This window comes from Mercenaria mercenaria, chromosome 7 (genome assembly GCF_021730395.1).
Source record: "Mercenaria mercenaria strain notata chromosome 7, MADL_Memer_1, whole genome shotgun sequence".
NCBI lineage: Eukaryota > Metazoa > Mollusca > Bivalvia > Venerida > Veneridae > Mercenaria > Mercenaria mercenaria.
Genome location: NC_069367.1, coordinates 22,916,860 through 23,061,038, shown reverse-complemented (window position 1 = coordinate 23,061,038; position 144,179 = coordinate 22,916,860). Strand labels below are relative to the sequence as shown.

The window sequence follows — 144,179 nt, the reverse complement described above, 5'->3', positions numbered from 1 at the left end:
GGAACGCCGGATAGCCCTGGAAAAGTAATAAGAAATTCTCCAGCCTTAGTAAAAGACAAGAATGGCTCTTTGCGTCTTGAAATGGCAAGAGACCATCCCTTGCTAGTCCAGCACTCTCAATACCATACGCAGGGCTGGAGAGCCAATGGAGACATATTTTTGATTCTTTCCAAAGGTTCCCCAGATAATCCATCTGTAGATGATATAACTGCCACATTACGGTATATTACTGGTTATGCCTGTAAAGGCAATCAGCCTACTGGTGCAATATCTGATCTTTTCAATGATTTAGTTAATTGTGCAGATGAAAGTAGTGGTGCCACTGCTAAATCAATGTGTAATAAAGTACTAATAAGTACAGTCAAACGTGACATTTCTGCTGTGGAAGCCTCATTTGAGTTATCCAGACTACCGCTGTACAGGTCGAGTCACCAGTTTCAAACTGTGAGTTTATCTGGAGTAAGACTACTGGAAAGAGATGGTTCCGCAGTAACACGAAATAACGCAATTGACCAGTATTTAAAACGTAAATCTGATGACGGCTCATCTTTGTACAACTTTGTGTGCAAAGGGGGTAGTGTCCCAGTTTTCACAGCATATTGTACCCAGCCAGACTGGCCTTTACAAGAAGACTATTGCCGTTCAATGCTTATTTTACACTGGCCCAACTGGCGGCATTTATCGGACATCAAAAATGAAAATACAACATGGTGTGAAAAAATGACCCACTTTCTTGCCTCCAATGAGTGTCCAAATTTCGTTAAAGCTGACATACAACGGGTAAAACAAAAAACAGTTTAGGTGAACTTGATGAGGATCAGGATGATTATATTTTTTCATCCCAGCAACCTGACTGGATGGACATAGTCAAACCAAATGCTGACTTTGAATGTCCAGATTCTGACTTTGAATTTGATGATGGTGGTGACAGTTACAACTGGAGTGCTGAATCCCTACAATATCCTTCAGACAAGGGCAAAGCCTGGTTAAAGACTATTGAAACATCATTACATTCTAATGAAGATTCACTTAAAATTCCAGATGTTGATTTAATTAAAATGAATACAGATCAGAAGTTTGCTTTTAACATTATTCTAACAAAGTTACTTGAATTCTCCAATGGCACAACTAATTTTCAGCCACTGAGAATGATAGTTACTGGTACAGCTGGCTCTGGAAAGTCTTTTTTAATCAAGTGCATAGTAAAAGCCACTAGGCTAATATTCAATGATAACTCATGTGTTCAAGTTGTTTGCCCAACAGGAAACAGTGCTCACATAATAGATGGTGTCACACTACACAGTTTCTTTAAAGTCCCAACATTTAATAAGTCTAAAGAACTGTCACCACCTCAAGGTTCAGCTGGTGAAGAACTTCAGTCAAACTGTAACAGTTTACGCGCATTACTTGTTGATGAACGGTCATTGATTGGAGCATCAACACTGGGATGGATGGAATACAACTGTCGCTATGGTGCAAACAATGGTTCCAACTGTCAACAGTCTTGGGGAGGACTCCCAGTTGTAGTCTTTTTTGGAGATGATGTCCAACTCCCTCCAGTGTTAGATTCTCCAGTTTATGACTGTAACAGCAAACTGACATCTGCACTACATGGTGTTCTGGTATGGCAAGAATTTACATCTGCTGTTTGTCTTAAAACCATTGTTAGACAGAATGAAGATGAACAAGCACTGAGGGATGTTTTATCTTCAATAAGAGAGTACAAAATTTCAACACATCAGGCAAAATGGCTAAAAAAATTTCAGTGGAGAAATCTAAGTCATAAATATGGTAATGAAATTATGCACAGATTTTCAGAAAATTCTTTGCATGTATTCCCAACACATGCAGAAGTTTGGTCTCATAATAAACAAAAAATTCTTGAAATAAACGTAGAGTATCCAATCGCAAAATAACGGCCATTAACAAAGGTCAACATGCCAAAACATCTGCCGGTGATAAAGCAGGAGGTCTTTCCCCTGTAATTTACCTGTGTAAATGTGCAGCAGTTATGCTGACAGTTAATTTGTGTGTTAAATATGGACTGTTTAATGGTGGAATTGGTACAGTTGTTGACATTTTGTATCCTGAAGATAAAAAACCATCATCAGACACATTACCAACTGCAGTAATGGTTCAGTTCAATAATTACTCTGGCCCTGCATTTATTACTGGTCATCCAAAAGTCATTCCTATTATGCCAGTGGAAAGAAGAATTGACTGTGTTTGCAGAACCTGCAAACGCAAACAGATACCACTGCGACTTGGATGGGCAACCACTATTCACAAATGCCAGGGCATGACAGTTGGTGATGGCGAAAATCATCGTCACATTATTATTAATCCTGGACCAAGGCAGTTTGAGTCTAGAAATCCTGGAGCACTTTTTGTAGCTCTTTCAAGAGCAAAGTCTGCAGGAAATGAAACAACTGTGCCAGACTTTGCGTGGCATCCTTCAGTGCTTGTAAATGAAGACAGAATATGCCATGTGGTCCGGACAAAAAGAGTTCAAGCCAGACATCTGAAATTAAAAGAATTACCGCTTTATGTCAAGATACAGAAAAAAAATATGTATCATATATGACCCCAGATGCTTTCAACTCCATCCTTGATCACCTAAACTTTACTGGCTGTCCCACAGAAGAATAAATAATGTTTCAATTACCAGCAGTCATGTGTGATATGACAATTGCTAATCTGAACTACAAATCACAACATTTCTTACAGGGTGGGCGATGTGTTAATCGCTACCCTACACATTTCCGTTTTTCATTGACTACACTTCAAGGTCTTGGTACAAAATTATTGTTTCTTTTTATTAACTTGACTGACTGTCCCACTGAAGAATAAATAATGTTTTAAGTACCAACAGTCATGGTGTGTGATGTGACAATCGCTAACCTGACTTACAAATCACAACATTTCTTACAGGGTGGGCGGTGTGGTAATCGCTACCCTACACATGTAGTTCCATTTTTCAGTCACTACACTTCAAGGTCTTGGTGCAAAATTATTGTCATTTATTTAAGAACATGAAATCACAAAAGTTTTGCACCAATTACTCATAGTGCAGTAATCACTCCGTAATGCTTTTCAACTTGTCTCACAGGGTGGGCGGTGTGGTAATCGCTACCTTTCACAGACTTTACTTTTCAGTCACAGTGACCTGTCAGTGTTATTTGTATCATATGTTAGAACTCTAGCTTTTCAAACAGTATTATTTGTAATTGAGATTTTGGCTTCATTTCACATACAGTATTTACATATCAGGGTGGGCAGTGCGGTAATTGCTACCCTACACAGTTTTATTGTCTGATAACTAGACTTGGAAGGCTTGTTGCAAAACTATTGTTACTACTTACTATTTTACAAACAGTCGCAAAACTAATTTCCATCAAATTTTCATAGTGCATTAATAACTCCATTTTATGCTTAAAACTTTTATATCAGGGTGGGCGCTGAACTAATCGCTTACCCTTTATTCATGCATGTTTTCTGTTTGAGTAACTTTTGCAGTAATCACTCAGTAATTGAGCCGTGCCATGGGAAAACCAACATAGTGGGTGTGCGACCAGCATGGATCCTGACCAGCCTGCGCATCCGCGCAGTCTGGTCAGGCTCCATGCTGTTCGCTTTTAAAGCCTATTGGAATTGGAGAAACTGTTAGCGAACAGCATGGATCCTGACCAGACTGCGCGGATGCGCAGGCTGGTCTGGATCCATGCTGGTCGCACACCCACTATGTTGGTTTTCCCATGGCACGGCTCAATTAATGTTTCATAGCAGTTGAATCAGGGGGGCTGTGTGGAACAGGTGTCATTATCCCTACAAGTTCTATTTTAATAGTTTCATTTTAAAGCTTCAGTAAAAATTGTTCCTAAAACAAATCAGTACTATTTAGTCAACATGGATTGTTTGTCTTTCTTTCACAGGCAGAATGAAAAAGGTTCTTGTAATAACCGACTCCAGGGGAAACTGGTTTAAGAACTGGTTAAGAGCTGAAACTGATTTAAAGTGCCCAGATATTGATATTATGGCCTTTCCTGGAGCTGGCACTAGAAAAATTGAAAACTTTTTGTGTCAGACTAATTTGTCTATCTATTGTTTTGTGTGCATAGCAATTGGCATTTGTGATGTCACTAAAAAGTTGACAACTGCAAATGGCACAGAACTGGTATATGACAATGATACAGATGTTGACTTCTTAAAACAAGGATTGTCTAGAATTAAAAGTTTCCTTTTAGGTTGCGGCTTGCCATGTAAATTTGTGACCATTCCACCTGTTTCAATAGCAAAATACAATGAATTCAATGTCTCAAGAAACCGTCTAATGCAGCCAGTTACAAGTACCTCATTAATTGGCCTTCACCAAATTACCCTTGAAAATGATGTCAATTATGCCAATCTGTTTATTTTGGAATTAAACAATCAGTCAAACCTTAGAACAGTTTCTTGGGACAGAGATGTAACCAAAATAACTATAAAAAGGAGGGGTCATAACAATCAAAAGAAAGTCCGTACTGAAAAGTTCATTTATCGTGATTTTTATGACGGTGTCCATCCAAATGAAGAACTGAGAAAGAGGTGGTATTTTCACTTAATTACATCAATTGCCAAAGACCTTGTTGATATGGGCTTCAAATTTGAGTGACTGTATTCTTAACTACTTGTATCTATAGTATGGAAACTCCAACGCACAGTTTCTAGTTTTCAGACAAACATGTGCTCTATGTCCTTATAATTGTCTAGTTCAGACTTACTTTCTATAATTATATGTACTTGTATAGTTCATTGGTGGGTGATGTGAAAGTCGCTACCTTAATGTCTGTATCAAGTTCAGATTTACTTTCTGTAATTATATACTTGTACAGTTCATTGGTGGGTGACGTGAAAGTCGCTACCTTTATCTATATCAAGTTCAGACTTACTTTCTATAATTATATACTTGTATAATTCATTGGTGGGTGACATGAAAGTCGCTACCAATATTATAAGTGTCGGGCTGAGACTTACTTTCTATAATTACATACTTGTATAGTTCATTGGTGGGTGACGTGAAAGTCGCTACCTTTGCCTATATCAAGTTCAGACTTACTTTCTATAATTATATACTTGTATAATTCATTGGTTGGTGACGTGAAAGTCGCTACCAATATTATAAGTGTCAGGCTGAGACTTACTTTCTATAATTACATACTTGTATAGTTCATTGGTGGGTGACGTGAAAGTCGCTACCTTTGCCTATATCAAGTTCAGACTTACTTTCTATAATCATATACTTGTATAATTCATTGGTGGGTGACGTGAAAGTCGCTACCAATATTATAAGTGTCAGGCTGAGACTTACTTTCTATAATTACATACTTGTATAGTTCATTGGTGGGTGATGTGATAGTCGCTACCAATATCTATATCAAGTTCAAACATAATTTATGTCAAGTTTAGACTTATTTTATGTCAAGTTCAGACTTACTTTGTATGATTACACTAATACTTCATTGGTGGGTGCTGTGAAAGTCGCTACCAACATTATGTGTTAAGCTGAGGATTACTTTCTATAATTATATACTTGTATAGTTCATTGGTGGGTGACGTGACAGTCGCTACCAATATCTATATCAAGTTCAGACGTAATTTATGTCAAGTTTAGACTTATTTTATGTCAAGTTCAGACTTATTTTATATCAAGTTCAGACTTACTTTGTATGATTATACTAACATTTCATTGGTGGGTGATGTGAGAGTCGCTACCAGTATTATAAGTGTCATGTTGACACTTACTTTCTATGATTATATACTTGTTTAGTTCATTGGTTTGTTACGTGAATGTCACTACCAATATCTCTATCAAGTTTAATCTGATTTCTGTCGCAAGTTCAGACTTATTTTCCTAAGATCAATCATACCGTAATTAGTTCATTTGGGTGTGACATATATATATATGTGTGTCAAGTTCAGACTTACTCTGTATGATTACACTAATAATCTGCATGCATGCATTTCAATTATTACTGGAATTGCAGTCTGTGCCATTTGTAGCTGTTACACTGACAAATTTTGAACAGTATTTAAAATGGTCAATACAAACACAATGTATTTATAAAAAATTTAAATCTGCATAATTATCTTCCAATAAAATAACCTTTGAAGTTGATCGACTGTCTATATTCATGATTCTTGTGCCAGCTGAGAAGGAAAAATGATCAGGAAAGGTAAATTAAAATTACAAGATTAATTGGCATGTTCTTTGTATGAAACGTTTATGTTTCTTTGTTGAACATTTATTTTAGTTATATGTATGCAACATTGGTTTTTATGTTTTTCTTAAACTTCTTTTGTATTATGTTCTTTACTTAAGCACAGTGTGACAGTAGATATTTTAAAAACAACTAAACATTAAACATTCATTACATTTATTCTTAAAAAGTAATATTTTGGACATTGTTTCCATATTTAAAATGTACGTAAATTCTACTCTTACGTAGGCCCAGTTCCGTATGGGGAAAAATAACATTGAACTTAAACTATAGGCGGAATTTTACAAAGTCAAGCTTGGGCAAAGAAGTATGGGTTTTATTTATGTCCGTATATATTGTCGTTTAAGCTACGCTCGCTCAGAGGCTTTGCCTTTTTCATATTAAGTAAGTAGACTCGCCCAGTTTAATCAATCTAGACGCATAATCTAATTATACGAGCGTCTATTTCACCCGATTTACATTCGGAACATTTTCACGCGTTTCGGGCTTTATCGTATGTTTAACATGGGATTTTTGAACCGTCCAAAGATGTTGGAAATGTTTGTCTCATTGTTTATTTTTTTTAATAAAACTGTTACTGCTTTCATTGTTTACAACTTTTTTTCCACCCTTGCCCGAAAAAACAGTAATGAGTTTGTACACTGTTCAGACAGTTGTGCTCTGTTGAAATTTAACCAAACACAAGTTTACCTGCATAAACAGAAAGCATGATATGTCACCATGCGCGGATCCAGAGTGGGGGTACCGGGGGTCCGGACCCCCTCTGGAAAATCTTTAAAAAAGGAAAGAAGACAAGAAGGAAAGAAAATGTTTTTCGAAAAAGGCAACATTAGGACTGCATGTAAAGTATATGCGGCTGCTGCTACATACGACCCCGACATAATTCATATTATTTATCTAAAAGAAACTAAGAATTTTACCTTCAAGAAAGCTTGATTTTATCATTTTCCCAAATTTAACAGGTTAGTCCATAAAACTGTCCCAGAATGCGAAAAATGAAGTGCTAAATTTCAAAATGTCCAAGGGGGGGGGGGGGGGGGGGCAGGGGATCGGCCCCTCTCTGAGAAAATTGGCTATGTCCGTGCATGGTCACTATACCTGTCCAGTACTGGACATTACGGTAAACGCTTCTTTCCTGCACAAATGACAATTTCGCAACTTCTGTCCGGTTTGTACATTTCTGGCCGCGATAAACCATTTGACTTGTTCTGATAATAGACATACGACTACGCGCTGAACTTCTGTAGTGTAACTTAATCGGTCAATATATGTATTGTTCTAATCAAGCGTGCCATTTTTTTTTACAGTCTTCGGTTGAAGCCCTGGATATACAATCAAATAGCGCTGCATTTGTCTTATTGTGATATAAAGTTTTGGAAATATTTTAGACAATGAAAAACGTAAATACATAACGTTTACATGTGTAAACAGGCTGAATACTTACATCGTTTTTGCAGACGCTCAAACCGGAACTGTAGAGATGCACTCGATATAATATCTTTTTTTTTATAAAATATAATCAAACAATCCTCGGCGCTTACGAGGTTTCAAAACTCACCTTACGGAAAGAGACGAGTCAGAATGCAAGGAAAGACCAAATGCAAATCAGAAATCAGGTTGAAAAGAATAAAATGAAACTTAATAAATGTTATATTAGACTGCAAGTTATATCTCTTTTCCAAAATATTGGGTGGGGGGGGGGGCAAACTATAGTTCGCTCCACCTCTCTATCCTAGCTTTGGGGGCGCCAGGCCCCTCCTGCTGTCCCGGCTCCTACGCCTATGCATTTAAAACAAACAAAAAAGAAGCAAACCTTCAAACGACGAATTCACCTCTTCTACGCTCGCGCCTCGGTAGACAATTTTATTACGTCACAGTTTATTTGTCGTCACATGAAAAAGAAGAAATGAATTCAAAAAGTTGAAATCGTGAATTCGTGAAATTCAACACGTGAATTCATGAAGTTGAAATCGTGAAGTTCAAAACGTGAATTCATGAAGTTGAATTTGTGAAGTTGAAATCGTGAATTCAAGAAGTTGAAATCGTGAATTCGTGAATTCATGAAGTTGAAATCGTGATTTCATGAAGTTACAGTCGTGAATTCATGAAGTTGAAATGTCCATACTGATCTTTCGTACATTTACGCTATCAGTCCGACCTATATAAAAGTAGGCTTCACAAAAGTGATTACAACTTTTATCTGACCGAGAAAAAAATCGAAAAAAAGTAACTGACAGAAAACAAAACCGTTTTGTTGTTGACATAGATTTTTCTAAAATGAACTGAGCTGAAGAAAAAGGGCAGACAACATATTTAAAACAGTTTGATTGTTTATTTCTCTTGATAAAAACATGTAATGGTGGTAGAAATTTTTAGTCATCATGTTTAGGCTGAAAGAAATTGAAATTTTCATATTTTGAGAAAATAGTTCAGAAACTTTTAAAATAAAAAAAAAACACTTCAAATGACATGAAAAAGAGATCCAACATCTAACACTACTGTCAAGAAATTGAAATATTTATGACATTTTAATCGGCAATTTGGGTACGATTATTAACTGGCTATCAGGAAAACCTTTACAGTATCCACTTATTTTTCCAGATAATAACTGGATATGTGACATTTTTAGAGAAAACTGTCTCCATGAATAAGTGAATATGTAGCTTGCTGAAATATGCTACCATAGTACTGTAATCTTGCAACCGACGCGTCAAAATGAACTTATTTGCTAGCCCTAGAAAAGTATAAAATTTCACTTTCTCTACTAGTAGCATGCAAAAGAATAGTATCTACTGGTGGGAAAATTCAACTCGATTCTCTCTAAACTACACAGCCCCAGAGACCATTTCAACCCAATCTAAGTTGTTTGCATTACAGTGGAACCTCGATGATGTAAAAAGGAGGCAAATTCTAATAGAATAGGAGAAATGGATGAAAGCAGAAAACAAATATACAATTCGACCTAAAATAGATTAATGTCCAGGTTGCCTGGGAGGATAATTGTACGGGAAGATCGTACACTGAAAATAGACTGAAATTGTACCCTCCGAAAATGGATCACATTGCTGCTCTGTATACATTTACATCATTGCTCATGTATACATCGACAATACTACACAATACAGAAAAAAAACAGAATAACTAGAATTGCTCCGTCCAAATGTAATCTGCAATCATAATAAACAGACAGAAAAAGAAAAAAGTATCAGTATAAACATGTTATAGCTTTTTATTTCATATTTAATCTACGATCTGCATACCTTTACAAACAATATGAACCTCTTTAAACGTTTAAATTACTTATATACTAATCAAAATGGGAGATTAATCATCCAATTACTAAACAGCAATAGTTTGGTTATTTCCCCTTGACACCGGCTTTTGAATATGAAGTATACCTTTTGCTCGGATCATGCTATAATTTGTTTCATGTACTATAATAGCCGAACAACTACTTCTGAAGCTAAGTCTATTTCTGAAGTTGAGAAGAGTTTTGGATATACTCGGACAAGTTGTTGAACTGAAAAAAAAACATACATTTAAATAAAAGTTACAACCTAAATTATCAATGAGAAAAGAAAAAACGCAGTGGTAACGTAGAAAAATTAAATGATACCGCGGTAATTATTTTATAAAGCGTGGGTTGTGTCCCACATCCGCAATATGTTATTAAAACAAATCGATTGTTTGTAAAGTATTTTATTACATATTCCGAAATTTTCCATCGCCTCTTAAGTTTTGTAGCAAATAACTTCCGCAATCCTAAAGTTTTGTTATCTAAACCAACGGGCTATTGAAAAAGTTTCTGTTTTGTACATCCTGCTCAAAAAAAAAAATTAAAAAAATACGCCAACAGAAAAGCCACCTTTCAGGAACGCAGCCGTCAATACTACATTTCACATGGAAATATGGGTATGCGAGTATACACTGGCTGGCAAGAATGAATGCAATGATAACAACAAAATAGATAATTAAACATTTTAATGCTCAAATAATAATAATGACTACTGATAAATAAAAAAATGAAGATGGTCTGATTCGAATATGCATGCGAATAAGTAGCATGTGCGGGTCATAATAATCAGACCTTCTGCTTAGATAGCACGACTACCGATCCGTTGGATAATAACGTTCGATAATAACATGGGTATAGGTGTTAATTGTCATTGCCTGTACGTTAATATAATTAAGTTAACTGGGGAAAAAAAATTAGCCGAAGCGGGACTCGAAGCCACGATTCATAGAATGATCACCATTATATACCCATACACTTTACCCCCGTGATAAGTTTCCGACACGAACTTTCTACGTAAAAGTTTTTTTGTTTTTTCTAATTTATAAGTTTTATGAAAGGAAGTGTCTAGGGGTACGGATCCGTACCTCTAGACAAGCCTATAAGGGGTTTACTAGGGGTACGGACCTCCGATTTTCTAGAGATTAAGGGTAATTTACATTTCAAATTTTGTTAAAAATAAAATAACAAATAAGAATTCATCAGAATTCACCTTAAACTTGGATCTTAATGGTTTACTGACAACAACGTTCACCCGATTTGTTACATTTTCTTTCGAAACGTAAATAACCGAGAAACACCGGATAGACTTGTCTAGAGGTACGGATCCGTACCTCTAGAATCAGATTCTATCGGTACGAATCCGTACCCCTAGACACTTCCTTTATGAAATGGACCAAGCTGATCTTTGATCCCTAAGCTTTAGCCTGTTGGTTGCAAGTGGTTTTACCTTTGCGATCAGTGCAGGCAAAGATCACAGGCTGAACATGGTCTGCACTGTTCGCAATTCAGTCAGAACATTTTCTACACCTCTTTGAATAAGAAGCGGTACCGCCCAAATTTAATGATGGACTAGTCCATTTTAGAAATTTAGCAGGGTAAAGGTTAATGATTTATGGAACATTCCAACCGTGTGAAGAATGAACACCAAGTTAACTATAATACCTGTTTACATAAAATTTTAAAAGATAAGAATTTTATCAGTACATATTATCTGTCATGATTCGAAATACGTTCAGAAGCTTTTTCGCGATGTAATAATGATACTAAAATACCGCACTTGGGATCTAAACAAAAACAGCAAAGAAAAAGAAAAAGAAAAAAGAAAGTTTACTCGTGTATTCTAAATTAGCCTAAAATGCGGATCGCTCTAAACCTTTTACAGCTAATGGACAAACATTAAAAAACAGTTACTGGCCTCCAGATCGTTCGACAACAACAACAAAAAATATTTTATTTAAATATCTGGAAATTAATGCTATGTTGCCTAAGACGGCTTTAAAACTTTTAAATTACTGACAAAATATATGTAACGGAAACACGTGAGAATTTGCTGTTTTACTACTTTTTACAAAGCGTTTGAAACGCTTTTTTATTCAAGGTAAACTGTCTCGATTACAAATATCATAATTCACTACTTCCGCTTTTAATTAGCGTTACTATTAATTATGGTCACAATTAGCTAAATAGTTTTCCCTATATATTTTATATAAAACTGACCTTGTATAAAGAGCTACCAAACATAACTAGACCCATTTCAGAGAACAAATCTTTACCTCATTTTAAAGAGTTATGATAAAAATGATATAAAATGATGAGATAAGTAGGGGTCATGTATCTTCTAAGAGAGATTTCTCTGGTCACATTTGCTTACTGTAAACTGACATCAAAATCACACTGCTTTGACCTGTAAGTACTACTCTACAGCGGTTTTGGTAGAGACGGGGTAAAATTTTTACTGCCGCGGCGGTCCGGAATTCGATGCACAACGCGGGCGTCTTTTTTCTTCTTGATAAGGCAGTTTTGAGATAATTTTGTTTAAAGACAAAAACGCATTTTAAAATGTTTATAATTCGTCAAAACTTCAATTAAAAAAAAGATTATTTTTAGCAAAAATCTGGAAGTCAGTGCCTTTAAAGATTCACCACTGTTATCCAATCCATCTGAAAATAATTCGCATCAGTATTTACTCTGGACTATTGTACATGCTACTATGTGTTATAATGGTTTGTTTCTTTATTAACTTTAGATCTGAACATCATTATCATCATTGTCATCATCATCAGACAAAATATGTGTTTGTTTTCCTATAAAACAAGGAAGGCAGAAATTGTGTGTTAATTGAGAAATATCATAGTGTGTTTTTTCTTCATTCATTTAGCAAATGTTCCAAATATATGTATATGTCTGTGGGCTGTAGTTTCAATTTTGCATTATATGATTATGGATTCCACCAGTAAACAGATAAGATAAGATAAGATAAGATAATATTAACTGGACATTTTGAAAGAAAGTAAAAACATATATTTGACGGTGAGAGAGTCCGGGCGCATTGTATACAACACTCGGCTTGCCATCCATGAGCCGGTTCGAGTCCTTGGCACAGTTAAAGACACTCATAACTTTTGAATTATGATACTTTTGAGCCGCACCATGAGAAAACCAACATAGTGCATTTGCAACCAGCATGGATCCGGACCAGTTTGCGCATTCGTGCTGTTCGCTTTGAAAGTCTTTCTTAGACTGCGCGGATGGGCAGGCTGGTCTGGATTCATGCTGGTCGCAAATGCACTATGTTGGTTTTCCCATGGTGCGGCTAATTTTTATTTCTTCTTAATATTTGAACTGAGGAAGTATCAAGTAAAGTAAATTATAGAGGTGTGGATCGAAAGTACAAGTTGCTATTCGCACATGCCTCTTCACTACGGTGTTCCGTTATGGTCATCGCAGTTTCGCGTTGTCGTCTTAAGGGCGAAATCGCAAAAACACGACATTTTTACGCGAAAACGCGATACTTTGACGCGAAAACACGATGCTACAATGCGAAAACACGAAGCAAAAAATATCGCGTTTTCGCGCTGTTAATATCGTGTTTTCGCGATTTCGCCCTGGATCTGCCATCGTCTTTTCGTGTTTTCGCCTTCGTGGCAAGTAGGGCGAAAACGCAAAAACACGATATTGATAGCGCGAAAACGCGATATTTTTTATCGTGGTTTCGCGATCTTGTATCGTGTTTTCGCGTTTTCGCCCTCTCAACTGCAAAGGCGAAAGCGCGAAAACACGATGTTTTCTCCCCAAAGCTAGGAAAGGAGGCGTGTCGAACTATAGTTTGGCCCCTGCAATATTTTGGAAAAGATATATAACTTGCAGTCTAATATAACATTTATTTAGTATTATATAGATCTAATTCTTTTCAGTCGATTTCTGATTTGCATATCCTTTCGACTACCGCTATCGTACACCGACGCACTACCTGAGGCGCCAAATGCAGACTATATTTTTGGGGTTCTCCATTACCGCTACTGTTTTGCAGACGGGCTACCGCAGACGACTAATACGTACCAGAAAAATGGGGGTTCTCATTTCCATAGCGTATAATGCAGTATTTGGGTAAAAATTGTATATTTTCACAATTGAAAATAGAAGGAATTAACAAAAATATACTACATTTTTATGCTGCGGTAATTTTTATGTAAAACGGTTGCTACACTATGGTAGTTATGTCCATTGTGTGGTTATTGGTATAACTACACTGTGGCACAACTTATAGTTTCTTGTTTCCTGCAATAGTCTACTATGGTATTTATATGCAGATAAAACAAACAGTTAATGTTATTTATTAAAAGTCACATATTTAAACGGCCACTGCGGCAGTACATGCTATTTTGTGTGAATATGTATTAATACGCTGCGGCACTCTCTTTGGTTTCGCATGCCTTGCATTAAACTACTGTGGTAATCGGGGAATAAATAATGCCTACAGGATAAGTTTTGATTACTAGTATAATCCTTTCGCAGGGTAACTTTCTCAACGCTGTGGAAGTGCACTTAATTTCATTTAATATGTATAACTACACTATAGCACTGCCTTAAAATTCAAGTTTCTCACAAAAGTCTACTATAGTTCTTAGTAACAGGACGAGTAAAACTACACTGCGGCACTACACTGAAATTCGTTCTTCCTGCAAACGTCTACTGTGGTAATTATTTGAGTGGTTTGGTTGCTGTACCACTTCTCCCTATGTCAGCCCCTCCCCTCCCTAATCCCGTCTTACTAGACATATGCATCCCCATACCTATACCTAGATCCTCACTCCCTGTAATTACTATAAGTACTCTTTTTTCCAGGCACCATAGTGCTTTGGAATTCCCTTCCGTACAACTTGTGCAAGCCCCAACCCTGAACCAGTTTAGGCAGGGTGTAACCAAACTTGCACACAATGCTTAACATGATAGACCTGTTTCTTTAAATTGCTTTTATCTGTAAGTCCTTCTTGTTTTTAACACTATCAACTGTATTCGTGCTTGCAATACACATCGTGTATTACTTTTGTTTTTCTATTCATTCTACTTTTAAATGTCTTGTACAGGCGCGCAGCTGCACGTAATACTCGTAAAGAGGAGTGATACAGTATAAAAAGATAAATAGATAAACGTTAAGTTAATAGTATGTATTAAAGAGCGGCTTTAAAATATTCGTTTTAGCAGATGCAGTTTCTGCATATCTTTGGAAGTTTAAAGTTTATATTAGAGGAAAAAAAAGAAGTAGAACTAACGAGGAAGGTTGTTGAACATCTGTTTGAACCGTATAGTGCTTATAGACACATCCCTTTGGCACAGGCGTTCCTTGCCAGCTCAACCCATCTTTGTGGGTCTTTTGATAAGGGCGAAAAATTTTGCCATATGATTTGAAACCACAGAAATTAGACCGACAGAAGGATGTTTCGGCAGGAATAATGTAATACATGTAATACATTATAATTCCTGGTTTCGGTTAGTACAATGAACAAAGGACAGCATATGACACGTCAAAGCAAAGATGGAAACATGGTAGCTAGAGTATGGAAGGTTACCGTTCAGGAATTAGGAAACCCAAACAAACGCAGGTAGTTAATACCATTGACCGAGAGTTTGAAGACTCACATGAAATTATCTCAATGTCAGGGCGAACAAATGCTTGTCAGTTTTGCAGTATGAAGAAACTAAAGACCGCCGGTGGTCTCCGAACACCAACGTCATCATTTGGTTCTAAACAGTATAAAGACAATTTACACAGGTATAACAATACTCTTCTTATTAAAAAGTTATATTGATCTAATGAGTAGTTTTAAAGATTTCATGGTATTATCGAGTCATTGCTATGTTACGTGAACGTACTTTTTTTTCTCCATGTATATAAGTTGGGACTGAGTCAAGAAGTCGCTCAAATCCAAAAATGTACTCAAATTATCGCTCTGGGTCAAATTTCTCGAAATATTTAAGCATGTCAGAAGAGGAAAAGTCTGTAATTGCATTATATATTCGACTGCTTTTAACAGGTTAATCTTCTTAGTACAGGATAAAATGTTTCGAGAAATCTAGCCCTTAAGTACAAAAGCCAGTTTCAGAGAAGCTGTGCAATAATTGTAGTTGAAAATCAAAATGTCTTGCTTACATAAAAATATTTGTCATCTATTTCCAGGGTTAATCCCCGTGATCTTTTAAATAATACTTTCAGGAAATGCTTTCTTTCGTATCATGCGTCCAGAACTGGGATTGGCTAACTAAAGAACAAGTCCATACAGACCTCCAATCCGAAAACGTCCGTAAAACTTATGGCAACAAGAGCAAAACTGAAAACTCCAGAAAATCGATTTTAGTATATATAACCATTGCAAATCACTAAATGTTATAATTTGATACGTTTTATTATTGCTCATTATTACTACATTTTAATAAGAAATCCCTTCCTTCAATTTAGCTACATAACGGTTGCAAAAAATCACCCAGGAAGGTACATATCAAAATAGAAACAACCCGTAAAATGCCAACAAAATTATCTTGGAAATCGATGAAGAAGAAATGACTGTCTGACTAGCGGACACTAAGCACAAACTGGAGAAAGAAACTGATAGTGTCTAAGATTAGTGACAACATTACATGGTGTACACATTTTTACTATGTGTCGTGTGTATATGTACGTTATGTTTTTAGTACGAATGAGAAAGTTTGATTGATTCATCTTTTGATAATTAATTTTCACATGCAATATACTTTTCTAATATGAGCTGTCTCAAGGGAAAAGGTGTTTAGAGTTAAAGTTTTGAAATTCAAAAAAAAAAAAACATGTTTCATAAAGTTTGGCTTCTTGTGAATTTTGATACATTGTAATATGGTATAGAAATAATAATCATACAACCGGGCATATTAAATATAGACACATAACTAACTTATTATTATAATAAACTGTTCTACCGATGACATGTTTATCACAGTGAATTTTGGACATTTTATCTTTATATGCGTCATTAACAATGCTAATTACCCTACCCCACCCCCTTGCATTCAGACGGCTATTAAAAAAGTACATGTATATATAGATGAACGGTTATTGTCGTAAGTTGTTGACAAAATTGTTACATTCTTACTCAGTTTAAAGGGACTACAGTACAAATTCAACAAAAAACAGGAATTATTTCATGACTTTCAGTGAACATTTTGTGTAACATTACATATGCTCTATGTTACCTTTTGCGATGATTTGTAAGTAATGAATGATCTTCATCTGTTATAGCTTTCACAAATTGCTTTCGTTTAAATATATATATATATTTATTTTCTGTCAAATGTTTTTGTTTGCTTTTAATGTTTTACTTTTAGTCTCCTACCTGTTTCTCCGGATCGGACTATAAGTAGACTGTCTACATGTATCATGAAATTTAGTCCAAATACGTTGCTCAGGTTGTGTAGCATTTGATATATGATTCTTCTTACTAATACCCGTTCATAGGAGATTGTCTGTACTGTAGTGTTTTCATTCAGTTGTTAATTTTATTGTTTTATCTTATTATTTTCTGTTACAAAAATGTTCTTTTTTGCATTTTACTTTTAGTCACCTACCAGTTATGTCAGCGGACCATGTAAACGCGTCAACTATACGTTATTAAGGTTCACTTAAATTTATTCAAATTCATAATCTGTTTTTTGTGGTGTATACGATGCAAGTGCCAAAACAAAACTCAAAAATGTCGAATGACACTTCGTGGTAAAACTTATAATAGTAGCTAAAAGTGTCTGTTTCTTAGTTTGTAATGCCTTACTGACTTTCAAACAGATTTTAAAATAACTGAATTTATTAATAGCATTATATCTAAATTAGAGCGTATCCCAGTTGCGAACTGTATTCCGTTGATACTTTTCTTTAAAGTCCCAATTAAGGTATCAATTGTTTAATCATATAATGACAAATTGTAAGATCTCATTTCACCGGAAGCACATTCATGTACGGTTTTGGGAACAGATCATTTTAGAGTCTGTTTTTTTTTTTTTGAATTTACGGTCATTTTCAACATTATTCCTGTTATATTAGGCAGCCAGTTCAACTAACCATCGTTCCTGGAAAAGACCAGTACTAGACGCCAAAGTCCGTAAGCAACTACCTACTTTCTCACATAAAAAATCCTAGTCGGTAGCACAGCTCGAACCTGCGACCCTCCGTCAGTGAGAGGATTCAGAGATTACAAGTGCACGAATGTATCTCCTACATTACGGACCCGGACTATAAATTAATATAATGAGTATACAAAGGCACATGTGAAATACTGAATACTGTACCATTTATAAAGCATTCCAGAGTATCCATGCATTATAATGCATAATGCATGGAGCTCAAAGTCAAAATTACCATTGTGTACCTTGGGATAATTTAAATGCATTCTTACCTAAAGTTTGAGTTTAAAATTTGAAAAGTACAATACTTCCATAGTGGATAAATTTACACATTACTAGTATGCAATTGGAAGAAGCGATGTGTGCATATATATTACCGTTGCGGCGTAAAAACGATGAAGCGTTCTGTAGAGAATTACCACTGTGTATATATGTATGTTCCAAGTGCAATAACAATTTAAAATATTACTGCCGTAGTGTATAAATGTACACTATTTCTGATTACCACAGTGAAATTTTGTATTTCATGGAAAAAAGTTCAGAACTACCGTAGTGCCATAGTGAAAGTAACTGGTGAAAAGTCTACAAAACGCATCAGTGGCAGACCCGTGGTTTTCAGACTTCTAGAATGCCGGAGCCGCATAATGCAGACGTAGTAAAATAGCTTTAAATGCCGTGGCGTAGAAATGAGTAATTAATTAAGTTTTAAAAACTGAGTTCAGTAATTACCGCGACGAGCAACCATCAAAACTAATGGGTATTTTTGGAGAGTAATGATCTCTTAATTGTCTGAAAAAGATTTTCTTATCAACAAATTGCGATAAAAATGATTTTAGAACATATTGCGCACGAGACGTTTGGTTTTGTTTTTAATTTTTATGGAGACCTGTAATTTGTTGCGTAATATTATTTAGTATGTCATATGAATGATTTAACTTATTAGTTTAACTGATTCTATACCGTTTTGTTAATAACATAAATGAAAGTTTACACTTCAGATCAAATTCTGCAATAAATAAAAAGCATTCGAATTCCCCCCAGATACAAAGAAAAATTAAAAAATTCCGGTAGTCCTACGCTGTACGATGTCGGTAATCTGGACCATCGTTTTGATGGTACGTTTTAGGCGTCTGCGGTAGTCAGTCGGTGTATGATAGCGGTAATAGCGACCCCCGTTTTTATGGTACGTATTAGTCTGCTATGGTAGCCGAAAGGATATGGCCTTTCTTTGCATTCTGACTTGTCTCTGTAAGCTGGGTATTGAAACCTCATATGCGCCTAGGACTGATCGATTATATTTTATAAAAAGAGTATAGATCTAATATCTAGCGCATCACTACAGTTCCGATTTGAGCGTCTGCAAAAGCGTTGTAAGTATTTAGCCTGTTTACGCATGTAAACGTTATGAAATAACATTTTTCATGGTCTGTTCAAGGGAAATAATATTTCAACAACTTTATATCACAATTAGACAAATGCAGCGCTATTTGTTTGTATCAACCGAAGACTGTATAAAATGGCACTCTTGATTTAGAACAATACATATTTTGACTGATTAAGTTACAACATTGTGTGGTTCATTAGAAATGCATCAGAATAACTCAATGACTGGGGCTTGAGGGGCCTATGGCCCATTTGGCTCCAGGACAAGGTTTTGCCATGAATGCACCAGGGATTCCTTGCCAGACCCCGGTCTCCGTCGAAAAGATTTGCGCCCCCCCCCCCCCCAACCCACCTCCCTCCCACCATTCCCAAAGGTAAACTCGCTCCTACGCCTATGTATATGATCGAAAATGTATGAATTATTGGTGTTTATGCGTATAATAAAAGAAATTGACTGTCTAAAAATGTAATTGTTAAAATGTTGACAAATGAAATAATTCCAATTATGTTTTCAAATCAGACAGAATTTTTAGACTTATATCATAATATCTAAAAAAGCACATAGAAATATACATTTTAGTTGGCTATATATTCCAATTTATATGTACATAATTCAAAACGGTGATGAGAATTTTTGATAAAATCTGCAAAGTAGAAAGTTTTCTGTTTGCAAAAATGTTATCGAATATCTTGTGTTTTACTTTGTATACATACTTCATGTTACAATTTTCACTGAAAAGGTCACATGTCCTACTGAACAGAACATCTTTAAAATACTTCATCTATGTTAAAATAGTTTGGCTATAAATGTATATGCGCATTTTAATACCAAATAAATAATATGTTATGTTAAATTTGTGACTGGAAAAGAGGATCTATTGCCGATACGAAAAAAACAAAACAAAAAAACTCCAACTATCCTAAGATCGCGTCTCTCGAATTTACGGTCTCTCGAAATGTCTTGCAAGCGTTTGAAGGCAAAATTACGATATTAAAACATCGTGTTTTCGCGCTTTCGCCTTTGCAGTTGAGAGGGCGAAAACGCGGAAACACGATACAAGATCGCGAAAACACGATAAAAATATCGCATTTTCGCGCTATCAATATCGTGTTTTCGCGTTTTCGCCCTACTTACCACGAAGGCGAAAACACGAAAAGACGATGGCAGATTCAGGGCGAAATCGCGAAAACAAGATATTAACAGCGCGAAAACGCGATATTTTTGCTTCGCGTTTCGCATTATAGCATTGTGTTTTAAAGGTCAAAGTATCGCGTTTTCGCGTAAAAATATCGTGTTTTCGCGATTTCGCCCTTAGGACGACAAAGCGAAACTGCGATGGCCCCAACGGAACACCGTACTTCACAGCAAATTAGATTAAGACGTCAAAGGTTATGCCATAAAACTGATGTTAGACAGTGATAGTATTTCTACATAATCAAAAGATACGGAAATTAAGATCAATAGTTTTGTTCGTTATTTTTTCCTTGTGACGGCTAACAAAAAGAAGGAATATTATACACGCAAATTGTTTTGTGCGGCTTGTTACTATCCGGAAGATTAACATTTACAATAATCAGAAGAATTTTTCACTTCGGCTCGTTACAGAAGTTTTCAGATGCAAGATCTGTATCCTGTTTACTGTAACCCTGCTCACCTGTATTTAACATTTTATGTATGAATCGGTGGGGGTGGGTGGGGGAGTGGATTCTCTGTGACAGGAGCGGATAAGTTCGTTGAGTTTTAATCACTTGATACTCATACCTTAGGTTTCGAAACCTCGCTTTGGGGTATAGAATTTGTTCACTTGAGGAAGGTGTCAAGCTGGCTTACAGTAAGTTGGTGGTTCTCTGCCCAGGTATACGCCCCTACCTGAAAAATATGCTTGGAGAGATAGGTTGGGTCTTCCTCCATCATATCAGCCTGGAAGTCGCCATTAGACTTATAGTTGGGTCAGGGAGACATCAAACCCAATAAAAACAAACCTTAAGTATAACTAACGACTAGATCACGCATGATTTTACCTATTGTCTTTAAAATTTAAGTGGTAACAATCATAATATTTATGAGCTTTTTAGCTGACCGTTTGTATTTAGTATATTACAGTCAAACCTGAGTAAGAGAACACCTGTATTAAACAAAAACCTGTGTTATAAGACCACTAATTTTAGGTCCCTCTATAGTACATTTCATATAGATCGAACTTGTATTAAAAGACAACCTGTCTTGTGAGACCATAATTTTGCTGTCCCTTAAGTGGTCTCTTTAAAAAGGTTTCACTGTATTTTAATGTTCACGTGTTGAATTCACAAATAAGTGCTTAAATGCATTTATCAATTCTGTATTGATTAAAGAACATATTACAAAATTTGGATGTGCATTTTATTTCAGAAATAATTTATGACATAATTGCTAATTTTAACATTCGACAAAATGATTAAAAGGTCAAGTCTAAATCGTGGTATAAGGTATTCTTCTGTAATGCTGCGTTTACACTTAGCCACGATGTCCACGATGTCCACGATTTGAGAGAAGCGTGGTGAGCGCGGGGGCTCGTGGGATCGAATCGTGGTGATGTTGAGGGAACTTGTTGGAATCGTGATGATCGTAAGGATCGTGACAAAATTTTTTACAGTCAAAAATTTTGCCACGATTATCCCGATTTATCTTGAATCTTGAGAGAGCGTGATAGAACGTAGAAATCGTTGTAGAGCGTAATGCAGCTTAACAGACCTTAACGTAGCGCATCAGACCTTGATGCGCCATCGTATGGGCATCTTGGTGGACTTGGAAACACGATTCTAAGTTCCACTAGATCTGGAGGTATTCTTACATAGTTGAAGTTGGAGCCAACATCTTTGCCTGAGTTCTGTGTTGAAAAGTTGAGGGTATTGTCTCAGTTGGTGCCTTCGGTTTCCACTTAACCATGGTCTCACCCAGCAGGTCTTAGGCCTTCTATTTCTTCTTCTCCTTCTCCTCTTTTCTATCCTGCCTTGTTCCGTCCCTTGTTGCTGTTGCCGACGAGTAACTATTATAGGCATACACGAAAATTGCAAATTCAGCATCTTGCTCAGCTCTTTGATGCATATCTCGTTCCTCTTTGGAATCTCTGAAGAGAATGTGAGGATGATCCATGCCTCCTATTTATACTCCAATCGTGCTCAAAACGTGTCAATCTTGGTCAAATAGTGGCCATAAATCGTAGGAGAGCTTAACAAAACTTGATAACGTGAGGGATCTAAACAGAACGTGACAAAACGTGATAGCATATCGTGGTAATCGTAAGAGAACTTGAGAGAACGTGATGAAATCGTGGCAGATCTCGATCAGAATCGTGTTGGTTTCGTAATAAAACGCTGCAGGTAGTAACAAAACGTACTGAGAGCGTAAGAAAGCGCAGGAAAGCGTAGAAATAAAAAAATCGTGCAAAAAATCGTGGAGCTCCGAGCTTTTCTTTAAATCGTGGGCATCGTGGACATCGTGGCTAAGTGTAAACGCAGCATAAAGTGATTAGTGAAAGAATTGTGCAAATTTTGTTTGTTATTCTAACCACGATTTTGTCAAAATTCTTCCGGATGTTTTGTAGAGTTATTTGCATTATTAATTTCAGTATTTTCTAACATTTAATGAATAAAGAATCACGCTTTTGCTTTCATGTCAGCAAAACAAGACTTGATAACAAAAAAATTTCTTTCTTCTAGTTTAAAATCATTATGAGGACATTTTTGCTTTAGAAATGTGTTGGGATTTTTTATTCTTATTTTTTTTTTGAAACCACAAAACCGCATTTTAAACCAGTTTCGAGCTTAATGAACGCTAAATGTCTTTTTCAGTTGTTAGTTTGAATACTTTCAATTTTAACAGACCAAATCTTTCAATTTATTTTCCTTCTCCTTTGAATGGGAACTGAAAGGAGAATTTCTGACCCGTGAATTAACAAATACACATTTATTTCCTTAAACATAATTATGATAAATATACTTGTAAAGGTGTGTACGAGCAAACTATATGCGCACGTACACGCGTACACGCACACAAGTCAAGTGGGAGTAGAATATAGTGAATTTTATCAGTATGTTTTATATTCAGTTATGATCTTTATTCTGAGGTGGTCTTTAGCATAAGTCTTACTTTATGCAATGTAAGAGCACCATCATTCAATTACTAAACAGCGAAAGTCTTATGTACATATTTATAGCAGCATTTTAAACAAAATTTTAAACGTACTCGGACATTGGTTAAAGTATAAAGTATACTTTAATGCATTTCTTTATTCCGTTTTCACAACATACGCATTTAAATAAATAGTGAAAGTCGTCTTCTAAACCTTACCAAACTAAATCTTGCAAACACTTTTTATTCCGGCTATTTCATAACATGAATAAGTACCAGTCTGTATTTTAGAACAATGCGCAATGTCGTTTACTTATATTTTAACTTATTTACCTTCACAGGGCATTGTTACAATCTTTTAATTCTTTTTCATTACTTTTGCCATATTTTGCCATGTTCGTCACCAGACCAGTGTCGGGCTGCCAGAAACACAGCCGATGTTACGCACCACAAAGTTGCTCTGCCGTCCACAAATAAACACTTAGTGGATATATCATTTGTACGGTGGTATGTTTAGGACATGCATTTATCTTTTTTAAGATTAAATTATCTCGTGCGCACTACATCTTATCTCCAGCGCACGACATCTTATCTCGAGCGATCAGTATCTTATCTCGTGCGCACGACATCTTATCTTAAGCGATCAACATCTTCTCTCGAGCGATCAACATCTTATCTCATGCGCACGACATGTTATCTTGAGCGATCAAGATCTTATCTCGAGCGATCAACATCTTATCTTGAACGATCAACATCTTATCTCGTGCGCACGACATCTTATCTTGAGCGATCAACATCTTATCTCGAGCGATCAACATCTTATCTCGTGCGCACCACATCTTATCTTGAGCAATCAACATTTTATTTGGAGCGATCAACATCTTATGTCGTGTGCACCACATCTTATCTTGAGCGATCAACATCTTATCACGAGCGATCAATATTTTATCTCGTGCGCACGACATCTTATCTTGAGCGATCAACATCTTATCTCGAGCGATCAACATCTTATCTTGAGCGATCAACATCTTATTTCGTGCGCATGACATCTTATCTTGCGATCAACATCTTATCTTGAGCGATCAACATCTTATCTCGAGTGATCAACATTTTATCTCATGCGCACGACATCTTATCTTGAGCGATCAACATCTTATCTCGTGCGCACGACATCTTATCTTAAGCGATCAACATCTTCTATTGAGCGATCAACATCTTATCTCATGCGCACGACATCTTATCTTGAGCTGTCAACATACTTATAACCGTTTCACGTGTTTGCAGGGTTATGATTTAAATACGCAGACTGATAAAAAAAAGGCAGCAAAAATTCAATGATGACACAAACAAATAAATTTAAGTCCTTGACAAAGAAAAATATTTAGTATGCAGGCTTTGCCCATATATTTAAAAATTTCCTGAAATTCCCTTAATTCATGCATGCAATTTTATAACTTTTCTGCGCGAATTTATCAGTCGAATAGCAATATGTTACTATTCTAACATGCAAAAAGCATTACTGGTTTTGTTCATTTAATTTTGAAGATAAGATGACCAATTACTAGTATGTTCACTGCTCCCCCAAATGATGTGATAATCCAAACTCCAACGCAGTGATCTCCCTTGCCGCTTCGCTCATTGATCACTGCCAACACAATGTTTTAGCTAAAATTCAGCTAAGTGCACAGGTGCCCGTCCAGTCTTGGTGCCCATATGGGTGCCGCCCCCTCAAAAAAAAAAAAATTAAAAACACTGATTTAAGCCTAAAACGAAAAAATTTTTTTTTTCCCTATATATACTTTTATATGGAAAAGGTGCATGTGTAACCGTAACGCTATGGAGGTTTACTAGGACACGCTGTGGAACAACCAAAATGACCAGTTCAGTACCAATGCAAGCTACCCTGCTGCAATTTACACATCATGCATTTATAACATAGTAAACAATCCTATTCTACCTAGTAAACAGCCTTAAATAACTTACATTTAAATTCTAAGACGCAAACAACGGAAAAGGTTTTCTACTTTCGTTTTGAAACAAAATGGCCGATCGTCACTGTTATTTTGCAAGTGTCTAGACAATTTGGCTTAAAACAGTGTTTTTAATTTTTTTCTTTTTTTTTGAGGGGGCGGTACCCATATGGGCACCAAGACTGGACGGGCACCTGTGGCTAAGTGGACTTCTTTTAATTATATAATTATTTAGTTAATTTTACCCCAATGTTTTCGAAGTTTACACTTCTTTTAGCACAGGCGAATGTCCCATAATAAAAAAAATAACGATTGTGATTGAAAATGGGTAATTTTTTACAAGGCCGCTAAGTATCCTGAAACGAAACTGAAAGTAAACAAACGAGTATGTCGACGTTAATCTTTGATGCCGTTCAAGATGATTATGCTGCCATTGACCCCAAACCGAAACAGATAGAGGCTTTTCAATATTTTCCTGCTGGCTAAGATATGCTATTGTCAAAAATTTGGTAGATTTCTGTATTATATCAACAATTAAGTTTATTTTAAAACCGATCATCACGTGATGAACAATGGTCACGTGAATGTTGTGGTGGCAGAAGCGGCAAGGGAGATCACTGCGTTGGAGTTTGTACTTGTGGGAAGTTTGAATAACGTCGGAACAGGCGGGACCCTAATAATCAATTTGTCCGTATGTTTTACTGATGACCTAATACACACAAATAAAGGGTCTTAGTATATATTGATTAGAAGTCGTGCGTTCGAGATAAGATTTTGATCGCTCGAGATATGATGTCGTGCGCACAAGGTGAGATGTTGATCGCTCGAGATAAGATGTTGATCGCTCGATATAAGATGTCGTGCGCACGAGATAAGATGTTGATCGCTCAAGATAAGATGTTGATCGTTCGATATAAGATGTCGTGCGCACGAGATAAGATGTTCATCGCTCAAGATAAGATGTTGATCGTTCCATAAAAGATGTCGTGCGCACAAGATAAAATGTAAACCGCTCAAGATAAGATATCGTGCGCACGAGATAAGATTTTGATCGCTCGATATGAAATGTTGATCGCTAAAGATAAGATGTGGTGCGCACGAGATAAGATGTTGATCGCTTCAGATAAGATGTTGATCGCTCGAGATAAGATGTTGATCGCTCAAGATAAGATGTGGTGCGCACGAGATAAAATGTTGATCGCTCGCGATAAAATGTCGTGCGTACGAGATAAGATGTTGACCGCTCGAGATAAGATGTTGATCGCTCAAGATAAGATGTCGTGCGCACGAGATAAGATGTTGATCGCTCGAGATAAGATGTTGATCGCTCAAGATAAGATGTCGTGCGCACGAGATAAGATGTTGATCGCTCAAGATAAGATGTCGTGCGCACGAGATAAGATGTTGATCGCTCGAGATAAGGTGTTGATCGCTAAAGATAAGATGTCGTGCGCACGAGATAAGATGTTGATCGCTCCAGATAAGATGTTGATCGCTCAAGATAAGATGTTGATCGCTCAAGACAAGATATCGTGCGCACGAGATAAGATTTTGAACGCTCGAGATAAGATATCGTGTGCACGAGATAAGATGTTGATCGCTCAAGATAAGATGTCGTGCGCTCGAGATAAGATGTAGTGCGCACGAGATAATTTAATCTTAAAAAATATAAATGCATGTCCTAAACATACCACCGTACATTTGCGTAGAAGCGATCTCAATGTTTTTTGGGTTTTTTTTTTTTAATTTAGGTCGGGGAAGGGATAAGGAACCGGCCAGCTAAACATATCCATATTTTCCCTGAACTTTTTTGACGGCCAAAAAACAGAAAACTCATTCTGAACTTTATTGACCATACATACAAAGACAAATCCTTAACAGTACATCTAAATGTTTCTCAAATTGGCTTTTTCCTTTATCTACTGTTATTTCTGACATAAATTAGTTTTTGGGATCAAAAGTGTGTGTGTGTGTGTGTGTGTGTGTGTGGAGGGGGTTGGGGTGGGGGGGGGGGGGCTGCAAAAGCATATATTGCCCCCACTTTCAGATTGGACCCCTGCTCCTACGCCTATTCACATACCCATCGATAACATAATTATACCCGCATAATATTAAAAGAATATTATAAATGGAGGGATGGCAATTTTAATGTCAATTTCAACGTTAATGGACGTGGAAGTTGCTACTAATCCCTTGTTGCATTGACATGTAATAAAGTTATACCGTATCCAGGTGAATTATATAGGACCAATATGACAATCTTGTTTGAACATAATCTGAATAGATGGTTTAAATAATACAGTGATGTCCTGTCAGAGACAGATCTCTAAACGTTTTTTTTTTTACCTGGGCTGTCTCGTTTCACTTTATGTTTGTCTCGCGTGCTGTTAAGACAGGAATATAGACTTGCAACGAAAGTTTCATTTGAAATAACATCTTTTCTTTTTAAAATGAATCAGTTACATGCATGGTGTTTTGGTGTTTTGACTGTTTTCGTTACGGGTAGGAAAAAAGGATTTTCGTATATATATATCTGCCTAATTCGGATCTCTGAACAGAGGCAATTAATTTTTTTTTTTATTTCATTCTTAAAATTTCTGTTGTTACAATTTCTTCCTTGATCAATGTAGCTAATTAACAGTCATTACATTGACTGAAATGCTAGAACAATTGCTTTTATTTGCTTCACTTTTAAGTAATTAATATTTCGTAATTGAAAAGGGATACTTTGTAACTTAATGAGACTTATTCATACCTTTTTTTGTTTTTTCAAAATCATTGTATATTTGTCCGACTGAACTTTGGTGTCAAGATAATCAAAGACGTTCAATGAAATCCTTCACATATATTAAATGTCACAGACGTGAACGTGATTTGTTTCAATTTCATGACTAGTAGTCTAGCATTGTATGGTTATTTGGTGAAACGCTTTGTTACTGCACGCATAACTAATTTGAAAACACGAGGAATTGTATTTGCTTTTATTTGTTTCACTTTTAAGTAATTAATATTTCGTAATTGAAAAGGGATACTTTGTAACTTAATGAGACTTATTCATACCTTTTTTTTGTTTTTTGTTTTTTGTTTTTTCAAAATCATTGTATATTTGTCCGACTGAACTTTGGTGTCAAGATAATCAAAGGCGTTCGATGAAATCTTTAACATTTATTAAATGTTACAGGCGTGGACATGATTTGTTTCAATTTATTGACTAGTAGTCTAGCATTGTATGGTAATTTGGTGAAACGCTTTGTTACTGCACGCATAATTAATTTGAAAACACGAGGAATAATGTATAATTATAATGCTGTCAAGCGTTGTTGATTTGTTGACGGATAAGACATTGTTTCGTACCTCGGTTCTTTGAATCATGGTTACTATGCTTACTTCTGTTTCAAATTCTTAGACGTTCCAATATTTTTAAAGGTTGCATACTTTTTAAAATTACTAAATGCGGTGAAACCATTCAATTTGTTTCGTTTGTTGGGGATAACGTCATACCGTCACAATTATACGTTTCAAGTTGTTTTTTTTTGTTATTGTGAAGGAAGGCCCCCAGGTGCCACTCCAGGCATAATTTTATCACGGACATGCACCTGGGTAGAACTATCAATCCTTCGTAAGCCAACTGGATGCCTTTCCCACATGAAAGATTTCTACAACCAATGCGAGATTTCGATTCCACATCAATTAGGGCAAGTGGTATAAAGTCCGTGACCTTAACCACTCGGCCACGGCTGCTCCATAAAACTCTTTGAACCTAAAACATAATATTCTATAGACATAGTTTTGCTCAAAAAAGCTCTGTTATGTCATTGGACTGAATTGTTAGCTTTCCTGTCAGTAGGACTTTTTTCTTTCCTTTCTTTTTCTTTCTTATTTTTTTTTTTTCGTTAAATTTTTCTTGTTTGACTTTTAATCAAACTATTTTGTTTTTAAATTTTTGATTTGATTCTCTACAAAGTTGATGTTAATTGAATGATGCAAATTAATAATGTCACAGGGTGAGAAAATGTGCAGCCAGACCGGAACTCGAACCCGGGGCCACGGAATACCGTTCCGATGCTCTACCGACTGAGCTAGTCGGGCGCCTACACATATTCCCCCCGTTTAATATTCAAGTTCTATACCGTGACAATAATAAATATGTTTAAACTGGTTTATTTTGTGATTCAGTTGACTGTTTATTTATTTTAATTTTATTTTAATAGATCGAATGGTTCTGTCCGACCGTTCAGTTCAATAGGTAGAGCTCAAAAATTCATCGCGTTCATCTGAGTGCGAAGACCTTGTTTAAAGACACATCTCACGCGACAGTTTCCTATATCTATACGGGCAATTTTTTTCTAACGAACAGAATTTCTTTTAACTTTGTGTACTGAATGAGAATCAATTTTAAAACGGAAATATTTATTAAAAATCATCTGCCCTTGAATATCAGAAAATACTAAAAAATCCAATTTTCAAGGGTAGATAATTCCAAATCAAGCAAGAAAATTGAGCATTTTAATTGATATTTTTGTTTTAGTCATCATTTGTATTCAGTATACAAAGTTTAAAGAAATTCGATCCATGGGAAAGTCCTGGACTTTGAGGTACCATTTTAATGAAGCACCATCTCTCTAAAATGTAAAGAAATAATAAATTAAATTCAATTTTAAATATTTATTATCACACGGAATGTTGTAGAAAACATAATTTACAGAATCATAAGTCGCGTTGTGCAAAAACCAGCCTTATGACAAATGCAAACAGTATGGATCCAGATCAGCCTGCACATCTGTGCAGCGTGATCAAGATCCATTCTGTTCTCTGTTCAGTCAGTATAGGTATCATGAAATTTTAATCATCAGTATGGATCCTGATCAGTGCAGTCTTGATCAGGATCCATACTGTTTTCTGTTACGACAGTATAGGTATCATGTCATGTGATGTTCAGTGACAAGTATTGATCCTGATCAAACTGCATGGATGTGCATGCTGATCTGGATCTATACTAGTTGCAAACACCATAAGGCTGGTTTTGCATGACGCAGCTCAGTTACATATTTAAGAAAGTAAATGCATGTTTTCTTCTTTCATTGGGTTATGAACAGCATTTGTGCTTAAAGTGAATGAAGTCTGAAGGACTTTATGATAACGTTGAATAGTCCAAATGTTTTTCATAAACAAATGGAAGATGAAAATATGCATTTTATTCATTTATATTTACAATCAATATTTCCTTTTAAAATGGATGATGGAAATTATTTTATCAAATATAAGAATATTGCACATCTAAATATAAGAAAATGGTATGATGTTAAAATCAACCGAACCAGTGTTTAATTAATGTCCAATCAAATGCGTGCACTGATGTGTCAATGGCAAAATAATGTAATTCATAAAGTTATGACTTACATCCGCTATAATAGAAATAAAGAACCTTTTTCATTTGGACTGTAAATATGAGATAATTTAACAGAGTAAAACCTTTCTGTAAATACCAGTCATGGGAACAGTGAAACATGGTAGTTGTTGACAGGTGATTTCTATCAACTGGTTAAAAATTCACTGATAATGGTGTGACCTGAGTTTAAAAATAGTGGTTTGTGAAGACAGGTTTTATAATTTGGGTCTTTATTCATAGGTGGTCTATAACATGGGTTTGAATGTACAAACATGTATACATGTATTACTATACGCTTAATACCATAGTAGAATTAACTTTTACAGAAAACATATACTAGTATGCCATGGGAAGAAATGACAGTCATGGAGCAAAATAGTGTCATTAATCCCGAAAACAATAAGCTTTAATTATATAATATATGATTGATAATCAGCTTACAGTTCACTCTGTCTTTAGACTGACTTTAAGAATAAATTCACTAAACAAATAGTATAGTTAACACATGCTTTATAGACAACTGCTTATAAACATAAAATTGGCATTGCTTACAGTAATGTATGGGTGTTAAAGCCAACCTTGGTCAAGTGAATCCTGGCTCATTTGAATTTGGAGATTTATTCAAGGGAAAATGACTGAATCTATCATACTATACATGAATTTTATTTCTGTATTTCAGAGAGAGACACAAATGCAGAAGCTTTGCAGTTGATCAGGGCCCAAAACGAAATCATGAAAGAACTCACTACATCCATTAAAATTCTAACTAGTTCTGTAAATTCTCTTAAAAATAGCATTGACACTTTAGACACTCAGAACAGCTTATTTAATTTTTAGATTAACAGCCATCATGGCCATTACTTTTTATGTGTTAAAAATACAGTGTATGTTATTTTTAAACTGTGTTGAATAAACACAATATGTATTTATTTATTTTCATACAAGTACAGCTATCTGTGACAGGCAGTGATGTTTAGTTACCTGTGACAGGCAGTGATGTTTAGTTATCTTTGACAGGTAGTGATGCTTAGTTGTCTGTGACAGGCTGTGATGTTTAGTTACCTGTGACAGGCTGTGATGTTTAGTTGTCTGTGACAGGCTGTGATGTTTAGTTACCTGTGACAGGCAGTGATGTTTAGTTACCTGTGACAGGCAGTGATGTTTAGTTATCTTTGACAGGTAGTGATGTTTAGTTATCTTTGACAGGTAGTGATGTTTAGTTATCTTTGACAGGTAGTGATGTTTAGTTACCTGTGACAGGCAGTGATGTTTAGTTATCTTTGACAGGTAGTGATGTTTAGTTACCTGTGACAGGCTGTGATGTTTAGTTACCTGTGACAGGCTGTGATGTTTAGTTACCCGTGATAGGAAGTGATGTTTAGTTATCTGTGACAGATAGTGATGTTTAGTTGTCTGTGACAGGTAGTGATGTTTAGTTATCTTTGACAGGCTGTGATGTTTAGTTACCTGTGACAGGCTGTGATGTTTAGTTACCTGTGACAGGCTGTGATGTTTAGTTACCCGTGATAGGAAGTGATGTTTAGTTATCTGTGACAGGCAGTGATGTTTAGTTATCTGTGACAGGTAGTGATGTTTAGTTACCTGTGACAGGCTGTGATGTTTAGTTACCCGTGATAGGAAGTGATGTTTAGTTATCTGTGACAGATAGTGATGTTTAGTTGTCTGTGACAGGTAGTGATGTTTAGTTATCTGTGACAGATAGTGATGTTTAGTTGTCTGTAACAGGTAGTGATGCTTAGTTTTCTGTGACAGGAAGTGATGTTTAGTTGTCTGTGACGGGTAGTGATGCTTAGTTGTCTGTGACAGATAGTGATGTTTAGTTATTTGTGACAGATATTGATGTTTAGTTGTCTGTGATAGGTGGTGATGTTTAGTTGTCTGTGATAGGTAGTAATGTTTTGTTATACATGTATGTGACAGGTATTGATGTTTAGTTATCTGTGATAGGTAGTGATGTTTAGTTGTCTGTGACAGATAATAAGTGCCGTTAAAACATATATGAGCCGTGCCATGAGAAAACCAACATAGTGGGTTTGCAACCAGCATGGATCCAGACCAGCCTGCGCAGTCTGGTCAGGATCCATGCTGTTCACTTTCAAAACCTATAGCAATTAGAGAAACTGTTAGCGAACAGCATGGATCCTGACCAGACTGCGTGGATGTGCAGGCTGGTCTGGATCCAGGCTGGTCGCAAACCCACTATGTTGGTTTTCTCATGGCGCGGCTCAATTATATGCTCGATATATAAGTTAAGGAATAACATTTAGGTAATTGAATTAAAAGTAATGATGGAGTAAAAATCAATTATGGATACTGTAAAAAGGAAGAATTACTCAAATAACCCACTAGTTCTTTATGACAAAAGTGATATTTAACCATAAATCAAAATAGCATCAAAAATTAAAGGGAGGTAATAAATTTTAAAGACATAACTGATATACAGGAAGGAAAAGAATATAAAAATTTAGAAAAAAAAGCAATGGTGGTTCGTAAAGTGTATACAGTTGATGACATTAATTTTTTAACCAGTTATGACCAGTACTTTTCTAAGTGTCAAGGTAAATGAGCAAGCATATATATAAAGGAAATTCAGAAAACGTATTATAAACAACAATAGTTTTTATTGGTCGGCCAAGCGCTCGGACTTGTTTAACAAATGTCAGACACTATTAAGTACAGTTTCAAGATTTTTAAGAAATACAGTATTTTCGCTTCTCTGAAACTGTCACTGTTTGTCAGATTCTTGTATAGAGGGAATATATATATATATAAAGTACAGGTCAAGTTATTTTTTTCTAGTCTTAATAATTTTTGACGGAGTTATAGCCCCTTTTTGACTGAAAATTCTGATACAAAAATTTGTCAGCTTAAAAACTTTTTACTTGATTATCGTTTTCAGCACACCTGTATATTTCATAAAGTGCAGGTCAGGTTCCATTTTTTTACAGACCAATAATTTTTGACCGAGTTTTGGCCACTTTTCGATACAAAATTCTGTTACAAAAACTTGTGGGCATATTAACTTTTGAATGGATTTATAGATTGAACTTATTTCTGGTAAACAGGTATAAATCTATAAAGTGCAGGTCAAGTTTAATTTTTTTCTGGTTGTGGCCCTTTTTCCACTAAAAATATAAAGTTTGACAAAAATGTCTTTTCCACACATTACTTATTCTGAGGCATTTGTTATCTACTGTGACATTTATTTTTGTTATAATTTATTACTGAATGTTTTGTTATGAAATTACACAGTATAAATTAATTTGAATACATGACATAAAGCAATACAAATTAAACTGTCATCGTTGTTATTCTTGGACCATAACAGTATTCTTCTTCATGTGAATAAATTATGTGTTATTGAGCCTTCAGAAAAATAGGGCTGGGACTCTTTTCTAAGATTTAACCTAGTAGTTGACCCCAGATGACCCATATACAATCCAAACGTAGATTTCATCAAGGCAAACATTCTGACAAAATTTAAACAAGAGGGTCATGATGACCCTGGATCGCTCACCTTAGTAATATGAGCTACATGTTTTAAATGTCAAACTGATGATAAAATATTAAGAAAGTCAGTAGGTCACATTCATGGTAAATGAAATTCAGTTTTACGATTCATGACAGGTGAGCTATCAAGAGCTGTCACAGGAGACAGCGCGCTCGACTATTTCGATGCTGGATAGTGAAACTGGGCACATCTGAGGAAACTAGAGCTGTCACTGGAGTGTTTAATGACTCCAATTGTGGATGAAGATATTGCACAATAGCCTGAGTCTATGTCAAAAATATCAACTTAAAGTAATAAGAGAAGTAAAGATAAAACGTATTAAAACACTATATAAGTATATCCTAAGCAAAAAGGGGCATAATTCATTAAATATTGGTGCAAGAGTTATGCACCTTGTGTCATATGGTGTGGGTGATGATGTTGAACAACTACTTTAAGTTTGAATCAAATCCATCCAGTAATAACAGAGACAGAGTGAAAGTGCATCAAAACTTTAACCTAAAATTCTAAGTAAAAAGGGGGAATAATTAATGAAAAATTGGTGCTAGAGTTATGCACCTTGCATCACATGGTGTGGGTAATGAAGTTGAACAATTGTTTAAGTTTGAATCAGATCCATTCAGTAATAACAGAGATAGAGTGAAAGTGCATAAAACTTTAACCTGAAATTCTAAGTAAAAAGGGGAATAATTCATGAAAAATTGTGCCAGAGTTAGGCATCTTGTGACATATAATGTGGGTGATGATGCTGAACAACTATTTTAAGTTTGAATCAAATCCATTCAGTAATAACAGAGGTAGAGTGAAAGTGCACCACAACTTTAACCTGAAATTCTAAGTAAAAAGGGGGAATAATTCATGAAAAAATTGTGCCAGAGTTATGCACCTTGTGTCATATGATGTGGATGATGATGTTTAACAACTATTTTAAGTTTGAATCAAGTCCATTCAGTAATAACAGAGATAAAGTGAAAGTGCATCAAAACTTTAACTTGAAAATCTAAGTGAAAAGGGGGGATAATTCATGAAATATTGGTGCCAAAGTTATGGCCCTTATGTCAGATGATGTGGATGATGATGAGGAATAAGTATTTCAAGTTTGAAGCAAATCCATCAAGTAGTTACAGAGATAAGTTGAAAAAAGAGAAAGTGTAAAAAAACTTTAACCAAGGTGGGGAAGCGGAAAGACGCCGACGCCGGGTCGAGTAGGATAGCTCTCCTTATACTTCGTATAGTCGAGCTAAAAATGCACCAAAACTTTAACCTGAAATTCTAAGTAAAAAGGGGGATAATTCATGAAATACTGGTGCAAGAGTTATGGCCCTTGTGTCATATGATGTTGAACAACTATTTTAAGTTTGAATCAAATCCATTCAGTAACAACTGAGATAAAGTGGAAGTGCACCAAAACTTTAACCCTGAATTCTAAGTAAAAAGGGGAGATAATTCATGAAATATTGGTGCCAGAGTTATGGCCAGGCCGAGTAGGATAGCTCTCCATACTTTGTATAGTCGAGCTAAAAATGGACATTTATCTTAGACACTTTGGAGGAACTTCTCTTTTTCACCAAATATCTGATGGTGAGCAGCTTTAAACACTACACAATCTTAAATGTCAGAACAAATTGATTATGGCTTGTCTTATATGCCTGTCTTCAACTCCTCCATGATTGTTAATACATGTATATGGAGCATTGTCATCATCTGCAGCTATTGCAGGGGGCTCTGGTACATTTCTGCTCACACATAAATTGTGCAGCCTCATACATGCCAACACCACTTGGCTGCATTTTCCTGGTTTGAATTGGAGTACACCGCCAGTTCTGTGCAGGCAACTGAAATAAGGCAAAACAGTGTTTTCAGAATTACAAATATATTTAAAGAAGACGGTTGGTGCAGTATAGCTGGTAAATAAGTTATGTTTGAACTGAAATGGGAGTATATCAAAGTGAACATAAAACAAGAGCACTGCCTATAAGTGCCGTATGCTCAACTATCTTGTACTGGATAGTCAAATGTGAAATTTGTAAGTTGTAAAAGAACAATAACTCCACCAAAACCCTTGACAGAGTTACCTCCTCTTGTATACAGAATGAGGTCTTCGCTATAAATAAGTATGTTTAGTTTCAAGTCAATACTTTTTATACATGTTGAGAAATTTGAACTTTAGCGAAAATTATACAAGAGGGTCATGACGACCCTGAATCGTTCACCTGAGTATATTGAACCACATGTTTCAAATGGCAAAATGATGCTAAAATATTAGAAAGTAGATCAGTAGGTCACATTTATGGTCACTGAAAGACAGTTTAAAGATTGGTGTGCAAAACTGTACATGTCATCCAAATTTCAAGGCTGGATCTTAAACTAGAGTGGTCACAAGCAAAAGTTTACGCACGGACACATGGACGACGTAGACCTAGTGACCAAGTTTTTGACCGCATTTCACCCAGTTTCAAACTTGACCTAGATATCAGCAAGATGAATATTCAGACCAACTTTCATGCAGATCTCATGAGAAATATCGCCTCTAGAGAGGTCACAAGGCTTTTCTATTATTTTACCTACTGACCTAGTTTTTCATGGCACGTGACCAAGTTTGAACTAGATATCATCAAAGTGAACATTCTGACCAATTTTTATGAAGATCCATTTAAAAGTATGGAATCTAGAGATGTCACAAGGTTTTTCTACTTTTACACCTAATGACCTAGTTTTTGACTGCACGTGACCCAGTTTCGAACTTGACCTAGATATCATCAAGGTGAACATTATGACCAATTTTCATGAAGATCCATTGTAAAATATGGCCTCCAGGGAGGTCACACAGTTTTCTATTTTTAGACCTACTGACCTAGTTTTTGATCACGTGACCCAGTTTCAAACCTGACCTAGATATCATCAAGGTGAACATTATGACCAACTTTCATAAAGATCCCGTGACCTCTATAGTGGTCACAAGCAAACGTTTACGGAGGCACGGACGGACGCCAGACGCCGGACGCTGTGCGATCACAAAAGCTCACCTTGTCACTCTTTGATAGGTGAGCTAAAAAAAAAGTTAAAAAGGGCAGTAACTCTGTAAAAACAAATATCAGGATTATCATCCTCTTGTCTGCACAAGGTTATCAGTATAATAAAGAAAACCAATTAAGAAAAGAGGAGTTGAGCACACAAGATTGTTCATACAGACAGCCTGATGGACAGGCATTCTGATTCCTTCTTGGGGCAGTAAAACAGTCTTACCGAAAACGTGACTTTAATAGACCAAAGGCTTTCTCAATGACTATTCTGCCTCTACTATGGTATTTGTTGAATTCAACCTCCTGTGGTGTACTTGGATTAAGCTTTGGTGTCAGCAGGTACTTCTTAAGAGGGTATCCACTGTCACCAAGCAGCATGCCAATATCATTCAGTTCAAGATGATTCTGTAAGGTAAAAGACTTTCTGTTACAATTTCAATTTCTTTAAAATATCTAGTTTGGTGAAAGAAAAGTGGTATCACTGTGCACAAGAACAAAGAAAATGAAACAAGCTGTTTGCAAAAGAGGTATGCCCCATTAGGTCCAGGACAATCTTTATAAGCACAGAAAAAGAAGGAAATGATATCTCTGAACATAGATATATATTTTAAGTGCGACAAAACATGAGCAATGATAGAAGCTTTACTTTGTCACACTCAATATTAAATTGAAAAATTTCTAAGTTTCAAGTCAATACCTCTTACATACATTGTGAAATTAGACCCTAAGCCATAATTATAAATCGAACAAGACCTGTCCTAAGACAATGCACTACAACTTTTCAATACTGGAAGGTAATTGAAGCTATCCATAAGAAAATTATATGTATAATTAGATTATTGCATCCAGAATTATGTGCCTTGACATATAGATGTTGTGCCATTACATATGTATACCAAGTTACAGTTGAATATCTTTGATAGTACTGAAATGAATGACATTAACAGAGATATTTGACTTTATCAAAAATTTTACCAATGGAGACACCGATAAAAAGGGCAATATCTCCACCAAAATCATTGCTAGACTTACTTTCTTTTGTTTATAGACTGGGGTCAACACCATAAATAAGTATTTTGAGTTTCAACTTAATATCCTTGATACTTATTGGGTAATTTCATTTAAACAAAACATCTAAGTTCAAATAAGGGTACAGATAACTCTGGTAATACAAATCATAGGGTTGTTGTAACGAATTACCCTTTACATACTGAATCAGTATTTCAAATTTCAAATAGCTACCTTTGATAGTTTTTATGAAATGGACTGAAAAAAAAATAACCGAAAAACTTTAAGTTAAAACTTAAATTACATAGATGCCGACAACTAAGTGATGACAATGCCTTGTTCTTTTCATCAAAAAAATTGGCCAAAGGTTCCCTGGTAGCCACTTGGCAGAACTTTTCCAAATGCAATAACAATAATGAAAATGCAAATTTCGAAAAAACAAGGGCTGTAACTCTGAAGTGCATGGGGCGATTTGGCTAGTTACTGAACTGAACGTGGCAGAGATATTATGCACACAAATACACAAACATTCTTATCAAGTTTGGTGAAGATCAAATGAAATAGTTGGATTTAGGGGTGGAAAGGCTAAAATGTCCAATTTTCAATAAACTCTGAAGAGCCTCAGGCAATTTGACTGGTTATTGAAACTGACCGAGATACCATGCCCACAAACATGTTTATAAAGTTTGGTGAAGATCAGTTAAAACTGCTGAACTTAAAGAGCAGAAAAGAATGTGGTCTAGAGAAAGACGTCCAACAGACTGACATTTGCAAACTAATATGCTGAATTTGTTGTAAGAATCTGTAGCTAATATATGTGGTACATGATCATATTGATAATACGAATATATGGACTTTTGTATTTTTTAATTGTTAAAAAAGCTGTTAAAAAGTACCTTCAAACCACAGGAGTTGAAAATTGCTGCATCATGCTGGGACCCTGGCCACATGGCAACAACATCTGTAAATCTACAAAGTGGGACAAAATTCATCTTTTAAGTAAAATATTACAGCTTACGGACTGTAAACAATAAGAGGTCATATACTACTTGCCTGAATTTTAACAAGCAAACTCAGTGAAATGATAGCCTCTTTATAATCTTGCATGGCTATATTTCCTCATTTTATTGATCTTTTGTACCAAGTTTCACTGAAAACTTCTCATCATCTTTTGACATACAGTTCCCGGACGCAGAAAAAACACTTGAATTTTAATAAAACAAGGGAAATAAATATGGTGTTCCTAACTCAATCCTGCTAAAACTTGCAGGGCTACATTGCATTATCTAAATATACATTTCCGCCAAGTTTCATTTGAACAAGAGGCCATGAGGTGATAGAAATTTCATGTATATCACCAAACTACGGTAATGAAATTCCATCCACCTATTCAGAACAGTTCTTCACCCTAGTTGCACTTATGTTTTACTTTCCTTTACAAGAAAGATGTTGGGCTCCGTTCACATGACAAAGATTACAATTAAGTACTTATCAAAAAATTATACCTTGCATCTGGATCACAAACGGCTTGAACATTTAGAGCATGGTAGTTCTTTCTACAAACATATGCTGCCTCATCTTCTGTGGGTGCTTGAATTGGTATTAACGTACCATCTACTGCTCCTATAAAAATATGTGAAATTATTACATAATGTAACGAAATGTGAATATACATGAAAAAGAACTGCATACATGTGAATTGCAATAGGACTCATTTATATTCTTCTTGTTTGTAAGAAAACAAAAGTAGTAAATACACATTTCAATGATTCTAGTCATGAATGTACCCTTAACATGTTTCATGACTCTTTGGATAAACATTGTGACATCTGCTATGTCTGCTTCACTTCCATTTAATCTGATGACTTAGTTTTAAATTTGAATTGACCACAATTTAAAACAAGACATAGTAATCATCAACTCTAAAATTCCAGGCTGATTGGATGCAAAATGTATTTGACTGATACAATGAGGTTGCTAATACATAAATTGTAATTTTAGGGATATTTCGTAAGATATATACCTATGATGTTGGGTATTCTACACTTTTGGTAGAATTTCCTTTTTATTTCATTTAACTCAATTCTATCTGTTGGAAACCTGAAAAAAAACCAAGATTATATTCTTCTGTATTTAATTTAATCATTAAGAATAAAAATAAATGTATTGGTTTATACAAATTTTGACATAATGTGTAAGTCTTAGTAGAACAGAATACAGAACAGTGAAATGCAGTGTAAGCTTTTTCATTCTGCAAGAGGTCAAGTGTTCAAATCCTTGGCAAGGCACACATTAATTTACACTACATGTAGCTATTGATGACATTCATCGATTAAATCTCAATATAAAGAAAAGCATCTATCAAAAACATGCCAGTTTTCAATCATGCCCATTTTCAATAAGAATAATTCAGTTCATTGTCTACAGTTAATGACTTAAATACTGTTTTTCCATCTTGGAAAACTATAATTGTAACTGAAGTAGAAGTTGCAATAATAAGATTACTTCTATCCTGAAAAGATTAAATATGATACATGTACATTCATTGATCAACTAGCAAAAAAATCAAAAAAAAAATTCTCATAAATTTCATTCCTATTCCCTGAATTTGGACAGATATAAGTTATGGAACTTTATCTTGTATGCGAGTAACTTTCTTTTGTGATAATGTAACAATATTATTGTATACCTGATGTTCCTTAACCTTAGATTCACACTGTTAATGAACTCATCCACTACAGTGGCTGCTGTGGCCTTGGAAACCCCATGCAAATCTGCGACCTCTGATAAAAAGTCACCCTTAGCCAGAAATCTCAGCCCAATGAGAACCTAAAAATATAATGTTATAGTATATACTTTTAATATATCAAAGTAACGTATGCAAATTATAAGGACAGACTTGTATTAATTCTTATTTCCAGCTCAAGGAAAACAAAAGAAGCCAAATTTAGACGACTTGGTTGCTCTATTGATATATTCAGTCAAACCTGTCTGAAAAGCACATCCAAGGAATAGCAAAAGGTGGTCTTTGTTGACAATTGGTATCTTCTGTCTATAATTATTATAAACGGGTTAAACATATATTTTTTTTTTTTTTTGGATTTAACGTCGCACCGACACATGGTAGGTCATATGGCGACTTTCCAGCTTTAATGGTGGAGGAAGACCCCAGGTGCTCCTCCGTGCATTATTTCATCACGAGCGGGCACCTGGGTAGAACCACCGACCTTCCGTAAGCCAGCTGGATGGCTTCCTCACTTGAAGAATTCAACACCCCGAGTGAGGCTCAAACCCACATCGATTGAGGGGCAAGTGATTTGAAGTCAATGACCTTAACCACTCGGCCACGGAGGCCCCTAAACATATATTTAATATGGTCTGACGGCACTTAATGTAATCTGGGAGCATTTAAACATTCCCAATGTAATCTTTACAGACAGCTACAAGGGTTTTTTAATGGATTAGCCGCTTAGTTTATACCAATTTATTTCAGCTCATTGTATTTTACTGAATCACTTTCGAGTCCGGTTTCTCGAAAAGTCAGTAATGGTGTCCTTTAGGAGATGCAAATGGCACCTGTTGGGGTTAGAACCTGTACCTCCTGAGTGAGCGGCCAACAACTTATCCCCTACACCACTACTCTAGGACTTGAGTCTTTCAAAATCATGTGTTAAGGAGAACAAAATACAGTTTGCTACTTATAATGTGTGTAAATGTTAAGACAAACATAAGAAAAGACACAAAAGGGGATAATGTGTTAAATGGGCTTTTATTGCATGAAGAGGCTTCTGCTTCAGCTGAGGAGGGCTATATTAAGTCTGTTTACCGTGTCACCAGTTTATATAGGACACCCAACACTACACCATAGCAAAAGCAAGGGCTTAATACACAATAAGTACTTGGCAAAAGGGCCGTGCTACTTCTGTAATGGTCACACATTCATACAGCTTTATAAAAATAGTGACAAAGTAATTAAATACACAGGTACATGACACATACCAAAAAAAACACCTATTGGAATACATGAGCAGCGTCATGAGAAAACCAACATAGTGGGTTTGCGACCAGCATGGATCCAGACCAGCCTGTGCATCTGCACAGTCTGGTCAGGATCCATGCTGTTCACTTTTAAAGCTTATTGGAATAGGAGAAACTGTTAGCCAACAGCATGGATCCTGACCAGACTGCGCGGATGAATTCAACCCAATTATATGTTGGTTTTCCCATGGCACGGCTCAATTATGGGAATTTTAGGTATTTGTCATGTACCTGTGATTAAATATATTTGCATATAGACATAAATTCAGATAATTTGGGCCCTTATTTGATTGCCAAGCACTTGCAGATTATTGTCCAATGTTCAATTCCTATTTTTCTTGCCAGATGTCTGCCCATCATTCAAAATCTATGACAAACACAATACTTACCCATAATTGATGTTCAGCTACAGCTTACCTAATTTACATGTATAAGACATAATACTTCAGCAACGTAGAAATTACATCCAACCGAAATGTACTGTATATACATCGTTTTATGTTTTATTCGAACATGGAATTTCAAGTCCGAATATTCGTTCATCCGAAATACGTAGCAACACATGTCAGTGAAATTCCTCCAAAGTATGGAAAGAATGCCATACCAAACCTTTTAAAGTAACTGGAGTCCCAGGACAAAATGTCTCTTAGAACTCATACTTATCTACAAGTTTATTGTAAACTGTAAATGTCTACGGGACCCCTCTAAACACAATCCGACAACAGAGTTAAGGAGGCAGTAAACAGTTTTCTGAGCTTCTCGGCCTAGAGTCGCCAACCTAACTTTCAAAACCTCACACAAAAGTCTGTAACCACACACCTGAAATAAAGATATTGCAACATTAACATCACTGTATGTCTATCGTTACAAACCATCTGCAATACATCTCTAATATCTAGTTTTCTGTTTACAAGACCTGAATTTTGTGCTCTCCCGGTCGCGGAAACTGATGACGAAAAAAGCTAAATTTGCCAATTTTTCAATCGCTGCAGAAAATTCCCTGAAAATGATAGCCACAATTGCTACACTGTTCCGTACTCCAGTAACACTGTAAAATCTGAAAATAAGCTGAAATATATGGGCCCTCCGTACCGTTTTTTCACTATTCCACTTTTCCTGAGGCACCTGCTAAAATGACAACCCCACTTTCAGCTAGCTCAGAGGAAGCATGTATACGCTCCTGCAAGTCATTACGTCATACTATCAAGATCAAGGCTACTCAACTGATTTTCTTTAAATAAGTGAAACTCAATTCTAGCCGCTGAAACTTCAATTCTAGCAATTATTATTATTTAGAAGTTCAAATATGCACTTCATTCCGTAAATTGCCTCTTATTTGTAAATTTCACCCCGGCCAATTCGACACTAACAGCTCAAAACTGTTTACTGCCTCCTCTGTGTTGTGTTGTTGTTGTTGTGTTAAGGGAGATAACATGCGTTTGTGTATACGATACTTTGTTATTGGGTGTCATTATATTTTTGATTGTCCTTTTTTTAATCTGGATAGACAGAAATACATTCCATTTCATCACCAGATTTCAAATGATAATAATTTTCAATGTTTGTTTCAAAGTTGTGATGAAACCCTTCTCCTGAAGTTGGCATTATTTACACAAAAAGTTATGTATGTTACTCAGTGAATCTGTTTATCTGGTGCTAGTCAGAAATTATTGATTTACGTCAGATATGCATATATCTTCCGTTAAATACCTACAGTAAGATACAGTATCTGCTATGTATTTTTTACATGTATACGTTTTGTTTTATGTACATGTATTTGCATGTAAATGTTGCCTTTACAAGGCTGATGCCCATATGGGCCTAGTTCTTGAATAAATCTTGAAATTTCTTGAAAAATCTTGAAAATTTCGTTACATTTGTTGTCTCTCCTTGCATACACATACAGTACAGTATATTTAATTAACTTTATAAACTTTAGTATTAAATCACCTTTGTCATGCTCTGTAGGGGACAAGAACGATCTGTCTTGGGCGACAGGTCTTCCCTACAGAGGCCCTCCAACTCTGCAATTGACGCTTTGTCAAGTCTGTATCTGGAGACGACCTCCTGCTCTGTCAAGTGGTCAATGGTAACCACACGTTCCTTGAAATTTCGCTTTTTTCGCCGCTGGCGTTGCCTTTGTAATATTACGGCGGCCATTTTGTTTGATCTACGACTGCTCCTTAGCGATCGCAGACTTTATACACAATCTTACGATTATCGTACGACATAGATCACCCGCGATCTTTGATAAGACACTAGCAAAATCGTACGATCGACGTACGATAATCGTACGTCAAAAACGGTCGTACGATCGTTGATAAGACGCCCCCCAGGACTTTGAGGTATCATTTTGTTATGTTCATAGTCAAGGACAAAACATATTAACAAAAATTTCTTACAGGCAGAGATTCTTCTTTAACTGTAAGTAAGAGTATGAGGTTATTAAAATAAACCATTATTCTTGTTTTTATATATATATATATATTTTCAGTTGCAAGTGTATCCGCCATAGAGTGTTACACTTGTCTTTCATGCAGCGATCCCTTTGACAAGAGTACGGCTGAAACAACAACTTGCAATGGATCCTGTCTGAAAACAAAGTTACACGACAGTAAGATATCAATATTTTTCAACATTGAAAATCGACGACATTGTTCCCCGCATTGCCAAATACCTATACAGAGTTTGGATTATATGGTTTTACATTGAAAATCCTGTTTTGCCAAAAGAACTTGAATTGAATTAATAATAACTGAAGATTAGTAATGGAAGAAAATATGCCCGACTTTATGGTAAATAAAGATCCCATTATGTAAACGGAAACATGTGGAAATTATAATTAAGCAATACATAAAGTTTTCACAACGACTAGGCTTCGGACCAGTATCTATAGTAGTTCCGTCTCGGCGTGTACTTTTACAAAGCCGGATTTTACTGTTTACTGATTAAATTAACTGCAGCTTATGGCAAATATCTGATGGATAAATAACATATTTATCCGCTGAATACGGAAAGTTTTCAAAATGATATTTTGAAATATATACATGTGGTTTTTACACAACGATGATTCTTGATACATATTTAAATAAATGTTCACTATTTTTCAGAAGCTACATATTTCAGAAATACTTTGAATATTATTTATTAAAAGCGAAGTTCTATATTTTTTTCTCTTTTTTTTCAGCTGTGACTAGAGCTTGTTCACCACTCAACCTTGGAAACAGTTGTGAAGATACTGACAACGCAGGGGCGTGTTCGTGCACCACAAACCTATGCAACAGTGCGTCAGGAATGAGCTTTCCATTCTTCGGCTTTCTTCTGTCTGTTGTCGCCTGGGTTTTGTGGATGAAATAAGAAGAACTAAAAAGAGCTTTCATAATTATCTTAGACTTTGTAGATAACATTAATGTTGGTTAATCGCAATAAAGTCATGTCTTAAACTTGTTCGAACAATCTACGACTAATCATTGATACTTAGTCATATGCACCGAGTATTGTCTAACCTGGGTGTCCTGCCATTGGCCAACCAAGATAGAGCTTTGAGTCATAAAACTAAATTCTGTAAACGTCCATTGCATTCGGAAAGAACAATAGTATTACATTTGTCAAAGATTTGCATACAGCTAAAATGAAATGTATAACTTTGAACCTACTAGTTCATATTATTGAAATAAACTATAGGCTATCAAACTGGTACATATATATTGATTGAATGTGAAAAACAAAATTCTATTGAAATCAAATGAAAAGACAAACATTAGATATGTAAACTAAAGAAAGTGCCATTAAATGTTACGATTGACCAGCTTTAATGTTGTTGTTGTTTTTCTTTTTTTTTTTCTTTTTTTTTCTCCTCAAGAATAGTTCATTCTGTTATGAATAATATTTTTTTTTCTTAGATTATGTTACAACATTTACTGATGACACTTCAAATATTTTTTGTTTTATTTGTACATCTGTTTGTCGCAAAACTTCTCTTTGACTAATTTTTTTGTTATATTTATGTATGGACGTCGCCATTTCCCATCATTCACCTAATATTCAGATATATTACGCCTTTTCTCATTGGTTAGTATTTTTCTTTTGCCAGTTTCCATTGATTACCGTAACTGGTCAAGAATTTATTTTAATTTGTTAATTAGGCAATCGATTATTTTCTTATAATAAAAAAAAACTCAGTTATTTACTAGTTAAGTAAGCCTTGTGCAATAAACCATTTTAATAAACGAATTATCATTTAATTTAATGCAGCTTCCATTTTCACTTGCTTTGATAAATAATGCTTAGTTTGGTTTGAATAAGAATTTATGTACTAAATATATCACTGCAGTTGCATATATTAATATATTAGATATTCTAAAACAATAATTTTCTTTTGAATAAAATCATTGTCGTTCAGATGCGTATTACTGTATCACTCAGACTGCGCATCTGAACTCTAAACACTGATTCTATTCAACGACAAATCAGTGTTTGTGATACATATTTCTCAAATAAAATATTATAGTATACATTTCTTGGTTGTTTATTAAAGTATGTGTCCAACAGTCAGACCCATTTATTCATTTTATACCTGTCCGACTTTCTGTCTCAGAAGTGTTAATCGCTTTTTTGTCCGTCTGTTTGAGCTTTCTAGATGATTTTGTGTCTTTAACAAGGGTATAAAGTGTTAAATGACACACTAGTGTTCCCATAAACATCAAACAACTCTCCCTGATACATGATGGCACAAACCAGGCGAATGTCGAGCATTAAAAATCTGTATTTGAAAATCATATCCAGGGTAGCTTTAGTAGTGTTACACCAAACTATAGAAATTTTACCTGTCCAGTACGTGTTGTATAGTGCTGTCCTGTGCGTCCAAAATTAGCCCCACTTTTAAAAAAGAATGTCACTTGTGAGAATCAAAATTATGAAAAACTTTTACAGTTACGGGAAATGATTGAAATTGCATCAAAATGAAGATATTTCAAAGCTTTTTTGAAAATCGTGCATGTTTGAATGTCGTCTGAAAGCGTGGCCCCTTTATTCAGCCCTTTTCGGAATTCAATGCTTCCACCTCAGAATGGTAGCAACGCATTTTGGTAGCCACTACCAAAATTCGGCCGCGTTTTGGTAGCGATAAAATGCGTTGCCAAGGTACATATGATGTGTTTAAGACCATGGAATGGAACGTATTTGTTTTCTACATCAAGGGGGCTGTGCTCATTTTTACATTACGCACAAAAGAGAGAGATAAAACGAGGGAATTCTTCTATAAAAATGGTGGGTAAGGGGGTTCGGTGTTCCCCTCCCGATGGATAGTTTTCGTATACAACAAATGTATAAAACATTCAGAATGTAGATTCTTGAGCGTGTGAAATTAATTATAGTATAACATTGTATTCTTTTGTTGTTCTAATGTGCTAGTGTTGTCGGAGGGATAGTCCACCGAGATTATTTTAAAGCACGAAAATGTTGAATTCTGTACAATGAAGTATAAAATGTGAGGTTGGCACGTGGGTCCTCCACCTAGATTTTTTTTTTTAAACACATAAACATAAATGGTGAATTTTGTGCGTGTTTTAGGGGGCTTAGACAAATATTTCCGGCCAAAAGATTCTCTTTAAAGGTGAGGAGTTGCGACAGCCCACCACAGATATCTTTGAAATACAACGTAAAAGAATGGCTGCATGGCTACCTTGCATATACTTTTCATGAAAAGGTATTATTCAACCCGTCTTATGTGTCCTTTTTACGTGAATCCCCTTAATTTTAATCTCAAACGGTCTATATGTACTTATGGGCGTTTGTGAAACCTGACTCAGGTTCATGCGAACAACACATCAAATAATTGTGGTGAACAGTTGTGCCAAGTTCCTTCAATATCTTTCGATGTATGTCAGAGTTGCATTGATCTCTCTCTCGTGTGTACCAATGGTCCTGCTTGACTGAATCTAAGGCCGTTATATTTTCAAGGTGAAAGCGACAAGGTCGGATGAGCGACTAAGTTCCATCATGACTGTCCTTGAAATAATATTGTCCATTCGTCACATAATATTCTTTTTGTAAAACATGAGATTATTATTAATACCGTTTTGCGTTGGATGTGTACATATCCAACGCACTTTGGAACTACATTTTTATAAACTACCTGTTTGCATTGAGTGTAACGCATTTTGGTACGGACTGCCAAAACTCGGGCGAATTTTGGTAGTGACTACCAAAATGCGTTGCTACCATTTTGAGGTGCAACAATGCTTTTATCAGAACAGAACAGAACAGATCAGAACAGAAACTTTATTTCGACTTAAGCATTTACAGCTCATCGTCATAAATGATGATCACAATATACATTTATACATTTACAATATACATTTACAGTTTTACAGATATATATGGAATATTATAATAAGAACATGTAGGTAAACAAAAACGTACATGCAATGTATGAGAGTGTTTAACTTGGAATACACAAGATATGCTCAATTGTTAAGTACATCATTTCTAAGTTTAAAACCTTTAGTACAAAACGTAGCTAATTTATTTAACACTGACTTTTTATCCGAGTTGAGTAAAACAATAAACATGTACATACTGGGAGCTGTATAGAAATATCTTTGTATATATGTCTTTCTTAAATCGCTATATAATTATATCAGTGATCCTACAATTTTCATGTACAACGACTTTTTCCTTCTATATTTTTTTTTTTGTTTGATATGTTTTCAGAAACGTGGACCTAACCTTTTAGATTATGATTCAGTTAAGCATATCAAAATTAACATGATCATCGCTATGGCAATGATCCGCAGCAAATGGATGTCAATACTTTCTTGACGTTTTTAACAAAAATGTACATGTGTACATTGATCTACTAGACCGAAGATTCTAATTTGATAAACACGCCGTGTTATTCATCTGCTTTTTTTCAAACAAAAAGAAAACTTAATATGAAAGAACGGCTGGGGAACATATAATCGCCATCTTGTCTCCGTCCATCTGTCCGTCCGTCACTCTTTTTGTACGGAGGATAACTCAAAAAGTAATGTAGGTGCCAAGTTGATACTTTATACAGTAATAGTGCTCATTGAGAGGGAGACCATAACTTTAGGTGGTCCCATTTTTGAATTATCTCCTTTTTTAGGAAACCTTGTTCGGGGCATAGCTCGAATACTATGCTAGGCATCGGCTTGATGATAGAAGTCAGTATACAAGGAACCATAATTCTAGGTGGTATTATATTTTCATTATCTCCCTTTGTTTGGAAAACCTTGTCAGGGGCATAAATTGAAGACTTTGTGAGGTATTGACTTCATACTTTACATATTGATGGGGGTCAGTGACAGGGCTAGAGTACAATTTGACAATGAACCATAACTCTATGTGTTCCAATTTCTGAGTTATCTCCTTTTTGACAACCTTGCCCGGGGCATAACTCGATTACTTTGTAAGGTATTGACTTGGTATCACTCATATTCATAGACGGATCAGTGAGAGGGAGTGCAGTGATAAAGAACCACAACTCTTGCTGATCACATTTCTCCTTAAAACTAGCGTGCAGTCTGATCAAGGTCTGCACTGTTCGTTATTCAGTCGGTATCTTTTTGGTAATACACAACGTTTACGCTGCAAATAGTAATTCCTCGTTGGCCGAGTGGTGGTAATAGTATCCGTCTTATACTTTTTCGTCGGGAGTTCGATTCCCGGACACGTAAAAAATATTTTGAAAGTTGTATTTATTTTCTTTTTCTCAATACGATTCAGCGAAAACAACAAAAGTTTGTTAATCTAGTACTAACTTGTTCACTTACTTATATATGTCATTATTAACACGTAATCATGTTTAAATATGCTTCATCTTTATTATGATCTAATGTTTTTGAGGCTTTCGTGAATAAATTAGAAATCAGAGAAAAACAATTTACACAAAGAATATAAATAAAATGCAAAATTCAATTTTCGATTTATTGCATAAAACATGTAAATACAATGCTTATAGCAAATACAAACATAATATAATATGGAGCACAGAGATAAAAAAAAGTGACGGGTGCAAGGTTCGAACCATCAAAAATATTACTATATAAATATCATATAGCAGCGTGCGTGACATCGATATTGTCAACCCGAGGGCAGAATGTCACCCGAGGCGAAAGCCGAGTGGTGACATTCTGTTTCAAGGGTTAACAATATTAATGTCACACACACTGCCATATGATATTTATTTTATTATACCGGACAAAATTTAGTACATAAAAACTTCTAAAAATGTTTAATTCATTTAACTGAACAGTTTTATCTTTAGCGCGGTATTATTATCGCCTGTGTACACATTGAATAGTGACGTCACTACCATTTATATAAAAAGGAGGCAATCATTTGGATAAAAAAATGAAGCAGTTAATTGTCCAATTATGACATTTCAAATCATTTAAAATATCAGCGCGGTCACATGACCTGATAGTCACTTTCAATTGGTCACGTGTCATGTTGAAAATGCTTTTGATAGTCAAAGTGTCTCTTTCCCGGGTAATGGGATTTTATCATTGTAGACAAAAGAGAGGTATAATAATACAAAATGATTACATGTCTATCCATTGAACCTACTGCGCCATCAAGCCAAATATTGATCTTACTTTCAATATCTTTCCTTTTAAAAGAGATTGCTAAGGACTGATTGTTTATTTACATGTTACTAAAAATAAAAACGCCGTGATACTGTGTGGTACTTATAGGACATGCGTGTTTACACATTTCTGTACTAAAAAAATAACCTTTCTACCTTTTTATTATGTCTTGTTTAAGCTTGAGCTCACGTTTTTCATATACAAGACACACTAAAATATGGAACCCTGAGTTAAGGTTATAAAACGCAGTCTTTAATGTTTACAAACACGATGTTTACGGAAACGAACAATAACTGACGAAAGTTTAAATCTATTGACATAAATACTTTTAAACACCGCGTTACCATTGAAACAGAGTCACAAATTAGCTGAAACGACATGACATATCGGAAATAAGATTTACAGGTCAATATGAAAAATTATTTAATATAAGTTAGTATGTGCAATATATACAGCAGTCGTATTTCAACTGATGTAAATTATTATGATCCTAAAGTTCTAGCATCCCCGGGGTCATAATGTTCAATTGTCCTGGACTGTTTACATGAATCACTTCAACATACGTGATATACGTGCAATTCACCTGCAGATGTTGTATTTAGAAATTGTACGTTTTGAAACTATTATGCCCAACTATTCACTGTCCGCTGACGTATTTCATTCATGTAACTGCAAAATGGGCAAAACCAACATAGTGCGCTTGCGGCCAGCATGGATCCTGACCAGCCTGCGCATCCACGGAGTCTGGTCAGCATCCATGCTGTTCGCGTTCAAAGCCTGTTGGAATTAAAAAATACTGTTAGCAACCAGCAAACGCACTATGTTGGTTTTCCCACGGCGCACCTCAAATATAAATATATGACATGCATCTCGGTTTGTGTAATTTTTATTTGTTTCGAAATACAAGGACAGCGTGTTAAGAAAAAAATAAAACATAGATTCATCCGTAAAATAGACTGGCTGCCGTCCCTATGTTTGTTCTGTAATATTTCTTAAATATAAGTTTCTCCATTAACAGCATGAGGAAGTAACCCAAGCAGGTTGTTTTTATATTGATATTTTTATTGCCTCTGAATCCGAGCAAAGATAAATTGTGCTTTTTAAGAGGCTTAAAATTTATTTTAAAAATGTTTGCTATAATATTAAAAAAAATAATCATACAGCTAGGGAGCCATATTATCCGTAATATAAAGAGTGTTTTTTTTGTACATCTTGACATAACTGCTCGTTTACAGGTACATCGACAAGGATTGTTTCTGTGATCTCTGGAGATACCAAAGTTACACGATATTGGCCTCAAACAGGGTTCAATGCATACACGTTCATGCAGAATATAGTTATATCTCCTTGCTATAGGATTCGAACCGGGCTAAAAACATTTGAGCCGTGCCATGAGAAACCCAACATAGTAGCTTTGCAACCAGCATGGATCCAGACCAGCCTGCGCATCCGCGCAGTCTGGTCTGGATCCATGCTGGTCGCAAACCCACTATGTTGGCTCATTTCAGATTAAATCATGGTCAAAATAGTAATATTTTAATGCGAACAATGACCAGTCACAAACCATGGCCTTCTAGGGCTTCCCATGGAACTTGATCTAGGTCCGAACCTATCATATACATTAATTTCGAGGACTGTTAGCCTATTTTTCAAGGCAATAAGTTGAAACACCCACCTGGCAATAATGATTTCCTGTATTTAATTAGTCATAGTAGTAAAGACCAGTGATTATTATTTTAATAAAGAGCTAATCGCACATCACTTTTATACTTTCGAAATTTTGTTGTCGTTTTTTTAAACAAAAAATGACACGAACGGCTTTTTATCATTCTTCTTCTTCTTCTTTTTCTTGTTATTTATTTATTTATCTATTTTTTTTTGTATTTTTTTTTTGTCATTTTGGCGAATTTTATTTTCGAAAATAAAAATGCACGAACACCTTTAGTTGGTTTCGAGATTTTTCTTTTCACAAAAACCTAAAAATAGTCATGTGCCGTCTTTATGCCACTGTCGTATAAAACATGTTGACCCCTTTTAACTTTAGCTAATTTGAAGATAATCGAACGAAAACTAACTTCAGTTAAGTGCTTCCTGCTGATGGTGAATAGTTTCTTTAGTTGAAGGGTTTTACAACTGACCACTTAAAAAGTAGACAGTTGCTATCTAATGCTGTCAGCGAAAAAGCGCCTTGCGAAATGACAATAATATACATGTGATGTCGACAATACAGCATAACAGTAGCTAGTCATCTGTCATGATAAACAAACACATAATCATCTCTGTTTAAAACAGCATAGACGTTAAAGTTTTGAGAAAAAAAGAGTCATAAACGCAAAACACGTCATAGTCGCAGCACTCTTGTTTTATAAACAACGATATTCAATAATCTAAAATGCCATTCATATATATGATTGTGCTGATTACACAGTTCAGTCCTGAATGAATTATTCATGTTCTCCATAGCTGTAAAGGTGCGCATTTTGCATGTTTTCAATGGCAAAATGTGGGTAGAGATATTTATCAACTCAAATATGCTTTTTTAAAAGTTTTTGTCTCTTTGTTTGTTAGTTCATGCTTAAATATACATGACGTTTCTCGTCCGTTAATTTCTCCCTAATATGTCCAGTTGCGGAATTCGAATCATGTTGTATCTTTTATTTAAATAAATATACCCAATCCACATCCAACTTTTACCGTTCATCGAAATTGCAAACATATCTCTTTTTTCCTGAATTTGATTCTTATTGACTTTTTTCTCCCATCATCATAATTATGTTTTCAAAAGTCGAAAAAATAATTAATTTTCAGCCGGAACTAAATTTATCCATGCTGATTCATATTATCCTCAAACCCTATAGTTGCATTTCATTAAATAGTTGGGTGCATTTAACAGATTAATGTTTAAAACAATCCACAGAAACGTTCAGCAGTTTTTACGTGTTTACTGCCAGTCTGTGACTCAGACTGACCAGGACTCACTTAACATACTTTATCATACCTTCCTGACCAACTAGTTAATCTGTTCAACAATATCTGAGAAAATGTTTTGACAGAATTTCACGACAAATGTTTAGCTAAGTCCGGATCTGAATTTATATTATAAGAAAGCTGTCCCTGTGCCTCAGGATTCTCAGAATTTTTAAACAGTTTGTGAAACGATATGGGAAGAAATTGGTTGTGTCCATGTGTACCGCCGTATGAACACATCTGCAGATGTTTTTAAATTGTTTTTGGTACCTTTAACATGTTTAGATGTTATGTTCTGCTCAAACCGGGGTTAGAGGGCATGGACGGCACCATGCAATTCCATTGCCGTCCATTAACAGGCTCAATCAAACAGAACCCCCAAGATTTTCATTTTTGTTATGTTGAGCGACTTGTGAAGTTTTTGATCATGTCATCCATTCCATACGCCTTGCTAACGTAAACAGGATGCCTTGATAATGTCAACAGAATGCGTGGATTATGTCAACAGGAATATCATGTTTAAAAACTGCTTCGAAAATTAATGTCTCGATCTGATGTTTATGCATCTAATTCAACATTGTTTCCTGTTCTTACATTTTTTGTAAACCAAAAGTTCATATTACTGTAAATACTGTGGTGGCTGATTTATGCCATTTCGTTCTGTCGCAGCGACAGAACGACAAACGTCGTTATGGCGCCCAGTCGAACGTCGCCGCGCCGAATGTCGCCCCGCTGAACGTCGCCCCGCCGAATGTCGGGGCGCCATAACGACATTCTGCGGGGCGACATTCGGCTGGGCGACGTTTGTCGGGGCGCAATAACGACGTTCGGCGGGGCGACATTCGGCGGGGCGGCGTTGGGCGGGGCGCCATAACGACGTTTGTCGTTCTGTCGCTGTGACAGAACGAAATGACATAAATTAGCCACCATAAAATACAGTCAACGTTTTCGCCATATAACATACTGATAAGCAAATCTTCTATTCCTAACTTGCTATCATATTTGTTAACATTACAGAATGACCTCAATGAAATGATACTTATTTTACATCCTTAAAACAAGCTACTAATCAGGAACCCGGAAGAATGGACAGCGTGTACGTACTTGAACGAACAATGAGGTTAAACATTGAGCACTTTCGACACTTGAGTCATTACGCTGTTAGCGGAAAAGGCGATTTAAGATAAAGAAGATCAAATCTTTGACCTTTAATGTCTAACAAAAGAGGGTTGGACATACTTGTATTCAGTGAGAAGACAAATATGTACAATGAAATAATTTTAACTGGTTTTATTACTTAGGCCTAGAAAAAAATAGTTATCAAATTATACATCAAAAACAATTTTAGTCCAAATGTTACTGTGACCTTGACCTTTGTTCTGCTTATCCCAAAAACACTGGATGTCATCTTATGGCCACACATAACTAGTGTAGACCCACTGGCGCCAGATCAGAAAGAAAATGCCTCTGTACATGTTATACCCTACCCCTAGGTATTCTATAAGAACCATGGTCGTGAACGGGAAAATATACTAACCCATTTCAATCGCGTATTTCATACCTAAAACACGCAGTTCAGTAAATGTGCACTATTGATATTAAACAAGTGGTAATTTATCTTCCATTGTGGCATTTTCTTTCTGATCTGGCGCCAGTGTGTACACCGAAGTGTTCTTCATTTTTACTTCTGTAACCTTGGCCTTTGCACCACTGATTCCAAAGTCAGTAGGGAGCGTCTACTGATCACAAGCAATCAAGGTATGAAATTTGACCATCCTAGGCCGAAACCCTCGAGTTATTGATTGGAAATCAGTGTCTACAGACAGACTGACAGATAGACAACAGATATGAAGCAAAACAATCATGTTTGGGTGGCTGATATAATAAGGTTAATTAAAATTAAATAAAAATAAATAATAATTGATAAATAATAATGAAAATTTTACTTTAAAAACTACATTATGTTTTGCTTTATAAATACCCGATCGTATGTAAAATGCACGTTTCGTAGCTTAAAGTGTGCATTAATTAATGCTAATGATACAAAATAGTTTAATTTGTGAAAAAAATGCGCAAATATATCTTTAAAACATTTTGTATTACGATAAATACCAAGTTATTGCTGGTGAACATATTAAATATATTCTGTTATTTTTTTTCTTTATTTTTTTATTTTTTTTTTGTTGGTGTTTAAGATAATGGTACACCGTAAGACTTATAGGTCATATGGCGACTTTTCAGCTTTAGATGGCGGAGACACCAGATGCCCCTTCGTGCATTATTTCATCACGGGCGGGCACGTGGGTAAAACCATCGACCTTCCGTAATCCAGCTGGATGACTTCCTCACATGGAGAATTCAACCCCGCGAGCTCGAACTGACATCGGTGAGGGGCAAGTGATTGGAAGTCAGCGACCTTACGTTTTTAAATGTAGAATAAAAATTCTGTTCTCTTCTGTTCTGTTCCTTAACCACCCTATTCTGTACACAGTAATTCTACTAATGCCCGGATAAGGCATAGTATATGATATAAGCAGATATGAATTGTCAAAAATATGCTTCCGGTCACATGAAATCAATTCAGTTGTACGGATATAAATATACATGTATTAATAAGTTATCAAGGGGCGCTAGCGTTTGTCAACAAATCACTTAAAATCTTCATCATCCATTGCGTTAGTAACGGGACTCCTTTTAAGGCCACGCTATTCTTTATTTCTGCTTTGTTTAACGTATCAGAAAGCATGCAGGTAGGGTCTTTCTGTTCTTCTGGTAAGTGTTTGTACTTCAAGTATATGACAATTATAATCTCAAAGTCATGTTGCTTCTGTAATTAATTAACTGAAAGAATCTTGTTTGCAAAATATCATTTTATTTAGCACTTTCAATGTATGCTGTACAGATGCTAGTACACGAAAATTGAAAATCCTCTATATTCGTTTTAGCTACCTGACCTTCAAAGTTTCTTCACAAAACTTGGTATGTAGCTAGAAGGAAATAAGGAGATAAGAATGTCATTTAATTTCGTTGATATAACAAACACTGTATTTGCTACGGCAAGGGACACAGCAAAAAAGTACATAAAAATACGGCTTCTCTAGTAACGAGAAAAATGCGAGATATTTAAATGAAACTTAGTGTGTTAGGCAGAATGATATTCTTTTATTATATTCCGATTAACTCTTCTCAAGTAACTTTGACGGTACCAACCCGTGCAATGGAAAACCACAACAAAATTTTTCATCATATTTTTTTTTTTCAATCGTGGCTGGTATGTGTGAATTTTATGTACATTTACATAAAAACCTTCATTGCTTGTATCAAACTGTATAGTAGTGTATTATTGTGTTTTGTTATAGAAAAATGATAGCATGTATAAAACTGGGCAGAGTCTTTTCATTTAATCTATTAATACAGTTTAACATTTCAAGATCTCATTCTGGTTGTGCAGAAAATAGTTTTAAAAATATAAATCTATATTCCTTTCCCAGTTTTTCAAACGCTTAGATTAGAACGTTTAGTAAAGTATCATGAATTTATATTTTATACAAGTATAAAAGGTTCATAAAAGCAAATGGACATTCTTTTTGTTTTGTTTCTGTTGGGTTAAATCGTCACACCGACATAATTGTAGGTTATTTGTCGACTTTCCAGTTTTTGATGATGGAGGAAGACCCCAGGCGTCCATCCAGGCATTACTTCATCCCGGAAGGGCACCTGGGTAGAGCATAAGTCAGCTGAATGAGTAATTCTATGCCTCAAGTGAGGCTCGAACCCACATCGTGAGGGGCAGGTGATTTGAAGTCAGCGACCTTAACCACTCGGCAGCAGAGGCCCAACAAATATACGTGCGCGCGTGTGTGTGTACAAACTCTTGACATTGTAACATATTTGTGGACGAGGAACCACAAAGGCTCAAATCCTTTATTTATGAAATAAGCTATTCTTTTTCTTCTTCTTCTGAAAGTGATTAAAGCGAAATTGTCAATTTAGTTGCTATGCAAAACCTGTACAATATTTGTGTACATCAATAACAAAATATAAAATGCGATGTCGGGGCCTCAACTGGTGCAGACGACTAAACATTTTGGGGAGGAGCTAACTGTAAATAATGACAACTTGTAAGCTTTTTATATAGGAAGTAGGTCGTTCTGTATTGCTTCAGTTTGCGTTTGGCGTGCGTCTTCTCACCGTCTGAAAACAGTATTTGCGTACACGTTTAATTTGAAAGACCAAAAGTTTCTGAAAATGAATAACTTAAATGCATTGTGTTTGGGTTTTCTAACTGTTTGCGTTTTGGGTGAGTAAAATATATTTTTACGCATGAATTTTAACCATTTTTTAAGTTAGATATCAAACTAGAATCTTATAATAAATAAAATGTGTCTACTCTTATTCTTTGATTACTTAATATTGTCCTCCTTGCTGTGAAAATTTCTCTCTTATTAAACAATCTTTGCATTGACTGTCTTCGATAATAAAAAATATTCGATATATTTCTTAGGAAATTGCTTTTTTAATATAAAGGATGCAATTACGACGCGATCATTGTCAAAATATGCGTATTTTAAAATTTGTTGGATATTTTCATGTTGACCTGTGTTATAAATTTTCATGACACACATTGTAAATCTAAATGTAATTCGTTTATTCTGTGCGACTAGTGTGAATTTTTACGTGCGTCTTAATTGATAAGGTTACATGGCTACCGTACTGATTCATTTCCATTTATAGTAATCTTAAACTTAAAGACATCATTTTCAATATTATGAGAAGCATACAAAGCCAGATGTAATCACATGTTATCTAACCAAAAAATAAAAGAAACAAAGATACTTTTGTATCATATAAGAAAAATGATATGTTTGAAAAAAAAAAAAAAACGAAGAAAAAAACAACACCTCCGGAAAATGCTCCTAAGAGGATGGCTGTTGAACAATTACGCGTATGTAGATAATTAATCATCAAATAATACTTTAACATGGAAAAAAAAAAGAATATCAGTGACCTATATCTTTCTTCAGTAAAATTACACGGCCTCTAATCGACCATTGGTAATCAGCACAGCCAAGGCGACACGGTCACTGTAACTTTTGGAGTAAATATACTGAACAAACAGCTAATCAGCCATTAGTTCTTTTAAATTACTGAACGTACAATTTTGAAATTTAGTCTACGCTTAGAACCATATTAAGTTGTTACAACTTCAAATATGCTATCACATCAATTCGCTCATTTTACGATTTCAACCTATCTTTGAAAAGTCACAAAAATACACTAAAACATCCAAAATTTACAAACTAGCAAAAAACGTTATGAGGGAAGAAAATGACAACAAAAACAAAGTAATGGCGTTGCCATGCCCTGTCGCAAAAGAGCATTTAATATGTGTGTGAAATTTAAGCATTTCCTAGTAAAAATATCAAAATCTTTACTTCCTTGTTTCTGTAAATTTTATATATTCATTTTTTAAAACGCATCTTTCATGTGTATTTTTGTGAGTTTTTAAAACGGGCTTTGGTAATAAATTGAATAAAATTAATTTTGCGTAATTTAATCAGGACTATTGAAATTTTGATATGTTTATATTGATACATCGATCTAACTGTCCTCTTAATTCAAGAAATGAACTTTCAGTATCTTTTAAACTATTTGCAACATAGCAAATGGCGGGTTAGCTCTTTGGTTCAGTATTGTATGGTATCCTCTACTATTGCCTTTGTTTTCTTTAAAAATAACATTTATTTAAATATAACGGAAAAGAGTTCCGAATGGGAATGGTAGTGTTAGACTCGCAACATATATTTGGTTTGTTTTACATTTCCTTGTAGGTGCCAGGAATTTTTTCCTTTTCTAAATGCGCATAAACATACAGGCTTTATAGACGTTTATACATATAAATAATGCTCGGCTATGCTGACCTTCGAAATTTCTTTGTCATCGTTTTCGAGATTGTGATTGTATATTATAAAAAATGTGCACTATATTTTCTATCAACAACATGGAACTATACATGTATATCGAAGTTTGTTTATAAACAGGATAAATTTATTCAATATGTATGTAATTTTCTATATTTAATGTAACTTTGTTTAGAGAAAGTCACTTTAAAAATTCAGTGGAATATTTCTGAAAGTATGTTCAAAGGCTCTTCCTACAGATTGTATTAACTGTCGCAACATCAGGCTTACAGTTCAGTGTGGCGGTCGTAAAATGTCGCCGCAACATCAGGCTTTGAGTTCAGTGTGGCGGTCGTAAAATGTCGCCGCAACATCAGGCTTTGAGTTCAGTGTGGCGGTCGTAAAATGTCGCCGCAACATCAGGCTTTGAGTTCAATGTGGCGGTCGTAAAATGTCGCCGCAACATCAGACTTTGAGTTCAGTGTGGCGGTCGTAAAATGTCTTTCCGTACTTAAGACTCGGTGTTGTTATATTTTCTGGTCTTTTGGCAATACAAACAGTATCTTTCATAAATATGGAACACACTATCTAGAAGAAAATTACGTAAAACATATTGTTTATCAAGTTAATTCGGATGAGCTGAAGGCAGGTCGATTCCCGATTTAACTTGAACTGTGCTTTATTTCATATAAATTCTCTTCCGTGCAGACTTGGGAATAATCTGTACAGAAATAATATTAGATTTTGTTCAAACTTGGTATGAATCATCATTGCCAGCTCAAATAGAGTAAATTATCGGGATATTCATATCGACTTACTTAAACAGTATACGGAACATAGAACTTTTCTTATATTTCCCAACAACTCCTACACTTTCATTATTTTAAATTAGTTAAGATATATAAAGTTGTATCGGATGATTATATTTCTATATAGCTAGTTTAACTCATATTCATAGAAACTGTTTGTTTGTTTGTAAGTTTGTTTTACAACAAACTTTCTATATTATGAGACAGAAATACTGTCGATTTCCATCAGGCAGCGGACGATATTGAGTTACCTATTTAAGCTATTGGACCAGTAATGTCATTCGGCTTTTTCCGTTTGATTACGTATTTCGGCATTCTCCGTTTATAGAAAAGCATTTTACGGTTATGACCGAAGAATGCCGAAATAGCATAACGAACAACTCCGTTTTATACATAATCGCACGGAAATTGCCGAATGCCATTATGGGTGCACTACCTTAAAGACGAAGCTTTAGTACAATTATGCACTTTTAATGCTTTCCGTTTTTTTTTCAGTTTCAAGTGTATCAGCCATCAAATGTTACTCTTGCATAGGATGCAACGACCCTTTTGATAAGAGTAAGGCTCAAACAGATACCTGCTCAGGATCCTGTATGAAAACAAAGACGGATGGAAGTAAGAAAATTTCGCTTAACCATTGTAAATAATACAGCTTCTAGGGAAATATGTAACATTTGACATTTCTATTTAGAAAGAACTTAATGAAATATTAAAACTGGTGAACCAAATATATGAAAATCAGACTACAAACGAAAATGGTTTAAAAATTATGTATTAAATGAAATGGCATCCATTTTGGGTACAGTGATGTCATCTTCCTTATATAGCCATAACCAAATATGGTATTTGAGGCAAAATTTTGTTAGATACAATTGAAAATAGAACTTAGATTCCTTGTATACACTTTTTAATACAAACTAAAAATCATAATGTTTTGTGACCTACACAGTGTGACTATCTAAGTTGTTATTGATTGATTTGCCGTATATAGTAATGCCCATGTCACTGTGTCCAAAATGACTATCGTGTCATTAAATCTGGAGTTTTGTTTAAAAACAAAGAAAAAGACCGCAAGGAGGTTTTTTAAACATTGCTTTCTGTGTGAGCCTTTGCAAATGCTTTGGGCTATTGCAATACCCAAAGAGACTCTTTCTAAATGAAAGTTGTTTCCTTTGAGCGTAACTGCTCGATGGTATACCAGTATATGTACTTTACATTTGGAACTTTTATCATAATGAGTGGGCCGCTGATCAGCTAAACTTTATATATATATATGTATTTTACAGTTAGTACTTTCATCATAATGAGTGGGCCGCTGACCAGCTAACCTTGTTTTATATATATATATATATATATATATATATATATATATATATATATATATATATATATATATATATGTATTTTACAGTTGGTACTTTTATCATAATGAGTGGGCCGCTGACCAGCTAACCTTGTTATATATATGTATTTTACAGTTGGTACTTTCATCATAATGAGTGGGCCGCTGACCAGCTAACCTTGTTACATAGAGGATAATTGTTGGTTTCGGTGTAATATCACGTTATAATTTCACCGAGTGGGCACCAAAAGTGATATTTTCACGAGTGGCGCAGCCACGAGTGAAAATAACAACTTTTGGTGTTCACGAGTGAAATTACCGTGATATTACATCGATACCAACAATTTTTCTGTTTATTTTATGTCTAAAACTCTACTTTTGTTGTGTTTATTTCAATAAAATGTCGAAATTTGCGGGAAATTTTATCAGGAAGCATCGCAAAGATGACGTCATTTTAACGACGTCATCGTCATATTGTTTCCGGCTTTCAGTACGCTCGGTAAACTTTTTGACGTTAATCCGGGTATCAGATTTGATAATTTTCACTGAGTGGCCAGTGAGTTTATCAGGATATAATGCACCGTTATATTTCGATAAACCACCGAAAAACATAAAATAAATATATGTATTTTACAGTTGGTACTTTCATCATAATGAGTGGGCCGCTGACCAGCTAATCTTGTTACATATATGTATTTTACAGTTGGTACTTTCATCATAATGAGTGGGCCGCTGACCAGCTAACCTTGTTACATATATGTATTTTACAGTTGGTACTTTCATCATAATGAGTGGGGCGCTGACCAGCTAACCTTGTTACATATATGTATTTTACAGTTGATACTTTCATCATAATGAGTGGGCCGCTGACCAGCTAACCTTGTTATATATATGTATTTTACAGTTGGTACTTTCATCATAATGAGTGGGCCGCTGACCAGCTAACCTTGTTACATATATGTATTTTACAGTTGCTACTTTCACCATAATGAGCGGGCCGCTGACCAGCTAACCTTGTTATATATATATGTATTTTACAGTTGGTACTTTCGTCATAATGAGCGTGCCGCTGACCAGCTAACCTTGTAATATATATATGTATTTTACAGTTGGTACTTTCGTCATAATGAGCGGGCCGCTGACCAGCTAACCTTTTTATATATATATATATATATGTATTTTACAGTTGGTACTTTCGTCATAATGAGTGGGCCGCTGACCAGCTAACCTTGAAATATATATGTATTTTACAGTTGGTACTTTCATCATAATGAGTGGGCCGCTGACCAGCTAACCTTGTTATATGTATGTATTTTACAGTTGGTATTTTCATCATAATGAGTGGGCCGCTGACCAGCTAACCTTGTTATATGTATGTATTTTACAGTTGGTACTTTCATCATAATGAGTTGGCCGCTGACCAGCTAACCTTGTTATATGTATGTATTTTACAGTTGGTACTTTCATCATAATGAGTTGGCCGCTGACCAGCTAACCTTGCGATATATATGTATTTTATAGTTGGTACTTTCATCATAATGAGTCGGCCACTGACCAGCTAACCTAACCTTGTTACATATATGTATTTTACAGTTGGTACTTTCATCATAATGAGTCGGCCGCTGACCAGCTAACCTAACCTTGTTACATATATGTATTTTACAGTTGGTACTTTCATCATAATGAGTCGGCCACTGACCAGCTAACCTAACCTTGTTACATATATGTATTTTACAGTTGGTACTTTCATCATAATGAGTCGGCCGCTAACCAGCTAACATAACCTTGTTACATATATGTATTTTACAGTTGGTACTTTCATCATAATGAGTGGGCCGCTCACCAGCTAACCTTGTTACATATATGTATTTTACAGTTGGTACTTTCATCATAATGAGTGGGCCGCTGACCAGCTAACCTTGTGAGATATATGTATTTTACAGTTGGTACTTTCATCATAATGAGTCGGCCGCTGACCAGCTAACCTAACGTTGTTACATATATGTATTTTACAGTTGGTACTTTCATCATAATGAGTGGGGCCGCTGACCAGCTAACCTTGTTACATATATGTATTTTACAGTTGGTACTTTCATCATAATGAGTCGGCCGCTGACCAGCTAACCTAACCTTGTTACATATATGTATTTTACAGTTGGTACTTTCATCATAATGAGTCGGCCGCTGACCAGCTAACCTAACCTTGTTACATATATGTATTTTACAGTTGGTACTTTCATCATAATGAGTCGGCCGCTGACCAGCTAACCTTGTTACATATATGTATTTTACAGTTGGTACTTTCATCATAATGAGTCGGCCGCTGACCAGCTAACCTAACCTTGTTACATATATGTATTTTACAGTTGGTACTTTCATCATAATGAGTCGGCCGCTGACCAGCTAACCTAACCTTGTTACATATATGTATTTTACAGTTGCTACTTTCACCATAATGAGCGGGCCGCTGACCAGCTAACCTTGTTATATATATATGTATTTTACAGTTGGTACTTTCGTCATAATGAGCGTGCCGCTGACCAGCTAACCTTGTAATATATATATGTATTTTACAGTTGGTACTTTCGTCATAATGAGCGGGCCGCTGACCAGCTAACCTTTTTATATATATATATGTATTTTACAGTTGGTACTTTCGTCATAATGAGTGGGCCGCTGACCAGCTAACCTTGAAATATATATGTATTTTACAGTTGGTACTTTCATCATAATGAGTGGGCCGCTGACCAGCTAACCTTGTTATATGTATGTATTTTACAGTTGGTATTTTCATCATAATGAGTGGGCCGCTGACCAGCTAACCTTGTTATATGTATGTATTTTACAGTTGGTACTTTCATCATAATGAGTTGGCCGCTGACCAGCTAACCTTGTTATATGTATGTATTTTACAGTTGGTACTTTCATCATAATGAGTTGGCCGCTGACCAGCTAACCTTGCGATATATATGTATTTTAATGTTGGTACTTTCATCATAATGAGTCGGCCACTGACCAGCTAACCTACCCTGTTATATATGTATTTTACAGTTGGTACTTTCATCATAATGAGTCGGCCGCTGACCAGCTAACCTAACCTTGTTACATATATGTATTTTACAGTTGGTACTTTCATCATAATGAGTCGGCCACTGACCAGCTAACCTAACCTTGTTACATATATGTATTTTACAGTTGGTACTTTCATCATAATGAGTCGGCCGCTGACCAGCTAACATAACCTTGTTACATATATGTATTTTACAGTTGGTACTTTCATCATAATGAGTGGGCCGCTCACCAGCTAACCTTGTTACATATATGTATTTTACAGTTGGTACTTTCATCATAATGAGTGGGCCGCTGACCAGCTAACCTTGTGAGATATATGTATTTTACAGTTGGTACTTTCATCATAATGAGTCGGCCGCTGACCAGCTAACCTAACCTTGTTACATATATGTATTTTACAGTTGGTACTTTCATCATAATGAGTCGGCCGCTGACCAGCTAACCTTGTTACATATATGTATTTTACAGTTGGTACTTTCATCATAATGAGTCGGCCGCTGACCAGCTAACCTAACCTTGTTACATATATGTATTTTACAGTTGGTACTTTCATCATAATGAGTCGGCCGCTGACCAGCTAACCTAACCTTGTTACATATATGTATTTTACAGCTGGTACTTTCATCATAATGAGTTGGCCGCTGACCAGCTAACCTTGTGATATATATGTATTTTACAGTTGGTACTTTCATCATAATGAGTGGGCCGCTGACCAGCTAACCTTGTTATATATATGTATTTTACAGTTGGTACTTTCATCATAATGAGTTGGCGGCTGACCAGCTAACCTTGTTATATATATGTATTTTACAGTTGGTACTTTCATCATAATGAGTGGGCCGCTGACCAGCTAACCTTGTTATATATATGTATTTTACAGTTGGTACTTTCATCATAATGAGTGGGCCGCTGACCAGCTAACCTTGTTATATATATGTATTTTACAGTTGGTACTTTCATCATAATGAGTGGGCCGCTGACCAGCTAACCTTGTTAGATACATTTGTATATGTATTTTACAGTTGGTACTTTCATCATAATGAGTCGGCCGCTGACCAGCTAACCTTGTTATATATATGTATTTTACAGTTGGTACTTTCATCATAATGAGTCGGCCGCTGACCAGCTAACCTTGTTATATATATATTTTACAGTTGGTACTTTCATCATAATGAGTGAGTGGGCCGCTGACCAGCTAACCTTGTTATATATATGTATTTTACAGTTGGTACTTTCATCATAATGAGTGGGGCGCTGACCAGTTAACCTTGTTACATATATGTATTTTACAGTTGGTACTTTCATCATAATGAGTCGGCCGCTGACCAGCTAACCTTGTTATGTATATGTATTTTACAGTTGGTACTTTTATCATAATGTGTGAGTGGGCCGCTGACCAGCTAACCTTGTTATATATATATTTTTTACAGTTGGTACTTTTATCATAATGAGTGGGCCGCTGACCAGTTAACCTTGTTATATATATGTTCAACTATTACTTCACACAGCATATAAATCTTTTCAAAATGATACGTGTACCTTCACAAAATATAATTATGTACATGTACTATTATTTACGTACGCGTTCAGGAAGTTTCACAAGCTACTGCTATTTCAGACATTCTTGATTAAGATATAAACTTTTAACGAATAGAAGTTATCAATTTTTATTTTCTGTTACAGCTGTAGTTAGAATTTGCTCACCTGTTAGCGCTGGAGACGATTGTGAAAGCAAGAGCGGAGCCGAAGCGTGTTCGTGCACGACAGATCTGTGTAACAGTGCGTCAGGAATGAGCTTTCCTCTCGTCGCCCTCTGTCTTTCCCTTTTCACCATGTTTCTGTGGGTGAAATAATGGAAACGAAAACGGACGTGTGCATTATTTTAGACTGTGTAGTTCATTTCAAATTTTCAGTTAAAAGTATTTTACAAATTTTTTAGGTCGTTTATTTTATTTGATTTGAAAGTAGTTCAGTCTATATTCAGTTCTTAGTATGATTGTACTGTTACTTGTATAAATATATATCCAGTCTTTTGTATTAAAAACATACCAGTGTCATATAGCGGTGTTTGTCTTTGTCCCGTTTTCAACTTGAACAGCTATCGCTTGGTATTAAATAATAGATAGCAGTGACCTATCCAAAAACAATCTGAAACATTCTTGTGAAATCGTATAAAACAGATATTTAAAATGGTAGCTTCTATTCATTGCAGAATTACTTCATTAGGTTTAAGCACAGGCACTTCGGGCCAGGACCTGCATCTTCCCCTCTGCCCCCTTATCAACTTTTTAAAACAGACGATAAATTTTAGCATTTTAACATGCACTAAGCACAGGTAAAGATCATAAAACGTGTGTTGTTACGATTTCATTATGCTTGCTTTAACAATGCACATTTTCATTATCAATGTTCTTCAAAAATACAAATGAGCCGCGCCATGAGAAAACCAACAGTGGCTTTGCGACCAGCATGGATCCAGACCAGCCTGCGCAACCGTGCAGTTTGGTCAGGATCCATGCTGTTCGCTAACAGTTTCTCTAATTGCAAATGGCTCCATGCTGGTCGCAAAGCCACAAATCCTCTATATTGGTTTTCTCATGGCGCGGCTCAAATGTGCAACAGTACAATTGACACTAGGAAACAATAATAGAGGCAGCTTTTAAAATAGCACTTATCTATGAATTCCTGGTATCAATTGACGGATCTGTAACCATTCTGTCAAATAACACCGGTCCATGCTGACAACTGACATTCGGGTTCCGACGAGAAATCAATCACTATCATAAATCGATCAATTTTACCTGTATGGGACGCTTCCCTATGATCTAATCCCTGCGTTGTACTGCCCATATCGCTTTCGGTTACCTAAATTAAAACGCTTACGACTACATTATACCAAAAGGGCTAACACGAGGACTGTTTATATCTTGCATCATGGCGTTTTCACTAGTTTTCACTTATGTTAACCAATGCTGGAAAACATTGATTCTGCCTTTGCGGCTTGTTTCATGACCCTAGGTCAAAGAGTATTTTTGATACACGCGACACAAATTTTTAGGCCCTTGTTTTTACTAAGTCAGGGGCAATAAATCTTGTTTTACTGAGTGAAATCTGACATAAAACTCCTGGTGCAAAGCTTCACATGCTGAGTATGTGTCTGTATGGTTTCATAACTTTAGGTCATATAATTTTGTTTTTGTTTTTGGCACAAATTTTTAAAACTTTTATGCATATTTTTGACTGTCAAGGGCTATAACCTTGTCTCTAAAAAACCCGAGGCCACCCATGAATAACAACCATAATGTTTAATGATTGGGTCAAAATCTTTTTAGATTGCACCCCACAAAATGTACGGAAAGGCAAAACTTTGACCCCCCCCCTCTAAAAAACGATTTGGGGGGCACAAAAATTATAGGGCATTTTCTGAGCCGGCACTTTTAAATGCGAGTCGGCTGAATCTTACCGACGAAAAAGTTGAACTTTTTTTTTCCAAAAAAATGTTTTCAATTGGGGAAGATGTTTCTTGGAGACGTACTTCCCCGACTATCCCCCCCAAAAAACCCTCACACCAAAAAATTTTTAAAAAAAAATGCACCCCCCAAATTTGTCAGTATATTTTTTTTTGCGCAAGGACGCTCCATACCCAAAACTACGCGATGGTAAACGTAAAAATTTTAAAGTTATATGATTATCGTTTGCAGCCGTTTTGATGCGCAAAAAATATTGTGATAAACCCCTATAAATGGTACTTCAATATTCACCAAAATTGCCCCTTTTTAAAAAAAAGACACTAATTTCCTCTAATTATTTTTTGGGTATCACATATAAATCAAAAGGAACACCTCCGAGGTGTGTGTGTGTTGGGGTTTAAAGGTCTTTTTCAACAGTTTTTCAGAACACCTCTCATCATTGTAATTGAATGTTAAGAGAAAACATCCCTGGTAAAAAAAGGTATGCATTGGGTTGTGCATATCTCAGGAACTGCAATTAAAAACTTTCAGACCTTTTGGGATAAAAGAAGTTAAATTTAAAATGCACCGCCGGGCCATAGCGTTTTAAAAATGAGTTAATAGCAATGGGTGCTAATGGATTTTTATACCTTTTGACTGCAATGTTGCCTAGTGATGAGAGATGATGTTGGGTAAAAAATATTGTTGTTGTGATGATGGTGGGGGGTGTGAAGCGTTGAGATGTAATGAGATGTGGGGTATGTCTTTTTGATGATGATGTTTAGTTTCCCAACATGTTTTAAGGGCTATTTAAACCCCCGTAAACAAGCCCTGTTCCTCTACCTGATATATTTGTCCAATTGTTTTACTGAAGCTTTAAATGAGAACAGATGGCATTCCACTCGGGAAATCTTTTGTGATTTTTAAAAAAATTTTTTGAAAAATTTAAATCCTTTTTCACTTTGGCTTTCAATTTCTTTTTGGTTTTCCCTAAAACAAGAATTAACACTTTCGAGAAAACGGTTTATTAAAAAACTTTCGGGGACACGAGAATTCATCTTTAATAAATACATTGGGTTCCAGAAAAATTTTTAAAATCAGAATTTAGTTTAACACAAGGAAATGTCTTCACTTTTTTTTTCAACGCGTTCAAAGCTAAAACAATTTTTAAAAATTTGACTCAGAAAAATACACCACTTCAGAAAAAAGGGGAAGTACCAAATGGAATTGTCGACAAATGTGATGATTATTTACATTCACGTTTGGGGGCATTGCATTAGAAAAGTAAATTAAAAAAAAAAAAAAAAACCCAAAATTCTTTTTGTGTTTCAAAAAAAAAAAAGTTTTGAAAACGCAGTAAGAAAATTATGTTTTTCCTTTTATTTGGTAGTTGTATACTTATCTACTGACCTATTTGTTGCAAAAAACGTTAAATCCCGTCGGAAAAAAATCCTGAAAAAACTTACTAATAAAACTGACCAAAACTATCCTTTTATTTCAATTTCAATTTCAAACGAAACCCTTTTTAACTCATGCTTTTCCCCGAACTTTACAAAAAAGAAAGAAAAATTGCTAAAAATCAATTATTAATCAATGAAGAAAAAATTTCCGTTTATAGCTAGTTTTGAAAGTAAGGGTACGAAAAAAAAGGGTTAAAAAAAAGAAATTTTGAAAATGGTCAAAATGTCGTTTTCATATTTTATACATAAAGGTTAAAATAAAGGGCTTTTCAATTGAATTTTTTAAAAAAGAGTTTAATAAAATAAAAAAGCGAGGCCCCCCGAGTTTTAACATTCGTAGGGGGAAATCCAATTTTTTTTCTTTTTATCCAAATTTTGCTTTCCTGCTGAAAACATCAAAAAAATTTGCTTTCTTTTTATACATAAACAAATCAATTTTTACCCAGTTTTTTAACTATAAACGAGTCAACTCAAAACTTTTTTATTTCCTGTGTTTATCATTTTTTTTTTAATGGCTTTATCACACCGCCGACGTCAAAAATTGATAATAGTATTAAGGGAGAAAAAGGGTTAAAACATCATTGCACAAGACCAGAAAAAAAACCACTGAACTTTATACCCTTCCCCCCAGTTTTCTGTAAGAACCAGCTAAAACGTGAAAAGCGTAGCTGAGTTCGGGGAAATGGGTACTTTTTATATTAACAAGTGGTAATTTATCTATCACGTGCACCAGCCACTTGTCTCAAAACTTGTATCGTAGAGACAATCCCATAATTTAAAGCCACGTCTAGTTACAGAAAAAAATTGGATGAAATTCCCAATGAACTTCCGTTTAGACAACCGGGCCCCGTGCACTGTGGGCGAAATGTAAACAAAGAAAAAAAAAAAAAAAAGTTAAATATTCACAGTTTTAAAAAAATACTCGAAAGATAAATAAATTTTCTTAGAAATGATTTGAAGAAATGATTTAGTGATGCTAATTTGCATAATTTACTCAAATTTGCATTGGGGATTTTGTTTCATACACACATTTTAGCGAAATGTAAAATGTGCGAAAACATTTTTATACAGCAAACAAATAATTTTGTTTCTTAAACCGGTTCATTTAGAAAAATTTTTACCAAGTTTTTGTAATTTGTGAAGAGTAACACCCTGCGAGAGAAAAATTGAGGCCAAAGGGCCATGCACATGGGCTTGTTCGATATGTTTTAATTCGTTTACGTGTGAAGTGCGAGATTGAAATGGGTTTATATTTTTCCCGTTCATAAAGATTTCAATAAAAAATTTTATACCAAAAAAAATACAGCAATTTTTTATTTCAATTATGAAATTCCCATCCTTTTAAAACTCAAAAAAAAAACATGAAAAACAAATTGATAACAAAAATTCAAAAGTGTGACTAAACTTCCCCGTTTTGTTTTATACATTAAACGTGTGAAGACACTGCTGGAAAAACAGGGGAAAATACTGCCGAAGTCATTCACGGAAGGGGGGGACCTAGCAAGAGCAAATAATTTTTAAGTTGCAAGCAAAAAAAGGGGCAGATTAAAAAAATAAAAGACTGTCTAGTAAGGGCATTTAAAGAGGAAAAATGACTGTTGAAAATTTCTGTTAGAAAACTACATAAGTGTCTTATGGGTGGGAATTTTTGCAACCCCGATGCAATGCTTGCTAGGGGGAAAAACTCTCTGTATAAAAAATTTTTTGTCCTTTTTTGAATACTTAAATACCATGTTTTTTGTGTTTTTTTTTTTGACTTTTTTCACGAGCGGGCGTGGGTAAACCATCTGCCCTTTCCCAAGCCATGGATGGCTTCTCCTGACGAATTCACGCCCCGATAAAGCTCGAACCCACATCGGTGAGGGCAATGATTTGTGTCACGACTTAATCAAATGGCCCCCCAGAGGTTTCTTATAAAACAAAAAAGAAAAAATTTAAAAAAACGTTTTCTTGTCTCTTGCAAGATAATGAAAACTGTAAATTTGTAATGCCAATAACTAAATTGTATACCCTAAATGTACCATAATCTGATCCAAAAGACCCAAAAAGTGTAGCAACAACTGTTTTCTTTTTTCAAGAAACGTTCGCATGTGAGCGACCGTACCGTTTAAAATTTTTCTGGCGACTTTTTTGTTTTATCGAGGATTTCTTGAGACATCTCCTTTGCAATTAGTTACTGGTATTTAAAAAACATTTGGTTTGTGACCATCTTTCTATCTGTTTAAGAAATAAAAGGGTTTTTTCATTATTTTATTATTTTTTACTATATTTACCCGATTTTTAAAAAGCGCCCTTTTTATGACAATTTAGTTCAAATGCGCTTTACATGTTTAAAACAGCCACACAGGGCGCAAATTAACCCTACTAGTACAGACACAGGCTTGACCCGAGGGGGCAGAGTGAGACAAAGCCCCCCCCGACAGAGAGATAGAAATAGATACAGGGTTGTCCGGCTAATTGCCTAGCTCGTTTCGAATAGACGCCCCGGTTCTTTTAAAGTGCCCCCGGAAGCCGAAACGCAAGGTTGCCTGGGGGCCTACCTACCCTAGTTGGGGGGGAAACACGAAAAGGTTTCTGAAAATTCCGATAGTGCCCCGGGGGTCGAAACCCCCGACCTCAGGATTGGAAGGCCAGGTTGGGAAACCCGGCAACCGTCCACCCATTTCCGTGACTTATTGCGCTTCTAGCCCTTCCCTAAGGGGACTGTGTACTTCTGTGAATTTCCCCGAAAGACTGGGGTTTTTTTGGTCATGCGTTACAAAATTATGAACTTTTCCTTTATTTTTTCATGTGTTAAATTAAATAGAACTAAGGCATTTTTTTCAAAGACGATAATTTTTGCCAAACCTATTAGCAGACAATGATATGAAAATGATTTTTAGCTTTTTTTTTTTTAAATATGATTTTAATTGTCCATTTGATCGGTTTGGGCATTCCCTAGTTCATTTTTTTTTTTAGGTCGCTTTTCTCCAAAACAAACAAAGCTATTCTTTAAAGTTTGCAACCCTTGTTCCCATAAATAGCGACTTATACAGAAGAAACTAAAAACTCCATTTGTTTTTTTTGAAAGAATTTTTGTCCCAATGTTAAAAAAAATATCAGATTTTTGGTTATTTTTTGCTTTTATGTCAATTTTCCCTTAACAGTCAAAGCTTTTTGTTTAAAACTTGGAGCGTTATTTTCCATTAAAAGTTGACTCTGCCCCGAAAGGGTATCGTAACTCTACTTTGTTTTTTGCAAAAATTGGGGCCCCTTTTGTGCCCTTAGAAAATCAGGGGTGGGGACAATACGTAAAACCCCCTTTAAAAAGGGAACTGGGCCTTATGGGAAAACACTCGGTTTTTTAAGGAACATTTCTAAATTTCCCCGACCTAATTCCTTTTTTTAATTTCAATGTAAAAACCCTGGGTTTAATGGGGAATGGGGTTAAATAAGGAACACTGGGTTAAAGGAACCCTTTTTTAGTCCCAAAGTACGAAATTCAATGGAAAACCCCCCCTTTATAAAAGAACAACATAAAAGAATAAAAATTTTTAAAAACGGGAAAAAAACAGGGGGAATCGCTGGTGAGGGTCAGTTTTTCACGCGCTTTTTGCACATAAATTAAAAATTTTATTTCTTTTCTATGTTTCTTTAGTTTGTTAGTTTCCCCCGGAAAAAGAAAAAAAGAAAATAAATAATACCCAAAAATTAACTTATTTTTTTGAGATTTTGTTTGAGGGCTACATTATTAGGTTTTTAATGCTACAATGGGGAACGAAAATCGGGTCGTGGGACACGGTCTTGTCATATTTCCTAAATAAAGTGTTAATTACGCGTGATTAAAAAGGGGAAAAACAGCCAGTTTACCAAATTTTCAATTGTGAAAATTGTAACAGGTGCAAAAGGACAATAGCAAACTATAGTATAATTTCCCTTTTAAGTCCGTATGTATGGCGCCGTTGTTAGTCTAAGCACTTTATGTTAAACACCCTACTTTTTTTTTTTTAATTGGGGTACAATTCATCTTTTGTTTTAATTTAATTGAACATTTATTTTATTGTATTGACCCTTTTTCAAATAACATCTCCCCGACAAGGTAAGGGCTGCAACATATCTTAAAATTAATGAGTGCTCTCCAAAAAAAGAAGATAAAAAAACCCGAAAAAAATAAAAAAAAAATCACGTCATTCTTACCGACGTACTTTTTACTTAGTTTTTTTAAACGCCGTGTTTCAACACTTTTTCATTTAAAACACGCATCAGTTTAGGTGACACACCAAATAAATGTAAGCCTCCGCAGGTCTAGTCCAAGTACCAAAATAAAATATTTTAAAATTTTTTTTCCTTTTCCAGTGCATTTTCTCGGCCAACGGTTATTTTTACCCTACCGGTTTCGAAAGTTTCCTTGCATTCTAAGAAACGGCATTTTTCCTATTTGCCTGCTAGTAAAAATGGCGGCAAAAGAATTTAAGTCACGAAAAGAAAATTGAAAGAAGCGAAAATATAAAATCAGGGGGTTGTTTTTAACGAACGTAGTTTTCTTATAAAAAAGTTAAACCCCCCCTTTTCTTTTCTTTTTCTAAAGTAGCGATCTGTTTTTTTGGGTAATAAAAGCTCTAAAAATTGATATGCTAAAAAAATGTCGAAACACCGAAATGAAGGAGGGGATTTTATTGAAAAAAGAACAGCTGGGGTTTGTGGTGTTCAGCCTTTCCATACCTCTCACTAGGTATGAAAGGATTAAAAACATCCCGCTATTTTTTAATATATAATCATGAAACCAGGTCACGTGATGAGACACGTGTAAACGTTAATATTTCGTAGGTAGACATCAGGGAAAACCTAAATTTCACTTTCATTTTACAAGGGAGTTATAATCATCTTCTGAAGCAATAACGTAGCTTAAAAACATCTGCGGGAAATTTCCCTTTTTTTCAATCAAGACAAAAAAGTTTAAACTGGGATGAAAATGCTTTACAGGGGGGAAAATTGCAAAAATTTAATGGGCTACATTTGAGTGGACCACGGGGCATATCCGGCTTTGCCCCTTAGAAAGCTAGACGACATTTGCAGAAAATTTTTCCTAAGGAGGGGGAAAAATGTTTTTTTCTCCGGGGAAACGCATGTAAATTTTATGATATTTTTGCATGAAACAACGAATAAAGTCACGGGTTTTGGTCCCGGACAAAAGGGGAAAAATCCCGGAAATTTTAACCAAATCCCGGGAAAGGTCCCGAAAAATTATGGCAGTTTCAACTCTTATGTCCCCCTTTTTCTTCATTATTTTGAAAACCACCCCAAAAATAGAACAATCTGAAAGTCCAGTTATTTTTTACTAAGTTGGAATAGGTAAAGGTAAAGGTAATTTTTATTTACCTTTGCTTTGTGAAACAATTAACATAAGCTCCGTAGAGCTTTTTAGCGACCCTTTTTCAAGAACAGTTAAATACACAGAGCTAACTTAATTCTGTTTTACTGTAAAAGGGAGGTAAATAGGGTAATTCACGTCTATAGTTCGGCACGTGAATTGGTTGCGTTCCCGAGGTGAACTGAATTAGGAGACTTGCTACATACGAAGAATTAACCTGGTCATCGTGATTTAGAATCCAGCTTATTTGGTATCACTTTAAAGCTTAAACGTTTATCTAATCATTAATAAAATGGAATCCTCAAAGGAATAAAATAAATCTTGTAGATAAAATCGATATAAAATATTTCGGGTTGGGTCAATTTTCATGGATCGGTCGGCAAAGGCATTCAATAGTCAAAAGTTTAATTTAGAATATGTGTGACAATCGATCTACATTTTGAAAGATTACAACCTTTTAAAATAATTATCGTTTAATTGACCGTTATCAGCCATTTCTTCCAATCAAGGCTACATGTAGCTTCACCGCCAACGTGCTAAAAACAACGAGATTTTCGGCTATTGTTGCTAATATAAAATTATCATAAAACTGTTATTGATTGCATAATTTTGTTAATTCATAATCAAGGTCATCAAAATAGCTGACTGTAAATTAATCTGGGTCATCAAAAGATCGCAGGGCGCGTTCAATATGAGTGTCGATCGAGCTGGCTTAATTAACATGTGTCCTGCTCGAGGGCATGAAACCGATTAATCGGATAATTAGGAATAAACAATGTGACACCGGGGACTGTTTATTGTGTTTTATTAATGTAAAATTCAACAATTTATAGACCAAAAGAACTAGATTTTTGGGGAGTTATTTTTGTTTTCTGTATTTTTAATTTTCAGGGACATTTCAACACTGTCCGGGACACCGGGACGAGTATGTGATTTCCGGGACAATCCCGGGCAAACCGGGACGTATGACATGTATGGAGTTGAAAACCTATTTCTTATGGTGGTCACCTATTTTATATGATAGCAAATACTTCAAAATTCAAGGAAATAACTTTGGGAAAGTGTTGAGAAAAAACTATCAGAAAATAGTTCAGCCTTTAATTTGAAAGTTCAGTGAATTTCAATTGCAGTATGATGGGTGATAAATGTTGCAGTGTTTTATGATAAGGAAATATATTAACAGTTATATTTTCAACATATAAGATATAGGTGTAATGTGTATGGTTTGAAACTTATTCAATCAAATGTTTGTGGAGATTGGTTTTTAAAATCAGCCTTTCTGCACAAATCTGACATGAAAATAAAATTTTACCTAGAAAATTTGTTGCTTAATGAAAATTAATTAACATATTATTATAAAACCTATTTTTTCCTCAAAATTTGAATGTTTAAAACATGCCAAATTTCAAGAATGTCCAGTAATCTTAATTTCTAAAATTTTCAACTCAAAATTGAGTTATATTGCAGATGCACAGGGGACACATACTGAAAATCAGTATAATATTCATGCATTATTAGTTTACTGTTCATAAAAAAAATTTCACAACAAACACATGCTTATTCAACAGCATCTGTTCCTTTAAATGAAAAATAAGTGACCTTAAACATAACCAACACATTGAAATCATTTATTCTACATGCACTACTTACAGAGAGTAGAAAATGACAAAATACCATGCATGGTAAAATGTGACAGTAAAATTCATACATACTTTATTATGTTACTAAGAAGATGCACAGGGGACAAACTGCAGCAAAATATATATTCATAGAATATGTTCATAGTAAGTACATTTTTTCTCGACTACACAATATTCACTTGTGAACATTTACATATATGTGGGTAAACTTAAGAGCTTGAGAAGCCAAACAATTGATGTTTCCACTTTTTAACTTGAAAACTGGTTACTTCTGAAAAAATGCAAACTATGAATTTTAAATTGTCCAGAGTTTCTTATATAATGGTAAATTAAATGAATGTCAAAAAAGGGTGCACAGGGGACATCACTTTTGGCTTTTTGAATGTTGAACAGTTCTTAATATGTCAAATTGAAAGCTGCTTTTTTATGAACTGTAACTCCCTTTCAAGGAAAATGAGCCGTGCCACGAAAAAACCAACATAGTGGATTTGTGACCAGCTTTGATCCAGACCAGCCTGCGCATCTGCGCAGTCTGATCAAGAACCATGCTGTTTGCTTTTAAAGCCTCTTGGAATTAGAGAAACTGTTAGCGAACAGCATGGATCCTGACCACACTGTGCAAATGCGCAGGCTGGTCTGGATCCATGCTGGTCACAAACCAACTACGGTATGTTGGTTTTCTCATGGTACGGCTCAAATAAAGTATAATCTAATTTTATTTAAAAATAAAAATAAAAGAAATCTGACACTTAACAACTAAAAAGTTGCAAAGGGGACATTTTTGGGTGTATATACATTCATCAAATGTCTGAGAAAGTTGATCTATTAAACAAAAAAACATACTGTGTCTTCACAGCTGAAAGGATAAAGATCTTAGAAAAACATTAGGACTTAGAAAACTAATGGGGTTATGAAATTGTAGTGTTCCACATTAAAATTTTGTACTTTTTCACTACTTTTTTTGTGAAGAGGGTTCCATCACAAGATGTGAAATATTGGTGAGAGTAAGATGTTGGTAATGAAAAAAAGAGTATTTTGCTTTAAATGTGCAGAGTTTAAGCTTACTGGAACCACTCTCGAGTCCGCTTCTTGGAATAACCAGTACTAGTGTCATATGTGAAGTCCTGACCCCACTGGGGCTCGAACCCACGACCCCTGAATTGAGCTGAGCCAACAACTTACATACCACATAATTTAACATAAATCAATGAAGAACTCGTGCGGACGCATTGGTTGATAGGGCTAATACGCTGTCCTACAGAGGTGAAGGCCCCAGGTTCGATTCCTGGCAACTCCTATTGCGGTGTGACCTTGGGTAAGGCACTTTATCATGATTGCCTCAGTCGGCCCAGCTGTAAATGGGTACTCGCAAATTGCTGGGGGTAAGGTATAATTGGTTTTAACAATTTTGCCAACTTTCAGTTTGAAAGAATGGCTACTGTTGGAATTATGCCCCATTCAGACAGACAGTCCACACCTGCAAAAAACGTGTCAGGGGCATAGATAATACCAATTTTTCATTAAATATAGTATCATACGGCCTTACTTATCTTATTTCTATTATTTGTTTGCAAGAAACAGCTAGAAGAACACGAAAAATAATCGATTTCTGTCATTCTTACCTAAAATGGTGACGCTGATGCAAAACTGAGATGTGGGGAACACCTTAAAAATCAGAATTTTGCCTACTTTCCGAAAAAAATCTCAAATTTGCCCAAAATATGCAAATAATATGCCATGTTTGTCTTAAAATGGTGCTTATTGCTCAATTCTGATCAGAAAATACCAGTTTTACATGTGTTGAAGCAATTTTCACGAAGTGCGAATTTTTCATTTTAGGTATGAAGGTATTAAATGCATCCGCTGCTATTTTCTATATAAAATTAACAACTTACAACATATTTTTATCAAGATTTCTAGCCTTTCACTACCTGCGAGACTACCCTTGTCTTGAAGGTCTGTCTTTAGGCAATCAAAATATACCCAAAAAATATGGGGTTGACCATAATGCAGTGAAACCATGGTCACGTGACTGAGACACGTGATGAAAACGTTAATATTGCGTAGGTAGACATCAGGAAATACCTACTTTCACTTTCATTTTACAAGGCAGCTTATAATCATCTTCTGAAGCATATAACGTAGCTTAAAATCATCTGCGGACATTCCTTTTTACAATCAAGCACAAATAAAGCTTATATCTGGCATGAAAATGGCCTTTACTAGGCGGGAAAATTGCACTATATATTGATATGGACTACATTCGAGTGGACCACGGAGGCATATCCGGCTAATTGCCCCTTAGAAAGCTAGACGACATTTGCAGCAAATTATTCCTAAGCGAGGGAACAATGTTTATCTCCGGAAACTGCATGTAATTTTATGATATTTATGCATGAAACAGACGAATACTAAGTCACGGTGTATGTCCCGGACAAAGGGAAAAACCCGGAAATTTTAACTCAGAACCCCGGAAAGGTCCTAAAAAATTTAATGGCATGTATTTTCAACTCTTATGTCCCACTTTTTCTTCATTATTTTGAAAACCACCCAAATATAGAACAATCTGAATGTCCAGTTTATTTTGACTAAGTTGGAATAGGTAAAGGTAAAGGTAATTTTATTTACCCTTTTCTTTGTGAAACAATTAACAAAAAGCTCCGTAGGCTTTTTAGGGGACCCTTTTTCAAGAAAAGTTTAAAAACCAGAGCTAACTTTAAACTGTTTTACTGTAAAAGGGAGGTAAATAGGGTAATTCACGTCTACAGTTCGGGACGTGAATTGGTTGCGTTCCCGAGGGGAACTGAATTAGGAGACCCTTTCTACATACGAAGAATTAACCTGGTCATCGTGATTTAGAATCCAGCTTATTTTGGGATCACTTTAAAGCTTAAACGTTTATCTAATCATTAATAAAATGGAATCCTCAAAGGAATAAAATAAATCTTGTAGATAAAATCGATATAAAATATTTCGGGTTGGGTCAATTTTCATGGATCGGTCGGCAAAAGGCATTCAATAGTCAAAAGTTTAATTTAGAATATGTGTGACAATCGATCTACATTTTGAAAGATTACAACCTTTTTTAAAAAAATTATCGTTTAATTGACCGTTTTCAGCCATTTCTTCCAATCAAGGCTACATGTACTTCACCGCCAACGTGCTAAAAACAACGAGATTTTCGGCTATTGTTGCTAATATAAAATTATCATAAAACGTTATTGATTTCATAATTTTGTAATTCATAATCAAGGTCATCAAAATAGCTACTGTAAATTAATCTGGGTCATCAAAGATCGCAGGGCGCGTTCAATATGAGTGTCGACGGAGCTGGCTTAATTAACCCTGTGTCCTGCTCGAGGGCATGAAACCGATTATCGGATAATTAGGAATAAACAATGTGACCCCGGGGACTGTTTATGTGTTTTATTAATGTAAAATTCAAAAAATTTAAAAGGACCAAAAGAACTAGATTTTTGGGGAGTTTTTTTTGTTTTTTTTTTTTTTAATTTTCAGGGACATTTCAACACTGTCCGGGACACCGGGACGAGTATGTGATTTCCGGACAATCCCGGGCAAACCGGGACGTAATGCCCATGTATGGAGTTGAAAACCCTTTTTCTTATGGTGGTCACCTATTTTATATGATAGCAAATACTTCAAAATTCAAGGAAATAACTTTGGGAAAGTGTTGAAAAAAAAACATCAGAAAATAGTTCAGCCTTTAATTTGAAAGTTCAGTGAATTTCAATTGCAGTATGATGGGTGATAAATGTTGCAGTGTTTTATGATAAGGAAATATATTAACAGTTATATTTTCAACATATAAGATATAGGTGTAATGTGTATGGTTTGAAACTTATTCAATCAAATGTTTGTGGAGTTTGGGTTTTAAAATCAGCCTTTCTGCACAAATCTGACATGAAAATAAAATTTTACCTAGAAAATTGTTGCTTAATGAATTAATTAACATATTATTATAAAAACCTATTTTTCCTCAAAATTTGAATGTTTAAAACATGCCAAATTTCAAGAATGTCCAGTAATCTTAATTTCTAAAATTTTCAACTCAAAATTGAGTTATATTGCAATGCACAGGGGACACATACTGAAAATCATATAATATTCATGCATTATTAGTTTACTGTTCATAAAAAAAATTTCCAACAAACACTGCTTATTCAACAGCATCTGTTCCTTTAAATGAAAAATAGTGACCTTAAACAAAACCCAACACATTGAAATCATTTATTCTACATGCACTACTTACAGAGAGTAGAAAATGACAAAAAAACCATGCATGGTAAATGTGACAGTAAAATTCATACATACTTTATTATGTTACTAAGAAGATCCCACAGGGGACAAACTGCAGCAAAATATAATTCATAGAAAAAGTTCCATAGTAAGTACATTTTTTCTCGACTACACAATATTCACTTGGAACATTTACTATATGTGGGTAAACTTAAGAGCTTGAGAAGCCAAACAATTGATGTTTCCACTTTTTAACTTGAAAACGGTTACTTCTGAAAAAATCAAACTATGAATTTTAAATTGTCCAGAGTTTCTTATATAAGGTAAATTAAATGAATGTCAAAAAAGGGTGCACAGGGGACATCACTTTTGGCTTTTTGAATGTTGAACAGTTCTTAATATGTCAAATTGAAAGCTGCTTTTTTATGAACTGTAATTTCCCTTTTCAAGGAAAATGAGCCGTCCCAAACGAAAAAACCAACATAGTGGTTTTGTGACCAGCTTTGATCCAGACCAGCCTGCGCATCTGCGCAGTCTGATCAAGAACCATGCTGTTTGCTTTTAAAGCCTCTTGGAATTAGAGAAACTGTTAGGAACAGCATGGATCCTGACCACATTTGGCAAATGCGCAGGCGGGTCTGGATCCATGCTGGTCACAAACCAACTACGGTATTTTGGTTTTCTAAAGGTACGGCTCAAATAAAGTTTTAATCTAATTTTATTAAAAATAAAAATAAAAGAAATCTGACACTTAAACAACTAAAAAGTTGCAAAGGGGACATTTTGGGGTGTTATAACTTCATCAAATGTCTGAGAAAGTTGATCTATTAAACAAAAAAACATACTGTGTCTTCACAGCTGAAAGGATAAAGATCTTAAAAAACATTGGGACTTAGAAAACAAATGGGGTTATGAAATTGTGTGTTCCACATTAAAATTTGTACTTTTTCACTACTTTTTTTGTGAAGAGGGTTCCATCACAAGATGTGAAATTTTGGGTGAGAGTAAGATGTTGGAAATGAAAAAAAGAGATTTTGCTTTAAATGTGCAGAGTTTTAAGCTTACGGGAAAACCACTCTCGAGTCCGCTTCTTGGAAAAACCCAGTACAGTGTCATATGTGAAGTCCTGACCCCACTGGGCTCGAACCCACGACCCTGAAATTGAGCTGAGCCAACAACTTACTACCACATAATTTAACATAAATCAATGAAGAACTCGTGCGGACGCATTGGGTTTTGATAGGGCTAATACGCTGTCCTACAAGGTGAAGGCCCCAGGTTCGATTCCGGGCAACTCCTATTGGGGTGTGACCTTGGGTAAGGGCACTTTCATGATGCCTCAGTCGGCCCAGCTGTAAAGGGGTACTCGCAAATTGCTGGGGTAAGGTATTTTGGGTTTTTAACAATTTCCCAAACTTTCAGTTTGAAAGAATGGCTACTGTTGGAATTATGCCCCATTCAGACAGACAGTCCACCCTGCAAAAAACGGGTCAGGGGCATAGATAATACCAATTTTTCATTAAATATAGTATCATACGGCCTTACTTATCTTATTTCTATTATTTGTTTGCAAGAAACAGCTAGAAGAACACAAAAATAATCGATTTCTGTCCATTCTTACCTAAAATGGTGACGCTGATGCAAAACTGAGATGTGGGGAAACCCTTTTAAAATCAGAATTTTGCTCTACTTTTCCGAAAAAAAAAATCTCAAATTTGCCCAAAATATGCAAATATATGCCATGTTTGTCTTAAAATGGTGCTTATTGCTCAATTCTGATCAAAAAAAAACCAGTTTACATGTGTGAAGCAATTTTCACGAAGTGCGAATTTTCATTTAGGTATGAAGGTATTAAATGCATCCGCTGCTATTTTCTATATAAAATTAACAACTTACAACATATTTTTATCAAGATTTCTAGCCTTTCACTCCCTGCGAGACTACCCTTGTCTTGAAGGTCTGTCTTAGGCAATCAAAAAATACCCAAAAAAAAGGGTTGACCATAATGCAGTAAAACCAAAGGTCACGTGACTGAGACACGTGATGAAAACGTTAATATTGCGTAGGTAGACATCAGGAAATACCCTATTTTCACTTTCATTTTACAAGGCAGCTTATAATCACTTCTGAAGCATAAAACGTAGCTTAAAATCATCTGCGGACTTTCCCTTTTTTTACAATCAAGCACAAAAAGCTTATATCTGGCATGAAAATGGCCTTTACTAGGCGGAAAATTGCACTATATTTTGATATGGACTACATTCGAGTGGACCACGGAGGCATATCCGGCAAAATTCCCCCCTTCATGCCTAAAAAATACCAAAGTTTTAAAAATCGTTCTTTTGGGCAGTCAATTAATGTACGTAAGTCAATTGTCAACAATTTTGCCAACTTTCAGTTTGAAAGAATGGCTACTGTTGGAATTATGCCCCATTCAGACAGACAGTCCACACCTGCAAAAAACGTGTCAGGGGCATAGATAATACCAATTTTTCTTTAATATAGTACCCCAACGGCCTTACTTATCTTATTTCTATTATTTGTTTGCAAGAAACAGCTAGAAAACACGAAAAATAACGATTTCTGTCATTCTTACCTAAAATGGTGACGCTGATGCAAAACTGAGATGTGGGGAATCCCCTTTAAAAATCAGAATTTTGCCTACTTTCCGAAAAAATCTCAAATTTGCCCAAAAAATGCAAATAATATGCCATGTTTGTCTTAAAATGGTGCTTATTCCCCAAAATTTCGATCAGAAAATCCCAGTTTTACATGTGTTGAAGCAATTTTCACGAAGTGCGAATTTTTCATTTTAAGGTATAAAGGGTATTAAATGCATCCGCTGCTATTTTCTATATAAAATTAACAACTTACAAACATATTTTTATCAAGAATTTCTAGCCTTTCACTACCTGCGAGACTACCCTTGTCTTGAAGGTCTGTCTTTAGGCAATCAAAATATACCCAAAAAATTTTGGGGTTGACCATAATGCAGTGAAACCAGGGTCCACGTGACTGAGACACGTGATGAAAACGTTAATATTGCGTAGGTAGACATCAGGAAATACCTACTTTCACTTTCATTTTACAAGGCAGCTTATAATCATCTTCTGAAGCATATAACGTAGCTTAAAATCATCTGCGGACATTCCTTTTTACAATCAAGCACAAATAAAGCTTATATCTGGCATGAAAATGGCCTTTACTAGGCGGGAAAATTGCACTATATATTGATATGGACTACATTCGAGTGGACCACGGAGGCATATCCGGCTAATTGCCCCTTAGAAAGCTAGACGACATTTGCAGCAAATTATTCCTAAGCGAGGGAACAATGTTTATCTCCGGAAACTGCATGTAATTTTATGATATTTATGCATGAAACAGACGAATACTAATGTCACGGTGTATGTCCCGGACAAAGGGTAAAAATCCCGGAAATTTTAACTCAGAATCCCGGAAAGGTCCTGAAAAATTATGGCATGTATGTCAACTCTTATGTCCCACTTTTTCTTCATTATTTTGAAAACCACCCAAATATAGAACAATCTGAATGTCCAGTTATTTTGACTAAGTTGGAATAGGTAAAGGTAAAGGTAATTTTTATTACCTTTGCTTTGTGAAAACAATTAACATAAGCTCCGTAGAGTTTTTTAGCAAACCCTTTTTCAAGAACAGTTAAATACACAGAGCTAACTTAATTCTGTTTTACTGTAAAAGGGGGGTAAATAGGGTAATTCACGTCTATAGTTCGGCACGTAAAATTGGTTGCGTTCCCGGGGTGAACTAAATTTAGGAGACTTGCTACATACGAAGAATTTAACCTGGTCATCGTATTTAGAATCCAGCTTTTTGGGTATCACTTTAAAAGCTTAAAACGTTTATCTAATCATTAATAAAATGGAATCCTCAAAGGAATAAAATAAATCTTGTAGATAAAATCGAAATAAAATATTTCGGGTTGGGTCAATTTTCAGGGATCGGTCGGCAAAGGCATTCAATAGTCAAAAGTTTAATTTAGAATATGTGTGACAATCGATCTCATTTTGAAGATTACAACCTTTTAAAAAAAATTATTCGTTTAATTGACCGTTATCAGCCATTTTTTTCCCAAATTTTTTTTTTTTTTTTTTTTTTTTTTTTTTTTTTTTTTTTTTTTTTTTTTTTTTTTTTTTTTTTTTTTTTTTTTTTTTTTTTTTTTTTTTTTTTTTTTTTTTTTTTTTTTTTTTTTTTTTTTTTTTTTTTTTTTTTTTTTTTTTTTTTTTTTTTTTTTTTTTTTTTTTTTTTTTTTTTTTTTTTTTTTTTTTTTTTTTTTTTTTTTTTTTTTTTTTTTTTTTTTTTTTTTTTTTTTTTTTTTTTTTTTTTTTTTTTTTTTTTTTTTTTTTTTTTTTTTTTTTTTTTTTTTTTTTTTTTTTTTTTTTTTTTTTTTTTTTTTTTTTTTTTTTTTTTTTTTTTTTTTTTTTTTTTTTTTTTTTTTTTTTTTTTTTTTTTTTTTTTTTTTTTTTTTTTTTTTTTTTTTTTTTTTTTTTTTTTTTTTTTTTTTTTTTTTTTTTTTTTTTTTTTTTTTTTTTTTTTTTTTTTTTTTTTTTTTTTTTTTTTTTTTTTTTTTTTTTTTTTTTTTTTTTTTTTTTTTTTTTTTTTTTTTTTTTTTTTTTTTTTTTTTTTTTTTTTTTTTTTTTTTTTTTTTTTTTTTTTTTTTTTTTTTTTTTTTTTTTTTTTTTTTTTTTTTTTTTTTTTTTTTTTTTTTTTTTTTTTTTTTTTTTTTTTTTTTTTTTTTTTTTTTTTTTTTTTTTTTTTTTTTTTTTTTTTTTTTTTTTTTTTTTTTTTTTTTTTTTTTTTTTTTTTTTTTTTTTTTTTTTTTTTTTTTTTTTTTTTTTTTTTTTTTTTTTTTTTTTTTTTTTTTTTTTTTTTTTTTTTTTTTTTTTTTTTTTTTTTTTTTTTTTTTTTTTTTTTTTTTTTTTTTTTTTTTTTTTTTTTTTTTTTTTTTTTTTTTTTTTTTTTTTTTTTTTTTTTTTTTTTTTTTTTTTTTTTTTTTTTTTTTTTTTTCCCCCCCCCCCCCCCCCCCCCCCCCCCCCCCCCCCCCCCCCCCCCCCCCCCCCCCCCCCCCCCCCCCCCCCCCCCCCCCCCCCCCCCCCCCCCCCCCCCCCCCCCCCCCCCCCCCCCCCCCCCCCCCCCCCCCCCCCCCCCCCCCCCCCCCCCCCCCCCCCCCCCCCCCCCCCCCCCCCCCCCCCCCCCCCCCCCCCCCCCCCCCCCCCCCCCCCCCCCCCCCCCCCCCCCCCCCCCCCCCCCCCCCCCCCCCCCCCCCCCCCCCCCCCCCCCCCCCCCCCCCCCCCCCCCCCCCCCCCCCCCCCCCCCCCCCCCCCCCCCCCCCCCCCCCCCCCCCCCCCCCCCCCCCCCCCCCCCCCCCCCCCCCCCCCCCCCCCCCCCCCCCCCCCCCCCCCCCCCCCCCCCCCCCCCCCCCCCCCCCCCCCCCCCCCCCCCCCCCCCCCCCCCCCCCCCCCCCCCCCCCCCCCCCCCCCCCCCCCCCCCCCCCCCCCCCCCCCCCCCCCCCCCCCCCCCCCCCCCCCCCCCCCCCCCCCCCCCCCCCCCCCCCCCCCCCCCCCCCCCCCCCCCCCCCCCCCCCCCCCCCCCCCCCCCCCCCCCCCCCCCCCCCCCCCCCCCCCCCCCCCCCCCCCCCCCCCCCCCCCCCCCCCCCCCCCCCCCCCCCCCCCCCCCAGGGGCTTTTTTTTAAAAACCCCAATTTTAAAAACAAGGAAATTTTGGGAAATGTTAAAAAAAAATATCAAAAAAAGTTCCTTAATTTTGAATTCTAACAAGAAAAGGGGGGTGATAAATTTCTTTTTTTTTATAAAAAAAAAATTTTAATTTTTTTTCAAAAAATTTATTGGTGTTGTGGGTTTAAAACTTTTTCAAAAAAAATTTTTTGGAAGGTTTTTAAATTTGTTTTGAAAATTACATAAAAAAATTTTTCCCAAAAAAATTTTTTTTTGGGGAAAAAAATTTTTTTTTTTTTTAAAATTTTTTTCCCAAAATTTTTAAGTTAAAAACAGCCAATTAAAAAAACCCTTTTTTTAAATTTTTTTAAAAAAATTTTTAGAAAAGGGGAAATTCAAAAACAGAAAAATTTTAATTTTAGATTTCAAAAAAATTTTCCCAAAAAAATTTTTTTTTAAAAAACTTTTTTTAAAAAAATAGTGATTTAAAAAAAAATTTAAAAATTTTTTTCCCAACAAAAGAAAAGGGAAAAATTAAAATTTAAATTTTAAAAAAATTTTAAAAATTTTATTTTTTTAAAAAAAAGCCGGGACAAACTGCAGAAAATTTTAAAATTATTTTTGTTAAAAAAAAAATTTTTCCTTCCAAAAATTGAAAAATTTTAATAATTGGGAAAATTTAAACAAAAAACCAAACAATTGGTTATTTTAATTGAAAAGGTTTTTTCTGAAAAAATAAAAAAATTTTTTAAAATTGTAAAAAAATTTTAAAAAAAATTTAAATTAAAAAAGGGTAAAGGGGGGAATATTTTTTTTTTAATTTGAAATTTTAAATGCAAATTAAAGTTTTTTTATAAACAAAATCCTTTTAAAGGAAAAGGGGTGCCAAAAAAAACCAAACATATATTTGTCCCAGGATCCCCCAGTGGCACTGCGCTTTTTCAAAAAATGTTTTTTTGCTTTTAATTTTAATTTTGGAAACTTTACAAACAAATGTTTACAACTTGAAACCCATGGGGGGTCCCTTTACAAAAACCCGGTTTTTTTTTAACCAAAAAAATTTAAATTTAAATTTTTTAAAAAAAAAAATAAAAAAAAAAAAAAATAAAAAAAAGGGGTTTTTTGGGGTTTTAAACATTCTAAATGTCTAAAGTTGTTTTTAAAAAAAAAAATCGGTTTAACAAAAAGGAAAAACAAAAAAAAAAATTTAACTTAGAAAACTAAGGGGTTTAAAAATTTTTTTTCCCCTTAAAAATTTGTTTTTTAAAATTTTTTTTGGAAGAGGGTTCCACCACAAATGTGAAATATTGGTGGAAAATGGGTAAAAAAAAAGGTATTTTTTTGTTTTTAAGTGGCCATTTTTTTCCCTTTTAAAAACCGACTTAAAAATTTAAGTCCACCCATGGGGGAAACACCCTAAGGGCTAAACCAAAAACAAAAAAAATTAAAAAAACAAGGAAAAAAAAGGGGACCTTTTTATGGGGCTAATGGGTTTTAAATGAACCCCCCCATTATTTGAATTTTATTCTTTTGAGGGGGTTTACAAAAAAAGGGGGTAAATGGGAGCAAAGTTGGAAAATTTGGGGTTTAAAATTTTGCCAACTTTTTTGAAAAAGGAACTTTGGATTTCCCCTCAAAACCCCCCCCAAAAAAAAAAAACTGCAAAATTTAATCCCAAATTTTTTATTAAAAATCAAGGCCTTCACATTTTTTTTTTTGCAAAAACGCTAAAAAAAAAAAAAACCCATTTTTTTTACTCCAAAAAGGTTGAGGGGGTAAAAACGGGATTGGGGCATTTAAAAAAAATTTTTTCCCCATTTGGGAAAAAAATTAAAAAATTTTCCCCCAAAATTTTAAAAAAATGCTGTTGAAAAAGGGGCTTAGCTCAATTTGCAAAAAATTTTTTTTGGGAACAATAAAAACTTTTTTTTTCTTTTTAAATAGAAGGTTTAAAATACCCTTATTTTTAAAAATTAAAAAAACCCAAAAAAAATTTTTATAAAAAAATTGTCCCCAAAACCCCCCTGTTTTGGGGTTTTTTTAAAATAAAAATTACCCCAAAAAAATTTTTTCCAAAAATAAAAATGCCATGTTTTAGTGAAAAAGTTAAATTTTGGAAATCAAAATTATTTTTTCTTTTAAAAAGGGTTTTCATTTTGGGTTTAAAGTATTAAAATCTCGCCATTTTTTTAAATAACACAAAAAAATTTTTTTGAAAAAAAAGGCCTTTACTAGGGGGGGAAAAATTGTTTAAATTTTAAGGCCCTTTTCAAAGGGGCATACCCAATTGCCCCTTCATGCCTAAGAATAAAAAATTTTTAAAATCGTTTTTTGCAGAATTTAATTACTTCTTTTTCAAAAATTTTTTTATTTGAAAATAAAAATTTGGGAAAACCCCTTAAAACAAACATAAAAAAATTGGAAAAAAAGGGGGCAAAAAACCAAAAATTTTTCATTTAAAAAATTTTTATAGGTTTAAACTTACAAATTTTTTTTGTTTGCCAGTAAAGAAAAAAAAAATAATCGATTTTCGTATTTTCCCTAAAAAATTTCAAAAAAGTTGGGGGGAATCATTTAAAAATCAAAAAATTTTCCCCATTTCAAAAAAACCAAAATTTCCAAAAAGAAAAAAACCCCCTTTTTTGCTTAAAATTTTTTCTAATTTGACAGTCCCATTTTCTTTTTTGGAAAAAAGAAAACAAAAAAATAATTTTTTTTTTGATAAAAAAATGACCGTGAAAATTTTTTTAAAATTCAACTTAAAAAAATTTTTTTTAAAAATTTCATTTTAAATCCCAAATACCCTTTTTGGGTTTTTTTTAAAAAAAACCCCAAAAAGGGGGTTTCCATTGCAAAACCAGGTACTGTGAAACGGTAAAAATTTTTTAGGGGGGTAAAAATCGGAAATCCTATTTTTTTCATTTTAAAACACTTATAAATCATTTTAAGCTTAAACTGAAAAAACCCCTTGCAAATTCCTTTTAAATCAAAAAAAAAATTTTTTGGTGAAAGGGTTTTACGGGCGGGGAAAACTTTTTTGAAGGTAATTGGTGGAACCACAAAATAACCCTTTTTTCCCCAAAAAAGCTTAAACATTTCAGAAAAATTATTTTAGGGGGGAACTTTTTAAAACCCCAAAAACATTAATTTTATTTTTTGCAAAAAAAAGGGGGCAAACAAAGCGGGAAAATTGGACAAAAAAAAATCCCGGAAATTTTTAACTCAGAATCCCGGAAAGGTCCTAAAAAAATTATGGCATGTATGTCAACTCTTATGTCCCACTTTTTCTTCATTATTTTGAAAACCACCCAAATATAGAACAATCTGAATGTCCAGTTATTTTGACTAAGTTGGAATAGGTAAAGGTAAAGGTAATTTTTATTTACCTTTGCTTTGTGAAACAATTAACATAAGCTCCGTAGAGCTTTTTAGCGACCCTTTTTCAAGAACAGTTAAATACACAGAGCTAACTTAATTCTGTTTTACTGTAAAAGGGAGGTAAATAGGGTAATTCACGTCTATAGTTCGGCACGTGAATTGGTTGCGTTCCCGAGGTGAACTGAATTAGGAGACTTGCTACATACGAAGAATTAACCTGGTCATCGTGATTTAGAATCCAGCTTATTTGGTATCACTTTAAAGCTTAAACGTTTATCTAATCATTAATAAAATGGAATCCTCAAAGGAATAAAATAAATCTTGTAGATAAAATCGATATAAAATATTTCGGGTTGGGTCAATTTTCATGGATCGGTCGGCAAAGGCATTCAATAGTCAAAAGTTTAATTTAGAATATGTGTGACAATCGATCTACATTTTGAAAGATTACAACCTTTTAAAATAATTATCGTTTAATTGACCGTTATCAGCCATTTCTTCCAATCAAGGCTACATGTAGCTTCACCGCCAACGTGCTAAAAACAACGAGATTTTCGGCTATTGTTGCTAATATAAAATTATCATAAAACTGTTATTGATTGCATAATTTTGTTAATTCATAATCAAGGTCATCAAAATAGCTGACTGTAAATTAATCTGGGTCATCAAAAGATCGCAGGGCGCGTTCAATATGAGTGTCGATCGGAGCTGGCTTAATTAACATGTGTCCTGCTCGAGGGCATGAAACCGATTATCGGATAATTAGGAATAAACAATGTGACACCGGGGACTGTTTATTGTGTTTTATTAATGTAAAATTCAACAATTTATAGACCAAAAGAACTAGATTTTTGGGGAGTTATTTTTGTTTTCTGTATTTTTAATTTTCAGGGACATTTCAACACTGTCCGGGACACCGGGACGAGTATGTGATTTCCGGGACAATCCCGGGCAAACCGGGACGTATGACATGTATGGAGTTGAAAACCTATTTCTTATGGTGGTCACCTATTTATATGATAGCAAAAAACTTCAAAATTCAAGGAAATAACTTTGGGAAAGTGTTGAGAAAAAACTATCAGAAAATAGTTCAGCCTTTAATTTGAAAGTTCAGTGAATTTCAATTGCAGTATGATGGTGTGATAAATGTTGCAGTGTTTTATGATAAGGAAATATATTAACAGTTATATTTTCAACATATAAGATATAGGTGTAATGTGTATGGTTTGAAACTTATTCAATCAAATGTTTGTGGAGATTGGTTTTTAAAATCAGCCTTTCTGCACAAATCTGACATGAAAATAAAATTTTACCTAGAAAATTTGTTGCTTAATGAAAATTAATTAACATATTATTATAAAACCTATTTTTTCCTCAAAATTTGAATGTTTTAAAACATGCCAAATTTCAAGAATGTCCAGTAATCTTAATTTCTAAAATTTTCAACTCAAAATTGAGTTATATTGCAGATGCACAGGGGACACATACTGAAAATCAGTATAATATTCATGCATTATTAGTTTACTGTTCATAAAAAAAATTTCACAACAAACACATGCTTATTCAACAGCATCTGTTCCTTTAAATGAAAAATAAGTGACCTTAAACATAACCAACACATTGAAATCATTTATTCTACATGCACTACTTACAGAGAGTAGAAAATGACAAAATACCATGCATGGTAAAATGTGACAGTAAAATTCATACATACTTTATTATGTTACTAAGAAGATGCACAGGGGACAAACTGCAGCAAAATATATATTCATAGAATATGTTCATAGTAAGTACATTTTTTCTCGACTACACAATATTCACTTGTGAACATTTACATATATGTGGGTAAACTTAAGAGCTTGAGAAGCCAAACAATGATGTTTCCACTTTTTAACTTGAAAAACTGGTTACTTCTGAAAAAATGCAAACTATGAATTTAAATTGTCCGAGTTTCTTATATAATGGTAAATTAAATGAATGTCAAAAAAGGGTGCACAGGGGACATCACTTTTGGCTTTTTGAATGTTGAACAGTTCTTAATATGTCAAATTGAAAGCTGCTTTTTTATGAACTGTAACTCCCTTTCAAGGAAATGAGCCGTGCCACGAAAAAACCAACATAGTGGATATTGTGACCAGCTTTGATCCAGACCAGCCTGCGCATCTGCGCAGTCTGATCAAGAACCATGCTGTTTGCTTTTAAAGCCTCTTGGAATTAGAGAGAAACTGTTAGCGAACAGCATGGATCCTGACCACACTGTGCAAATGCGCAGGCTGGTCTGGATCCATGCTGGTCACAAACCAACTACGGTATGTTGGTTTTCTCATGGTACGGCTCAAATAAAGTATAATCTAATTTTATTTAAAAATAAAAAAATAAAGAAATCTGACACTTAACAACTAAAAAGTTGCAAAGGGGACATTTTTGGGTGTATATACATTCATCAAATGTCTGAGAAAGTTGATCTAATTAAACAAAAAAACATACTGTGTCTTCACAGCTGAAAGGATAAAGATCTTAGAAAAACATTAGGACTTAGAAAACTAATGGGGTTATGAAATTGTAGTGTTCCACATTAAAATTTTGTACTTTTTCACTACTTTTTTTGTGAAGAGGGTTCCATCACAAGATGTGAAATATTGGTGAGAGTAAGATGTTGGTAATGAAAAAAAGAGTATTTTGCTTTAAATGTGCAGAGTTTAAGCTTACTGGAACCACTCTCGAGTCCGCTTCTTGGAATAACCAGTACTAGTGTCATATGTGAAGTCCTGACCCCACTGGGGCTCGAACCCACGACCCCTGAATTGAGCTGAGCCAACAACTTACATACCACATAATTTAACATAAATCAATGAAGAACTCGTGCGGACGCATTGGTTGATAGGGCTAATACGCTGTCCTACAGAGGTGAAGGCCCCAGGTTCGATTCCTGGCAACTCCTATTGCGGTGTGACCTTGGGTAAGGCACTTTATCATGATTGCCTCAGTCGGCCCAGCTGTAAATGGGTACTCGCAAATTGCTGGGGGTAAGGTATAATTGGTTTTAACAATTTTGCCAACTTTCAGTTTGAAAGAATGGCTACTGTTGGAATTATGCCCCATTCAGACAGACAGTCCACACCTGCAAAAAACGTGTCAGGGGCATAGATAATACCAATTTTTCATTAAATATAGTATCATACGGCCTTACTTATCTTATTTCTTATTTTTTTTGCAAGAAAAGCTAGAAGAACACGAAAAATAATCATTTCTGTCATTTTTTTTCCCATTAATTTAAAAAAAAACATAAAAAAGTCTCCTTTGGGGCTGAAAAAGCCAAAATACCAATTTTGGCCCTTTTTCAAGGCCATAACTCGGGAAAACCAGATGGAATCGGGCCCGTTCAAAAAAAAACCAAAGATTTGTGGTAAAATTTGGGGGCAATTTGGTTAAAATAAAAATCATAAATAACTCATTGTCAAAAAGGGTCAAAAATAGTTAATTTGGCCTTTGGGGGCCATAACCGGGAAAACCCATTAAGGGGTCGGGCCGGGTTCAAAAAAGGAACTGAGATTATGGCAAACAATTTTTGTGCAAGGAAAAATTTCAAATCATAATAAGCGTTTTTGTGCAGAAAAGGGTCAAAATAGCAATTCTCCTTTTCAGGGCCAAAACCGGAACCCCAAAGGGGAATCTATTTTTTCAAAAAGGAACCAAGATCTTATAGTGATACAATTTGTTGCAAGTTGGTTAAAAAAATCAAAAAAGAAGCGTTTTTGTGAGTAAAGGGTAAAAATAGCAATTTGGCCCTTTCAGGGGCCCTAACTCTGGAACCCATAAGAAACACCATTCAAAAAAGGAAAACCAAAGATTTAGGTACAAAAAGTTGGGCCATTTTGGTAAAAATCATATCAAAAATAAAGCGCTTTTGTGCAGAAAGGGTAAAAATAGCTGATTTGGGGCCCTTTCGGGGGCCAAAACTCGGGGAACCCAAAATAGAATCTGGCCATTCAAAAAAACCGAATTTAGGTGATACAAGTTTGTGCAATTTTGGTTAAAATAAAATCATAAAAAAAACCACTATTTGCAACAAAATTTGTTGACGGACCAGGGAGCACGCAGGACGGACGACGAGGCGACGGGTGCAAAAAGCCACCTTGTTACATGACGGGTGAGCTAAAAAAAAAAATATAAAAAAAATTTAAGCCACACAAAAATCCGCCCCCCAAGATAGGTCAAAATACACCAAAATTGGAGTAACAATTTGTACTACAGAAAAGGGGTCTTGATTTTTCCCCCTAACCATAAAAAAAAGTTACAAAGAAAAGCTTTATAGTAACAACAAAAAAGGGAATTCCCCTAGGAAAAATGCATGCCCCCTCTCGAAAGATGATGAAAAAAATTGTCCCAAAATTTACATCGAAAACCCCCTCTATCCCATCAAAAAAAAAGTCCAAAAAGCATTTTTGTAAAAAATTTGGGAAAACCTTTTAAGGTTGGGCCTTGGGAAAACGGGTTCTTCCGAAAGAAAACCCATCTCTGGTGGTGAACTTTTGTCCAATTTTACATAAAAAATCCCCCCCATCCCATGAAAAAGAAAAATACTCCGGCCCAAAGTTGTCATTTTGTCCCCCTTTGACCTCTAAGTGTGCCCTTTGCCTTAAAAAACTTGGGGGACCGGTTTCTTGCCCCTTCACACCCCCTCTCATAAAGGTTTGAAAAATTTGTCCCAATTACACCCAAAACCCTTTCCGCAGGAAGAAAAAATGCCCCGACAAAGCCCTTTTTAAATTTACCTTGACCGGGGGGGGGGGGGGTTTAAGTTGACCTTGGCCTTTGAAAATGGGGGAACCCGGGGGGTTTTTTGTGTTAAACCCCCCTTCCGCCCCCTCACTGGGGTTTTAAACTTATCCCAAAATTTATAAAAAATTGCCCCCCCATGAAACCCAAAAGTTATGTCGGACAAACAAAACAACGGACCACGCCCCGAAAACAAAAACCCCCAAAACGACATTTGGAAACCCTAGTTTTCGTTTCCGAAAGAGGGCTCGACAATAAAAAACCAAGGGGTGATAATACTTATCTTTTAAAAAGTAACAGAGCTTACCCCAATCACTGCTATTCAAAAAAAATTTAGTTTCCAAAAAAAAACCCGGAAATTCCTATTTTTAAAAATTTTTTTTTTATTCAATTTCCCCGGGGTTTTTCCTTTTTTTTTCAATTTTTGGTGTTTTTTTCTTTTTTTAAAGATACGGGTTTCCCTTGACTTCCATTTTGAAACCCTGCCTGCTCTCAAGAAGTAAACCTGTTAAAAAAACCCAATTTTTGGGAAAATTGTTTAAAAAGAGACCCCAAACCCAACTTCCATAAAGACCCCATAAAAATTTGCCCGTAAGGGGGGGGTTTTAAAACAAAAAAATTTTTTATGGAGCCACGCAAAAGGGGAAGGGAAGCGCGATCAAAAAAAGCTCCCCCAAAAAATTTAAAAAAACCAAAAAACCCTTTTTCCTTTTTAAAATACAAAAGCTGTAAAAAAAAATTAAACCATTTGGGGGTGTAAATTTGGGAAAAAGTTACCTTCCCCGGGGAGGGGTTTTGGGTTTAAAAATGCAATTTTTTTTGGTTTGGGGAAGGGGCCCGAATAAAGGCCTCTGTATATAAGGGGTGGGGAAACCCCAAATATGGGGAGAAATTTAGAAATCCATTTTTTATAAATGGTTTTCAAAACCCCAAACCCTTTTTTTGTTTTTAAAACTTCCCCAATTTTATAACCCCTAAATTGAAAAGTTCTGTCCCAAATTTTTTTTGGGACTGGGCCCCAATAGTTTTCAACCCGGGGAAAAAAACGAAACTAGAAAAAGTTTTTTTTTAAAGGGCGGTTATGTTTTTTGGGCATTTAAAATTTTTCCATTTTTTTTTCAAAAAAAAATTAAGGTATAAATATTTATTATTCCAGAAATGGTGTTATCAAAAAAGAAAAATTTTTAAGGACTTTTTTGGGGTTTTGGTTTTGCATGTGGGTTGAAAGTTGTAAAAGCGCCCGGAAAAAAATGTGAAAGGGGAAAAAGATGTTATCCCAAGTTTTCACTGAAATTCCTTCCTTTTAAAAATGAATAACTGCAATTTTTAAATTTTTTTTTTTCTTTAATTTTGGCCCTTCATTTCTGGGGGGAATAAAAATTAAAAAAAAAAAACCCAAAATAAATGAAATTTCGGGAAATTTTAATTGTATAAATTTTTTAAAAAATTAAAAAGGGGGTTTTTTTAAAAAAGTTTGGAAGAGCCCCGAAAACCAAATTTGGGTTTTTAGTTTTGAAAGAATTATGAGAGTCTTTTTTTGATTTTTTCTTTATAAAAATTAACTTTTGACTTTAAAAATTTTTTGCTTTTTTCCTTTTTTGTTAACTAATTTTTGCTGTAGCCCCACTAATAGGGTTAAAGGACACACAAAAAAACCCTGTAGGGGCCGAAACCTTTTGGGGGCAATGGTGTAAAAAAATTTTTTAAATTTTTTTTAAAAGTTTTCTTATGAAAGTAAATAACTGTTTTCACAATTAAATTTAATTTTTAAACTTTTTTTTTCCCCTTGTTGATGTTGCCCCACTTTGGGAAAACCCCTTATTGGGGCCCTTTTTTTAATAAACATCATTTCTTTTTCGGGGAAAGAATAAAATTTTAAAAGATGTCATAGAAAAACAGGGGAAAGCGCCCGAGAGTTTAAGAATCACAATTTTTTTCAATAGGAAGGTTAAATGTGACAAAATTTAACAAAGTCTTTAAAAATTTTTTCACTAAAAAAGGGAAAATTTTTGTTTTTTAAAATAATGCTACCCCCCGAAACTGTAGGGCCGAACCAGAGCTGAAAAAATTAAAATTTGGGCCTTTTTTACAGAAAAAATAAAAAATTATCATTTAAAAGTTTTCTTTTTTAAAATGAAAAAAACAAAATAGTTTTTTTTGAAAAATTTTTTCAGATAAAAAATATAGATACAAATTCAAAAGTGCTAAAAATCATGTTTATCATCTAAAATTTACCCGAAATTTTTATTAAAAATTTTAAAGATGTGTTTTAAAAAAATTAAAAATTATTCACTAAGACAAATTTTTCAGGGGCATCATTGTTAAAGGGTTTTTCAAATTTATGTAGCTTTAAAAAAGGTTTTTTTTCAAAATGTTTCAGATTTGGGGGTGTTATCCTGGTTTTTCGGACACTAAAAGAAATTAAAAAAAATGTTAAAAAAAAAAACCAGTATTACTTTTAAAAATTTTTTAAATTATTTTAAAATCTTACAGTTCCCAAATGAATAAATTTTTATGGTATTAATGATTAAAAAATTATAAACAAAAACTTGCAAAAGAAAGAAAAATCCCTTCAAAAAGTGCAAAGACAAACCATGTTATGACAGGGACAGTATATTTTTTTAGGGTGGGGAATTTATATTTTTGGGGGGGCATAAAAAGTGGTTTCTGCTCAGGGAGTCGCAGTTTTGTTTTAAAAACTTTTGTGTCCAACTCCCCTTTCCCCCCATTAGATTGCTTTGGGTTCAAAATTTTATAGTGAAAAACCTTTTATGTTTTAGATAACCTTTAAAAAAAGGGGAATTTCTCAGTGGGCTTTTTTAACCCCCAGTTTTTGGGTACTAAGGTATTTTTTTTTATAGAAAATTTGAATATATCTAGAAAAAATTTTTGTTTTCCGGGTCCCCCCACACTATTAGCCCCCTTTTGATTCAAACTTTTCACAGTTGGGAAAAAGTCAAGATGGGGTTTTATTACATAAAGAAGGAATTTTGGGGTTTTTTTACAAAAGTTATGGCCCTTTTTTAAAGTTTTTATTTTAATCATAAGGGGGAAAATAAGAAACCCTTTTTAGGGGGTCCAACCCCTCCAACACTAAATGCCTGGTTTTTCCCGACTTTTACAGATGAAAACTTGATGGGGATTTTAAAGGGGAAATTTTTTGGGACGTTTTAATCTTAGTTATGGGCCCCCTTTATAAATTTTTTTCAAAGGAATATATTTTCGGGTAGGGGAAAACTTTTGGTCCAAAAAGATTCCCCGACTTTTAGCCCGATTTTGGGTTTTAAAATTTAACAGATTAAAAAAGGGTTTATGTGCAAAATGCCATAGGGGAAAAAAATTTTCTGAGTATATTTTTACGGTGGGCCCGTTTTTGATCATTTTTATTTTTAGGAATGGCCAAAAGTATGTGGGGCCATCTGGGTCGTATTTGGGGGTAATATCTTTGTTTTATAATTTCTTTTAAATTTTTTTACTGAACATGTTTGATTTCATTTGCATTTGTGATTTTTAAAATAGAGTTTTGATCTGATTAGGCAGCCCGCAAAGCTGAAACTTAAAAAAGGGACAAAAAGGCCCGAATAGGTTTTGAAGAGGTTAAATGCAAGAAAGGCAAAAAACTCAATCCAGGCCCAAGGGGAAATTAAAAGAAAAAAAAGAAAAGAAAGAAAAAAAAGGTTGTAGAATGAGACAGCGGAAAAAGAGAGAGAAAGAAACTCAAACTAAATTAGTTTTAAAAAAAAGAACAATTTTCAAAAAAACATATTGGAAAAAGGAAAAAGAGTGGGGAAAAAAATTATGGTCGCACAAACCCGGATCGGCCTAGGGAAAAAAAGAGGCCAAAAGTTGGTTTCATTAAAGATGAATCTAATAACTTATAATGGGGGACATTTTTAACACCAAAGACATCAAAATTTTTAAGAAGAAAAAAAATTACAAAAAGATTATAAATATTTAACTTTGTTAAATAATTTTAACCCTGAAATGTCCATAACCAAAGAACTTTTAAATTTTTTTTTTTTAGTTAGTGGAAAATTCTTGAGAAAAAGGTAAGTGTTTTGGTTTTGTGATATGAATACCAAAAAATGGGTAATAATTAAACACTTAGAGAACTTTAAAATTTCTTATTAATTACAAGAATTTTATGAAAAAAATTTTTAGATTTTTTTTTCTGTTTTTTTTTTCATTTATTTTTAAATTTTCCCCAATTTTTATATTTTTGTTTTTAAAAAAATATCCCAAAAAAAAATACAATTCCCATTTAGGGTATCATTTTAACAAAATACCAAATTTTTTCAAGGGGTGGGGTTTAAAGTTTTTAACATAAATTTGTGCAAAAAAAACCCCTTTGGGGGGTTTTTTAGGTCCCTAACCAATTTCTGGTTTTTTTTCCCCTATTTAGGTTTTTTTTTAAAAAATTAAACACTTTCCCCTTTTTTTTTTAAATTTATTTTGGGTTTTAAACCCAAAAACAGAATTTTGGGGTTTTTTTTCATAAAGTTTTACACAACACTTTTTAATTTAAAATGTCAGATATTGAAATAAACTGTTTTTAGCAAAAAGTAATATCCAACCCAAAAAGTTTTTTTTTTTCATATCATACCTTTTCCCCTCCCATTTTGCCTTTTCATTTTTATTTTCCCCTGTGGTTTTTCCTACAAAACATAAAAATAGTGCAAGTTTTAAACCCTAAATTTAAGCTTTATTTTACAAAAAAAACCAAATTGCGGTCCGAACCCGCCAAAAAAAAGGAATTTATTTAGCCTTTAAAAATTTCATTTCCCTGCAAGTACCCCAAACCCCTTTAAATTTTCTTATACTTCAAACCCCTCTACTATGTAAAAAAACTTTTTTGCCAAAATTTAAAAACTTTTTTTTTCCCCCTCCAAGGAAACCCCCACTGTCCCCCAATTGTGTTTTAAACCCCTAAGGATGAAAACCCTGCCGGCTAACAATTTTTGACATTTATTTTCAAATTTTTTCTTTCGGGGAGTTTCTATATGGAATTAAATTTTTTTGGGAAAATTTTAAAGAGGGCCCCCCCATGTTTATTTGTGGGAAATTTGGGGGAAATCTGCCCAAGGGTTTCTTTAAAAAGATTTTTACAACTTGTTGTACATGACGAACAATTCAAACCCTGTTTTCACCCTGTTTACATTCGATCGAGCAATAATTGTTTAAATTTTCCATAAATTTTATTTAAATTTTTTTGGTTTTTTTCCAAAAAGTTTTTTCATAAGAAAATTTAAATGGGGGGGTCTTTCAAGGCTTAAAAAAAAAAATTTTTTGTTTCCGGTAACAGGGTAAAAAAAAAAGGGTTTTGGTAGGTTCCAAGAAAATTTTTTTTTGGGATTTTAAAATTATTTTTTAGGGGGACTTTTTTGGGAAAATTAATTTTTTTTGTCAAAAAATAAATACAAAAAAGGGGGGGGAAGCCTTATAAGCCCTTAGAAGTTGAATTTTTTAAACCCCTAAGTCCCCTTTAAAAGCAAAAAATGCAGTTTTGAACTTTTTGTCAAAAAGTTTATAAAAAAAGTTTTCCAAAGGGCCAAAAAAAATTTAGGGTCTGGGCCCAAAAATTAAGGTAGGGTCAGGATACCGGGGAAAAGACAAATTTTTAAAATCCTTTAAAGTTCCTTGGTTTTTTATTTGTGCACTTACTAAATCGCAAAAAAACTTCCCAAAAAAAATATAAATTGTATAATTTTAATTTAAATGCTTTTTTAATGATTGAAACTGCCCCCCCCACAGCTGCAACCCCAAAATAATTAAAGAAACAGAAAGATAGAAATAATTATGAGCTTTCAAGCAAGTGGTTTTATTTTTGGGCCAAACACTTTGGACAGTCCCAAAAATAACCCGTTAAAATAGCCCCCGAGCCTTAAAATAGTGGAAAAAGTGAGCAAAATTAAGAAAAAATGGGCAACCAGCAGTTTTTAAATTTTAAAATTTTAAAAGGGGTAACCCCTTTTTTTTGGGGGAGTTTTTCAATTTTCATGCCCAAAAAAAGACCCCCAAATTAAAATTTTTTGGCATTTTGGGGAAATTTTTGAAATTCAACTTTTTTTAAAGAAAAAAAAACAAATAGCAAATTTTTCAAAAAATTTTAAAAGAAACAAAGTAAATGCGGGGGTTTTAAAAATTTTTATTTTGGAAAAAAAAAATTTACTGTTGGGTATAGGGTTTTTTTACACGACTGCCCCGCCAGAAAAAGCCAAAAAATTTCTTTTAAACCCCGTGAATTTTCCCGGGACCTTTTTTACTTGGGGGGCCCATGACCTTTACTTTCGTATCATTAAAAGGAAAAAAAAAACTTTTTAAAAACGCAGAAGAATCTGTTTTGCCTTCCCATTTAATTAAACCCCAGGAGCCCACAAAAAGCTAAGAGTGTTTTATTGGGGATGTGAAGGTCATGAAAAAATAAATGTATTGAATAACTTTAAAAAATTTTTTAGGGTTTTGGCCAGTTTTTACAAAATTTGATTCAACTAACCATTCCGGAACCGATAGAAAATTTTCCCAAACCCACACCAAAATTTTTATTTCAATCCCGAAAATTAAAGCTGAATTTTTTAACCATAAAAAAAAACAGGGTTCGGGTCAGTTTATACCCTCAAACAACCATCATATTGTTGGGAATGAACCGGGAATTTTGGGAATTTCCCAGAAGAACCGGAAAAGGGAAACATCGAAAACAAGTAATGTGAGCGGCCCCAGTTGCATTTGCAGAGCTCAAATTAACTTTTTTTTACCAACGAATGCAAAATTTTTGCACGTAGCTTTTTTTTTGGTTGGAAAACTGAAATCTACAAGTTTGAAATTTAAGGGTTTTTAATTTTTAAAAAAGTAAAATTAAACCCAAAAAAAACATGCTTTGAAAAAAAATATTGGTTTTCAAACGGTTTTCCTTGGCATACAATTTTTTGGGGTTTTTTAACTTTAAAATGACCCTTTTTTAAATATTTGGGAACGCAAACATTTATGGCGTAACTTAAAATCTGGCTGGAAAACCTTCGGGGGGGCAAATTTTTTGGACTTAATATTAAAATAACCCATTCAACTGTATACTTTTTAAAAATTTTGTAAAATAGCCGGGGTTCTAGTGAATTTTAAGATAGACCCCTACATTTTTTTTATTTTTAAAATTAAACAGGAATTTAAAAACAACAAAAAAAAGGGTAACCAAAAAAGGGTGTAGATGGCTCCCTAAAAAGGTTTTTTTTTTTCATATTTTAATTTTTTCATTTTTTTGGGTTAAATGAAGATTGTTTCTAAAAGGGGGGGTTTTTTATTGGTGGCTCAAAATTTTTGGTTAGGTTTGTTGGGTTTTTTGGGGGGTTTTTTGGGGGTTTTGGGTTTTATTTTTAAAAAAATGGAGGGGGAAAAAAAATTTTTTGGGGTTTTTTGATTTTTAAAAAAAGGTTAAAAAAAAAGAAAATTTTAAGTTAATTTATTTAAAAAAAAAAGGGGGGTTTAAAATTTTTTTTTTGGGGGGTTTAAAAAAATGGTTTATTTTGGGGGGAGTTAAAATTTTGGGGGTGTGATTTTTTTTTAAAGGAAATTTTTGGGGGGATTTTGGGGTTTGAATTATTTTTAAAATTTTTATTTGGAAATTTGGAATTAATTTTTAAATTTGAAATAAAGAGGTGTTAGAGTCCGAAAAAGGGGGTTTTTTTTGGTTTGGTTTGTTGGGGTGTATTTTTGGTTGGGTTTTGGAAGTTATTTTGTGTGGGTTTTTGGGGGAAAGTAAACACTTTGGGATTAAATTTTTGGGAAAAATAGGATGGAAGAAATTTGGAAGGGTTAAAAGTTTTTAAAAGGGGTTGGGAAAATTTTTTGGGTTTTGGGTGTGTGGGTTTTATTTAAAAAATTTAAAAATTTTTTTTGGTTTGCTTTTGAAAAATTTTGGGGGGGAAAATTTTAAATAAATTTTTTTGGGTTTTGGGTTTTTTTAAAAAATTTTAAAGGGGTTAAATTTAAAATTTTGGGGTTTTGGGTTTTTAATTTTTTTCCATTGGGTTTGGGGAAAATTTTATTTTAAAAAAGTTTTTGTGAAAGCCAGATCGGGCAAAAGTTACCAGCCCTTTTTTTAAAATCTTTTTTTTTCTTTTAAAGGCCCCCCCCAATTTCCCATTTTCCCCATATTTTTGGCTGACAAGTTATTGGGAGCCCTAAGCCAACTTGCACGGTGTCAAAAGAGTGTGGAATAACAAAAAAAACGCAAATAGCATAATGTAATGCCCTTAAACCCAAAATTTTTTTGCACTTCAAAAATTATGCGTCATAAAAATCTGAAAAGGGGAAATAATTCTACCAAAACTAAAGGCAACCAAGTTATTTTTATTTTAACTTGTGTCAAAATGAACCAATTTGAAAAAAATATCTTTATTATTTTCAAAAATGTTAGTTTTTATGCCGAAAGCCCGATCGGGCAATGTTACCAGCCTTTTTAAAAAATCTAAAAGCCGCCCCCCGATTCCCTATATTTCTAAGGCTGAGAAATAAGGAATTTCTATGCTTTTTATGGTGGGGTGTTTGTTTACATTATTTATACAATGGAAAGTTTTTTACTCACGTTTCTAAAAATGTCAACAGGTCCAACCATCCCACTGCTTTTACTGGAGTCCCGTCCATATTCTATATAAAAGTAAAATAATTCCTTTTATCAGTCATGCCTGCATTTCTTAATTTTAAAAATTCAATATGTTTGCTTATGAGTAACTGAGAAGTTCAAAAGAACTAAAAGTACCGGAAAAGGATTAAAACTACGATCTGAAAAGCGCACAAAGGTAAATCTTTTCCCCTCTTCCCCGAGCTGAAGAACTCGTTGGAGAATGTTTTTGTTTTCCTCAATTTTCAAAATGTCGGCGCCGTGTAACAGTATCGATACTGTATCCACTCCCCAACTCTAAATATAAAAATATTTAAAATGTCGCCGTTTAAAAATGCTACTCAGTATTGAAAAAAGCAGTTTGTATCACAAATTATATCAGGTATCACGTTACCGGCTGATTAGCTTCTGACGCAACAAAATTAACAGCTTACTTTGAATATTCTTTCGGGTCGCAGACATCTTATTGTGCGGATATTGCGTTTCGCCTACTGATCTGACGGACGCTTATTAACATTAAACGAAGACCGAATATCCCGAATTTCATCGGGTCGTCGCACGCCCATGGTCTAAACCGGAACCCCATATTTTTTATTTGGATAGTATGTGTTGTTTGGATACCCTCGTATGTTACCGTAGTGGGATTCGATCCCGATTTTCGTCGCTTCGCGACGAAAATCGGTAAGATCGATTCCCTAATATTTATGAGCTTTTTAGCTGACCGTTTGTATTTAGTATATTACAGTCAAACCTGAGTAGAGAACCCTGTATTAAACAAAAACCTGTGTATAAGACCATTAAATTTAGGTCCCTCTACAGTAACTTTCATATAGATCGAATTTGTATTAAAAGACAACCTTTCTTGTGAGACCATAATTTTGCTGTCCCTTAAGTGGTCTCTTTAAAAAGGTTTCACTGTATTTTAATGTTCACGTGTTGAATTCACAAATAATTGCTTAAATGCATTTATCAATTCTGTATTGATTAAAGAACATATTACAAAATTTGAATGTGCATTTTATTTCAGAAATAATTTATGACATAATTGCTAATTTTAACATTCGACAAAATGATTAAAAGGTCAAGTCTAAATCGTGGTATAAGGTATTCTTCTGTAAAGTGATTAGTGAAAGAATTGTGCAAATTTTGTTTGTTATTCTAACCACGATTTTGTCAAAATTCTTCCGGGTGTTTTGTAGAGTTATTTGCATTATTAATTTCAGTATTTTCTAACATTTAATGAATAAAGAATCACGCTTTGCTTTCATGTCAGCAAAACAAGACTTGAAAAAAAATATTTCCTTGCTTCTAGTTTAAAATCATTATGAGGACATTTTTGCTTTAGAAATGTATTGGGGTTTTTTTTCTTCTTATTTTTTTTTTTTTTTTTTTTTTTTGGAAACCACAAAAACCGCTTTTTTAAACCAGTTTCGAGCTTATGAACGCTAAATATCTTTTTCAGTTGTTAGTTTGAATACTTTCAATTTTACAGACCAATCTTTAAATTTTATTTTCCTTCTCCTTTGAATGGGAACTGAAGGAGAATTTCTGACCGTGAATTACAAATACACATTTTTTTCCTTAAACATAATTATGATAAATATACCTGTAAAGGTGTGTACGAGCAACTATATGCGCACGTCCACGCTTAACCGCCACAAGTCAAGTGGAGTAGAATATAGTAAATTTTTTATCAGTATGTTTATGAATTATGATCTTTATTCTGAGGGGTCTTTAGCACAAGTCTTACTTTATGCAATGTAAGAGGACCATCATTAAATTTACTAAACAGCGAAAGTCTGATGTACATATTTATTGCAGCATTTTAAACAAAATTTTAAACGTACTCGGACATTGGTTAAAGTATAAAGTATACTTTAATGCATTTCATTATTCCGTTTTGACAACACATGCATTTAAATAAATAGTGAAAGTCGTCTTCTAAACCTTACCAAACTAAATCTTGCAAACACTTTCTATTCCTGCTATTTCATTACATGAATAAGTACCAGTCTGTATTTTAAAACAATGCGCAATTTCGTTTACTTATATTTTAACTTATTTACCTTCAGAGGGCATTATTACAATCTTTTAATTCTTTGTCATTACTTTTGCCATATTTTGCCATGTTCGTCACCAGATCAGTGTCGGGCTGCCAGAAACACAGCCGATGTTACGCACCACAAAGTTGCTCTGCCGTCCACAAATAAACACTTAGTGGATATATCATTTGTACGGTGGTATGTTTAGGACATGCATTTATTTTTTTTAGGATTAAATTATCTCGTGCGCACTACATCTTATCTCGAGCGATCAGTATCTTATCTCGTGCGCACGACATCTTATCTTAAGCGATCAACATCTTCTCTCGAGCGATCAACATCTTATATCATGCGCACGACATGTTATCTTGAGCGATCAACATCTTATCTCGAGCGATCAACATCTTATCTTGAGCGATAAACATCTTATCTCGTGCGCACGACATCTTATCTTGAGCGATCAACATCTTATCTCGAGCGATCAACATCTTATCTCGTGCGCACCACATCTTATCTTGAGCAATCAACATTTAATCAAAAGCGATCAACATTTATCTCGTGCCCCACAAAATCTTATCTTGAGCGATCAACATTTTATTTGGAGCGATCAACATCTTTTCTCGTACGCCCCACATCTTACCCTTGAGCGATCAACATTTTATCACGAGCGATCAATATTTTATCTGTGCGCACGACATCTTATCTTGAGCGATCAAAAATCTTATCTCGAGCGATCAACATCTTATCTTGAGCGATCAACATCTTATTTCGTGCGCATGACATCTTATCTTGGCGATCACATCTTATCTCGAGCGAACAACATCTTATCATGATTTGATCAACATCTTATCTCATGCGCACGACATCTTATCTTGAGCGATCAACATCTTATCTCTTTGCGCACGAATCTTATCTTGAGCTGTCAACATACTTATAACCGTTTCACGTTTTTTGCAGTGTTATGATTTAAATCGCAGACTGATAAAAAAAAAGGCAGCAGAAATTCAATGATGACACAAACAAAAAAATTTTTAAGTCCTTGACAAGAAAAAGATTTAGTATGCAGGCTTCACCCATATATTAAAGAATTTTCTTGATTTACCTAAATTCATGCAAGCAATTTTATAACTTTTCTGCGTGAATTTATCAGTCGAACAGCAATATGTTACTATTCTAACATGCAAAAAGCATTACTGGCTTTGTTCATTTAATTTTGAAGATAAGATGACCAATTACTAGTATGTGCACTGCTCCCCCAAATGATATGATAATCCAAACTCCAACGCAGTGATCTCCCTTGCCGCTTCGCTCATTGATCACTGCCAACACAATGTTTTAGCTAAAATTCAGCTAAGTGGACTTCTTTTAATTATATAATTATTTAGTTAATTTTACCCCAATGTTTTCGAAGTTTACACTTCTTTTAGCACAGGCGAATGTCCCATAATAAAAAAAAATAACGATTGTGATTGAAAATGGGTAATTATTTACAAGGCCGCTAAGTACCCTGAAACGAAACTGAAAGTAAACAAACGAGTATATCGACGTTAATCTTTGATGCCATTCAAGATAATTATGCTGCCATTAACCCCCAAAACCGAAACAGGTAGAGGCTTTTCAATATTTTCCTGCTGGCTAAGATAAGTTTATGTCAAATTTGGGAGATTTCTGTATTATATCAACAAATTTTTTATTTTAAACCATCATCACGGATGAACAAAGGCACGTGAAAGTTGGGTGGCAGAAGCGTGTAATCTTGTACATGTACTTGGGAAGTTTGAAAAACTCGGGAAAAGGCGGGACCCTAATATCAATTGTCCCTATTTTTTACTGATGACCTATCCACAAATAAAGGTCTTATAAAATTTTTGATTAGAAATCTGCGTTCGAGATAAGATTTTGATCGCTCGAGATAGATGTCGTGCGCACAAGGTAATGTGATCCGAGATAAGATGTGATCGCTCTATATAGTTCGTGCGCCCCGAGATAAGATGTTGATCGCTCAAGATTTGATTTGATCGTTCGATTAAGATGTCGTGCGCACGTAATAAATGTTTCATCGCCAAGATAAGATGTTGATCGTTCCCTAAAAGATGTCGTGCGCACAAGATAAAATGTAAACCGCTCAAAATAAGATATCGTGCGCACGAATAAGATTTTGATCGCTCGATATGAAATGTTGGGTCGCTAAAGATAGATGTCGTGCGCACGAGATAAGAGTTGATCGCTTAGATAAGATGTTGATCGCTCGAGAAAAAGATGTTGATCGCTCAAGATAAGATGTGGTGCGCACGAGATAAAATGTTGATCGCTCGCGATAAAAAGTCGTGCGTACGAGATAAGATGTTGACCGCTCGAGATAAGATGTTGATCGCTCAAGATAAGATGTCGTTGCGCACGAGATAAGATGTTGATCGCTCGAGATAAGATGTTTTTCCCCTCAAGATAAGATGTCGTGCGCACGAGATAAGATGTTGATCGCTCAAGATAAGATGTCGTGCGCACGAGATAAGATGTTGATCGCTCGAGATAAGGGTTTTATCGCTAAAGATAAGATGTCGTGCGCACGAGATAAGATGTTGATCGCTCCAGATAAGATGTTGATCGCTCAGATAAGATGTTGATCGCTCAAGACAAGATATCGTGCGCTCGAGATAAGATTTTGAACGCTCGAGATAAGATGTCGTGTGCACGAGATAAGATGTTTATCGCTCAAAATAAGATTTCGTGCGCTCGAGATAAGATGTAGTGCGCACGAGTTTTTTAATCTTAAAAATATAAATGCATGTCCTAAAAATACCCGTACATTTGCGTAGAAGCGATCTCAATGTTTTTTTGGGTTTTTTTTTTTTTTAAATTTAGGTCGGGGAAGGGATAGGGAACCGGCCAGCTAAACTATCCATATTTTCCCTGAATTTTTTGACGGCCAAAAACAGAAAAAACTCATTTTGAACTTTTTGACCATACATACAAAACAAATCCTTAACAGTACATCTAAATGTTTCTCAAAATTTGGGTTTTTCCTTTATCTACCGTTATTTTTGACATAAATTAGTTTTTGGGGTCAAAAGTGTGTGTGTGGGGGGGGGGGGGGGGCTGCAAAAGCATATATTGCCCCCCCTTTCAGATTGGACCCCTGCTCCTACGCCTATTCCAACCCACCATCGTTAACATAATTATACCCGCATAATATTAAAAAAATATTATAAATGGAGGGATGGGGAATTTTAATGTCAATTTCAACGTTAAGGACGTGGAAGTTGCCCTTTAACCCTTGTTGCATTGAATGTAAAAAAAGTTATACCGTATCCAGGTGAATTATATAGGACCCAAAATGACCCAATCTTGTTTGAACATCATCTGAATAGATGGTTTAAATAATACAGTGATGTCCTATCAGAGACAGATCTCTAAACGTTTTTTTTTTTTACCCGGGCTGTCTCGTTTCACTTTACGTTTGTCTCGCGTGCTGTTAAGACAGGGAAAAAGACTTGCAACGAAAGTTTCATTTTTAAATAACTCTTTTCTTTTTTAAAATGAATCAGTTACATGCATGGTGTTTTGGTGTTTTGACTGTTTTCGTTTTACGGGTAGGTAAAAAAGGATTTTCGTATATATATACTGCCTAATTCGGATCTCTGAACAGAGGCAATTAATAATTTTTTTTTATTTCATTCTTAAAATTTCTGTTGTTACAATTTCTTCCTTGATCAAGTAGCTAATTAACAGTCATTACATTGACTGAAATGCTAGAACAATTGCTTTTATTTGCTTCACTTTTAAATAATTTAAAATTTCGTATTTGAAAAGGATACTTTGTAACTTAATGAGACTTATTCATACCTTTTTTTGTTTTTTTTTTCAAAATATTGTATATTTGTCCGACTGAACTTTGGTGTCAAGATAATCAAAGCGGTTCAATGAAAACCTTCACATATATTAAATGTCACAGACGTGAACGTGATTTGTTTCAATTTCATGACTAGTAGTCTAGCATTGTATGGTTATTTGGTGGAACGCTTTGTTACTGCACGCATAACTAATTTGAAAACACGAGGAATTGTATTTGTTTTTATTCGCTTCACTTTTAAGTCATTAATATTTCGTAATTGAAAAGGGATACTTTGTAACTTAATGAGACTTATTCATACCTTTTTTGTTTTTTCAAAATCATTGTATATTTGTCCGACTGAACTTTGGTGTCAAGATAATCAAAGACGTTCGATGAAATACTTAACATTTATTAAATGTCACAGGCGTGGACATAACTTGTTTCAATTTATTGACTAGTAGTCTAGCATTGTATGGTTATTTGGTGAAACGCTTTGTGACTGCACGCATAATTTATTTGAAAACACGAGGAATAATGTATAATTATAATGCTGTCAAGCGTTGTTGATTTGTTGACGGAGAAGACATTATTTCGAACCTCGGTTCTTTGAATCATGGGTACTATGCTTACTTTTGTTTCAAATTCTTAGACGTTCCAATATTTTTAAGGGTTGCATACTTTCTTAAAAGTACTAAATAGCGTTTGAAGTTTTTTATTGTGGAGGAAACCCCCCTCCCCCAGGTGTCACTCCAGGCATAATTTTATCACGGACATGCACCTGGGTAGAACTATCAATCCTTCGTTTGCCAACTGGATGCCTTTCCCACATGAAAGATTTCTACAACCTAGGCGATATTTCGATCCCACATCAATGAGGGCTAGTCGTATAAAGTCCGTGACCTTAAACCACTCGGCCACGGATGCTCCTTAAAACTCTTTAAACCTAAATCATAATATTTTATAGACCTAGTTTTGCTTAAAATAGCTCTGTTATGTCAATGGACTGCATTGTTAGCTTTCCTGTCAATAGGACTTTTTTCTTTTCTTTTTTTTTCTTCCTTATTTTTTTCAGTAAATCTTTCTTGTTTGTCTTTAAAATTTTGATTTGATTCTTTACAAAGTTGATGTTAACTGAATGATGCAAATTAATAATAAATATTTTTAACTGGTTTATTTTGCGATTCAGTTGACCGTTTATTTATTTTAATTTTATTTTAATAGCTCGAATTGTTCGGTCCGACCGTTTAGTTCAATAGGAATAGCTCAAAAATTCATCGCGTTCATCTGAATGCGAAGGCCTTGTTTAAATACACATTTTACAGTTTCCTATATATATATATATATATATATATATATATATATATATATATGGGCAAACTTTCTAACGAACAGAATTTCTTTTAACTTTGTGTACTGAATGAGAATCAAGTTTAAAACGGAAATATTTATTAAAAATCATCTGCCATTGAAAATCAGAAAATACTGAAAAATCCAATTTTCAAGAGCAAATTATTCAAGATTAAGCTAGGGAACTGTGCATTTTAATTGATATTTCTGTTTAAGTCATCATTTGCATTCAGTATACAAAGTTTAAAGAAATTCGATCCATGGGAAAGTCCTGGACTTTGAGGTACCATTTTGTTATGTTCATAGTCAAGGACAAAACATATTAACAAAATTTTCTTACAGACAGAGATTCTTCTTTAAATTGTAAATAAGAGTATGAGGTTATTAAAATAAACCATTTGGCTTGTTTTTTTTTATATTTTCAGTTGCAAGTGTATCAGCCTTAGAGTGTTACACTTGTCTTTCATGCAGCGATCCTTTTGACACGAGTACGGCTAAAACAACAACTTGCGATGGATCCTGTCTGAAAACAAAGATACAAGACAGTAAGATATTTATATGTTTCAACATTGAAAATCGACGAAATTGTTCCCCGCATTGCCAAATACCTATACAGAGTTTGAATTATATGGTTTAACATTGAAAATCCTGTTTTGCCAAAAGAGTTCGAATTAAATTAATAATAACTGCAGATGAATAAAGGAAGAAAACATGCCCGAATTGAAGGCGAATAAAGATCCCTTTATGTAAACGGAAACATGTGGAAATTACAATTAAACAATACATAAAGTTTTCACAATGACTAGGCTTCGGACCAGTATCTATAGTAGTTCTGTCTCGGCGTGTACTTTTACAAATGATCTTAGTGTTTACTGTGCAAATTAACTGCAACTTATGTCAAATGATACTGATGAAATAAATAATATATCTCCTGAATACGGAACGTTTTCAAAATGATATTTTCAAACATATACATGTGTTTTTTACACAACGATGGTGCTTGATATACATTTACATAATGTTTAATATTTTTCGGAAACTAAATATTTCAGAAATACTTTTGAATATTCTATATAATTTTATATTTCTTATATTTTTCTTTTTTTTTCAGCTGTGACTAGGGCTTGCTCACCAAAGAGCTTTGGAAACAGTTGTGAAGATAATAATGCCAACGTAAAGGTGTGTTCGTGCACCACAGACCTATGCAACAGTGCGTCTGGAATGAGCTTTCCCTTCTTCGGCTTTCTTCTGTCTGTTGTCGCCAGGGCTTTGTGGATGAAATAAGAAGAACAAAAAAAGAATTTTTATATTTATCTTAGACTTTGTAGATAACTTTAAAGTTGGTTAATCGGAATAAAGTCATGTCTTAAACATGTTCGAACAATCTACGACTAATCATTGATGATACTCAGTCATAGGCACTGAGTATTGTCTAATATGGTCGTCCTACCATTGCCCAACCAAGATAGAGCTTTGGGTCATAAACTAAATTCTTTAAACGTCCATTGCATTCAAAAAGAACAATAGTATTACATTTGTCAAATATTTGCAGGTAGCTAAAAGGAAATTTAACACTTTGAACCTACTAGTTCATATTGTTGAAATAAACTATTAGCTATCAAACTGGTATATTGATTGAATGAGAAAAACAAAATTCTATTTAAATCAAATGAAAAGAAAAACGTCAGATAAGGAAACTAAAAAATGCCATTAAATGTTACGATTGACCAGCTTTAATGTTTATTTTTCTCCTCAAGAATAGTTCATTCTGTAATAAATAATATTTTTTTCTTCGATTATGTTACAACATTTACGGATGACACTTCAAATAGTTTTGCAGTCCCTTTGCTTATTATTTGTTTCATGTGCTTAATTATGACTGATATTTGTTTGATTTGTTTGTCGCAAAATATCTCATTGGATAATGATATGTTTTTGTCAGTTATATTTGGCGTTAGATGAAATTTATTGTAAATTACATCTTACCTTCTTATACCCATTCCATAATAATATGATCCAGTCCTAGTAAATTTAATCATTTTCATTTACTAATTTTTTGGTCATATTTATGTATGGACGTCGCCATTTCCTATCCTTCAACTGATATTAAGATAATATTAAGCATTTTCTCATTGTTTAGTATTTTTCTTTTGCCTGTTTCCATTGATTACCGTAATTGGCCAAGAACATCTTTGTTAATTTATTAATTAGGCAATCGATAGTTTTCTTATAATTACAAAAAAACTCAGTTATTTATCAGTTAATTAAGCCTTGTGTATTAATCCATTTTAATAAACCAATTACCATTTAAATTAATGCTGCTTCCATTTTTACTTTTAATTACGTTAATAAAAAAAAATGCTTATTTTGGTTTGAATAAGAAGTTATGTACCAAATATATCAATGCATTTCCATATATTAATATATCAGATATTCTATAACAGTGATTTTCTTTTGAATAAAATCATTGTCGTTCAGATGCGTATTACTATATCACTCAGACTGCGAATCTGAACTCTAAACACTGACAACGACAAATTACTATTTGTGATACCTATTTCTCAAATAAAATATTAAAGTATACATTTCTTGGTTGCTTACTGTATGTGTCCAACAGTCAAACCCACTTATTCATTTTATACCTGTCCAACTTTCTGTCTCAGAAGTGTTAATCGCTTTTTGTCCGTTTGTTTGAGCTTTCTAGATGATTTTGTGTCTTGAGCAAGGTTGTGAAGTGTTAAATGACACATTATTGTTCCCGTAAACATCAAACAAATCTCCTGATATATGGTGGCATAAACCAGACGGATGCCGAGCATTAAAAATCTGTATTTGAAAGGCATATCCGGGGTAGGTTCAGCAGTGTAACACCAAACTATAGAAATTTTACCTGTCGGGTACATGCTGTATAGTGCTGTCCTGTGCGTCCGGATACTTCAGATATTCTCCAAAAGTAGTCCCCCTTTTAAAAAAGAATGTCACTTGTGAGAATTAAAATTATGTAAAACCTAGTTACGTGAAATTCCAACAATTGGAAATGATTGAAAGTGCATCAAAATGAAGATAATTCAAGCCTTTTTGAAAATCGTGCATGTTGGAATGTCTGAAAGTGAGACCCCTTTATTCAGCTCTTTTCCGAAATTCAATGCTTACACCTCAAAATGGTAGCAACGCATTTTGGTAGTCACTACCAAATTTCGGCCGCGTTTTGGTAGCGACAAATGCGTTGCTAAGGTAAATATGATGTGTTTAGGACCATGAAATAGAACGTATTTTATTATTTGTTTTCTACATCAGAGACTGTGCTCATATTTGCATTACGTACAAAATAGGAAGATAAAAAGAGGGAATTCTTTTATAAAAATGGTGAAGGAGGGGGTTCGGAGTTCCCCTTCCGAGAGATAGTTTTCGTATAAAAAACAATCGAAATGTAGATTTCTGAGCGTGTGAAAAGGGCCTCAAACGATGCTCCCTATGCAATAACATTGTTTTCTTCTGTTGTTTTAACGTGTTAGTGTTGTCAGAGGAATTGTCCATCTAGATTTTTTAAAGCACGAAAATATTGAATTCTGTAAAACTAAGTATAAATGCGAGGATAGCACGTGGGTCCTCTACGTAGATATCCTACATAAACATAAATGGTGAATTTTGTGCGTGTTTTAGGGGGCTTAGACAAATATTTCCGGCAAAAAAATCACTTTAAAGGTGAGGAGTTGCGAGAGTCAACCACAGATATCTTTAAAACACAACGTAAAAGAATGGTTGCATGTCTACCTTGCATATACTTTTAAAGGTATTATACAATCCGTCTTATGTGACCTTTTCGCGTGAATCAGCTGAATTTTAATTTCACACAGTCTATATTTACTTATGGGCGTTTGTGAAACCTGTCCTAGGGTCATGCGAACAACACATCAAATAATTGTGGTGAACAGTTGTGCAAAGTTCCTTCAATATCTTTTGATGTATGTCAGAGAGTTGCATTGACCTCTCTCACGTGTGTTCCAATGGTCCTGCTTGACTGAATCTAAGGCCGTTATATTTTCAAGGTGGAAAGGTCAAGGTCGGATGAGCGACTTAGTTCCATCATGACTGTCCTTGAAATAATATTGTCCATTCGTCACATAATATTCTTTTTGTAAATCATGAGATTATTATTAATAATGTGTACATATCCAACGCACTTTGGAACTACATTTTTATAAACTACCTGTTTGGGTTGAGTGTAACGCATTTTAATACTGACTGCCAAAACTCGGTCGAATGCGTTGCTACCATTTTGAGGTGCAACAATGCTTTTATCAGTGATCCTACAATTTTCATGTACAACGACTTTTTCCATCTATAATTTTTTTTGTTTGATATGTTTTCAAAAACGTGGACCTAACCTTTTAGATTACGATTCAGTTAAGCATATCAAAATTAACACGATCATCGCTATGGCAATGATCCGCAGCAAATGGATGTCAATACTTTCTTGACGTTTGTAACAAAAATGCACATGTGTACATTGATCTACTAGACCGAAGATTCTAATTTGATAAAACACGCCGTGTTATTCATCTGTTTTTCATCAAACAAAAAGAAAACTGAATATGAAAGAACGGCTGGGGAGCATATAGTCGCCATCTTGTCTCCGTCCATCTGTCCGTCCGTCACTCTTTTTTTACGGAGGATAACTCAAAAAGTATTGTAGGTGCCAAGTTGATACTTTATACAGTAATAGTGCTCATTGAGAGGGAGACCATAATTTTAGGTGGTCCCATTTTTGAATTATCTCCTTTTTTTAGGAAACCTTGTTCGGGGCATAGCTCGAATACTATGCTAGGCATCGGCTTGATGATAGAAGTCAGTATACAAGGAACCATAATTCTAGGTGGTATCATATTTTCATTATCTCCCTTTGTTTGGAAAACCTTGTCTGGGGCATAAATTGAAGACTTTGTGAGGTATTGACTTCATACTTTACATATTGATGGGGGTCAGTGACAGGGCTAGAGTACAATTTGACAATGAACCATAACTCTATGTGTTCCAATTTCTGAGTTATCTCCTTTTTGACAACTTTGCCCTGGGCATAACTCGATTACTTTGTAAGGTATTGACTTGGTATCACTCATATTCATAGACGGATCAGTGAGAGGGAGTGCAGTGATAAAGAGCCACAACTCTTGCTGATCACATTTCTCCTTAAAACTAGCGTGCAGTCTGATCAAGGTCTGCACTGTTCGTTATTCAGTCGGTATCTTTTTGGTAATACACAACGTTTACGCTGCAAATAGTAATTCCTCGTTGGCCGAGTGGTAATAGTATCCGTCTTATACTTTTTCGTCGGGAGTTCGATTCCCGGACACGTAAAAAATATTTGAAAGTTGTATTTATTTTCTTTTTTCCAATACGATTCAGCGAAAACAACAAAAGTTTGTTAATCTAGTACTAACTTGTTCACTTACTTATATATGTCATTATTAACACGTAATCATGTTTAAATATGCTTCATCTTTATTATGATCTAATGTTTTTGAGGCTTTCGTGAATAAATTAGAAATCAGAGAAAAACAATTTACACAAAGAATATAAATGAAATGAAAAATTCAATTTTCGATTTATTGCATAAAGCATGTAAATACAATGCCTATAGCAAATACAAACATAATATAATATGGAGCACAGAGATAAAAAAAGTGACGGGTGCAAGGTTCGAACCATCAAAAATATTACTATATAAATATCATATAGCAGCGTGTGTGACAACGTTAAATGTCGCAACGCCGCTAGATGTCGCAACCACCGTTAAATGTCGCAAGGTTGACGTTAACTGTCGCAACCACCGCTAAATGTCGCAAAATCGTCTGCCGCTAAATGTCGCACCTTTAACGTTAAATGTCGCAAAAACTTGCCCACCGTTATATGTCGCAACACCAACGCTAAATGTCTCACTTCCTATTTGACACTTTGATGATCAATTCCTTGTGTATATTTACTTTTTTGAGGGAAGAAAAATTAACAGGTTAATGTAATACAAATAATTATTTTATGATAAGTGCTGTTATGTATAGGAACAAGAGGACCTTGTTGGCCCTAGATCGGTCACCTGAGTTCCACACCTTGCTTGAACATTCACACAAGAAAAAAATATTTGTGTACTTATATTGTAATAGGGCCAGTGTTTTATGACAGAAATATTCTGAGGTTTCTTCTAACTAAATACGATTTGGTAATAGTGTTGTATGTTTGTGGGGGGGTTGGGTATGGGTAGGGAACGGGGTGAATAACGACACAGAAATCTAAGACACAAACACACAGCACCAAGACAATTAATAGAAAATATAAGTATTTACATTTTTGAAGGAGGGGGAGGGGGGGGGGGCGGCGGGGGGAGAGAGAGGGGGGGTTATGTGTGGGTAGGCGAAAAAGTAGGATAATGAGGGGAATGAGACTAAACCAAACAATTTTAAGAGACTAAAAGTAAAATAATATAAAAAAAAATCCCGCTTTACCTGAAAGAATGTACAGAGGGCCACATAGGATCTTTCTCCGCCATTGAAGCTTGATAGTTACCTTATGACTTTAAATGTAAACCTCCAAACAAAGATATAGAACCCATGGCTGATTAATAGAAACTCTTCGTTTTCTACAGCTGGTACAACACACAGTCTTCATGTCGCGTAGTTGAACATCCAGTTGTATAACAGGCCTGGATTGTTGCCCGAGCCGATTACCCCGCCCCCAAACCCCACCCTTTTCGGCTTACTAGTAACTTATTCTCATCAAAGTTGCACCCAACGTTTTTGGAAATAATATTTTCTAAAAATGTAGACCCAAAACGCCCCAGAGGCGAACATTTTATACTTATATTTCAAAATTCCCCAGGGGAAAGAACCATTGACCCCTTAAAACGGGCGGAGTACCCCTCCAGTACTGGCCGTTGTAGAGGGGGTCGTCCCTCACCCGGCACGGGTGGCTACCATTCGAGGAAAACTCTTGTTTGGGAGGAACCCGGGGTGAGGTGTAAGGCGGGGGTGGCCTAAAATGCTTACAGCAGTTAATAGGAGGACCCTATGGGACCTTGACTTTGGGACGGGACCGGGTGGCCGTTGTAGAGGATGACGGTGTATGGGGGCCAGCATAGCGGCTACCCCGGGAAAACTCTTGTTTACTCGTGAGCGGGACTCAAACTTGGTCCGAGGCCGTTTTGGGAATTTTCCACATTTTTCAGTTTGGGCACCCCCAGCACCGCCCCAGACATTGACTTTTGGATCGGACCGGTTGGCCGTTGTAGAGGGGGTCGTCCTCCACCCGGCACGAGTGACCGCCATTCGGGGAAAACACTTGTTTTGTAGGAACCCGGGGTGAGTTTTGAGGCGGGGGTGGCCTAAAATGCTTACAACAGTTAATATGAGGACCCTACGGGACCTTGACTTTGGGACGGGACCGGGTGGCCGTTGTAGAGGTACCTTAAAATTAAGGAAAAAAAATGCACCAGAGGCAACCATTTTATACCTGATTTTTCAAACTTTCCCGGGGAGAGACCCTGAGCCCTCGAAATGACAGGGATAACCCCTCCCATATACCGAAATTTTGAACAAAAAATGTAATTAAAGTCCAGCATTCCATACTTGTATTTCAAAATTGTCAATGGGAAAAGACCCTAACCACCTAAAATAAGGGGAGTGCCCCTCTAGTACGTACCTTAAAATAGACAAAAATGCACCACAGGCCAACATTTCATACCTGTATATAAAAAACTTTCCCACAAATACGGACAGAGGAACCCCGTACCTACCGCACGTCGCCGGGGACGCTTTTGTTTTAAACTGGTGCCCACTCCCCCCCCCCCCCCCCTCCCCCGCCCCCTCCATAAACAATTTCTGGCCCCCGGCCTGTTGTGTAACGAAATTCAGGTCGACTAAAGACATGCGATACAACGCGCGACAATACGGAGCGCGAGCTTAATGTCTCATGAGCTAAACAGACATCCCTAGAATTACATAGTTCAGACCTGAAATAAATCTAGTATACTATACTATATGCGAGTATCACGTTAGTGCTCAAACCTTTAGATATGAAATATATAACTTATGTATGATGCGGAACCACTGAAAAGCAAACGTGCAGATTAGAGTGAAAGGTCAATTCAGCCCTTCCCAAATCAAGCATTTGTTTCGAGGGTTAACAATATTAATGTCACACACACTGCCATATGATATTTATTTTATTATACCGAACAAAATTTAGTACATAAAAACCTCTAAAAATGTTTAATTCATTTAACTGAACAGTTTTATCTTTAGCGCGGTATTATTATCGCCTGTGTACACATTGAATAGTGACGTCACTACCATTTATATAAAAAGGAGGCAATCATTTGGATAAAAAAATGAAGCAGTTAATTGTCCAATTATGACATTTCAAATCATTTAAAATATCAGCGCGGTCACATGACTTGACAGTCACTTTCAATTGGTCACATGTCAAAAATGTTGAAAATGCTTTTGATAGTCAAAATATCTCTTTCCCGGGTAATGGGATTTTATCATTGTAGACAAAAGAGAGGTATAATAATACAAAATGATTATATGTCTATCCATTCAACCTACTGCGCCATCAAGCCGAATATTGATCTTACTTTCAATATCTTTCCTTTTAAAAGAGATTGCTAATGACTGATTGTTTATTTACATGTTACTAAAAATAAAAACGCCGTGATACTGTGCGGTACTTACAGGACATCTGTGTTTACACGTTTCTCTACTAACAAAATAACCTTTCTACTTTTTTATTATGTCTTGTTTTAGCTTGAGCTCACGTTTTTCATATACAAGACACACTAAAATATGGAACCTTAATCAGTTAAGGTTACAAAACGCAATCTTTAATGTTTACAAACACGATGTTTACGGAAACGAACAATAACTGACGAAACTTTAAATCTGTTGACATAAATACTTTTAAACACCGCGTTACCATTGAAATAGAGTCACAAATTAGCTGAAACGACATGACATATCGGAAATAAGATTTACAGGTCAATATGGAAAATTATTTAGTGAGGAGCTAGTATGTGCAATATATACAGCAGTCGTATTTCAACAGATGTGAATTATTATGATCCTAAAGTTCTAGCACCCCCGGGGTCATAATGTTCAATCGTCCTGGACTGTTTACATGAATCACTTCAACATACTTGATATACGTGCAATTCACCTGCAGGTGTTGTATTTAGAAATTGTACGTTTTGAAACTATTATGCCCAACTATTCACTGTCCGTTGACGTATTTCAGTCATGTAACTGCAACATGGGCAAAACCAACATAGTGCGCTTGCGACCAGCATGGATCCTGACCAGCCTGCGCATCCACGGAGTCTGGTCAGCATCCATGCTGTTCGCGTTCAAAGCCTGTTGGAATTAAAAAATACTGTTAGCAACCAGCAAACGCACTATGTTGGTTTTCCTACGGCGCGCCTCAAATATAAATATATGACATGCATCTCGGTTTGTGTTAATCTTTATTTGTTTCGAAATACAAGGACAGCGTGTTAAGAAAAAAATAAAACATAGATTCATCCGTAAAATAGACTGGCTGCCGTCCCTATGTTTGTTCTGTAATATTTCTTAAATATAAGTTTCTCCATTAACAACATGAGGAAGTAACCCAAGCAGGTTGTTGTTATATTGATATTTTTATTGCCTCTGAATCCGAGCAAAGATAAATTGTGCTTTTTAAGTGGCTTAAAATTTATTTTAAAAATGTTTGCTATAATATTGAAAAAAATAATCATACAGCTAGGGAGCCATATTATCCGTAATATAAAGAGTGTTTTTTTTTTTTGTTTTTTTTTTGTACATCTTGACATAACTGCTCGTTTACAGGTACATCGACAAGGATTGTTTCTGTGATCTCTGGAGATACCAAAGTTACACGATATTGGCCTCAAACAGGGTTCAATGCATACACGTTCATGCATAGTATAGTTATATCTCCTTGCTATAGGATTCGGACCGGGCTAAAACATTTGAGCCGTGCCATGAGAAAACCATTCGCGCAGTCTGGTCTGGATCCATGCTGGTCGCAAACCCACTATGTTGGCTCATTTCAGATTAAATCATGGTCAAAATTAAATTATAAAAATATTTTAATGCGAACAATGACCAGTCACAAACCATGGCCTTCTAGGGCTTCCCATGGAACTTGATCTTGGTCCGAACCTATCATATACATTAATTTCGAGGACTGTTGGCCTATTTTTCAAGGCAATAAGTTGAAACACCCACCTGGCAATAATGATTTCCTGTATTTAATTAGTCATAGTAGTAAAGACCAGTGATTATTATTTTAATAAAGAGCTAATCGCACATCACTTTTATACTTTCGAAATTTTGTTGTCGTTTTTTAAACAAAAAATGACAGGAACGGCTTTTTATCATTCTTTTTCTTCTTCTTTTTCTTGTTATATATTTATTTATTTACTTTTTGGTCATTTTGGCGAATTCTATTATCGAAAATAAAAATGCACGAACAATTTTGGTTGGTTTCGAGATTTTTCTTTTCACAAAAACCTAAAAATAGTCACGTGCCGTCTTTATGCCACCGTCGTATAAAGCATGTTGACCCCTTTTAACTTTAACTAATATGAAGATAATCGAACGAAAACTAACTTCGGTTAAGTGCTTCCTGCGGATGGTGAATACTTTCCTTAGTTGAAAGGTTTTAACAACTGACCACTTAAAAAGTGGAGTGTTGCTATCTAAAGCGCCTTGCGAAATGACAAAAGTATACATGCGATGTCGAGAATACAGTAGCTAGTTATTTGTAATAAATTAACACATATCCTCTCTGTTTTAACGCACAGACGTTAAAGTTTTAGAAAAAGAAATAAATGCAAAACAAGTCATAGTCGTAGCACACTAAGTCTTGTTGTACAAAACAATTATATAGAATCATCTAAAATGCCATTCATATATATATATATATATATATATATATATATATATATATATATATATATATATATATATATATATATATATATATATATATATGATTGCGCTAATTACACAGTTCAATCCAGAATGAATTATTTATGTTTTTCATTGCTTTTAAAGGTGAGCATTTTGTATGCTTTCAAGTGGACATAACTTTAAACAAAGTGAAGGAACTCAAATAATTTATGCTATTCTAAAGGTTCTTTTGTTTCTTTGTTCATTTATTTCTCCCTAATCTGCACAGTCGTGAAATTTGAATCATTATGTTTATTTCACATAAATAGATGTACACAATCCAATACAGCGCACCAACTTCTACCGATCATCGAGATTGCAAATATCTAACTTTTCCAGAGTTTGATTCTTATTGATTTTTTTCTCCCATTATGTTTTCATAAATCGAAAAAAATAATATTAATTTTCAGCAGGAACTAGATTCATCAATGTTGATTAATAATGTTCTAAAACCCTATAAGTGCATTTCATTAAATAGTTAGGTGCGTTTAAACAGGTTATTTAAAACAATCCATAGATTACAATTGCCAGTCTGAAACTCAGATTGACAAGGACTCATTTAACCATTTAACATACTTTTTCATTCCCTCATCACCAACTAGATAATCTATTCAACACCTACTGAGGAAATATTTTGACAGAATTTAACGATAAAATATTAGCTAAGTCTGGATCTAAATTTATGATGTGCCTCACTCAGGATTCTCAGACATTTCTTTAAACAGTTTGTGAAACGATATAGGGAGAAATATGTACCGCCCGTATGAACACATCTGCGTATGTTTCTCAATTGTTTTTTTTTGTAACTTTAACATGTTTTAATGCTGTGTTCTGCTCAACCCGGGATTAGAGGGCGTGGACAGTAACATGCACTTCGAAAACCGTCTATGAACAGGCTAAATCAAATCGATCGAACCTACAACATTTTCATATTTGTTATGTTGCTTAAGGTAGCAGGGTACACTTTGAATTTTGCCCCCAATCACCTTCCCCCCCCCCCCCCCCCCCACTCCCCACCCGCCCACGTCAATGTGTCAATCAATATTTGTAATAATTAGAACTTCGTGATTTTGGATGTGAGAGATAATGATTGTTAATTCTTTAGAAAATTTAAACAGCTGATACATGTAAAATTCTGATGTCATTTGTAAAAGTAACTGCTGCTAGCTTTGTATGAATTGATGAGTCATCTTCGGTGAGGGAAATTCAAACCATTGAAGAGTTCCATGCTAGTTGAGCGACACTCAGATACAGTTTTTCTATTTTGTGAAGAAAAAAAATCGAGATGGCTAGGCCGACATTCCATTCATATCCTGTACTTCAATAGAACCTATTAAATTGAGAAATGCAAAAACAAAAATGGACATTGTTCCGAAGGCTGTCCAAAAAGTGCAAAATTGATGGGTTTTTTTTGCGTTTTATTTTTAACGGTTGGCTTTTTGATAAGGGATTGCAATATCATGGCTCACTACATGTAAGCCTTTTCGTGCCCAAAGTGTTCGAATCCAAGTGTACCCTGTCACCTTCGTCAACAGGAATATTATCTGGTTCATACGCATTTGCTAATGCAAACAGGATGCCTTGTTTCTGTCAACAGGATGCCTTGATTATGTCAACGGATATACTGAGTTTAAAAACTGTCTCGCTCTGATGTTTATGCTTCTAATTCTACCTTGTTTACAGTGTTTATATACATTGTTTACATTTTGGTAACAAAAGTTTATATCATTGCAAATACAGTCAACGTTTCCGCCATATAACATACTGATATTACCGGTAATAAACAAATCTTCTATTCCGACCTTGCTATCATATTTCTTAACATTACAGAAGGGCCTCGATGAAAAAAATCCTTATACTTACAATAAGCTACAAACCAGGAAGAATGGACAGTGTGGAGGTACTTGAACGAAAAATGAGGTTACAGAAATCGAAAATTAACTTCGAGCTCTTTTGACACTTAAGTCGATACTCTTTGCCGACAATTCAGCGGAAAAGGTAATTTAAGATAAAGGATGTCAAATCTTAAGCCTTTAATGTCTAAACAAAAGAGGACTGGACATATGACGACTATATGAGAAGACAAATATGTACAATGAAATAATTTAACTGGTTTTATTACTAACGCCTCGCCAACCCCCCCCCCCCCCCCCTTTTTCCGATTTCAAAAGTGTCATTTCGTCATCTTCTTTTTGGTCCCTCCTTTTTAGCCTTTTTTTTTTTTTTTTTTTTTTTGGTCAAAAGTTTCCCAGATTATGCTTAATATAATTGTGATGTAAAATACATGTTCTATAAAGTATGTTCTACATAAAAACTCCATTTTGTTTTGCTTTATAAATACCCGATCGTATGTAAAAGTACAGAATGCATGCACGTTTCGTAGCTTATATTTACATGTGCATTTACTAAAGATACTTCTTGTTACTATTTTTTTTACGTTTTTACGACTTAATTAACATTTACTAAATGTCATTTAAATTTCATTTACTGATATCCTTTATCTTTACTCTTTAGCCAAGTCGAATAGTTTCTACATTTACTAATGATACAAAATAGTTTTGTCACGGAAAAAAAATCCTCAAATATATCTCTATTACATTTTTCGATAAATACCAGTCCTACTGTTGGTAAACATATTATATATAAAGTCTGTTTATCTTCTTTCTTTCTTTCTTTCTTTTTGTTGGGGTTTAAGATAATGTTACTCCGTAAGACTAATAGGTCAGATGGCACCTTTTGGGCTTTGGATGGTGGAAGATACCAGGTGCCCCTTCGAGCATTACTTCATCACGGGCGGGCACGTGGACAGAACCATCGCCCTTCCGTAATGCAGCTGAATGACTTCCTCACATGAATAGGCCTAGTTCAACGCCCCGTGCTCGAACTGACATCGATGTGGAGCAAGTGATTGGAAGTCGGCGACCTTTTACGTTTTTCAGTGTAGAATATAAAAAAAATGTTCTATTCTGTTCTGTTCTGTTCTGTACTGCTCCTTAACCACACCCTATTATATTCTGTACACAGTAATTCTACTAGTGCCCGAATAAGGCATAGTATATGATATAAGATGATATTGATTGTCAAAAGTATGGTTTCGGTCACATGAAATCAATCCAGTTGTACGGATATAAATATACATGTATATATTAATAAGTTATCAAGGGGCGGTAGCAGTTTGTCAACAAAACACTTAAAATATACATCATTCATTACGTTGATAATTGGACTCCTTTTTAAGGCCACGCTATTCTTTATTTCTGCTTTGTTTTAAGTATCAGAACGCATACAGGTAGGGTATTTGTGTTCTTATTGTTTTTGTACTTCACGTATATGGTAATTATATTAGCTATCAAAGTCATACTGCTTCTGTAATTAATTAACTGAAAGAATCTTATTTGCAAAATATCATTTTTTAGCACTTTCAACGTATTCTATACAGATGCTAGTACAAGAATTTGAAAATCCTCTAAGATAACCTAAGATAAACAACTTTATTTTCTGAAGGTTACATACTAAGTGTACACATACAAGTATTATACAAATTATTTCCAGTATGGCCTTCAATTAAATTTCATATACATTCTTATTATATTTGGAAACGCCCAAACATGTTTAAATTTTTAGAGCTAATGAAATCTGAAAACAAACGTTTATTAAAAAAATTAACAACTTATGTTAATAAATCATTTTCCATTAGAAACGACTTATTATATAGCGAACAAAATTAGGTTTATATGCTCGGTTATATGTTAAATAGTGTTTAAGTTGAGTTTACCGCCACGCACTAGTAACCCAGATCTGTATTTTTATGTGAGTTATTAACAATCATTCAGTAACTATGTTGGTGTCTTTGTTTCGTTTCGGAAGATACCAACATAATGTACATGTATTGTATATTTTATGTATATTTAATATTTAAATTATAATTGATTAATATATATTTAGATAACTTATTTCGGGTTCAATCATAATTAAAGGCACTAACTGTACTCCAGCCATTCCCCTTTCTATACATGAAAGGGCAATACACAGCTGGTATTATTTTCAATAACACTAACTTATGTTTTCTCTGTTATTAGTAATTACTGTTATATATAATTTGGTCTTTTGTATTACGTTCAATTTTGAACGTTTTCGAAGGGTTGATACTGATATACATATGTTATAAAGTTATATTTCTGTCCCTTTTGTGTTTGTTTATCTACATTATATATTTAATATTGTTATATCACCATTGTTGCATTATCATGCTTTTACTGTAGCAATTTAACAGAAATAAAGTACTGTCCGATTTGTGGGATGATAGAGGTTAATAACAATAAAAGTTCATATTGTTATACAGAGAATATTGCATGGGTGTCTTTTCATATTGCGTTTGTTAGACGGGTTGGATAAGATAATAAAACGCGAGGCTCTGCCGAGCGTTTTGTCAATTTTATTCGGCAAGTTTGATGGAGTCAGTGTGGAAGGTCACGGATGTAATATTCTTTTAATCACATGTTAGCTTTTGCTATCGAAACATCAAAAATTCTACTTTCTCTTACTGTATAATCAAGTTAATTTGACTAACGTCTCCTTTACTATAAAGGACGTCGACGTCAAAGCTTTATTACAGTAGTGTACTATCATTTTTAAATAATGGCTTTATTACACTTCCGCGACGTCAAACATGTGATTAAAAATTTAAAAGGCGTTACATAATGATGCTAGTCTTTGTCTGTTTTCATTGTTAAACAATCATTATATATCAATATATAAATATGAGCCATGCCATGAGAAAACCAACATTGTGGGTTTGCGACCAGCATGGATCCAGACCAGCCTGCGCATCCGCGCAGTCTGGTCAGGATCCATGCTGTTCGCTAATGGCTTCTCTAATTGCAGCAGGCTTTAAAAGCGAACAGCATGGATCCTGACCAGACTGCGCGGATGCGCAGGCTGGTCTGGATCCATGCTGGTCGCACACCCACTATGTTGGTTTTCTCATGGCACGGCTCATATATATATATATATATATATATATATATATATATATATATATATATATATATATATAATATCAACTACCCATATATATATATATATATATATATATATATATATATATATATAATATCAACTACCCATTACTGTCTCCATATATGTATATGTATGTGTTTGCCACATGAGTCGATGACCAACTGGTATTTATAAAATAAAATCTTGAATCTTGAAATCTTATTATATATATACACAATCATACAGTCAATTTTATGCGTCACAAAGATTATTTCACGACAATTAAGACAAACAAAAAGTAAAGTCTGTCCCATAAAATAATATACATGTTCCAGATTTGGATTATAAATTAATACAATTATTATTAACCGAAGTCAATTCCATATGTGTGCAGCTTTGTTACTAAATGTTTGTTTCAGGTAGTTCGTTTTAGGTTAAACAATAAAAAGACGCAGACTGTAAATGGTTGACATAATATATGCATTGTAAGACGATAGTTTCATCTCGTCTGTTAAGAAAAAAAAATGCAATTCGTCTAATTAGAGCAATTTTTGAGTTTAATTTATTGACCACGGTAGTAGCATGGAATTGCCAAGACAGAGTTTCATCGATGTATACACTTAGAACTTTCTGATACTTAGCGTTTTCAATGACCGAACCATCTAAAATTAACTCGAGGTTTTTAGAATGTTTTATTTTGACTCCAGAGCTTAATACCATACATTTTGTTTTTGGAGGATGAAGTGACATTTTATTTATCATACACCAGTTATGGACACTATTGAGGCTATATTGAAGTCCAGAATTTTTGTAATACTTCGGGCGGATTAATGTAAGGTGGAGTCTTCGGCATATAGATCAAAAATCTCTATTCGTTTTAGATACTTGACCACAAAACTTGGTATGTAGATAGAAGGCAATAAGGAGATAAGAAAGTCATTTAATTTCGTTGATATAACAAAAATGTATTTGCTATGACAAGGGACACAACACAAATACATAAAAATACGTCTTCTCTAGTAATGAGAATATTGCGAGGTATTTAAATGAAACTTAGTGTGTTAGGCAGACTGATATTCTTTTATTATATTCCAATTAGCTCTCCTCAAGGAACTTTGACGGTACCAACCCGTGCAATGGAAAACCACAATTAAAGTTTTCATTTTGGCTGAAAATATTTTTAAAAATATAGATCTATATTTCTTTCCCAATTTTTCAAACGCTTAGAATGGTACGTTTTGTAAAGTATCATGAATTTATAGGGAATCGATCTTACCGATTTTCGTCGCGAAGCGACGAAAATCGGGATCGAATCCCACTACGGTAACATACGAGGGTATCCAAACAACACATACTATCCAAATAAAAAAATATGGAGTTCCGGTTTAGACCATGGGCGTGCGACGACCCCGATGAAATTCGGGATATCACGGTCTTCGTTAATGTTAATAAGCGTCCGTCAGATCAGTAGGCGAAACGCAATATCCGCACAATAAGATGTCTGCGACCCGAAAGAATATTCAAAGTAAGCTGTTAATTTTGTTGCGTCAGAAGCTAATCAGCCGGTAACGTGACTACACTGATATAATTTGTGATACAAACATGCTTTATTCAATACTGAGTAGCATTTTTAAACGGCGACATTTTAAATATTTTTATATTTAGAGTGAGAGTGGATACAGTATCGATACTGTTACACTGGCGCCGACATTTTGAAAATTTGAGAAAACAAAAACATTCTCCAACGAGTTCTTCAGCTCGGGGAATGAGAGAATAGATTCACCTTTGTGTCGCTTTTCAGATCGTATTTTAATTCCTTTCCGGTACTTTAGTTTCTTTGAACTTCTCAGTTACTCAATAAGCAAACAGTATTGAATTTTTAAAATTAAGAAATGCAGGCATGACTGATAAATGGAATTATTTTACTTTTATATAGAATATGGACGGCACTCCAGTACAGCATGTGCATGGTTGGACCTGTTGACATTTTTAGAAACGTGAGTAACTAACTTTCCATTGTATAATAATAATGTAAACAAACACCCCACCCATAAAAAGCATAGAAATTCCTTATTGCTCAGCCTTAGAAATATAGGGAATCGGGTCGGCTTATAGATTTTAAACAGGCTGGTAACATTGCCCGATCGGGCTTTCGGCATAAAAACTAACATTTTTTGAAAAATAATAAAGATATTTCTTTCAAACTTGGTTCATATGACACAAGTTAAAATAAAAATAACTTGGTTGCCTTCAGTTTTGGTAGAATTATTTCCCCTTTTCAGATTTTTATGACGCATAATTTTTGAAGTGCAAAAAAATTATGTGTTAATGCATTACATTATGCTATTTGCGTTTGTTTCGTATATTCCACACTCATTTGACACCGTGCAAGTTGAGCTTATGATTCTGCCAATAAGCTGTGCTCAGCCTAAATATAGGGAATCGGATTGGCTTATAGAAAAAAATATAGATATTAAACAAGCTGGTAACATTGCCCGATCTGGCTTTCGACATAAAAACTAACATTTTTTGAAAAATAGTAAAGATATTTCTTTCAAACTTGGTTCATATGACACAAATTAAAATAAAAATAACTTGGTTGCCTTCAGTTTTGGTAGAATTATTTCCCCTTTTCAGATTTTTATGACGCATAATTTTTGAAGTCCAAAAAAATTATGTGTTAATGCATTACATTAATCATTTCATTATGCTATTGGCGTTTGTTTCGTATATACCACACTCATTTGACACCGTGCAAATTGTCAACAGTCGGTATAGCGTTGATAAGCGCAACTTGGCGCAGACATGCAATTCAGCTCGATCTTTCTTTGGAATATGTAATACTGTTTACATGTCGTACTGATACAACCACATTTTAAAATAAATCCTTATTGATATGGCCACATTTTAAGATTAAGTCATATCTGATCCCCAACAAATTCGTAATTACAAAAGTACAGCCCTTATCTGGAGCTCTGAAGCATGCTCGATTAGTTGGTCAGAATTATGAAGGAATTGAATTCAAACTGTTCCATAAATGCAAGAGTTTAAGAGTAAGTCAGAACCATAATCATGCAGAAGATGTAATTACTTTCACAAATCACAGGGCTCAAATTTTGGACTCGCTAAATGCAAGTCAGTTTCATGGAATGCGAGTTAAGATAAAAATTTCACACAATTTTTTTTGCAAATACAAATGATAGTCAAAATTGTTGCGGTTTTGGTTAATGTTTGTAGATTCGCTTTCATTTGAGGATAACAGAAAACACAACATCTTTTTTAGCCTGGCACCCTGGCTGCATGGTTATTTTTATATAAATATTGGAAACATTTTATAAGAAAATTTTACGCCTCTAAAAAAGCACAATTTTTTCTGATGGCTGAACCTATGTTCGGAGCCAGGGGCAATAAAAAACCTTAATGTAGAAACAATCTTCTGGAGTTACTTCCCTCTTAATGAAGAAAACTGATATATGTAAATAAGAACAAACATAGGGACGGGAGCCAGTCTACATCTTTTTTGGTTAGCCATTTTTTGTTGAATGGATTACTGATTATATTAAAAGAAATGTAGAGGTCTATCTTATAATTAAATCTAGAACGCAGGCTATCTTACTAATTCTTACATGTATACAGTTGAATCGGTATTTATAATATTAAGTACGAAAATTTGCCTTGCCGTAGTTTCAGCCAGTAGTTAAGTTACGCCATCAATGATGCGTTCCAAATACTTTAAGGGTCATTTTGAGTTATAACGCACAAAATTGTATGCCAAGGAAAACCGTGCAAACAATATTGATGTTCTAGCATGATTTTTTAGGATATTCTTACATTTTTAATTGAAAGTCTAAATTTGCAAACTTGTAGATTTCAGATTTAGCAACAAGAAAAAAAAGCTACGTGCTAAAATTTGCAGTACGTTGGTCAAAAAAGTTAAATTTGAGCTCTGCAAATGCAAACTGAAGCCGCTCACATTACTTGTTGTTCCGATGCATTCATTTCCTGTTCTTCTAGGAATCCCCAGTCGATCATGTCCCAAACAATATGATGAAGTATTTTGAGGGTATGAGCTAGACCAGTAACTGTTGTTTTATGGTTCAAAATTCAGCTTTAAGTTCAGGCATGTGAAATAATAATTTGGTGTCAGGCTTGGAAAATTTTCTATCTGGTTGCCAGAATGGGTTAGTTGAAATCTGAATTTTGTACACTGCACACATACTCAAATATATTTAAAGTTATATCTATACATTTATGAATCATGACCGTCACATACCAATAAACAATCGTAGCATTTTGTCGGCTCCTGTGTTCATACTAAACTGAGGAAGGCAGAACAGATTCTTCTAGCTGCTTTACAAGTCTGTTTTTGCCTTTTAATGATATCGAGCAAAGTGAAGGTCATAGACCACCAAGTCAAAAAGGTACCTGGAATTCACTGGGTTAAAGTAATGTTTTGCTGTTCTGGCTGGTCAGTCGTGTAAACAAACCTATACTCATACAGTGACTTTTCTTTTTCAAAACTGAAATTTTTAACCGCATTTACTTTGTTTCATTGTACATTTTGACAAAATTTGCTACTGTTTTATTTTCATTAAAAAAGTTTTATTTCACAAATTTCTCCCACCATGCCAATAATATAATTGGGGTCATTTTATTGGCATGAAAATTGAAAAACTGCAAAAAAGATGTTAGCCCTTAGACCTTTGAAATTTCAAAACTGCTGGTTGTCCATGTTTTCTTAATTTGCTCACTTTTTCACTATTTTCAGGCATCTTGGTCTATTATACAGAGTATTGTTGTACTGCTCCAAAGTGCTTGTTGACAGAATGAAACCACTTGCTTGCAGCTCATAAGGTATTTCTATCTTTCTGTTTCTTTATTATATAGTTGCAGCTGTGGGCAGCAGTTTCAATCATTCAAAAAGCATGATAATTACTGTATACAAATTAGTATTTGTGTGGACAGATTTTTGCGATTTAGTCAGTGCACAGAATCAAATACCAAGGAACATTAGACGTAAAAAAATTGTCTGTTTCCGGTATCCTGACCTACCATAAATTTTTGGCCAGACCCTAAATGTTTTTATGGCCTTTGAGAACTTTTTTTTATCAACTTTTTGACAAAAAGTTGCAAAACTGCACTTTTTATGCTTTAAACATGGACAGTGATGTTATAAATCAACTTACTAATGCTCTAGAGGCATAACACCCCTATTTGTATTTATTTTTTGACACAAAAATAATTTCCAAAAAGTCTCCCTAAAAATAATTTTAAAAAATCCAAAGAAAAAGTTCTTCTGACCTACCTACCCTAATTTTTTTTAGCATGTTACCGGAAACAAAGAATTTTTTTTTAAGCCTTAGTAAAGACTCCCATTTCATTTTCTTGATGAAAAAACATTTCTGGACAAAACCATAAAAATTAATACATGTATGCAAATTTAAACAATTATTAGCTCGATCGCATGTCACAGGGTGACAACATGAGTTGATGTTCGTCATGTGTCAACAAGTTGTAAAAAATCTTCTTCAGAACCCTTGGGCAGATTTACACCAAACTTCACAGAATGATCATGGGGTGGTCCTCTTTCAAAATTACCCAAAGAATTTAATTCCATATAGAACTCACCGAAAAGAAAAACTTTGAAAATGATGTCAGAAATTGTTAGCCGGCAGGGCTTTTCATCCTTATATGACAGAGGCCTATATTCGGCCACTTCCCAATCCAAAAATATTGCATTTTTACCCAGCATCCCAAAATGCAAGGTAACATTTCCCAAAAATCACATCAACAAATGGTTTAATTTTGTTTACAGCTTCGTATTACCGGAGGAAGCGGTTCTCAGATATTGATTTTTTAGTGAGCTTTTGTGATCGCGCTGCGTCCGTCGTCCGTGCGTGCGTCCATAAACTTTTGCTTGTGACCACTCTAGCGGTCACATTTTTCATGGGATCTTTATGGAAGTTGGTTGGGGTCTCTTTTTATCAATTTACAATGTTTGATTTGTGTTTTACAGGTTTACTTCTTGAGAGCAGGCAGCTACAAAATGGAAGGTCAGCAAATCCAGTATACTTGAAAAGCAAGAAAGAAACACCAGAAAATATGAAAAGACAGAAATACAAGGGAACTTGAATAAAAAAAAACTTTTAAGGATAGGAATTCAGGATTTACTTGGAAACTAAATTTATTTTGAGAGTAGCAGTGATTGACTAAGCTCTGTTACTTTAAGAGATAATGTATTATCACATTGGTTTTGTTATTGTCGAGCCCGCTTGCGGAAGCGAAGACATAGTTGTCCAAATGTCTGTTCGGTGTATGTGCGTGCGTGCGTCCGTCTGGATTTGTTTGTCCAGACCATAACTGGACATGCATGGAGCAATCTTGTTTATATTTGGTATGAATGTTAACCTCAGTGAGACGGAGTGTCATGCACAAACCCCAGGTTCCTATCTCAAAGGCCAAGGTCACACTTACAGGTCAAAGGTCAAATTCAAAAATGACTTTGTCTGGAGCATTTCTTCTTCATGCATGGAGGGATTTTGATGTAACTTGGCACAATTGTTCACCATCATGAGATGGAGTGTGATGCGCAAGAACCAGGTCCCTAAGTCTAAGGTCAAGGTCACACTTAGAGGTCAAAGGATACAAGAATGACAACTTTGTCCGGAGTATTTCTTCTTCATGCATGGAGGGATTTTGATGTAACTTGGCACAAATGTTCACCACCATGAGATGGAGTGTCATGCGGAAGAACCAGTTCCCAAGGCCACACTTAGAGGTCAAAAGTCAGATACAAGAATGACTTTGTCTGGAGCATTTCTTTTTGATGCATAGAGGGATTTCGATGTAACTTGGCACAATTGTTCATCATCATGCGACGGAGGGTCATGCATAAGATCCTAGAATTACTTCCCTTTGTTGTTACTATAAATAGCTTACATTTGTAACTTTTTATTACTGGTCATAGGGAAAAATCAAGACCACTTTTCTGTAGTACAACATGCATGTTACATCCAATTTTTCAGGTGTATTTTGACCTATCTCTGGTGGTGCGGATTTTTTGTGTGGACTTAGAATTTTTTATATATTTTTTTTTTAGCTCACCTGTCACATAGTAACAAGGTGAGCTTTTGTGATCACCCGTCGTCCGTCGTCAGTCCGTCCGTGCGTGCGTCCGTGCGTCCGTCAACAATTTCTAGTCTGCACAATAGTGGTTTCATTTATGATTTTATTTTAACCAAACTTGCACACAACTTGTATCACCATAAGATCTCGGTTTCTTTCTTGAACTGGCCAGATTCTATTATGGGTTCCAGAGTTATGGCCCCTGAAAGGGCCAAACTCAGCTATTTTGACCTTGTCTGCACAATAGCACTTTATTTATGATATGATTTTTACCAAACTGGCACACAACTTGTGTCACCATAAGATCTTGGTTCCTTTCTTGAACTGGTCATTTCCATTATGGGTTCCAGAGTTATGGCCCCTGAAAGGGCCAGAATTAGCTATTTTGACCTTGACTGCACAAAGCAGCTTCATTTATGATTTGATTTTAACCAAACTTGCACACAACTTGTATCACTATAAGATCTTGGTTCCTTTCTTGAACAGACTAGATTCCGTTATGGGTTCCAGAGTTATGGCCCCTGAAAAGGCCAGAATTAGCTATTTTGACCTTGTCTGCACAATAGCAGCTTCATTTATGATTTGAATTTAATCAAACTTGCACAAAACTTGTATTGCCATAAGATCTCAGTTCCTTTGTTGAACCGGCCAGATCCCTTAATGGGTTCCAGAGTTATGGCCCCTGAAAGAGCCAAAATTAACTATTTTGACCTTGTCTGCACAATAGCAGCTTCATTTATGATTTGATTTTAACCAAACTTGCACACAACTTGTATCACCACAAGATCTTGGTTCTTTTCTTGAACTGGCCAGATTCCATCATGGCTTCCAGAGTTATGGCCCTTGAAAGGTCCAAAATTGGCTATTTTGGCTTTTGCAGCCATATGGAGACTTCATTTATGTTTTTTTTTTTATACAAACTTCCAAAATATCTTCAACAACAATAAATCTTGGATTCCATGACAAATCAGATCCAGTCGTAGGTTCCAGAGTTATTTTATATCTGATTACCTCCCCTGATTGTAGTCAAAATGAATTTATATCAATAAGTACTTATAGAACTTATTTGAAATTTCATTATTGTCATTAGTTGGACTGAGCCAATCAGGGTAGATAACTATGGACTGATTTTATGTCAAATTACCTCCCTTTATTTCAAATTAAAATGGGTATATCTCAGTAACTAATGAAGATACTGATCTGAAATTTCATTTATGTTAACAGATTTATTTGGCAGATCCTTCTTTTGTTCACTTACAAACATTTTTTTTTAATTACTTCCCTTTTATGTTACTATAAATAGCTTATTTTAGTAACTTTGTTATTTGCCGTAGGGAAAAACAAAGACCACTTTTCTGTGGTACAACATGGATGGTACCTCCAATTTTTAGGTGTATTTTGACATATCTGTACCTTGTAAGAATTTTTTTTCTTTTTGGTTAAAATTTCTTTCCTTTTGTTGTTCCTATCCTTTGGACTTAGATATTTTTTCTGAGGACCTTCTTGTCCTCAAGTGCAATGATAACAGGTGAGCGATATAGGCCATCATGGCCCTCTTGTTTTAAATTTTTTTTTGATTTTTTTTTTTAATTTACATTCCTTTATTGTTACTGTAAATAATTTATATTGTAACTTTTTGCAATCTCTTTTATTTGGCATAAATGTTTGCCTCAGTGAGACAAGGAGTGTCATGTACAACTCCCAGTCCTTTTGACAGCTGGCGGGCTCGACATATTGCCCATGGGCATCTAGTTCTCATAAAACATACTAAAGTTTCATTAATCTTATTTTAGATAATTGTTTTCTGGTTTATTTTGTAAAGAATGTCTACTACATTGTAATTAACATAGTTACAGTAAAGTAATATTTTTCATGAGATTTTAAAGAGAATGTTCTGTTATACCCCCATGTAGTAAGCTTGTCTGTCTTTCAGTCAGTAGGTTTTCATGGCTTCCAGATGAAAAGCTTGACCGATTTAAATATTTTTGGTACATAGGTACAGGTCAAGACGACTTTGGGGTCAGTAGGTCAAAGGTCAAGATAACTTGCAAACGCTTTGGCCTGGGATCTTAGCTTTTGTAACACAGGTGTAAAATGATAAAATACAGGTTGTTTGAATTTGAGGTCATAGATCAAAGGTCAAGGTCACAGTGACCTTGAACATTGAACCGTTTCCGAGTGATAACTTGAGACCTTGAGCCTGGGATGATAAAGTTTGTACACAGGTGTCACATCATGAAATACAGGTCAGGTTTTACTTTGAGGTCAGTAGGTCAAGGTCACAATAAGGCAAAACAGTGAAATGTTTTTCAGATTATAACTTGAGAATGCTTGAGCCTAGGATCATGAAAATTGTTAGGGAGGTTGATTATGACCAGCAGGTGACCCCTAATGATGTTGAGGTCAGTAGGTCACAGGTCAAGGTCACACTGACCTGGTTCTTTAAAATAATGCACGGAGGGGCACCTGGGGTCTTCCTCCACCATTAAAACTGGAAAGTCGCCATATGACCTATCTTGTGTCGGTGTGATGTTAAATTCAACAAAATAACGGTTCTTTAAAACAGTTTTTTGACAATAACTTCAGGATGCTTGGGATGAGAAACACAAAATTTAGTACAAGGTTGGTCTTGACCAGCAGATTACCTGTATTGATTTAGAGTTCCAAAGGTCAGGATGACGGGGAACATTTAAAAACCTTTTCCATACAACAATGTGAGCTTTTGTGATCGCCCACGCCGATGTCCATTCAGTCCGTCGTCAACAATTTGACTGTCGACACTCTAGAGGTCACAATTTTGACCTAATCTTTATGAAACTTGGTCAGAATGTTAACCTTAAAAAATATTGGACACATTTGATATTGGGTCATCTGGGATCAAAAACTAGGTCACAAAGTTAAATCAAAGAAAAAGCTGGTTAACACTGTAGAGGTCACAGTTAAGACTATATCTTCATGAAACTTGGTCAGAATGTTTATCTTGATGATCTCAAGGTCCAGTCTGAATCTGGGTTATGTAGGGTCAAAAACTAGGTCACTAGGTCAAATCAAAGAAAAAACTAAACACTCTAGAAGCCACATTTATGACCATATCTTAATGAAACTTGGTCAAAATGTTAATCTTAATGATCCATAGATCAGAATTTAAAATCTGGCTTAAGTGGGGGCAAAAACTAGGTCACCAGGTTAAATCAAGGGAAAAGCTTGTTAACACTCTAGAGGTCACAATTTTGGCCCAATCTTAATGAAACTTGGTCAGAATGTTACTCTCAATAAAATATTGGACGAGTTTGAAATTGGGTCATCTAGGGTCCAAAAACTAGGTCACCAGGCCAAATCAAATGGAAAAGCTTGTTAACACTGTAGTGGCCACATTTATGACCATATCTTAATGAAACTTGGTCAGAATGTTAATCTTGATGATCTATAGGCCAAGTTAAATCTGGGTCAGGTGGGATTAAAAACTAGGTCACTACATCAAATCAAAGGAAAAGCTTGTTAACACTCTAGAGGCCACATTTATGACTGCATCTTCATGAAACTTAAACAGAATGTTAATCTTGATGATCTTTAAGTCAAGTTTGAATCTGGGTCATGTGGGGTAAAAAACTAGGCCATCAAGTCAAATCAAAGGAAAAGCTAGTTAAATCTTTAGAGGCTACATTTATGATCATATCTTAATGTAACTTGGTCAGAATGTTATCTTGATGATCTTTAGGTCAATATGTCAGATGAGCGATACAGGGCCATCATGGCCCTCTTGTTTATTTGTTCTTGTTGTAAGAGAAATTGTACATTTTAGAATACAGATTACAGCAAGTCACATTTTCTTTATTTGACAATACTTATTTCAAAGCCTGACAAAAGTATCAAGTACTGTTATTAAAAGTTGTTATTCACAGTTCAGCTCTATTTCTTGTATGGATAAAACAAATTATGTGATCTGTGATCATTATAAATGTGTATACAGATAAACCTTAAACATGTGAACATTTTATTCAATAAATAAAGTGTAATGCAAGTCTTTGTAATGTGTATATAAAAGCAAAATCAGGATTTGTTTTAGGAGTAATTTCAGAATTACACTTAACACAAATAGAAAAAAATCAAGCCTGCACAAGAAGGCTAATATGTCTCCCTAGACTGAGCTCTTAACCTGCTGTGGTGCAAATAGATTGTTGATGTGTGTGTCTGTTTAGTCTTGTTAACAGTGAGTTGCAATCTAGTAACTTTTCAGTTTGTATGATTTTTAGCTCACCTGAGCACAGTGTGAGCTGATGTGATCACCTTAAGTCTGTCATTGTGCTTCTCAACAATTTGCCTGTTAACACCCTAGTAGGCAAATTTTTTTTTAAATGTTAAAGGGATGCGTTGAAGTCTGATCGATTCCCGATTGAGGCAGTGCCTTATTTCATATTATTTTATACGAGTATAAAGGTTAAAACATTAAAGCAAATGGACATTCTTTTTGTTTTGTTTCTGTTGTTTAATCGTCACACCGACATAATTGTAGATTATTTGTCGACTTTGCAGTATTTGATGATGGAGGCCCCAGGCGTCCATCCAGGCATTACTTCATCCCGGAAGGAAACCTTGGTAGAACGTAAGCCAGCTGGATGGCCTTTTCACATTAGTAATTCTATGCCTCAAGTGAGGTTTGAACCCACATCGATGAGGGCCAGGTGATTTGAAGTCAGCGGCCTTAACCACTCGGCAACAAAGCCTCCACTAATATACGTGTGGGCCCTTGCGCGTGTGTGTGTGTGTACAAACTCGACATTGCAACAGATGTATGGACGAGGAACCATAATGGCACAAGTCTCCTTAATTTATGAAACAAACTATTCTTTTTCTTTTTCTTCTTCTTCTTCTGGAAGTGATTAAAGTGAAACTGTCAATGCAGTTCCTATGCCAAACCTGTTCAATGTTTGTGTACATCAATAACAAAATATATAGAAAAAGAACACAATCGAGTGTGAATAAAATGCTATGTCGGGGCCTCAACTGATGCAAGCGACTAAAATTTTGGAGGAGGAGCTAACTGTAAATGTTGACAAATTGTAAGCTTTTATCCTATAACTGTTATAAGGAAGTAGGTCGTTCTGGATTGCTTCAGTTTGCGTTTGGCGTGCGTCTTCTAACCGTCTGAAAACAGTATTTGCGTTTACGTTTAATTTGGAAGAATAAAAGTTTCTGAAAATGAATAACTTAACTGCATTGTGTTTGGGTTTTCTAATTGTTTGCGTTTTGGGTGAGTAAAATATATATTTTTATGCATGAATTTTAACGATTTTATAGGTTAATTATCAAACTCGGATATTTTATAAAATGTGTCTACTCTTATTCTTTGCTTTCTTAATAATTGTCCTTCTTGTTGTGAACATTTCTCTTATAAAACAATCTTTGGATTGACTGTCTTCGATAAGATAATTATAAGATATATTTCTTAGGAAATTTCTTTTTTTTATTATTATAAAGGATGCATTTACGACGCGATCATAGTTTGCATTTTATCAAAATATGTGTACTTTAAAATTTGTTGGCTATTTTCATGTTGGCCTGTGTTATAGGCTTTCATGACAATATAATTCGTTTATTCTGTGTGGCTAGTGTGGATTACTTGGTTACCGTACTGATTTCCTTCTATACTTTACATAACCAATACCATTTTCAGTATCAGTGTAGATCATGATCAGATTGCACGGTTCGCCATTCAATCGGTATCTTTTTGGCAAGCACCCCTTTTAACAGTTAATGGTACTGTCCAAATTGAAAGATGGACAAGTTCATTATAGAAAATTAACAGGGTAAGGGTTAGAATAATACTGAACGTACAATTTTGAAATTTAGTCTACGCATAGAACAATATAAAGTTGTTACAATTTCAAAATTTTTGAAATGCGCTATCATACCCTATCACAAACGAGCATTTAATATGTGTGTGAAATTTAAGCATTTACTAGTAAAAAAATATCAAAATATTCACTTCCTTATTTCTGTAAATTGTATATATTCATTTTCTAAAAACGCATCTTTCATGCGTATTTTGTGAGTTAATAAAAACGGGCTTTGGTAATTAAGTAAATAAAATTATATTTTTGCGTAAATTAATCAGGATTATTGAAATTTTGATATGTTGGTTTAAACACATTTTATTTCCGAAATTCATGAACCATTTACAAGGCTCCTACTTACTTCTTACTTCTTAATACTTACTTCTTACTTCTTAATACTTACTTAAACAATAATTACGGACCATAGCACCTTTCTTATATTTCCGAACAAATCATGCACTTTCAATATTTCAAATTAGTTAAGATATATACATGTAATCTTGTATCGGATGATTATATTTCTACATAGTTATTTTGTTGAGTGTTTTACTCGTATTCAAATAAATTGTTAGACAAAATTTGTTTGATAGTTTGTTTTACTACAAGCTTTTGATATTATGAGACAGAAATTTTGTCGATTTCCATCAGGCAGCAGGCGATATTGAGTAACCTATTTAAGCTACTGGACTAGTAATGACGATCGCCTTTTCCCGTTTGATAACGTATTTTGGCATCCTCCGTTCGGTTATGATCGAAGGGTGCCGCAATAGCGTTACAAACAATATCTTTGTATCATTATGGGTATAGTGGACGCAACTTGACCCCGATGGTTGACCTTTACATTATAATACATAATGAGGCACAACCTATTATTGAAAAGGAGTGTACGTAAAACACAGAGCTACCGAGAAAAGGGAAAAATAAATTTGTGTAAATATGAATTAGTGTATTGGAAAGTTTTAACTGACCCAAATGTAAGCATATATACTTTGATACTGCATTGTATCAAACTAATTCCATATAAATATACACGGCTACCCTAAGCACCCTTGATTTCTATAATGAAATAATCGATATGAATAATCAGCCTAAGGTCAACCATCGCGGTCAAGTTGCGACTACTATACACTGCCTTAAAGTTTTAGTACAATTATACACTTTTAATACTTTCTTTTCTTTTCAGTTTCAAGTGCATCAGCCATCAAATGTTACACTTGCGTAGGATGCAACGACCCTTTTGATAAGAGTAAGGCTCAAACAGATACCTGCGCAGGATCCTGTCTGAAAACAAAGACGGATGGAAGTAAGAAAATTACACTAAACCATAATAATTGTAAATAAAACAAGACTTCCAGGGGAATAATACATTTGACATTTCTATTTAGAAAGAGCGTAATGAACAAAAATGATATGCCAATTTAAGAATAATAAATTTAATGAAATGATAGCCAATTTAAGCACAGTGATGTCATCGTTATTTTTCCCTTTTATAACCGTAACCAAAGTGTTGGGATTTATGTCAAAATTTTCCTTGATACCATTGAAAATTGAACTTAAATTTCTTTTACATTCTTTTTGTACAAACTAAGAATATTGTATTACGACCTACAAAATGTGATTATCTATGTTGCTTTTGACTGATTTGCCGTTTATAGCAATGCCTTTATAAGGAGATATGATGATGCCACCCGTGCCAAATATTGCGGCCGGGGTCATTAAATGAAGTTTTGCAAATGGTTATATCTTCTTTGTTTGTAGTTCGATTTTTATTACCTTTCTCGCCAGTATAATGTGTCAAAAAGCGCCTTTTAATAAGAAATTTTTAGCCACATTATAACATGGAACGACAAACGCCGTCTTTTTATGGAATATTTATTGAATTGTTACTGGTTATTGCCGTTGACGGATTACTAATGGCACAGTGTGCCTGACGTGTCATAATTATAATGACCCCTCTGACGACAATATACAAACCCAAAGAGACTCTTTCTAAATAAAAGTTGTTTCTTTTGATCATAAATGCTCGATGGTATACGAGTACATGTACTTCTGATAGTACTTGAACAATTAAATTTGTTCAAGTATTACATCCCCGAACATATTAATCTTTTCAAAATGATACATGTACTTTCACAACATATAATTTTGTACATTTTATGCAGGTTTTGCACAAAATAAACTAGTATTAACGTACGTGTTCAGGGAGTTTCACAAGCTACTCGGACATTCTTGTTTAAGATATGAGCGTTTAACGAATAGATTAAAACTTAGTTATAATTTTCTGTTACAGATGTGATAAGAGTTTGCTCACCTATTAGCGCTGGAGACGATTGTGAAAGCAAGGGCGGAGCCGAAGCGTGTTCGTGCACGAAAGATCTGTGTAACAGTGCGTCAGGAATGAGCTTTCCCCTCGTCGGCCTCTGTCTGTCCCTTTTCACCATGTTTCTGTGGGTGAAATAATGGAAACGAAAACGGACGTGTGCATTATTTTAGACTTTGTAGTTCATTTCAATTTTAAGTAAGAAGTATTGTACAATTTTTTTAGGTCGTTTATTTCTTTTTATTTGAAAGAAGTTCAGTCCTATTTCAGTTCTTAGTATGATTGTAATGTTATTGTTACATAATCTATATATCCACTCTTCTGTATTAAGAATATACCAGTGCATACAGCAGTGTTTGTCTTTTTCCCGTTTCGAACTAGGACAAAATATCGCTGGGACTAAATTGTAGATGGCAGTGTCCTTTCAAAAGATTTTTTGAAAATTTCTAGTGAAGTCGTATAAAACAGATATTTCAGATGGTCGTGTCTATTCATTGTAGAACGACTTCATTGGTTTTAAGCACAGGCGCTTGGTGTCATGACCTACATCTTCCCCCCCCCCCCCCCAACCCCACCCCTTACCAACTGTTTAACATAGGCAATATATTTTAGCATTTCAACATTTTAACATGCATTGAGCATAGGTGAAGATCATAAAACGTGTTTTGTTACGATTTCAGTATGCTTTAACAATGCACCTTTTTACCATTAATGTTCTTCAAAAATAAAAATGCAATTCCCACTAGGAAACAATAGTAGATTCAGCTTTTTAATTAGCACTTTCCTATGACTCTCTGGTTTTTCAATCCACGGATCTGTAACCATTTGTCAATCACACCGGTCCGGGCTGACAACTAACATTTCGGGTCCGACGAGAAATCAATTTTCTAGCAAAAATCGATCAATTTTACCTGTAGGGGACGCTTCCCTGTGAACTGTCCCTGCGTTTGTACTGCCCTATCGCTTTCGGGTTCCTAAATTAAAACGCTTACGACTACATTATACCAAAAGGGCAACAAGAGGACTGTTTATATCTTGCTCATGGCGTTTTCACTAGTTTTCCCCTTATGTTAACCCATGCTGAACAATATGATTCTGCCTTTTCGGGTTGTTTATGACCCTGGGGCAAAGACGAATTTTAGTACACGCGACATAAACGTTTAGGCCTTTAAGGCATATTTTTACTACGTCAGGGGCAATAAATCGGTTTACTGAGTGAAATCTGAAATAAAACTCCTGCTGCAAAGTTTCACATGCTGAGTAATATTCCTGTATGGTTTCATGACTCTAGTTCATATTGTTTTTTTGATTTTCATTATCTTGCGACTCAAACTTTTAAGCCCTTTATGCATATGTTTGACTGTCAATGGCTGTAACTCTGGTTTTACTATAAAATCCCAGGTGCACATCAACACATGCTGAATAACAATCCTATATTTTTTAATGACTTGGTCAAACACTTTTTGAGATATGCACAGCACAAAATCGTACGGACAAGGGCAAAACTGTGACCCTCACCCTCTAAAACGACTTGGGGACACAAAAATGTATACCGGCATTATTCTGAGCCGGTCACATTTAAACTGTGAGTTGGCTGAATCATTACTCGACGAAATAGTTGAACTTTAATTTCCAAAATGTTTTCAATTTGTGGAAGATGATTTCTTGGAGACGTACTTCCCACGACTACTCCTCCCACAAAACACCATCACACAAATGACTTTTAAAAAAATGCACGACCCAAATTGTCAGTATATATAGTTTTGCGCAAGGACGCTCCATATCCGAAAACTACGCGATGGCGAATCGTGAAAATTGCATAGTTACTATGATTATCGCTTGCAGCACGATTTAGATGCGCACAAAATATTGTGATGAACTCCTATAAATTGGTACTTCAATATTCACCAAAATTGACCCTTTTTAAAGAAAAGACACTCAATTTCCTCTAATTATTGCTTTCGGTATCACAACTCATAAATCACAAGGAACACCTCTCGAGTGTGTGTGTGTGTTCGGGTTTAACGTCTTTTTCAACAGTTTTTCAGAACACCTCTCGAATCATTGTAATTGAATGTTAAGATGCAAACATACCTGGTCAAAAAGGTAATGCATTGGGTTGTGCAGTATCTGCAGAGCAACTGCAATTGAAACATTTCAGACCTTCTTTGGATAAACAGCAATGTT

At 34.8% G+C, this 144,179-nt stretch overlaps 4 protein-coding genes and 1 long non-coding RNA gene across 7 annotated transcripts; 4 read left to right on the top strand and 1 right to left on the bottom strand.

The window, feature by feature from the left end:
- Positions 1 to 27,499: 27,499 nt before the first annotated feature.
- LOC123554754 (uncharacterized) lies at positions 27,500 to 113,295 on the top strand. 2 transcript variants are annotated; one of them, XM_045345062.2, is made up of 3 exons: positions 27,500 to 27,663; positions 44,646 to 44,765; positions 45,339 to 46,665. In XM_045345062.2, exons 1-3 carry the CDS (start codon positions 27,612 to 27,614, stop codon positions 45,506 to 45,508), a joined length of 342 nt encoding a protein of 113 aa, XP_045200997.1. In that variant the 5' UTR covers positions 27,500 to 27,611; the 3' UTR covers positions 45,509 to 46,665. The 2 variants fall into 2 exon arrangements, with proteins under 2 accessions (XP_045200997.1, XP_053403758.1); XM_053547783.1 differs by lacking the exons at positions 44,646 to 44,765; positions 45,339 to 46,665 and adding exons at positions 111,138 to 111,257; positions 111,824 to 113,295 and having other exon boundaries at positions 27,508 to 27,663.
- On the bottom strand, positions 35,551 to 44,482 carry LOC123554753 (putative nuclease HARBI1). The gene is made up of 7 exons (XM_045345061.2): positions 44,102 to 44,482; positions 40,803 to 40,942; positions 40,137 to 40,213; positions 39,619 to 39,736; positions 39,010 to 39,082; positions 37,329 to 37,510; positions 35,551 to 35,917 (listed from the first exon to the last, which is right to left on the bottom strand). Exons 1-7 carry the CDS (start codon positions 44,309 to 44,311, stop codon positions 35,698 to 35,700), a joined length of 1,020 nt encoding a protein of 339 aa, XP_045200996.2. The 5' UTR covers positions 44,312 to 44,482; the 3' UTR covers positions 35,551 to 35,697.
- LOC123555554 (uncharacterized) lies at positions 57,885 to 66,912 on the top strand. The gene is made up of 3 exons (XM_045346163.1): positions 57,885 to 58,030; positions 60,935 to 61,054; positions 66,537 to 66,912. Exons 1-3 carry the CDS (start codon positions 57,979 to 57,981, stop codon positions 66,704 to 66,706), a joined length of 342 nt encoding a protein of 113 aa, XP_045202098.1. The 5' UTR covers positions 57,885 to 57,978; the 3' UTR covers positions 66,707 to 66,912.
- A 14,668-nt stretch (positions 113,296 to 127,963) lies between the features above and the next one.
- Positions 127,964 to 133,069, top strand: LOC128558460 (uncharacterized). Of its 2 annotated transcripts, none has more exons than XR_008371643.1 (4): positions 127,964 to 128,238; positions 128,650 to 128,710; positions 131,482 to 131,567; positions 132,730 to 133,069. It is a non-coding gene; the product is annotated as an uncharacterized LOC128558460 (long non-coding RNA). The 2 variants fall into 2 exon arrangements; XR_008371642.1 differs by having other exon boundaries at positions 127,964 to 128,536.
- Positions 133,070 to 138,928: 5,859 nt separating this feature from the next.
- LOC128558459 (uncharacterized) lies at positions 138,929 to 142,335 on the top strand. The gene is made up of 3 exons (XM_053547784.1): positions 138,929 to 139,089; positions 140,856 to 140,975; positions 141,963 to 142,335. The coding sequence occupies exons 1-3, from the start codon at positions 139,038 to 139,040 to the stop codon at positions 142,130 to 142,132; spliced, it is 342 nt and encodes a 113-aa protein (XP_053403759.1). The 5' UTR covers positions 138,929 to 139,037; the 3' UTR covers positions 142,133 to 142,335.
- The last annotated feature ends 1,844 nt before the right edge of the window (positions 142,336 to 144,179 follow it).

What these genes read in the sequence shown, in the direction of transcription:
- LOC128558459 (XM_053547784.1), top strand. Translation starts at nt 139,038, where the DNA reads ATGAATAACTTAACTGCATTGTGTTTGGGTTTTCTAATTGTTTGCGTT. An exon ending in TCTAATTGTTTGCGTTTTGG is followed by an intron (nt 139,090 to 140,855) that starts GTGAGTAAAATA and finishes TTTTCTTTTCAG; the next exon opens with TTTCAAGTGCATCAGCCATC. An exon ending in GAAAACAAAGACGGATGGAA is followed by an intron (nt 140,976 to 141,962) that starts GTAAGAAAATTA and finishes TTTCTGTTACAG; the next exon opens with ATGTGATAAGAGTTTGCTCA.
- LOC123555554 (XM_045346163.1), top strand. Translation starts at nt 57,979, where the DNA reads ATGAATAACTTAAATGCATTGTGTTTGGGTTTTCTAACTGTTTGCGTT. An exon ending in TCTAACTGTTTGCGTTTTGG is followed by an intron (nt 58,031 to 60,934) that starts GTGAGTAAAATA and finishes TTTTTTTTTCAG; the next exon opens with TTTCAAGTGTATCAGCCATC. An exon ending in GAAAACAAAGACGGATGGAA is followed by an intron (nt 61,055 to 66,536) that starts GTAAGAAAATTT and finishes TTTCTGTTACAG; the next exon opens with CTGTAGTTAGAATTTGCTCA.
- LOC123554753 (XM_045345061.2), bottom strand. Translation starts at nt 44,311, where the DNA reads ATGGCCGCCGTAATATTACAAAGGCAACGCCAGCGGCGAAAAAAGCGA. An exon ending in CTAAGGTTAAGGAACATCAG is followed by an intron (nt 40,214 to 40,802) that starts GTATACAATAAT and finishes GTTTTTTTTCAG; the next exon opens with GTTTCCAACAGATAGAATTG. An exon ending in TAGAATACCCAACATCATAG is followed by an intron (nt 39,737 to 40,136) that starts GTATATATCTTA and finishes ATATTTTTATAG; the next exon opens with GAGCAGTAGATGGTACGTTA.
- LOC123554754 (XM_053547783.1), top strand. Translation starts at nt 27,612, where the DNA reads ATGAATCAGTTACATGCATGGTGTTTTGGTGTTTTGACTGTTTTCGTT. An exon ending in TTTGACTGTTTTCGTTACGG is followed by an intron (nt 27,664 to 111,137) that starts GTAGGAAAAAAG and finishes TTATATTTTCAG; the next exon opens with TTGCAAGTGTATCAGCCTTA. An exon ending in GAAAACAAAGATACAAGACA is followed by an intron (nt 111,258 to 111,823) that starts GTAAGATATTTA and finishes TTTTTTTTTCAG; the next exon opens with CTGTGACTAGGGCTTGCTCA.